The sequence below is a fragment of the Aethalodelphis obliquidens genome, unplaced genomic scaffold (genome assembly GCF_003676395.1).
Source record: "Aethalodelphis obliquidens isolate GAN/ISIS:26980383/991018 unplaced genomic scaffold, ASM367639v1 scaffold72, whole genome shotgun sequence".
In the NCBI taxonomy this organism is placed as follows: Eukaryota; Metazoa; Chordata; class Mammalia; order Artiodactyla; family Delphinidae; genus Aethalodelphis; species Aethalodelphis obliquidens.
Window position 1 is genome coordinate 5768256 of NW_020838016.1, and position 102179 is coordinate 5870434.

At 48.7% G+C, this 102179-nt stretch overlaps 1 protein-coding gene across 3 annotated transcripts; it reads left to right on the forward strand.

Annotated features, from left to right (window-relative positions):
• The first annotated feature begins 24170 nt into the window (after positions 1 to 24170).
• MRAS (muscle RAS oncogene homolog) lies at positions 24171 to 81946 on the forward strand. Of its 3 annotated transcripts, none has more exons than XM_027091567.1 (6): positions 24171 to 24633; positions 49367 to 49577; positions 72323 to 72476; positions 73825 to 73924; positions 78922 to 79001; positions 80705 to 81946. In XM_027091567.1, the coding sequence occupies exons 2-6, from the start codon at positions 49385 to 49387 to the stop codon at positions 80802 to 80804; spliced, it is 627 nt and encodes a 208-aa protein (XP_026947368.1). In that variant the 5' UTR covers positions 24171 to 24633; positions 49367 to 49384; the 3' UTR covers positions 80805 to 81946. The 3 variants fall into 3 exon arrangements, with proteins under 3 accessions (XP_026947368.1, XP_026947366.1, XP_026947367.1); XM_027091565.1 differs by lacking the exon at positions 24171 to 24633 and adding an exon at positions 24913 to 25072; XM_027091566.1 differs by lacking the exon at positions 24171 to 24633 and adding an exon at positions 25080 to 25315.
• Positions 81947 to 102179: the final 20233 nt, after the last annotated feature.

A 102179-nucleotide genomic window follows, 5' to 3' on the forward strand; every position in this document is an offset into this window, starting at 1 on the left:
TAAGAGGGACGAGGAAGCCAGACACGGGTGGCTGTGTTGAGGGAGGGGAGAAACGAAGGAATCCCTGAGACTTTGAAAATGTAGTGGAAAGACTGGGGGTGGCAGTCCTGTGGGTGTGAGAAGGACCACCTTTGAGCCCGGCAGAGAGAAAGCACTGGGTGGAGGCAGGGAGAGAGCATCTGGGGAGGGAGGAGAGTGAACTAGATTCCAGACACATTGCATTTCCAGTACCGACCCGAGAGTCTAGGGCAAATAGCCCCAAAGTCAGCCAGACACCAACAGAGGCCAGAGAGAAGGATCTGGTTCTCCTCAACATCCAGGCGGAGGATAGAGCTTCTTGGAGGCTCCTTTGAGGACAACAGCTTCACAGTTGAGGGATTTGGAGATTTCAATAGACCACAGGAATGAGAGAGAAAGGCATTTGGGCGACTCCAGGAAAAAATCCTTGAAGAATTAGAGGACCCTGTATCCAGGCCCACCAAGGAGAACAGGTTCAAGCCCCAGCAGGAAAAGATTGGGACCTAATTAGCTGCCAATCTCTATGCAGGGTTTGCATTGCTAGGTCAGCCTAGTCATTTGTATCAGCTTCCCATCTCCTCTCGCACTCCCTGGCTCTACGAGGAGTGGTGGTGACAAAGGCACACTTCCCACGGTTGTGGGAGACAGGTGGCTGCGGACGGGAGAGGAAGTTATGAAGAGATTGACTCTGAAAGGCAGGAAGCAGAAAGAGAAGCAAGGAAAGGAATGGCAGAGAAAATGAAAAGCGGGGTGTGTGTGTAAATCTGAATAGACTTTCGCATGTTTGAAGGCAGATGGAAGTGAGCCAGCAGAAGACCAGAGTTCCAAGACGGTGGCTGACCTTGGAAGCAAATCTCTGCTGGTTCTAGAAAGAGGGAGGAGCCTGAGTTCCTGGCGACTGCTTGATGAAGAGGGGCACACGAGCCCCCGCTGCCTTAGGTCCACACAGTTCCCTCGTGTCGTGCTTCGAGCAGGACTCGACAAAGTCCACGCTCAATAGATTAGGGTGCCTGGAACGTGGCACGTCCTCCAAAAATGAGGAGCTGGTGGCTTTCTTACTGTTGTTAAAGAAATAGAAGTCATGGTGGTTTTGCCCTGGAGCCATGTTCCAGTTGCACGCAAGGCACATGGACAACATAGTTAAGACCTGGCACCATCAACAAAGCCTTGTAATCCCTCAAGTAGTAGAGTGTGGCCAGACTCACACCCACATCCTGGATCAATGGAAGCACATTTATTAAGAACCCACTCGGCCCGGGCCTGGACACGTCTGCTTCTGATGGAAATGAAAAAGACAATGGCCCTGTGCTAGAGTCTGGGGGAAGGCATGGAATGCCTGCCTTCACAGGGGCCAGACCAGGTTGGGTGTGTGCTGGGGGTTGAGACAGAGACACCAGGCAGAAGTGACCGCACAGAGGTTCAGGAAAGATTTCATGCAAAGAGGCTGCTTTAGAACTGCCTGGGGATGAGAAAGGTTTCTACAGGTTGTAGAGGGGTCATGATATTTCAGGTAGTAGGAACAACGTGGATACAAGTGAAGAAGTGGGGAAACTTGTGGCATGTTCGGGAAACAGGTTGGAGCCGAGGACAAACCTCAGGGGACAGTGGGTGAAGGGGCTGGAGGGATGGGGGAGGGGGGCTTGAGTGCTGAAGTCATGGGTGCAGGGGCGGCGATGGAGAGAGATGAGAGCAGATACCAGCTGACCGAGCGTATTTATTTATAGAGAGAACTGAGCAGACACAGAAATGGAGCCCAGAGATCTCTAGAGGAAAAGAAGCAGAGATAGGAAGTTGGGGAGCAGCTGTGCTGGGCAGCCTCTAAGATGCCGCCGGTGAGCCTTGCCTCCTGGGATTCAAGCCTTTGTGTAACCCTCTGCCTTTGAGTGCAGGCTCCACCCAGGGCGAACAGAACAGGGCAAAAACAATGGGATGTTACTTTTGAGATTAGGTTACAAAAAGGCTGGGACTTTCGTAACTCTCTCTCGCTCTCTCTTTTCCTCCCTCCCTGAGCCCTGTTTTGGGGGAAGAAAGAAGCTACCATGTTGTAAGTAGCCTTATGGAGAAGTTGACGGCAAGAAACTGATGTCTCTGGTAAACAGCTAGCAAGGACCTAGGTCCTGCCAATGGCCACAGGAATGGGCTTGGAAGTGACCTTCTAAGATCTGCCAAAGCCAAATGACTGACGTTGGAAGTAGATCTGACTCAGTTGAGCCTTGACATTCTCTGTGTGACTCCTTAGCGGCAGTCTTGTGAGAGACTCCAAGTCAAGGCACCCAGCTAAGCAGCCCCTGGATTCTGGATCCACAGAAACCATGGGATAATACATGTTAAGTGTTATAAGGCACTACGTTTGGGGGTAAATTGTTGCTCAGCAATAGATAATTGATACAAGGATGACAGCGACAAGGAGGCCCAGTGACAGTGGCTTTGCTGTTTCCTAATGACTGTGCAGCCCCTGGTTCCACTTGCTTGGGTTGCCTGTCTCTCCTTCCAGCACTTGAGTTCTGAGAGATCCCGTATTCCTTTCAGTACCTTCCCCTTTTGTGCCTCAGGTAATTAGAAGAGGTTTCCGTAGCTTAACACCGAACAAGCCCTGAGCATGGCTAACCATAATCTAAAAGAAGGGAACCCTGCTATCCGGCAGTACTGACTAGTTTCCTGAACTGAACTCACAGATGTTCAAGTCAGATATGTATTTAAACACAAAGAAATTACCTGGTTCTTTATTTATGAAACTCGAGGTTATAGGAAAATGATGCTCTTTGCAGTTTTCTCTTCATGGTTCAATATGTCATTTGGCAATTTTGAAAAGGATGGGTCTAAAAAATTATCTTAAATTACCAGTTAGTCCTTTGGAACTGAGCATTTCCTCCCAAAGTTCCTGGGTACTGATGTTGACCTAGCATCAAAGAGAAACAAACGCTGTATTACTGAGGGTGACGATGGGGAGACAATTTTATGTATTCATTTGCTCCAGGTATCTACCTATTGTTCTCTCTCGCTCTTGTTCTCTCTCTCAATGAAATACTTACAAATACAGCTCAGCTGTCATCTTTCCCCAATCCTCTCTTCTCTTTTCTCTCTCCTCCTGCCTCCACCCCCAAGAATAACCACTATCCTAAGAAAATCTCATTTAAAAATTTTTTTAACTTGTTACTTGTCCAAAAACACTATATAAAATTGTTTCGTGTCCCTAAATATGCATAAATGGTATCATACTGAATATACCTTTTTTCAATTTGTGTTTTTACTCAACATTAATTTTTTTTAATTAATTTATTTTTATTTTTGGCTGCATTGGGTCCTCGCCGCTGCACGCGGGCCCCCTCCAGCCGCGGCGCGTGGGCTTCTCACTGCAGTGGCCTCTCCCGCCGCGGAGCACGGGCTCCAGGCGCGCGGGCCTCAGTAGCCGTGGCTCGCGGGCTCTAGAGCGCAGGCTCAGCAGTTGTGGTACACGGGCACAGCCGCTCCGCGGCACGTGAGATCCCCCCGGGCCAGGGCCCGAACCCGTGTCCCCCGCGTCGGCAGGCAGGTTCCCAACCACTACGCCACCGGGGAAGCCCAACATTAAATTCTGACATTTATCTGTATCTATGTACAGAGAGGTACTCATTTTTTTTTTGTCTTTTTATACATTTTATCGAGCTATAAATTATATATAATAAGATACACAGAACTAAATTGCTACGAATCAATGAGTTTTGACAAATGCACACATCCAGGTAACCACACTCCTATCACAATACAGGACATTCCATCTCCCAGAAAGTTCCCTCCTTTCTCCTCCCGGTCACTCCGCAGTCCTCATCCCAGGGAAACACTCATCTGCTTTCCGTCATAATAAGTTCTTTTTGGGCTTCCCTGGTGGCGCAGTGGTTGAGAGTCCGCCTGCCGATGCAGGAGACACGGGTTCGTGCCCCGGTCCGGGAAGATCCCACATGCCGCGGAGCGGCTGGGCCCGTGAGCCATGGCCGCTGAGCCTGCGCATCCGGAGCCTGTGCTCCGCAGTGGGAGAGGCCACAGCCATGAGAGTCCTGCATACCGCAAAAAGGTCATTTTGCCTATTGTAGAACATCATATAAGTGAAATAGTACAGCATGTCTTATTTTGCACTGGCCTCTTTGGCTCAGCATATTTGGGGGTTCATCTGTGTAGTTGTGTGTCAGTGGTTTGTTCATTTTTATTCCTGAGCATGTTCCATTGTATGACAACATCACAAACTGCTTGATAGAGAGTTTGGGGCTCTTATGAATAAAGACTTAGGAACATTCTTGTTAAATCTTTTTGTGTTCGTGTTCTCAGTTGTCTTTGGTAGGTAAATACCTAGGAATTAAATTGCTGGGACATAGGGTAAGTATATATTCAGTTTAAGAGGAAACTGCCAGTGTTTTTCCTAAAGTGCTTGAACCATTTTAAACTTCTCTCAGCAAAGTATAAGAGCTCTGGCTGCTCCACATTCTCACCAAAATTTGGTGCTGTGAGGCTTTGAAATTTTAGCCACGCTAATGGTGATGTAGTGGTATCTCAGTGTGGCTTTCATTTCTTTTCCCTGATGACTAATGGTATTGAGCACTATTTAATGCACTTATCAGTCATTTGTATATCTTCTGTGAGAAGTGTCCATTGATCTGTCCATTTTCTTAAATTGGATTGTTGACCAATTTAAAGTATATTATTAGATTATATATACTTTTGGTGGGGGACAAGTTCTTGTCAGAAATATGTATTATAAAAAATTTCTCTCCAAGTTTGAGGTTGGCCTATTAATTTCCTTAACAGTTTTTGTTGAGCAGAAGTTTTTAATATTGATGAAATCAAATGGATTAAATTTTAGTTTTATGGTTAAGGCTACTATGTCCTTCTTAGGAAACCTTTCCTCAAAGTCATAAAGATGCTCTCCTATTTTCTTCTGGAAGCTTTACAATTTAGGCTTTCACATTTAAGCCTGTGAGCCATTTGAAATTAATTTTTGTGAGGGAACGATTGGGGTTAATTTTTTTTTCATGTGTAGGTATAGTTGTTTCTGCAAAAGTTGCTGAAAAAAATTTATTTCCCTATTAACTTGCTTTGTTGAAAACCAATTGATTGCATAAGTATGGGTTTATTTTGGACTCTATTCTGTTCTATTGACCTATTTATTCTTATTCCAGTACTATACTATTTTGATTACTGTAGCTTTATGATAAGTCTTGGAATCAGGCCGTGTAAGGCTTCCATATGTGTTTTTCTTTTTCAAGATTGTTTTGGCTATTCTAGCTCCTTTACATTTTCATATACATTTCAGAACCAGCTTGTCAATTTCTGCAATTATTTTAACTGGGATTGCATTGAATCTATGGATCGATTTGGGATAAAACTGAAATCTTAACAAGACTGAATCTTCCAGTACATGAACATAATGTTTCTTGACACTTATTAAATAGTCCTTAATTTTTCACAGCAACGTTTCATAGTTTTTGGTGTGTATGTTTTGCACATCTTTTGTTAAATATATCCCAACATCTACATCCTAAGTAATTAACAGTTGCGTTTATTGCCATTTCTTCACATTTTTCTCTTATCTATCTACAAAGTATTTTGGTTTATATCAGAAATGAGAATCAAAGAAATACATATTATAAATAGTACATTATTAATAGTGTACATTTTTGTATAATGTTTTTATTTGGAAATAATTTCAAACTTACAGAAAATATGCAAGTACAGTGTAAATAATCTTTTCTTGAACTATTTGAAAGTAAATTACTAACCTGATTTCCTGTTATCCCCGAACACATTATTCAACATAACCACAGTACAATCATCAAAGTCAAGAAATAAACACTGATATATTATTACTATCTAATCCCCAGAGCCCATTTAAGTTTTACCAATCATCCCAATAATGTCCCGAATAGCAAAGGATCTAAACAGAATCATGTGCTGGATTTATTTGTCAAGTCTCTTTAGTCTGTCTTAGTCTGTAACAGTTCTTCAGCTGTTCTTTGATTTTCATGACCTTGATACTTGTGAAGACTACAGGAGGGTTATTTTGTAGAATGCCCCTCAGTTTGGGTGTGTTTGGTGTTTCCTCCTGATTAGAAGCAGGCTGTGCATCTTTGGACTGGTTGGAATGGTTGAATTGGTTAGAACTGATTGGATTAGTTGGAACTGATTGGGATTAGTTGACACTAGTTGGATTGGTTGGAATTAGTTGGATTGGTTAGAACTGGTTGGATTAGTTGGAACTGGTTGGATTGGCTGGAATTAGTTGGATTGGTTAGAACTGKTTGGGATTGGTCGGAACTGGTTGGCTTGGTTGGAACTGGTTGGATTGGTTGGAATTAGTTGGATTAGTTGGACCTGGTTGGATCGGTTGGATTGCTTGGAATTAGTTGGATTGGTTGGAACTGGTTGGATTGGTTGGAATTAGTTTGATTAGTTGGAACTGGCTGGATTAGTTGGAATTGGTTGGATTGGAATTGGTTGGATCGGTTGGAACTGGTTGGATCAGTTGGATTGCTTGGAATTAGTTAGATTGGTTGGAACTGGTTGGATTAGTTGGAACTGGTTGGATTGGCTGGAATTAGTTGGATTGGTTAGAGCTGGTTGGGATTGGTCAGAACTGGTTGGATTAGCTGGAACTAGTTGGATTGGTTGGAGTGTCAGAATCAGAAGAATGTTCTCTCATATTATCCTCTCAGGTGACACACACTGTTGATCTGCCTCCATGATGATGTTCACTTTGACCACTTGATTAAGGTGGTCTGTCAGACTTCTGCACTATGAAATTATTCTCTTTCCCTTTGTAATTAATAAGTTTTTGTGGAGAGCTGCTTTGAAAAAATATAAATTAAAAGACCATGACAATTACCGCTCATTGTTAACACAGGTATGCTAAGGTGTTTGTCTCTTTAAAAGGGCTGGAAACATGTAACATCTGCAAATCCTCTATTAAACATCCATCTTTCTAAATAATTCAGGCTTCCATATATTTTTTGTTTCTATGAAAAAAAAGAAAGAAAAAACAGAAAAGTCTTCATGATGCCTTACATGCTGTAAGAGAGTTGGACTGGTGTCATCCTGAGCCCACAACTATAGTCCTGAGGAAAATGATAGAACTCAGGAGTCCTCACCCTCTCTCTCATAACAGTCACTTTCAGAGACTCAGCTGTCAGTCAGTGGCAACTCTCTGTGGTGCACCCCCATCATGGACTGAGCCACACCAGGGCCAGGACTCTCTGGACAGCTGAAGAACCTCACTCCTAGGAGCAGCGCAGGAACAGAGAGGTATGGGAAATACCTGGACCTCGAGAAATCCTACATGAGGTAGAGAATGAATGGCGAATGTGTGGCACCTTTTGGCCACACTGTCTCTTGATATCCTGCAATTCCTGTCTTAGTCACAGAAGGAACCCTAAATAGTCTTACCCAGAGAGAGAACAGGGTTCCTGGGTTGGCAGACCCTAAAGCACTGCTTTCAAGGAGTTGACCTGGTAGACAGGCAACGCTTACACAGATGCCTCAGTGCATAGCCACCCCGACCTCAGCAAATGGGAGCACTTCCTTTGAGGACCGCAGTGAACTCAGAGCTCTGAGGAATACGCGTGGAAAAAGAATTGGTGAAAAATGCTATTACTCTCAAAGGGGATATAAGGTATAGACAAAAGAAAAGACAGTCGTATGGGGCAAAAATCTTAGAGCCACGACAGACAGCATTCAGACCAGCCTGGAAATGTCTAAAGAAGTCTCATCATAACAACTCTGCTGGTTATGCATTATCCGTCCTGTTTACATAAAGAGCATGGAGGCTCAGAGAGGTTGAGGAAATCATTCACAGCAATAAGTGGTAGGACCAGGTGCTTAGAATTGATTTACAGACAGAATACAGACAGAGGAAAAGTTTTATAACTCTAGAATACTAGAATATCAATGCTGGAAGGCCCTTAGGTATAATTCACCCAACATCCTCATTCCACAGGTGAGCAAGCTATAGCCCAGAGAGGTTACGTGATTTATCCAAAGTCCCGGAGCTGGCTAAGAGAAGAGGTAAGAACTACATCAAGTCTTCGACTTCCAGTCTGAAGATCTTCCCTCCTCCCCCACCCCACCCCCTGAACACTATCCTCAGCCTGACATTGCTTTCTCCCTTTTAAAAATCACTAGGCTTTTGGAATTCACATGTAAAGTGCTGGTGCCACAGAGAACAATAAAGGAGAAATCAGATGACTCAAGACCACTGCCGCTCTTCTCTCCAAGAAGTGCCTAGAGCCTGAGCACGTACCCTGATGGACTGAACTGACTATGAGACATTTTAAAGTGTGCTTTCAAAGGTATCCATATTATACATCATCCAGATGATCTTATGATAAAGCCCTCCCTTCCGCTGCCAGGACCCATGCCTGCATCACTTTAGAGTCAACCACCACTTACTGTCCAGGACCAGGGAATAAAAGAGCAGACCCTGGCTTATGGAGTCACTTATCACAGGCACAAATGAAGTAAGGCACTCTATAATGAAAGTGTAGCGCACAAAATATCAAAACATATTTCTTGAATAAGCGAATGATTTTAGAGAGTAGTGGTGTGAGAACTGGGTCTGCAGAGAGGGCATAGTTACAGACACATGGCCAAACTTAAAAGAACCGATACCATATTCTCTCAGCAAGCCACAATTATACTTCAACAAAAAAAGATGTCAACATCGAATTATACTGATTCATATTTTCTTGTTTTTTTTAGTTTTACGTTAATTCATGTTTGAGTGTTATGGTTGCATAAGCACTATAAGCATAAACAGCTTACACCCAAGTTTATGTGTGTTTATATTTAAGTGCACAAAAAATTTGTCATCACTAGAGATCCAAGATAAGGTTTTTTTTTTCCCTTTAAGATGGAAGATACAATATTCAAGTTCGAGAACGCTGTCTGTCACATACTACTGGCAAACAATATCTTTTTTTTTTTTTGCGGTACGCGGGCCTCTCACTGCTGTGGCCTCTCCCGTTGCGAAGCACAGGCTCCGGACGTGCAGGCTCAGCGGCCATGTCTCACGGGCCCAGCCGCTCCGCGGCATGTGGGATCTTCCCGGACCGGGGCACGAACCCGTGTCCCCTGCATTGGCAGGCGGACTCTCAACCACTGCGCCACCAGGGAAGCCCACAATATCGTTTTTATACTCCACTTCCCGCTCCACACCATCCTCCTCGCCCCCCAACCCCAGTCAAGTGCTGGAAGGAAGCTTCTCTTTGAGGCTTACCTGCAGGGGCATTTCCTTCTTGCTCCCCATGGCACTGCAAAGAAGACAGAAGCTCTGTTACTGACAAAACGTTGCGCTGATCAGCAAGCCGAGACCCTCCTTCAGACAAAGCCCCCCCGCCCCTTTAAGTTAGAGTGGCAGCAAATAAACGCAATGATGCAAAATGAACACCCCACGGGAGAAGCAGAGCTTGCGGCCCGCGGGCTCATGGCTCGCCAGAAGATTTTCTGCGGATTTGCGGAGCCCCTTTCCCGCCCCGGAGCTGGCCAAGGGGTACGCGCAGAGGCCAGAGTACGAGCTCCCGGGCCACGCAGCCCGTCAGGTATCCGAGCGCCTGCCGAGGAATTCGGATGGAAAAAGTCTACAGAACCCTGCTATCCCTACTGTTCCAATTTATTCCTGGGAAACTGAGTCACTGCAAACAGATACACCGTCTTCAACCTGCAGCGAGAGTTTCCAACAAAATTTGCTGCGACCCAGCCACGGTCGTCATGGCAACACAGCGCTGGCCTAAGGCGGCCAAGAAATAAACAGGAGTACACATAAGCCACGCCTACTCTGAGCCCAGCGGAAAGGCAGGAGGGTGTCCCGCCCCTTGCTGTCAGAATTGGACTGTAGGAACACTTTCATTGGCTAAAGAGGTTGTCCCTGTCTGGGACATATGAACCCACCAAGCAAAGACCCGGTGCATCCATGTACTGTAGAGTTGCATCCTCGAATCCCTGCATCCCTTCTGTCCCACCAGGACTGGCATGCAGCTTTTCTATTGCTAGTTAATACATGCCGGGCAGGGGTGACTCCAGGGTTTGAGGGTCGGAAGAGGTTCCCTTTAAGACAAAGAATACAAAATTACAAATTCAAAATTAAGTATGAAAGTCAAGTGGAGCAAATAGAAAACAAGTACAAACCTGTTGTAAATGATCTACACCAATTAAAAGACGGAAATTGTCAATGGATAAAACAACAAGGCCCAACTGTATGTTGTCTACAAGAAATCCACTTTAAATATAAAGAGACAGGTTTAAACGTTAAAAAAAAAAAGACACTTAAAAGCAAAGTAAAGGGGTGGAGAAAGCTATGCCATGCTAACACTAATCAAAAGAAAGCTGGAGTAGCTATATTAATTTCAGGCAAAGCAGATTTCAGAGCAAGGAAATGTATCAGGAATACAGAGAGGGCACTACATAATGTTAAAGGGATCAGTTCTCCAGGAAGACATAACAATACTTACTGTGTATGCACCTAACGACAGAGCATCCAAATACGAGGCAAAAACTATCTGAACTGCCAAGAAAATATAGATAAACCCACTATTATAATTGAAGACTTTAACACCACATCTTTAGGAATGAGTAGATCCAGCAGGCAGATAATGAGCAAGGATATAGTTGAACTGAGCAAACATCAGCCAACCTGATCTAATTGACATCTAGACAATACTTCCTCTGAACAGCAGAATACAGATTCTTCTCAAGTTCACGTGGAACATTCACCAAGATAGGCCACATGCCACGTCATAAAAATGCCCTAACAAACTTAAAAGAATAGAAATCATACAGAGTATATCCTCAGACCACAATGGAATTAAACTAGAAGTCAATAATAGCTGGTGAAAGACATCTAAAAGATTTATATAAATGGAGAGATATTCCATGTTTGTGGAGAGGAAGAATCAATATTTTTAGATGTGATCTATAGATTAAACACAGTTTCAGTCAAAATCCCAGCAAGCTATTTTGTAGATAACAACAAACTAATTCTAGATTTTATATGAAAAGATAAGAGACAAAGAATAGTCAACACAACAGTGAAGAATAACAAAGTTGGAGAACTGACACTATTGGACTTCGAGACTTACCATTAAGCTACAATAAGCAAGACAGCATTTTAGTGAAAGAATAGATACATAGATCAATGGAACAGAATAAAAAGTGCAGAAAAAGACCTGTACAAATGTAGTCAACTGATCTTTGACAAAGGGGTAAAGGAAAGTGATTGTAGAAAGAATGGTCTTTTCAAAAAATGGTGCTGGAGTAATTGGACATCCATTTGCAAAAAAAAAATCTGGACATAGACCTTACACTTTTCACAAAAATTGACTCAAAATGGATCATAGACATAAATATAAAATGGAAAACCTTAAAACTTGAGAAGAAAACAAAGGAGAAAATCTAGGTGAACTTGGGTTTGGCAATGACTTTTTAAGATACAACATCAAAAGAATGATCCATGAAAGAAAAAAGTTATAAGTTAGATTTTATTAAAATTAAAAACTTGTGCTCTTCAAAAGACTGTTAAGAGAATGGAAAGACAAGGGAGAAAATATTTGCAAAACACATATCTGATAAGGGACTTGTATCCAAAATATACAAAACTCAACAATACGAAAACAACCCAGGATTCCCTGGTGGTGCAGTGGTTAAGAATCCACCAGACAATGCAGGGGACACAGCTTCGAGCCCTGGTCCGGGAAGATCCCACATGCCACGGAGCAACTAAGCCCCTGTGCCACAACTACTGAAGCCTGCATGCCTAGAGCCTGTGCTCCGCAACAAGATAAGCCACCGCAATGATAAACCCGCGCACGGCAAGGAAGAGTAGCCCCCACTCACCGCAACTAGAGAAAGCCCGCGCCCAGCAACGAAGACCCAACACAGCCAAAAATAAATTAATTAAACAAATAAGTTTATTTTTTAAAAAAGTAAACAACCCAATTTTTAAAATGGGCAAAAGATCTGAACAGATACCTCACCAAAGAAGATATACAGAGGAAAAGTAAACAAATGAAAAATACACTCAACCCCTTTTGTCATTAGGGAATTACAAATTAAAACAATAATGAGAGACTTCTACATACCTATTAGAATGTCTAAAATTTTTAAAAAGAACTATGTTAAATGCTGGTGGAGATACAGAGCAACAGGCACTCTCATTTATTGTTGGTGGGAATGCAAAGTTGTACAGCCACTTTGGAAGACAGTTTAGCAGCTTCTTACAAAGCTAAGCATAGTCTTACCATATGATCTAGCAATTGTGCTCCTATATATTTACCCAACAGACTTGAAAACTTATGTGCACACAAAAACCTGCACATAAATATTTATAGCAGCTTTATTCATAATCACCCCAAATTGGAAGCAACCAAGATGTCCTTCAGTAGGTGAGTGAGTAGTCTGTGTTACATCCATACAATGGTATCTGTAAGACACAGCATTACCGACTGGGTCTACTAAGTGCAAGTGATGTTTTTGGCCACATGGTGGCCAAAATCTTGAATCGTTTGAAATCTCCCTTAGATCTTAGTTAGATCTTAGTTCCCAAAATAAAATTCAAATCAGGTACTAAACTCCTCCTGCCAGCACTCAGAGAGATAAAGACTTTTCATTCACTTTAAAAAGGTTAGATTTCTCATCACGTGGTCTCTGCTATAAAATGCAGTCACAACTTTGCCAGGCTAAAACACAGAAACAAATATGGGGAATAACATGTCTTTACACCCTGACCTTACACTTACTGTCCCGTGTAATTAGTAATAGCAATGCTTTTTACTTTCAAAAGTGTACAGTTTACAGGACTTCCCTGGTGGCACGGTGGTTAAGAATCTGCTTGCCAATGCAGGGGATACGGGTTCGAGTCCTGGTCCGGGAAGATCCCACGTGCCACAGAGCAACTAAGCCCATGTGCCACAACTACCGAGCCTGTGCTCTAGAGCCCGCGAGCCACAACTACTGATCCCGTGTGCCACAACTACTGAAGGCTGTGTGCCTAGAGCCTATGCTCTGCAGTAAGAGAAGACACCGCAGTAAGTCCACACACCGCAACGAAGAGTAACTCCCGCTTGCTGCAGCTAGAGAAAAGCCCACGCACAGCAACGAAGACCCAACACAGCCAAAAATAAAAATTTTTTTTAAAGTGTACAGTTTAAACAGTATGAAACCTCCTCAATTGTCCCCCAAATGGATCAGTCCAACTTTTAACGTCTTGATTTAATGAAATTTCCATGTTACCTATTTTATGACATGGGTCAGTGATTTGATTGCTTTGCCCAGAAGTCAGATACCTTTTTCAAAGACACCCGTTTTAATTAAGCCCATCCTAAGGAAGGTACTTTTTCCATTTGTTTGTTTTGCTTTGTTTACTGCAAAAACTTCCAACTTAAGTGTTACCACTGTGTTTTGGAGTTTGAAAGACTGGAAACAAACAAACAGACAAAAACCCTTCTTTCTCCTGCGAGTTATGTTCATTGCCACAAGGTGGTGGTTTCCTCAAGGGAAACACTTCTGTGATCCAAATTGAACACCAGGAGCATTTTCTCGATTAAAACTCTTCAGAGCCGTGATATGACTGTGTAAAAGAAGAATGAACCTACTCGCTCTAACAGCAAATCACAAACCAGAGCAAATTACTTCCCCAGATAACTTCCAGTCTTCCATGTTAGATAAGAATGTATACATATAATACATCTTTGTCTAGGCTGACAAATATCTCTGCTTCTGGATATTATGTTTTCTTTTTCCATAAGTACCAGCATGTCCCTACTGTAACTTGCTCTGAGGAATGCAGCCAGGAGTCATAGAACTGGGAACTTTCGAGTCTAATAGGCTTGGGTGAGCCCTGGACCTACCACCTACTGCCCGTGTGAGCTTGGGCAAGTTACTTCAACTTCCTCAGCCTCGGTTTCCTCGTCTTTAAAAGGAGGAGTATAATACCTACCATTCAGGGATGTTGTGGAGAGAGATAATGCCTTTCAAAGTTTCTGGACAGTAAAGCCGTTATTGGTATTGTTGTTAAAGTATCATGTTTGGAGTGTAGGATCATTGCTGGGAGGTAGCTTCCCAGTCAAGGATCAAGATGACCGCTCCCTCCCTTGCCTACAGATGGAGCCATTGCATTAGTTTTCCTCAGTCAGGGTGGACACGGTTAGTGTTACTCGGGGGCCTAAGTGGTGAAGTATAAGATGTAGAATCTTCCACACTCTGCCCCTAGCTGCCAGCTTGATGTTACCAGGATGGCTTTAATGACCAGAAATTTTACATTTTTTTTTTTGAAATTTTACATTTTTGATGAGATTTAATTTACTAATTTTTTATTCTATTTATTGTTTTCTTTGTCTGAAGAGATCTTTTCCTAAGGAATCTTTACCTACTCCCATGAAGACATACCCTTTATCCTAAAGTTATAATACTAGAAATTTTTTTTTTTTCTTTCTTTTTTTTTTTTTTTTTTTTTTTTTTTGTGGTTCGCGGGCCCCTCACTGCTGTGGCCTCTCCCATTGCGGAGTACAGGCTCCTGACGCGCAGGCTCAGCGGCCATGGCTCACGGGCCCAGCAGCCCCACGGCATGTGGGATCCCCCCGGACCGGGGCACGAACCAGTGTCCCCTGCATCGGCAGGCGGACTCTCAACCACTGCGCCACCAGGGAAGCCCTAGAAATTATTTTTTAATTATAATAAAAGAAGTTATTTAAAATTCACATTTAGATGATTAAAATTCACACTTGAGATGATCCATCTCAAATTCACTTTTTCATTGAAATTTTTATTGAGATAATTATAGACTCACACAGTTGTAAAAATAACCTTGAGAAAATCTTTGTACACTCTGCCGAGTTTCCCCCAATGGTAACATTTTGTAAAACTATAGTACAATATTGCAACCAGGATATTGACATCAATACAATCCACCCATCTTACTCAGGTTTCCCTAGTTTTATTTGTACTCATTTGTGTGTGTGTGTGTGTGTGTGTGTGTGTGTGTATTAGGTTCTATAAAATGCTGTCATATTTAGGTTCATGTATTCACCACCATAGTCAAGATCCTGAACACAAGGATCCTCTGTGTTGCCCTTTATGGCCACAACCACCTCCCTTCTACATATCTCTCCCCACCAGTCCCTAACTTCTGGCAACCAGTATTATGCCCTCCGTTTCTAAAATTTTGTCATTTAAAAAATATCTAGTATAGCACAGGGAATTCTGCTCAATATTCTGTAATAACGTAAATGGGAAAAGAATTTTAAAAAGAATGGATACATGTATATGTATACCTGAATCACTTTGCTGTACACCTGAAACTAACACAACATTGTTAATCAACTATACCCTAATATAAGATAAAAATTTTTTTAAATGATATCTAAATCATATCACACAGTATGTAGCCTTTGGGGATTGGCTTTTTGTCATTCAGCATAATTCCCTACAGTTGTTGCATGTATCAATATTTTGTCCTTTTTTAATTGCTGCACATCCCACAGTATGGTTGTACCACTGTTTCAGATTAATTTTTCTGGAGGATATGAGATAGAGGTCAAGGTTCTTTTTTTTATTCCATATGGATTTCTGACTGTGCGAGCACCATTTGTTGAAAAACTTTCCTTTACTCCGTTGGATTACTTTGGCACCTTTGTCAAATATCAATTGGTTGTTAAGTGTGAATTTCTTTCAGGACTCTCTAGTCTATTCCACTGATCTATTTGTCTATCCCTATGTCAGGACTCCTCTGACTTGATTATTATAGTTTCATAGTGTTATGGGCTGCATGTTTGTGTCCCCTCGGAATTCATATGTTGAAACCCATTTCCTAATGGGATGGTATTTGAAGGTGAGGCTTTTAGGAGGTAATTAGGTTATGAGGGTGATGCCCTCATGAGTGGGATTAGTGCCCTTATAAGAAGAGGCCAAATCATTAGCTAGCTCTCTTTCTGCCATGTGCCATCCTAAAATTTGTGTGGAATCTAAGGTCTTAATTCTAAATGGCCTCTGAGTTCTCTAAACTTCGCTAATATTTATCTCAAAGATTTGCATGTGTCTTGGAATACTACCATATACATATTTGTTTTAATGTAAAAATAATGTTTTAAAATCCTAACCATCAGAGATCTAAAATTCTTCTGTCTTGTTTGTTGACGGGGTGATGCTATTGGATTTCAGAAAATTGGGCTAAATTGAGATGAGCCAACCTTGCATTTTCAGTTTCAAAATCCAAGCAATTTCCCTTTTTCTGACTTGGTATTATAATATTTCAAATACTAAGACATGAAAACACATGGCTACAAATGATGATCATTTTCCAATAATTTTGCAAGCTGGGGCTGGGCATTATTCAGAAGTGGTGCTGAGGATGCTGGTCCCAGGCTCTGAGCTGCAGAATGATGTTGGGGGCTGGCCACATTTTTAATGTGGCAGAGAATGGCTCTCACTCAAGATCAGCTTCTTATCAGCTGCCAGGAAATGGGTTTTTTCATCAAAGGGTTTTTTTCAATGAAGAAAGATTTCTGACACTTAAAATTTTATTTTCTACCCTGCTGTCAGCAATATAACTATGATGAGCCTGCGTGTAGTTTTCTTTGTGTTTATCCTTTTTGGAATTCATCAAACTCCTTGAATCTATGGATTTATGTCTTTCACCAGTTTTGGAAAATTCTCTGCCATTGTCTCTCTGAATACAGTCATTTCCCACTTTTTGAAAGTTCACTTTATGTCACCTTGCTTTTATAAAAGACCTACATTAGTACATGTTTTCACTAATAGAAAGAAATCCATAGAGGCTTTTCACTTTTAAGGAAAAAGGAAAAAATCAAAAATAACATTCAGCACTTGTTTTGCAGGGAGCTGTTACAGAGGCAGCAAAAGTAGCATTGCCACGCTCCTTCCCAGGAACTACATTCAGTGTCTCAGCATCAAGGCACCATAGCTTTGAATGGTGTCTGTGAGCATGTGTGCCTTATTTCAATTTATTTTGTGCACCTATTAGCACAAAGGTAATTGCTATTTCATTTTATACTATTTCAGCCTATGAAAGTTTTCATAGGAACGTTCTACTTTCAGATAGTGGGGAAAACCTGTATTGCTTCTGTTTCATTTTCTCTCTCTCCTCTCCTTCTGCGAATCGGGTGATATGAATGTTAGACATTTGAATATGTCCCACATATCTTTTTGATACTATTATCTCTTTTTCTCTCCATCTTTTTTCTCCCTCTGTGCTTTAGTTTCAACATGTTCTTTTGACTCATCTTCAAGTTCATTAATTTTGTGCTCAACAGTGTTCAATCTGTTATTAAACTTATCCAATGAGTTCTTGATTTCAGTTATTATACTTTTTAAGTTCTAGAATGTTCACTTTGTTTTTATAGTTTTGGTTTTTTGGTAAATTCCACTTATCTGGTGCCATTTTTCTCCATCTAATCTGTCTACATTTTTCTCCACTTTATTCAACATACTAATCTAAGTGGAGGTATTATGAATTTTTAAAGTACAGTTTACCCTTGAAAGGCACGGGTTTCAATTGCACTGGTCCACTTTTACATGGATTTTTTTCAATAAATATACAGGCAGGTGGCCCTCGGTATCCACGAATTCCACATCCACAGATCCAACCAATTCAACCAACTGCAAATCGCAAACTGAACACATGCTCTGAGGTTGGTTGAATCTGTGGTTGCAGAACCAGCAGATACTGGGGGGCCGACCATGGGGCTTGAGCATCTGTGAATTTTGGTGTCTGCATCGGGTCCTGGAAGCGATCCCCTGTGGGTACCGAGGGATGACTGTGTAATACACATACAGTGAAATGTGTAAAGTGTGCTAATCATTAATGCACAGCTTATTGAACTTTCACATTGGTATATATTCATAAAACCACCACCCACATCAAGATACATAACACTTCTGGCACTTCTGTCCCACCCAAGCTGTTATCTTCCTCTCGCCCAAGAGAAAACCACTATTCTGACATCAATCACCATCAGTTAGTTTTACCTTTTACTGGACTTCATAAATGTCTTTTGCATCTGGCTTCTTTCACTTAATATAGTATCTGTGAGATTCCTTCCTGTTGTTTTTGTATCATTCTTAGTTATTGCAGTGGAGTATTCCATTGTATGAATAAACTACAACTTATTTATTCATCCTCCAGTTAATAAACATTTGGATTGTCTCCTGTTTAGGGGCTAATTTCTCTTAGATATATACCTAGGAGTAGAAACGTTGAGTCCAAAGGTAGCTGTATGTTTAGTTTTAGTAGATTCTGCTAAACAGTTTCTCAAAGCCAGTTGTGCCAGTTATCAATTTATTACCTCTCAGATCCAAATCCATACTTAATGACCTGCCCTGTGCTAATGGAGCTGGGCCCTGCAAACATTTCTCCTTTGCCATCTGGCACAGTGTTAAGGTTTGTCAGTAGGGAGCACTGGCAGTCACTGCAGGAGAAAGAGGACTCTCTTCCTGGTTCTGATGTTCTCACCTGGAAGATTCCTGTAGCATGTGGCAACCAGAAATACAAAGCACATCTCCATGGGCAGCTTCCTCCAAAACCCCAGAGATTGACCTTCCAATGCATCACTCCTGGGGGAAGTTTTCCAGCAATTTCCACGGTGTGGCGCCCTTCCATGGATGGCTTCCCTCAGCACCAAGAGGAATGCTTTCCAATGAATACCATCTGCATAGACCTTCAGCAAACATCTTCATCATCCAGTGGGTCATGGCTACGTAATCTCCAACAAGGTATGGTTCTCAGCCCCCTGGTAGAAGGTGAACATTGGGACTCATACAGACTTGTTCCTTCTTTGGGTGCTCTGTCTCAGCCCAAGAGGCTTCTCCCGACATCTGCTATAACTATCTTCTTTAGAGCTCTCTTTTCTCCTTAGTAGGTAGTCCCTTCTAATACTTAATAATTCTTTATATTAAAATTTCCTGTCCAAAGTACTGTGTAGTTTCTGTATCCTGCATACACCCTGGCTGATGCATGGATATACCATTTTACACCTCCACCAGCAGTGTATGAGAGTTCCAGGTCCTCCACAGTCAAAGTCCTGTCTACTGACTCCAATATCTGAATGATCTGGGTGTCTACAATGTTTTCTCTTCCTTATCAATTATATGTTCATGCCTCTTCACAAGACTAGTTATGTTTTACTATACACACACATGGTAAATAAGAAGTAGAGAGACTCCAGATGATGTCATTTGACCCACGTGTTCCCTCTTTCCTCTGACAAGCAGGTGGGTTGAGGAGTGATCACCTCAATCCATTGAAGGATTGAGCTGGGTTGTGGCTGGGTTTCAGTTTTTACAGGACTCAATGTATCTCCGGTTTATCCCTATTCCTCATGTGTGGATTTTGATTGAGAGCCTTGCAGATCTCTGTCTCCTAAGCCATGGAAGGTTATGGAGAGTCAGCTCTGCCCTTCAGAAGTTCCCAGTCCAGCTCTCTGGCCACTGTCCCCACGGAGCTTCGAAATCTGGCAAATCTCAGGAGGAGGCAGGAGCTGGCCTTGTTTTTGAGGCAGGCTCTTTCTTCTTGGGAAGGCTTTATTTTCTAAGCACTGTGGGACTTTGGAGGATTTCACTCTGCTTTTTAGATGCATTTAGATTCGTTCCAATACCATGTGACCAGTAAAAGCTTTACTGGTTTCTCTTTATTCCATTAGAAGTCTTATTTCTGGACAAAGATTGATCATCAGCCAGTGCCCCGAATTAACAAATGTCCTTGGGGAGAGGAGAGGGAACAGCTGGAGAGCCTCATCTCATTTTGTTGCAATAGGAGAATTGACCAGCCGCAACCTACCACGTCCTACTTAGAAGAGGAAATCTCCTGGGCTTATGAAACTCAGAACTCTTTTCAAACTATTGTCCCTAGCATGTGTTTCAAAATCTTAGAGTAGACTTTTCTTTCTTGACAAATTTCTATCATGTCACTACCCTGAGGCTATAGGTGTCAAAACACGGTTCACGGGCGTCCCTGGTGGCGCAGTCATTGAGAGTCTGCCTGCCAATGCAGAGGACACGGGTTCGAGCCCTTGTCTGGGAGGATCCCACATGCCGCGGAGCAACTGGGCCCTTGAGCCACAATTACTGAGCCTGCGCGTCTGGAGCCTGTGCTCCGCAACAACAGAGGCTGCGATAGTGAGAGGCCCGCGCACCACCATGAAGAGTGGCCCCCACTTGCCACAATTAGAGAAAGCCCTCACACAGAAATGAAGACCCTGCACAGCCATAAATAAATAAATTTAACATGGAAAAACAAACAAACAAAAACCCACGGTTCAGTGTTTTTCAAACTGTAGGTCACAACCCATTAGTGGGGCGTGAAATCAATTTAGTAGGTCTTGCTAGCATTTTCTAATGAAACAGAATAGAATAGAATAGATCAGAGTGCATGGCACATAGTAACAATAAGTATTGTTTCATGAAATTTTTGTTGCACTTGTGTGTGTATGTCCGTGTTCTGGTTTGCAATGTCAACCCTCTTTATTGCTATGGGTTGCAGGCCAAAATGTTTATTTATTTATTTTTAAAAATATTTATTTGGTTGTGCCGCGTCTTAGTTGCGGCAGGTGGCTTCCTTAGTTGTGGCATGCAGGCTCCTTAGTTGCGGCATGCCTGTGGGATCTAGTTCTCTGACCAGAGATCGAACCCAGGCCCCTGCATTGGGAGCATGGAGTCCTATCCACTGTGCCACCAGGGAAGTCCCCCCAAATGTTTAAAAAACGCTGGATTTTAGTTTAAACAGAGGAAGGACGAAGTGGAGAAAAATAAACGATCAGAAACAAATGTTAGTTGAGTATGGACAACTCTGGGGAGAAGTTTGGCCATGAGTGGGAAGTCGATTGATTAAAAGCTGCTCTTCTGGGGGCTTCCCTGGTGGTGCAGTGGTTGAGAGTCCGCCTGCCGATGCAGGGGACGCGGGTTCGTGCCCCGGTCCGGGAAGATCCCACATGCCGCGGAGCGGCTGGGCCTGTGAGCCATGGCCGCTGAGCCTGCGCATCCGGAGCCTGTGCTCCGCAACGGGAGAGGCCACAACAGTGAGAGGCTCGCGTACCGCAAAAAAAAAAAAAAAAAAAGCTGCTCTTCTGGCCCCAGAGAGCAAGAGGGAGCCCATGCAAAGGATGGATCGCAAGCATCAGTAACCTTAAGCATCAGAGAAGAAAATCTTGGGAGGCCTAGCTCCTAGTGGGGCTGGGGCAGCTGTGGCAGGTGCAGAGGGGTAGCAGGGAGAGCTGAAGCTGAGAAACGGCTGAACCTGCGTTGGTAAAGCCCATGACAGCCCTGAGAGAAGACCATGGAGTTCCTGGTGCCAGATCACTGGCCAAAGGTCTTATAGTTGGCACAGAAGGAAGGTCAGCTGAGGGAAAGGACAGGCCTGTGGGTGGGGGGAGGCTCTTCGGCTAACCCATCGTTGGCGCTCCAGGGCCAGCAAAAGATAAATTCCAGCCACAGGCCCGAGGAGACTGGGACTGGAACAAGTGCTAGTGTTTTCTTCACCTTCTCCCTGCTTTCCCAACACCACACACACACACACACACACACACAACTGACCAACCTGCCCGCCGAGGCCACCAGACATAGGGGAGAGAGTGGAGGCTCTGTGTTCAGAAGGCCCTGACTCTCAGTCCACTGGCTGGGTTGGACTGGGCTTGTGGTCTCCTATGTCTAAAGCAGGGCCAGTGAGACCTTCTGCCCGGGTCCTTGGGAGGCGTGCAGACCCATCACCGTGCCCGTGTCTGGCATGCTGTGAGGGTTCCGGAGCCCAGAGCTGCTTGAACCCCCAGGGGCCGCACTCGGGCAGAGTTCTGGAGGAAGGTTGTGCCACTGTGACCTGGCTGGCTCCTGGCCCTGAAGTCCACAGGCCCCCCAGGTTTGCCTACTGAACCCCAAGACACCGGTGTGGGTCTTCTGTGAGGCGTGGCACTCAGCAAGGTTTGGGCAGAGAGGCTGGCACGGGACGCCCTGCAGCGCATCAGGCATGTTTGCTCTTGTCGCTGAGCGGGGAAGTTCTACTCTGGGTCACAGCTCCGATCTTTGTCCTATTCCAGGAACTGTCTCCTGGCCTCGGGTCTGGCCTAGGACCTCAGGGCCTGAAATTTGGCCTGAGCCCTGCCTGGGTTCTTGACCTTCTATCAAGCCCCATGCACACCTGGTCAGCCATGGGGATCTGCTGGAGTTTGGGGAAAGATTTCAGCTCAGTCATACCTCAGCCTATAAGGTTTTCTCCCTCCCTTCACAGCCTAGCTGATTGGTCTTTGCCCATCAAACCCTGGCTCCATCATTACCTCTCACAGAAAACCTGCCCTGGGCACTTGCCCCTCCCCACACTGGGTTACGTGCCCCTCCTCTGGGCTCCCTCTGCGCCGCCTCTTGATTCCACACCACTTACCCCTCCGCTGGTGCTCTGAGTTTGCTTGGAGGTAGGACTGTGCACAGCACCGGCACGTAGTAGGTGCTCTGGCAGCATTTACTGAGTGAATGAACCATCAATCCCAGGCCTCCCTTTTCTGCTCAGTGGCCCTGTTCTCTAAAGCTCCTGTTTGCCAGCAGCTGAGTCCTGCTTTATTTCAGGGCGCAAAGAGCGGAAGTGGCAGCCCAAGTGGGATGAACACCCTGTTGTAAGACCCCAGCCATAATCTGCAGGGTCTAATCTCACCATTAGAGAATCCCAGGTACTTGTGTGTGATTACTAGCTGGTTAAGAACCTGTTTCTAAGGCAAACAGGTTCTTAAAGCTTTGTGTATGAAAGGGGTATAAAGACAAAGCTTTGACTCCTGTGCAGAGACAACCAGGACACACAGACCCCTGCCTGCCTCCCCCAGGGCCTGTGGTAAATGGAAGGGGGAGGAAGATGCAGGTCCCAGGCCAAGACCAGCCGGTCGAGATGAACATCTGTCCCTCAAGGCCCCTCCTCAACCAGTTCTTTTACTCCCTACCAAGATGAGATACTCTTGATGGTACCCAAACCTTCCCCCGAGCCATGGGGACCCGAGGGGTCCACGGGGCCTTCAGAGCAGCAGGTGGGAGTGGCTGCAGAGGGCACAACAGCTCTCACCAAATGGCTGCTTGAATGCCTGGGGTGCCAACTGAAACCACCATGGCATGAATGACTCAGGGTAGCAAAGTTTCCTGAGACCTGGGGTGGTGGGTGAAGCTCTCAAAATGATAAGGGAATGAGTTCCCCAGATGTGTAAAGCTGGTTCCAAGTCATCATCAAGGTCCGTCTACAAAATGAACATCCTCAAAAATGACACTGATAATCTAAACTACAGTGAGATATGCCCCCCCACACACACAATGGCTGTAATCAAATAGAGATGATAGGGCTTCCCTGGTGGCGCAGTGGTTGACAGTCCGCCTGCCGGTGCGGGGGACACGGGTTCCTGCCCCGGTCCGGGAAGATCCCACATGCTGCGGAGCGGCTGGGCCCGTGAGCCATGGCCGCTGAGCCTGCGCATCCGGAACCTGTGCTCCGCAGCGGGAGAGGCCACAACAGTGAGAGGCCCGCGTACCGGAAAAAAAAAAAAAAGAGAGAGAGATGATAACAAGTATTGGTGAGGATGTGGACACATGGAATTCTCATACATTGTTGGTTAGAATATAAAATAGCACAGCTGCTTTGGAAAACAGTTCGGGGGTTCCTCAAAATGTTAAGCATAGCTAGCATATGACCCACAAGTCTACTCCTAGGTATTGATATATACCCAAAAGGAATGAAATGTTCATACAAAGACTTGTACACTAATGTTCATAGCAGCTTTATTCATAATAGCCCAAAAGTACAATCTGTCCATCAGCTGATGAAAGATAAACAAAATGTGGTGTATCCACGCAATGGAATGCTATTCAGTCACGACAAGGAGTTATGTATTTCTACATGCTGCAACGTGGATGAACCTTGAAAACATCCTGCGAAGTGAAGGAAGCTGGGTCACAAAAGACCACATGTATGATTCCACTTTCATGAAATGTCCTGAGTAGGCAAATCCATAGAGACAGAAAGTGGATTAGTGGTTTCCAGGGGCTGGGGAAGGCGCAGGGAATGGGGAGTGACTGCAAATGGGTTCGGCGGTTTTTGTTTGTTTGTTTGAGGGGGGGGGGGGTGTTATGAAAATGATCTGGAATTAGGTAATAGTGGTGGCTGCCACTTTGTGACTATACTAAAAACCACTGAATTGTCCACTTTAAAAGCTGGAATTTTATGGTATGTGAATTACATCTCAATTTTTAAAATAAGGAAAAAATGACGCCGATGGAGAGGAGTTAGAGGAACTGAAACAATGAAATGGATCGCGAGTGTCGCCCGTCCCCGTCCGTCGCCTCCATCTGAACGAACTTTAGGCCCAGGAACCTGGCACCGAGAGGGCCTGGGGGAAGCAACGCTGGGGACTGGATCTAGGAAGAAACACGGCCCGGGATTCGAAGGGAACGCGGTTAAGGTGGCGGGCTGGGATCGCCTAGGTCGGGGGAGGCGTCTGCAGGCTCAGAAGTTGGCCGGGCGGGAGCGGAGATTTAAAGGCTTGAGTGCAGAGGCTCTTAAAGAGGCCCGGGCGAATTCCCATTCGCCGTCCACTTTAAAGCCAGCTCCGCTGCGCAGAGGGTAGGATCTGGGTAAGTGCGCGGGGCCACGGGGGAGGCGGCGGCGGGGTTCCGTGGCCGGGTCCGCTCGCCCTGCCGGGTCCGGGGCGCTCGGCGCGGATGGCCTGAGCATCGGGCCGCGCGTCCTGGGAATCTGGGGCCCACGGGGTGTCAGGGTCGCGGCGCCGGGCCCGGCCCCCACTGCGCCCACGGCGGCGGCGCTCTATTTTTAGCAGCCGCTGTTGCATTATAAGGAATGCGCGGCGCGCCGGGCGACCAGGGCGCGCGCGGGCTGCGCGGTCGCTTTAAGGAGGCGCCGGGGCGGGGACGGGCCAGAGCGGCCGTGAGGCCGCGGGCCGGGAGCCGTCAGTCCGGCTGCCGAGGGGCCCGGCGGGCGCGGCGCTCCCTTCTCGCCGGTGCGGGCATGGAGGAGGCGGCCTGAGGCCGGAGCCGAGCCGGGCTGGAGCGCGCGGTGAGCGGTCGGGGCAGGCTGGGAAGGGAGGGCACCCGGCCGGGCGCTTTGTTCCGGGGGGGAGGTGTGGCCGCCCCGGCCCCGGCCGCGCTCGCCACAGGCGGACTACGCTCAGGGGCTGGCGGAGAGTGGCCTTTTGCCCCCACGGCAGGCTCCAGCGTGACGGTGTGCGATCGAGAATTCGGAGACGATCGAGACCCCAGTGAGAAGGGCCTGCCCACCGCACAGAAAGCCCCTTTCATGGTAACCGCCCTTGGGTTCCTTGTCTGCCCTGGCGAGAACGCGCGGGGAGGTGGGCGGCGGGACTCGGGTGGATGGAGGCGGAGTTGGGGGATCTTTCCCCTTTTAAAATGGCGTTAACGAGGGCAGGGATCGGCCGAGGGAGTTGTCAGATTCATCTGAAAGATGAAAAGCAGGCTGCTTCATAAACCTTTGCTGCGCCGGGGGCCTGGGTCTCTGGTCACAACCAGGGCCCGGCTCATTCATTGACGGGAGCTGCAGGGGCGCCCACCGAATGTAGGGCACAGTGCCAGTTACCGCGCCGCGAGGAAGGTAGGGGTGCAAACTGAGCGACAGCCCAGCGTGGTCGGTACTGGGATGAGGGAAGCACGGGGGCTGTGGGAGCAGACAGCGTGGAAGGGCAGGGAAGGCCTCCTAGGGGAGGGGAGGTGATGCCTGGCGGGAGCGTGGGCACTGGACACCAATTAGACTTTGTGGCTGGAACTGAGGTCTGTGCTGTCCAGGGCCGGAGCCGAGGCTGGAGAGGTGGAGAAGGGCCACTTCATCCCGGCCTTGATCCCCGGAGCTCTGGGATTGCCCCTCCTCCTCCCACCAGCGCCTACTCCGAGCAACCCTCCCTGGGCTTGAATGGTTCTTGCCCCTTAGGACTCACACTCTATCCTGGACCTGACCAGAGAGGGTGACTGACAAGGCTCAAAATTGTGGCCTCAAAAGAGTGACCTCCCCGGCAGCAGGAATGATAAGGAAATCTGACTAAAAGCCCTGAAGCTCCGCTGTAATAACAGCTGCCAGCAGGGCTGACACAGACCAGGCACTTGACGTGGATAAGCTTGCTCATCATTTGACAAGACTCCTGCAGAAGGGCTTTATTATGACCCCCATGTGCAATGGGGAACAGGGGCTAGAAAGAGTACCTTGCGCAAGATCATATCTAGGGTCCATGACGTAGACCCCGCAGCCCCTCAGGCCCCTCTTGTGAGGGTCTGGCTGACCTGGCCTGAAGGCTCCAGGTGCAGCTTGTGTTAGGCTTTGGCTGTATTGCCTTTCACTGGTTGGGTGAAGTGTGGGGTGGCGAGCTGCTGGTATTAATAACTGACACGTGTCAGGGGCTTTGCAGTGAACAAAGCACTTTCACCAAAACAGTTCTTAGACTTTCTCCTACTTTTCTTCCCAGGAAAGAAACTTGAGCTGGCTAACATTTTTGTAAGTCTCCTAATTTCCTGTAAATCGCATGTCCCTGCTGACTGGGGCTGAAAATGTTCCATGAAAACATTCATGGTTTTGACCCCCAGTCTGTTCTCACTCCCAGCCAATTAGCTTTTCTGTCTGTGGTTTAAGGTGTAGTTCGTCCTTTCTCTGCTAGGTCAGGAAGGTTGGAGCTTTAATGCTCTGGGGTTTTCGAGGCGCAGAGTCTGCCAGCCTCTTTGGGGGTGCGGGTGGAGGTTGCGTAAGCCGGGTGCTCTGATAGAAGCTGCCCCCCGCCTCAACATTTCCTTATGGGGGGGCAGTGTGGCCCTCTGCTGAACCCTGGTGGGGCAGTGACAGTCTTCCAGGGCTGCCAGCTCTGTTTGTATTTGCCACTACTTATGTTTTCACCTACCTAAGATATCTTTGTGACAGGTATAACTTTTATTAGCTCTAACCACAGGTATTTCACACTTTCAGTTGATCTGAGCTGCTTATAGAGAGGCAAGTCCATTATCCCTGGGGTTGGTTCCTGAGCTTGAGTGATCACCTGGCACCAGGGAGGACTTCTGGGCTCTGATGGACTGAACTAGCTCCTCGGGTGCCTGGTCCTAACATCAGCCTGATTCACATGGTGACCAGCCTGCTGCATCAAGTGACTTCTTGGGGAAATGTGGCCTCCATTTTATGTTTCACATCTGGTGTCATCATTGTCTACCAATGAAGTCCCCCCCATATGGAGCGTGCCTCCCTGCAAGCGATTGAAAACATACCTGCTCATGAGCTTCACGTAGTTTGCACAAACCATACACATGTGAACGAATTGGGAACACGTTCTTGTGCAAAGCTGGGATGTTCTCAAGGGTCCAAAGAGTGTGCATTGAGTTCCAGAGGCTCTGTACTTACCTGGCCGGGGGCAGGTATCTGGCTGGCTAGGAGGTAAAGTTACCTTTGTCTGGGGATGGGGAAAAGGAAGGAACTGGGTGAGCTCCCTGTGCCCGGGTAATCTGGCAGCTATGCATGGTCTAGAGGCTGAGCGGAGAGGTCGAGCTTTGAGAGGAATTTTGTTGCTGGACTCTGAGGCCTTGCCACCCCTCACCGTCTTGGGTGATGCCACTGGGCCCTGTGGTACCGGATCAGTGCGGGTGCTTTTGGCTGCAAATAACGTAACCCAAGTCATAGTGGATTAAGGAGAGCTTAGATCTCCCAAAGATGTTCTCAGCTTTTGTGAAGTCTCTGGCCACAGGGATGGGATATTAGTGCCACTTCCAGCAAGTTTTTGCACGGGACAGGCAGCCAAGAGGGCTGAGCGTTCAGAGCAATGATTTTTACCTTCTTGGGCCACTGCCTCTTTAACATGCCAGTGAGAAGCCCAAAGAAAATTCCTTGGATGTATGAAGTTGGGCATTCAGTTTGGGAGATGTGTGGATCTCTGAAAATGAGCCCTGGATCCCAGGGTAGATCCCTTGCTTCACTGCTCTTCACTGAGGACCTGCCCTGGGGCTCTGCCCTCCCAGCCAGGCCAGCAGGCTGTCATGGTAGAGCCGGTGTCAAGAGTGGAAGTAGAGCGGGACGGGTGTCAGTTCTCAGCTTGTGGGTAGAAATCCATGCAATCAGCTAGTGGGTCTGTCTTGTGGAACTCTGACTGAGGGGGCAGTGCCGCCACCTCCTGCTTCAGGCAGCAGAGGACGTTGTTGAGGCCGAGGTGACAGCCACACTGCACTCCCTGGTGTCTGCCATGCATCCCTTGGTGCCCATCTCCAGTCTTCTAGGTAGCGTTCCTGCTGCGCATAATGAGGCTGGTCCCGCCTGTTCTGAGATTCCCCCGGCCTTCCACTGAGCTCCACCACTGAGCCAAGGGCCTGTAGCCCATTGGTATGATCCATGGCAGCTTTCTGCAGCCATCCCCCTTGTAGGGGTCATGAAGTAGCAGTGTGTATTTAGCTTTTTAATGTCGCTATCATTGTCCTTTAGTATTTTTAAAATTAATTATATGTATTTATTTTTGGCTGCGTTGGGTCTTCACTGCTGTGCACGGGCTTTCTCTAGTTGTGGCGAGCGGGGGCTACACTTTGTTGCGGTGCGCGGACTTCTCATTCTGGTGGCTTCTCTTGTTGCGGAGCATGGGCTCTAGGCGTGTGGGCTTCAGTACTCGTGGCTCATGGGCTCTAGAGCGCAGGCTCAGTAGTTGTGGCACACGGGCTTAGTTGCTCCGCAGCATGTGGGATCTTCCCGGACCAGGGCTTGAACCCGTGTCCCCTGCATTGGCAGGTGGATTCTTAACCACTGCGCCACCAGGGAAGCCCTCTTTTAGTATCTTTGATAGCTTTACTCGGTGGAACCTGTTGATGGCCGGATGGCCAAATGACAGTGTGGGTCATCATTGGTTGTGAAATGACATTCTGGGTCTCAGAGAGGCATATTTTCACCTACGGAGCCTGGCATCTGGCCACCTAAATGGATAAAACATCGTGATTTGGATCTGGGTTGTGTTGCTAATGAGAGTTTGGACGGTACCAGGAAGGGATTTGGCTGTGCAGTGTGTGGCAGTAGAAGGAGGGAGGGGGTATGGAGAGTTCAGTGCTGTGATTCAGGTCCTCTGCGACCGTTGACAGGGCCTTGGGAGAGTCCTGTGCTGCAGGGGCCCAGGCTTTGTCTGCGACTTCTCTGCCCCGCCCTCAGGGTTGTCATGGGGATTAGATGAAACACACAGATGAGAACATGCTTGGGAGACCAGAAAGGGCCGTAAGAATTAAGAGCATTATCAGTATTCAAGCAGCCTTCAGATAACAGAATCATGGACCCAGAAGGGGCCCCTGGAGAATATTCAGTCTCAATTCAGACCCAGGAGAGCACATTTCTCATAGTGATGAGGGAGATGGTTTCAGGTGGGACACATTTTAATAGTTATATATATATGTATATATACACACACTTCTGTGTACTATAAAAATACAGGTATGACATCAAACCCTTTTTTTTTTTTACTGGCTATTTTACTCAGATTAAGCCTGAGTAAGAATTTTAAGTTAAAAAGTATGGCGATTTTAAGGTAAAGATTAAACCAGTAATAGTTCAGTAGTAGACAGATACAGCCCAAATGGGAAAGTGACCCCTTGAGTAGAGGCTGGGAAACTTTCAACAGGGGGTCCCTCTGGTGCAGCCTGTGAGGGGCGGGTCTTAGCTGGACGCTTTCAGAGGCAGGGTGCTTGACGCCCCTTAAATCAGTTTACCCCATTTGGGGATTCACTTATCCTGGCAGAGTTCTTTTCTTTCTCCCTTTAACCCGTCCTGCTGGATCTGTGCCACGTGAACCTTGACAATCGTGCTTTCCTCCAGCACAAGCAGCCTGTGCTTTCTCCAACTGCTCCTCAGGTGGCATGGCTTAAAGACAGCCTCTCTGGAGGTCTACCCTCTCTCCGCTCCCTCCCTCCCGTCTCTTCCTTCCCTTCCTTCAGTGAAGACTTGTGGGCTGGGCTGGGGTAGATGCTCTGCATTGGCCATCTCTAAGCCTCACAACAGTTTTGCTGTTAGCCTCTTACAGATGTGGAAATGGGGGCTCAGGGTGGTTAAGTAGGCATCCCCACGGCCATGGCCTGAGAGGAGCAGAGCCTGGAAGGAGTCTCACCAAGGTCTCTCTGGTCCTGGAGCACATGCTCCGTCTGTTACTCGGTGCTGCTCCCAGGACTGATGACTTTGGTCATTTGATGACACGCCCCTTCTCTCCTGGTGCTCATGGGACATGGCCCACAGGGTTCTGGCCATATATAATCAGTGCTGCAGTGGAGCGAAGGCCTCGTGAGGAGAGGGGACAGAGCAGTTCATGCACAGCGACGCTGTGAAGCAGCAGAAGCCACGGAGGTGCAGGCGTGGCTGGTTGGCAAGAAAGGTAGAGGGAGCCTAGATGGAAGTGGTTTTCCCCGACTCTCATTAATCTCACTGGCAACCAGGAACCCCTCCATCATTTGTGCACTTGGTATATTTTTTAATTTTCAAAAATATAAAAAGATGAAGGATAATATATAACAAGCACCATGTACCCATTACCCCAAATGAGCAGATGCGACCGTTTTGTCGGCACCTGATCCCTTTGTCAGGGCTTCAGCGCATCCTTGGTCAGGAGGCCTGGCTGGCTGGGCCTGCCCTCAGCCTCCGGCTGGCTTTTAGAGCCTTGCCCCCAAGTTTCCATGTCTTGGCTCTTTCACCTCCACGTCCCCAGCGAGTTCACTGAAAATGCCACCTGGGTCTCCATCAAGGTTGTCGATAGATCCTTTTGCTGCCTGAACTCACCCCGGGGAGGACTGAGTGTGCATCTCGGGATTGAACCTTTTTCAAAAAGTTCCTCTATCCGAGTACATACTTGCCTTGACCACTGCGGCTTCAGGCCAGGCTGTGGAGCATCATTTAGTCAGAGCTGCCCAAAGCGAACTGTAATTTAAATGGTAAATGTATATATTTGGAAAAGAGAGAAGAAAACCCCATGATTTTCTTTTTGTCATTAGATGACACCGATTTGTGAAGCCGCTCATCGTCAACAATCTTGAGCAAAATACATTTCTGGTCTCAAGTGCAGGACTGCTTTATAGGAAGGAAGACCAGAGTGCAATGTAGTACCTTTGTAACCCCTAACATGGCCTTGCCAGCCCTCCCTTTCCTCGGCTCTCACAGAAAGATGGTGTCCCAGGTGTGTGGTCCCAGGTCCTCCCCTCTGCCAAGCTCTCCAGCTGCAGAGGGGGAAGCTCTCCTTGATGACAGGAGACAGGAGAAGGCTTCTCCCCCAACTGTTTGCAGCCTCCTGCTACCCACCCCGCCCCCGCCTGACTCCACTCCCGGGCTGGAGCCTGACGTGGCCCATTTGCAGGTAGCTTGGGCTTGACTTAGGACAGATAGCAAAGCACCACTTCTAAAGCTGCGCAGAAAAGATGAAAAACCTTCTGGAAAAGCCTTGCATACCCAGGCAGATTCCATTTTCAAGGAGTCAAGGAGTTCAAACTGGGGACAGAGGTGTGAACGAGTTTCGTAATAGAACACGGAGATCTGAGGCGGTCCCCGAGTTTTCTTTACTAAGTGGTGAGAATGAGTTGAAATGTTTTCCATTCCCTAGTTGCCGACAAAGGATAACACTGCCTGCGTCCTTTCCCCTGACTCCATGGAGATGCTGCAAAAGCCAGCAAAGGCTGGGACCCCAAAGACCTCAGAAGGGCCTGCTTTGTTGGCGTTTGTCTTGCAGTAGAAGCGGTCAGAGACTGTACCAATGAAGGCAACTAAGCATATTCTAAAGTCAATTCCTATTGGTTTATGCAAAAATACATATACATGTTATGTTGACGGCCTACTTTTTAAAGAAAAGCTTTGGTTTAAAAAGAATCTGCTATACCTACTGTGTGTTAGGCCGTCCCTAGTATCCTAACTACCCAGATTCAAAGTACAAATATTTGTAGGCATGTGGTGCTGTGTGGAGATTGCTGAAGATGCGCTGGAGTTGGGGAGGCCCACTCTCCGCTTAGGGCTATTTTTAGGGGGGTCTGGGGACAGGTTCTTGCCTCCCCAAAGCATATTATATATTCACTTGAAGAGCAAAATTCATTTTAACTCAGTTCCAGTTTTTTTTCTTCTTCTTCTTTTTAGCCTTTAGAACTTTAACACACCTTCTTGAAAATTCCCCCTTTTAGATGACCGCCCAATTCACCCCTTTATATTTTAAATCCACTGGGAATGGAGGTCCCCAGGAAGAGGCGGAGGCAAATGCATCTTTCTTGGCGAGTACCATTCTCTCACAAGGAGGCTCAGCAGCCCAAAAATAGCATCGATCATGGTCTTCTTTCAATGCCTGCTTTATTGTAACTGGAGATGATGGAAAAGGGTGGAGCCACGGTCCCAAATCCTCGGGGGCATATATTAAATACTAACTTGTAGGAGATGTGTCTTCTCGGTGGTCGCCGTATCATTAAAAAACTCAGGTTGAGATTCCCCGGGCGACAGAGTCAAAAAGGCCTACCATTCCCTGTATGCTCCGCACACCCATTCTCTTCCCGGAAAGGAAGTCAGGCCCCGGTGGCCTGCTGGCGCTCCCGGGAGCGAAGGTCAGCTGGCATCAGAGCCTTCCGGGCCACCCCACTCAGTGACCCCCGGCCCTGCCTGCCCGCAGTGGCCCCAGTCCACTTATCTGGGGCTGGGTGGGTGTTTCCTGCATGTTTGAGATTTTAAGCAGGAAATCAAAATAAAGAAACAAAGCCTTTGTTTTACTTCTGGGCTCAAACTGGGGATGGCTGGAGGGATGGAAAAGGGGAGTGGGAGCAGGTCACTTAGCACTTCCACCCAATAACCATTCTAATAAAGCACTCAACAGGGGCTGTTTTCTCCTTAGGGCTGGTGTGTGTGGATAGGAAAGCTGGGTGGAGGCTGGGAGAGCCTCTGTGTGGAAGGAGGAAGGAGAGGGCCCCAAGCAGGGTCTGGCACCACCAGATTGGCAGCCAGAGGGGCCTCGGAACCTCAGCCCTCCCTCCCTTCCTCAGAAGACCCACAGGAGAGTGGGAAGGGGCCCGGGCTGCAGGCCAGAGGGCCCCCCTGCTGAGTCTCTGCCCCCCTACCTGTCCTCTGTGTGACCTTGGGCAAGTCCCCATCTGCCGTGGGCCTCCTTAGCGGTGTCTGTAATAGGGACAGTGCTGCTGTGACACATGTCTCAGGCATCCCCACCTCCCTTTCTCCTCTAGCCCGGTCATGCGGGGCCAGGCCCTCATCCCACATATGTGGAAATGGAGAGGTGCTCGCCCCAATAGATCTTCATTCTTCCCCAAAGAGTTTCTCCCTGTGCAGGTTTTCTGAGTGTATCATTTATTTTTCTTTGAAGATTACGCAGTCATTGATGGAAACTGTCCCCATCTGCAGTGTTTCTGGGGATTGCAGGGTGGGGACCATGCCAGCAGGCCATCTGAGCTCCGGGGTCAGCTGCCACACTTTGCGTGGGTACCATAGGCGTGGCTTCCTCATTCCCTAAGCCCCGCTGAGCCACGGCTATTGTACGTAACAGGCTCTCACCAAGGGCCTCTGAGAAAGGGGGCTGCCCCTAGCTTAGAACGGGGCAGAAGTTAAAACTGAGCGTCAGACACCCTTCCCTTGCCTGCTCACACCCTTGGAGACTTTCTCCCAGGCTCTCTGTCTCCTCAAGCCTAGTTGACTGCCATTTTCCAGGGACCAATTTTTCTGGGCACTTTCCCCCAGAACTTCTGAAAACTCCCAATTTCCATTACTTTTGACTATAGAGGAGTAAAGACATGGAGACAAGGCTGGGAGCCTACCCTTTTACTCCTGAAAAGAGCCAATAAAGAGCTTGTCTGAGCAAGAGGCATGCACCCCAGACCCACACCGTGACCTTCTGCAGGAACCACAGCAGGAGCTGTGGGGTGGTTACTGTCACTGTTCCAAGCCAGGTCAGAGTCTTAAGTCGGGCTTTCCCAATGACCAGAGCAAACTCAAGTGTTAATCTTTTTTCCTTTGTGTTAGGACAGTGTTCAGAGTAGCTGTGAGGATTAGAGCTGATGCAGATCAAGATATTTATTGAGCATCTTCTTGGTGTCAGGCATGCGCTGGGCTCCAGAGATACAGCGGAAAATAAAACGGAGGATGGGCCCTGGCCTCCTGGAGCTGACAGTCTGGTGGGGAAGACACATTACATCATAAACAATTAGGCAACTGAGTGCAGCATGCAAAGTGCTGTCAAGACAGACAGCTGGGTGTCTAGGGAACTAGAGCAGTGACCTCACCTAGTCTGAGGTGCTGGTCAGGGAAGTGTGGCATGTGGTCAGGACATGATAAACAGGCATTCTAATGATCGGCCCTGGCCACAGCACTGGGTCTGATTCCACCTCCAGCTGATTGCTGCTACCCATTCACCAAGGATAGTTTTGCACGGAGAGGTTTATACGTAATTTGTCCGAGGTCACACAGCTAGTAAGTGGCACAACCAGGATTCAAAACTGGGTCCGTTGGATTCATTTCCACGCTCCTGACATCTGCTCTGCCTCCAGCTTTACCCTACTTGGGCTCGTCCCCCGCCCGCCCCCGCCCCCCGCCCGATAGCATGGAGCTCCACAGTTTCTCCTTTCTCTGCACCCCCGAAACAAGCCAGCACGGACTGTGGGTGGTGATCATTCCTCAGATCGTCCCGGAATAGAATGTGCTTCCTTGCTGAACCCTGGGGTGGCCCAGCGGCAGGAGCAGTGATCCTTCATCCCGCTGGGTGGCTGAGGTCTCCCTGTAGAGGAGGCTGCGCTGTGCGCCTCTCGGGCTGAAGGTGGTGATTCAAAAGCAGCCGCTTCCTTCCCCTCCTGCCCCGGTCCTGAGTGCTCTGGGGCAGCCTGGAAAGCAGCCTTATGTGGCCCCAGGAACCCTTCTGTGCAGTTTGGTGGAGGGGATGTTGGAGAGAGTTCCCACAACATACTTATGAGGATGACGATGATGATGACAGTAATAGTAACACTGTCTGTGCCAGGCACTGTTCTAAGCACTTGCGGGTATTGGCTCATTCTGTCCACAGAAAAACGCTGTGAGGTGAGGACGTAGATAACAGATGAGGAAACGGAGGTGCACACCCGGGTTGAGTGATTTGCCTGACGTCACATTCCCAGCAGAGGGGCAAATGCTTTGATTCATGACTTCTTATAAAAGTGCTGTATATAGAAAAAAGAGAGGTGGGCGGCCGGTCCCCTGGCCAATGGCGGCTTCTAGATGTCTCCTGCCCCTTGGGAACGGAGTAGGTCTGCCCACTCTGCCCTTTGCCCCCTCTGCATCCAGGACTCGCTGTCTGGCCTGGCCAGGCTGGGTAGGAGGGCAGGAAAGATGTAGCCACTCTATAGGGTTTGGGGAGAGAGATGTGAATAGTGGCCTCCTCCCCTTCCGGAGTTTGGCAGGGTCCCTGAGAAGACATCCCTCCCCACCTCCAGCCTGGTTCAAGCCTCCACAACAAGGCGGCTGGACCCTCCCACCCTGGTCCTACTTCCCTGGACTTTCCCTTTGCTGAGGAAAACCCCACACCTCCCCGGCCGCTCATTGCGCCTCGTGTTCAGGAAGTTTCCCTTTTGTTTTGCCCCAGCCCTTCTCTCTGCAGTCTGCTTACTCGTTTCAAATGGGGATTGGGTCACCTCTCCTCACCTCAGGGAAGGGCCTAGATCCTGTTTCTTTCTCATTGTGGGTCGAACATAAAATTTTTCACATTTTTCATTTATGATGTTTAACCTTTTGAATACAAACGATGGAAACAAATCAAAGCAGTGGTCATTTTTGAACGTGCCTTTCTGCCCTCTTCCTCCGAGGGCTCTGCCGTGCTCCTGGGGTGGCTGTGTGCTCTCCCCCAGCTAAAGACGGCTAGACCGGAAAGTTTCCAGGCTGAGTAAGCCCTGCAGCTGCTCCGCAGTGTCACTGCCACTTCCTTTAACCTCACACCTCTTTGCGGCCGAAGCTAGGCCAGGCCAAGGCAGTGCCAAGGGTCGTCTGCCTCGGAGTGGCCACACCACTCAATGCTGGCATGCTCGAGGTGGCAGGGTAGCAGCAGGTGCCCTTATGGGCTGCCCGCCCCCCACCCCAGGGAGGTGATTTATTTGGCTTATATAATGTGTAAAACTTTTTAATTGGTAGCCAACATGTAAAAAATCATTTTCACATAAAAATTCAGATTTCTGGCTACCCTTTAAAAATTTTGACTGTCTGGAAGCCCCGTTGCAGATATGCTTCTGTCATGGCGGTCAGGTGGTGGAAGGTACCAGTGGCCTCCTGTTTACCACAGGCCCCACTGCTCCCTATTGCCAGTCCCTGTCCCCTTCTCTCATTTATCGACCTGGCCTCTGCCTACACATGAGTTTGGGGTGTCCATTTGTCTCCTGAGTCCCTCTTTCTGCTATTGTAGGGTGAAGCAGTTGAGGTAGTGGGTCAGGTAGGATGCGGGGGGCTGGAGTTTAACCATTCAGCCCTGGTGAGAAGCATCCATCTCATAGGCAGGGGGTTGCTGACACAAAGGGAGGCCTGCCCCCGGCATCCAGGCCTTCCCTTTGCTGTCTGTCACCACCCCTGCCCTTCTCCTGGGCCGCTTACCTGCTGCGCTGGTGTGAAGCCATAGGTTCCACGAGGCAGCAGCTCTGGGCTGGGGCAGCGCTGAGGGACAGCCTGTGAAGCTGTGCTCCGGTTGCCTCCGCTCGGGAGAAAGACAGTATGAGAACCTCTGCCTTGATGCCATCAGGGAGTTCTGGGGACGGGGTGTGGCATCCCCAGCCCGAAGGCAGGGATGGTCAGGGAGCTGGGCCCTGGGAGCTACAGGGGGCTCGGTGCTTGGGAGTGTGGCTGACAGGGAAGGACCCCCTTACGGTCACCCACTCCTCCTCTGGGCTGGTGCTCACATGGTATCTCCCTTGTGAGGGCCACCACCCCACTTCTCTGTGTGGCTCACAGCACTTCAGCCTACCCGCCACCCAAGCAGAATCCCAGCCAACTCCCAGGGTCACCCCTGCATTTGGGGAATGCAGACGGCAGACGCCGGAAGCGTTTCTGTGCGGAAAGCTATGCCAGGGCTCCAGGGTGACCCCGAGATAAGGAAAATGAAGCCCAGCCTGTAGCCCCCAGCCCCACCCCCGCGGGGAAATGTGACAGTAAAACAACTCCCAGCTCCTAGCTTTGAAGGGAGAAGAGGCAGCGTGGCCATGTGGCTGAGCCGGGAGCTCGTGGTCACTTGCAGGCGGCGATGCGTGGCATGGACAACCATGGAATCTCGGGGACCTCAGGGGCTAAACAGAGCCTTCTCCACGAGGTGGCTGTGATGAATCAGCGGAATAGCGGCTGCAAAGCACTCTGGCTGCCACCTGCCACCTGGCGGCACTTCGTAGACGCAGGCAAGGCGGCTCAGTGGAAGGAGGCCTGGGGAGCAGGAGAGGCCGGGAACGAAGGGGTGGCTTCGGGAGCCTGGGGCGCAGGGCGGCCGTGCCTCCTAGAGGGAGTGTTTTCACAGGCCGGGGAGAGTGAAGAGGCAGTGCGGGCAGACAGCATTCCCTGGCAGACTCCGTGAGGCCCTACGAATTGGGCACCGCCCCTGCCCCCAAGGACGCCGTACTAGGAATCAGTGGGAGAGAGGCTCTGGGCGCCGGGACGTGATGCCGGGCAGCTCAGGGAGGGCCCGTGGGGAGAGCTTCAGGCACCGGGGCAGTTCCCAGGAGGAGCACTGCGCCCGGGCTCAGTTGAGGGGTGGCCGCGCTGGAGTGGCGGGAGGGCGGCGCCAGTGAGGGGGGCCCAGGCAGAGGGCAGAGCCAGCCACGGAGGGAGATGTGCCACGAGGTCTTGGCCTGGGATTTGAGGTAAAGGGATGTTGGAGCTGGCGGGGGAGGCCGAGGAGAGAGGGGCAGGGCGGGCTGGCGGGGGTCCCGTGTGCGGGGTTGAGCCTGAGCAGCCCGGGGTGTGGGGGGCTTGCAGGAGCCCCTCCTCCAGGCATGGGCCGAGGGAGCAGCTGAATCAGGATGCGGAGCTGGCTGCCAGCCTTTGGGGAGTCTGAGAGCCTCACTTTGGGGAGCCCCAGAGTGTCCAGAAGATGACCCTCCGCATTGGGGTGATGGCCAGGGTGACTTTCCTGATGGGCATGCAGATGCCGGCCTGAGGCTGGGAAGCTCCTCCTCAACTGCAGGGGGGACTGCCCGGCCCTAGGGAAATCGGAATGGACCCCAGGACTGAGAAGAAGAATCCAAAGATAAAGCCGCTTCCTCCTCTCTGCCCCTCGAGGAAGCTGCGGGCCGGGCGGCAGCCCTGCCCCTCACCCCTGGACTGAGTGCAGCCCCAGCCTCCCTGTGGTGGTGGGACCCGGGGACACAGGGGGCCGGGCATTGGGGTGCGACCTCAGCCCGTGAGGACGTGGGCCTGTGAGGGCCAAGCGGCCAGGTGGCAGCACCCCCGTGGCCCGGATATGCCAGTGGAGCACGTTGTTCTGAAGGGTCGTGCGGACCCTGAGACACCGAAGCCCCCGTTAACCCCTCAGCCCGGAGACCCCCGCAGACCCACCCAGCCGCCTGGGCTAGCTGGGCGGGGAGTGGGGCAGAATTCTAGTTTTTAGTTGTCGGTCTGGATGCCAAATCCCAGCTTCACCCTTTCCCAAGCCGTGCCCTCGGGCACATGCCTCAGCGCCTCTGACTCTGCTCCCCGCTGGTAAATGGGGAGGCCAAATGCCACCCCACACAGGTCTGCCTTTGGGCCTTTGTGGCCATGCCAGCTCCGCCTGCATGACCTTCCCGCTCCCACCGGCCCTGCAGCCCTTTCCCGTCTGCTTCCCCTCTCCTCTCCTCTGAGCTTCTGGAGCCCTCAGTTTGTCCTGTGCGAGTTATGCAGCGTCCGCTGGGCTTTTCTGGCTGGTGAACTTCACTGCGGTCATCAGAAAGGGCTGTGGGCCTGCTGGACCGTGCGGCCTTCCAGCGAGCCTGCATGGCGCGCCTGTGGGGAGGGGAGGGTCCGGGGGCCTCGGGGTCACGCGGGGCCCCTGTGCTCCCCACCGCCTCGCCCTGCAGCCCCTGCGCTTGTTCCTTCATCATTCTGTGCTGAAGAGCAGCCACTGCATGCCCGGCACTGTGCTTAGTGCTCTGGATACAAAGGCAGACGCCCCCAGACGTCAGGCAGCCAACAGGAGCTCCTCCCCACTTCCCTTCCCCCCGCACCGCACACGTCACACATTCTGCGCTCCAGTCACACGTGTTGCTTGCAGAACTTGGCACCTTCTTGGTTTTCCACACCTCTGTGCTTTACAGCTTTGCAACTTCTGGACCTCACCTGGGATATGCTTGTCCCTATCACTTCCCTTAGCTGATACCTACTTGGCCTTCAAGACCCCATTTTGTCATTGCCTCAACCGGGAAGCTTTCTGCAATGCCCCCAGGCTGAGTGAGATGCCCCCCGCTACCCCTGTGCTCCCACTTAGCCTTGTATACTGTAGTCCTCTGTCTGTCTGCCCCTCCCCCCCCACACCCCATGAGCCCCAAAGCCAGGCGCTGGGGCTCATTCATCTCCGTCTCCCCAGCTCCGAGGACCAGGCACATTGGAGGTGCTCTGGGAGTACTGACTGGACGTGCAAGTCTCCCGGATCTGACCCTCTGTGTGTACTGGGGGAAGGGTGGCCAGCACCGGTGGCCTGTCTACTTTCCTCCTCCTGGATCATTCTCCTCTGGGCTCAGGAAAAATGGGCCCTTTCTCATGTCATGTGTCCTTAACAGGTTTTTCTTTCCAAGGATAAATCCACCAAAACAGGAGGAACCCAGAGAGGGGCTAGGCTTTAGGATGGAGAGCACTTCTGGGTTTAAAGACCAGAGGGAGAAACCGTTTCATGCCGAGTTCCCAGCAATTCGGTATCTGCTGTGCAGTCTATTCAGTGAACAAGCATCTCCTGAATATTTGGGGAAATGTCTTTGAGGAGCTTAAATCTCCTTCATCATTGGGTCAGCAGTATGCGGGGCTTGTCGTCCTACAGCATGGCTGCAGGAGGCTGCCCCCCAAGGCGGAATGGGGGAGCTGAGACCAGCTGGCAGATGGGCGTGAGAGCGCCCCGAGGACGGAGTGGCGAGGGGCTGAGTTCCGTTGAGCTGTCATCTGTGGAACCAGCCAGTTTGCAGGGCATAAGCTCAGGAAAGACTCTGGAGAGGCAGGAGGGCTTCCTGCAGGAGGAGGGATGTGAGATGGACTTCGAAGGATGCTGGTGATGGTAACTCCCTGATGTTTATTGAATGCTCTCTATGGGCCAGACACTGGGCCAAGCAAATAAATGTAGCCTATCATGACCACCACAAGTCAAATGCTGCCACTGTCCCCACTTTTACAGAAGAGAAAACCGAGGGACAGAGTGTAAGTAACTTGCCTAAGGTTGCAGCTGTGCGAGTTCCTAGCTCAGGCTCCTTGGTGAAGGGCTCCAGTTGAGGCGCCAGCCCCCAGCTTGGCGGGGAGCAGCCGGTGTGTAGGAACACAAGGAGACAGGCTGGGGCAGGGACCAGCACAGTGGAGAGGGGCCCGACAGGGGTGCTGAAATAGGAGGTCTCAGAAGCCCCTGGTGTTCCCACGATGCTGGGCAGCTGCCTGATCCCTCAGCTTTCTCCCTGGTCCTCAGGGCAGGAGCACCTGGCGGTACCAGACCTGTGCCCTATTTGGCAGACTTTGTCCCAGTTGGGATGGAGGGCGCGTGTCTGTTCCCAGTGACTAGTATTTACCCTGGGTGCCCCTTGGACCCTGACCTGCTCGGCTGCTTCTCCCACAGGGGCAGCAGTCCGGCCTTGGAGGCCTCCCTGACTCTGACACCACCTCCCTGGCTCACTGCTGACCTCTTCCCAGCACTTCGGATCTGCTGCCTCTGGCCTGGCCCGCGTCTGCACCCACCCACCACTCTGCCCCACGAGAAGTTGCCTAGCCTGGCGCACTGGCCATGGGCTCTGGAGCCACACTGTTGTGGTTTTAGATCCTGGCACTGCTGCTTTCTAGCTGGCTGACCTTAGAAGAGTTACTTGACTTCTTTGTGTCTCAATTTCTTCAATTGTAACACGGGGACAAAGTTATACCTCATAGGGTTGTTACGACAACTAAATGAGTTAATTTGGTAAAATCTTCCAACAGCATCAGACACATCGCCTACGTTAATTAAGTGCTCCTATCATTTTTAACATGATCACCCTTGTAATTATTATAGCAGGTCATTTCTGGGACTCACAGCGCTGGGTTGTAGATGGCTAAGCTCCAGGCTCTGTCAGGAGGTACTCACACACTAGCAAGTAAGACCCTAGTGTTAATAGTTGTGATATAAGGAAGCACGTGGTACTTGGGGTTCATGAGTAAGGTCAAGGGCCTGGCTTACTTCAGGCATTGGCCTTTGTCTGGATCTCAGGACTCCTGTCTGATATTTCTGCCCTGCTGTCAGCAGTCCAGGTGTGATCCTGGCAGAGGAGCTTGGATTTGATGGGGTAGAAAAGCAGGGGCTGATGTATTACCCAGAAGACTTGGGTAACAGAGTTCTCCAGAGGTAGCCAGGCAGGCTCCCCCAGAAGGTCCTGAGCCCCTCCCATGGAACAGGACAGCCAGTAGGTGGGATGTTTTGGAGGGAACCTAAAGAGTAGTGGGTTCGATCTGGGACGGCAAACAAGTTTCCTCTCCGGACCAGTCACCTGGTTGTGGCTGCCAAGGGTGCTGCGTTGAAAAGGGTTGTAAGACTGAGCAGGAAAGAGGACCACGATGGACTGTGGTGCCTGCCATTGGCGCTGGGAAAGCGGGGGAGGCACCCATGCCACATACCATCCAGACCTGCTGATGTTTAAGGTCCTGTACAGCATAAAACAACACACGGTGGGATTGGTGGTTAAATCTTAATAATCAAGTGAGCTGAATGCGCTGGCTTCCCGGAGGGGTTGAGTGATGCAGTGACAGTGCTGGGCTGGGATTAGCAAAGGTGGGAGACAAAGGGCAGAGCAAAGTCTTAGGGAGGGGAGAGTGGAGCCTTAGGGATGCCAAGTGGCCTAGACCCCTGGCGGGGCCGCACGCCACTTTTGCACAGCCTGCAAATCAGCAGCCCTGGGGAAGCTGCCCATTTCTGGGAATTGTGCAGAAGGGAAGGGCAGCTCCTGGAATGCAGAGCCGTTTCCTCCACATGGGTTGGGTCACCCCCCAATGTATCCTCATCCCCCTGCACTGGGCACACCCAGACGTCACAGAGATGAGATTAGCTTCCCAGGGCTGATTCAGCTCAATGTGAATGAAAGTCCATTCACTCTCCCAAGAGCTGCATTAATAATGAACGTGTCCCCCTCTTCCAGCTTTATTTACCAGACAACTTGTAGTTTGACAGATGGGGTTAGGGGAGGTCTTTAAAAGAATTAGTATGGAAATAGAGAAGCAAAAAGCAGTGAAAACTAAACCTTCAATTAAGTTGGTAGCATCTTTGGGAGAGGCTCTGGGATGACCACTGCCACAGCTCCTATAGTCAGAGAAGATGAAGAGTGCCCTATGGGTTACGAGTCAAAAAGACAGTCAAGGAAAAGTCCTGTGATGTTGCAAAACTAATGACCGAAAGAATTCTAGGCAGTGCAGCACGACGGTTCCAAGCCTGACCTTCGGTGTCTGATCCATCCACTGCTGATGCCCACTAAATAGTGGGGGTTGTTACTGCCATGTAGCCTCTCCTGGGCACCTCTTCTTCTGGCTAGGACTATGACATCACTTCGGAAGTGGTGCTTGGGGGATGGGGAGCATGGAGAGGCCAGGAAGCCCTTGAGCCCCTTGACAGTGTCTGCAGCCAAAGCCATTTCTTTTACCATGTGCCCACTTAGAAAAATGGGCAGTGTTCTGGGCTGTTCTTCTGGGAAACAAGCTCTCTAGAAGCCCTAGAAACTGGGAACTTGGGGAGAAGGAGGCAGATTTGGTAAGAGATAATAACCACTGGGCACTGCTGTTTTGGGGGGCTGCTGGGGCCCACTGCTGTCCTAGGATTTATTACTGTGTTGGGTCCTCCAGCAGCCCTATGCGTTCAGGTGCTCTCAGGGCCATGGATGGGGCAAGCAGGGGTCCAGATCACTAGGCTCTACCACATTGCAGGGAGCCCAGGGGCCCAACTGCTTTGCACATCAGTGCAAATATGCCCTCACTGGGGGGCCCTCCAGTTCCCCCCCCCCACTGGGACTGTAATTACACATTCTTGAGGGTCCTGTTCTGTTTTATAGATGGGGAAACTGAGGCTCCCTGAAGTTAAGAAACTCGCTCCACGTCACACAGGGAGTCCGTATCAGAGACACAAGTGGAACTCAAGCTGCCTGGCTGAAGAGTCCAAGGCTATGACTGACGCTCCACCCCAAGCTGCCCCCCTGAGAACAGAGGGGGCTTTGCACAAGGCTTCCCAGGAGGTCTCAGGAACTCCCTCCAAGCACACTTTGAAAATTGCTGGGTGAAAAGGTTATTCTGGGGTCATGGGTCCACCCAGCCCCCACTTCCTAGGGACACGAGCCTACCCCTGTCCGAAGGGAGGGTGTCACGCCCTGCTTATTGGGCCAGTATGGAGTAGTCAGCGAATACACCCTGAGGTTCCCACGTGTTGGGCCCTGCCTGGCCCTGTGAGAGGTCAAGAGAATGAGGAGACGTGGCTGTTGTCCTCTTGGAGCTCCCCAGTTGCTGGGAAGACGAAATCTGCCATTCAGGAAACAACTTCAAACCAAGCAGGCCTGGTGCTAATCGTGGGGAGAGAAAGGGAGCAAAAGACAGCCACCAAAAAAGTTTATTTCTCAGCCGAAAGATGCCTAAAGTTTTCGTATACACGTCATTAAAATCGTCGAGGCAGTGATACTGCCTTTTAGAGAGAAGTTTCCAGTTTGAGCCGGGGTTTGGGTTGCTCGGGCACTGGGAAGGGCTCTGGGAGCGGGGGTTGCCATGGGAACCAGCGCTCGGCGCCTCCTCCGCCCAGGGGCTGCGGTTCCAAAAGTTGGTTTCTGAGTGGAGTGGGCTGTCTGGAACCTCGGAGCCATTTCCCATGGAAACAGTGTTCTAACTGATGGGTGACGTTGCCACACGAACCTATTTAATCTGACTGCAAGGGAGCTGAGGTGGCAGCGGGGCTTCTGATGGGGGCGGGGGAGGAGGCTGGGAACCGCGGAGCCTCAGAGTGGAGGGAGGGAGGGAGACTGTGGGTCCGCCTCTTCTGGGAACAAAGTAAACAGGGCGAGAGAACAAACATTTGAGCACCTTCTTTAAGCTGGGCTCGCCTCATACATTTTAATTTCCCGCTTAGAGCAATCCTGCAAAGGATGATTCTCTAGCCAACTCTATCTTTCAAGTAAAAAAACTGAGGCTGTGAAAGGTTAACTCGCCCAGGGTCGCTCAGCTGGTGGGCAGGAGAGTATCAGGCACGGAAAATTGGTGGCGAGACTTTAAAGGGAGCCCCGGGCCCACCTTATTCCACCCTCCCACCTCGAAGGGGCCATCTATGACCCCCAAATGGTGAAGAACCAACGTTCTAGAATGATCTCCAAGGTGCCGTCTAGTTGAATAGACTGGAGAGGAGAGGGATGTCCTAAATGGAAACAGTTTGCTCCTTAAGCACCGACCAACATTTTATCCTGTGGCGACTTTCGTCACAGCCTCTGGTGACTTTAAAAATTCTTTCTCCACACCACGTGAGATCAGCCGATTTTGTAGGAGTGTGTTGCACGCCCCTTGGCGTTTTGACTGCCCTCCCTGTTTACAAAGACATCATTTTAGTCAGGGATTATTTCGGGGGAGGTTGAAGACTGGAAAAACATGTGCATGAAGAGAAGATCTGCCCGAGAGCCCTTATAGATTGAGGGGTTTTCTGGACTCATGGTCCCGCCTTTGTAAACCTGGGCTCACACTTGCTTCCAGGAAGGGTCTTATCTGTGTGATCCGTCTGACTTGGGAGAAGGAGGGAGACAGTCCCAAGGCCTGGCTGGGAGAGCTGCCCCCGAGCCCTCTGTGTGGGGAGGCCAGTGCTGTGGCTGGTGGGTTGTCTGATGGTTGTTCAGAAAGGCCATTGTTGGGCCCCCAGTTCTTCTAGCTGACGTATGTCCTTGCTGATGTGGTGCTGGGCCTTGGTGATCCAGGGAGGGACGAGTTGCATCCCTGCCCTGTTGTGTACAGTAAGTATAGAAAACTTCAAGTGTGGTGGTGGGCTCTGCACCAGGAACTGTGGGGCACGGGGTCGAAGCGGGTGCCTCCCGAGAGGCGATTCCTCGGCCTGGGCCTGACCTGTGAAGAGGTCTGCGCTCTCCCCAGGGCCCCAGTAGGAGGTGGGGTGGGCAGAGGGCTCCATAGGGCCACAGGGCACACTGGGGAACACAGAGTTGCTTGGGAGAGAGTAGTGTCAGAGGCTGCAACGTGGGTCCCACTGGAGAGGTCAGCGATGGCAGCCAGTGACTGCCTTGAATGTCCAGTGAAGGGGCGAGGACTTGACCCATCAGCCATGGGAAGCACTAAAGGGTTTCTCCCCACGAGGGACCCAGTCCAAGGTTTGTGTTAACCGTGCATTCTAACCCTGTTCCACTGAGTCTGAGGTGGGAGGGAACCCCAGATTGGCCCCCCGTGGTCTCTCAGGGCCCAACTCCTGAGTGCAGGGCACTGTGAAAGGAAATCAGCCCTCATCTGACCATTTCCTGCCAGCTGCCTTGCTTCGCAAGCAGAGGGCGATTTTTTTCAAGTCCCCAGGTGGTTCTGCTGTGGGTGGTCTGAGCACCGCCTCAAAGGTTGGTCCTCTATCATATTTACTAGTGTATTTCTCATCTTGTTTTATCTTGAGAAGAAAATCAAGGGAAACGGTTTTCCTTCCCGATACCTTCCCACCCACTTAGTATTTTTTTATTCACGTTGCTGCCAGCGAGAAGGGAAGGGAGCTTTCATTTTTTATTTATTTTAATTTTTTTTATTGAGGTATAGTTGATTTACAATATTATATTATCTTCATGTGTACAACATAGTGATTCAAATTTTTTATCGATTATACTCCATTTAAAACTATTATAAAATATTGGCTATATTCCCTGTGCTATACATCATATCTTTGGAGCTTATTTATTTATTTTTTACATCTTAATTGGAGTATAATTGCTTTACAATGGTGTGTTAGTTTCCGCTCTATAACAAAGTGAATCAGTTATACATATACATATGTTCCCACATCTCCCTCTTGCGTCTCCCTCCCTCCCACCTATCCATGTGGTCACAAAGCACCGAGCTGATCTCCCTGTGCTGTGCGGCTGCTTCCCACTAGCTATCTATTTTACGTTTGGTAGTGTATATATGTCCATGCCACTCTCTCACTTTGTCACAGCTTACCCTTCCCCCTCCCCGTATCCTCAAGTCCATTCTCTAGTAGGTCTGTGTCTTTATTCCCATCCTACCCCTAGGTTCTTCATGACATTTTTTTTTCTTGATTCCATATATATGTGTTAGCATACGGTATTTGTCTTTCTCTTTCTGACTTCACTTTTTTTTTTTTTTACGGTACGCGGGCCTCTCACTGCTGTGGCCTCTCCCGTTGCGGAGCACAGGCTCCGGACGCGCAGGCTCAGCGGCCATGGCTCACGGGCAGCCGCTCCGCGGCACGTGGGATCTTCCCGGACCGGGGCCCGAACCCGTGTCCCCTGCATCGGCAGGCGGACTCTCAACCACTACGCCACCTGGGAAGCCCGAGCATTTGTATCTTCTTGGAAGGGAGCTTTAAAAACAGCCTCTTTCATAGGCAGACACGTTCACGCTGGCTTAGTGTCACCATCCTCCCCAGGCTAGGACAGCGGTTCATTTTTGTCTCCCTCACCTCCCCTCTGGCCCCTTTGGACCACCAGCTCTGTCACGTGGGAGAGCTCAGTGTGTTGAAGGCTCAGCTTAACCCCACTGTCATCCCCACCTAGGGGGGATGGGGGAACCAGATGCTGGGGCTCAGCTGGCACCTGGTCCTTCTATCCCGCACCAAAGGAGTTATAAATCCCCACTCGAAGGAGAGGGAATCGCACATTTTCAGGTGGCCCGAACATTTTATTTGGTGGAAATATTTTTTTTAACATCTTTATTGGGGTATAATTGCTTTACAATGGTGTGTTAGTTTCTGCTTTATAACAAAGTGAATCAGTTATACGTATACATATGTTCCCATATCTCTTCCCTCTTGCGTCTCCCTCCCTCCCACTCTCCCTATCCCACCCCTCCAGGCGGTCACAAAGCACCGAGCTGATCTCCCTGTGCTATGTGGCTGCTTGGTGGAAATATTTTAATACTGTTCAGCTTTTCTGATACACAAATAGAACACATGCTTGTTGTAGAAAATTGAAAATCTGAGAAAGTGTCCCTAAGTCCCCTGTAGAGACAGCTACGTGCCAATCCTCTCTATGCCTAGAACCACCCTAGACATGTAGATTCATAGATGGTAGCTTCATGGAAGTGTAATCATATGTACTTGCTGTTTTGCAGACTGGCTTTTTTTTTTTCCGTGTATATTATAAACCTTTTCTAGGCTAGGGAATATCGTCCTTCTGAATGGCCGTATAGTATTGCATTGTATGGATAAATTTTTCTTTAACTTGCCCCCCAGTATTTAAGTTATTTCCGTTTTTACCCCTGTTCTTAACATCTTTGTACACTTGTCTGATTACCTCCTTAGACTACATTCTCACATGTGGTATAGCTTTGAGAGAGGATATGTCTGTTTTAAATTTTGATGTATTTATGCAAGTGTATTCTCAGTCCAGTTTGGACAGATTTACATTCTCACCCACAACGTGTGAAAGCGCCTACTTTCCCTGCCACTGCAGGGAAACCCTAAATGTCAACATCAAGCTTCAGTAACTGCAAAAGATTAGGCAACGACTCTCACCTATAGCCCCATGCAAATCAGCGTGGCCACATAACCTACATTTGTGTCTAACGTCCTTTCTGTTGAAATCTAGAACGGAGGACTCTTTTAGAGCTAAGAACAACTGTGAAAACCCAGCCCTTTAATCTATTACGTAAGGAAACTATGGCTCAGTCAGTGGCCTTCCCGAGCAGCAGTGATTGCACACAGGACACACAGTTCGTTGTCCCCTGGCGTGCTGCCTGCCCCCCTACCCTTCTATGAGTCCTGAAGCTACCCAGGAATGGCCCTACCAGAGGTGGTTTGTGCGTTTCCCTAGTTAGCATCTTAGGTCCCTGGCAACACCCTCAAATTGTTCTTTAGGTGACTCTCCTCCCTCATCCCGCACCAGTGTTTAGCCTTCGGTGCTGTCAACCTCCTCCTTCTGGAAACCCTGGGCTTCCATCACCGTGACAGATCCTGGTTTCCCTCCGATTTTTCTGAATGCTCCTTCCATGCTCTCTGCCCGCCTCTCCTGCTTGGTACTTTGTGATGCAGTTTCCAAAGTCACTCTTCACTTCTCTGCCATCACCTCTACACAGCCAGTCCTTATCTGTTCAGGCTCAACTGCTCTTTAGGATCCTGGTCCCATATTTCCAGCCCCTGCCTAGTCAGCTTAGCTCAACGTTTCTCAGCCTTGGCACTGTGGACATTTTAGGGTGGTTCTGGGGGTGTTTTCCTGGGCATTATAGGATCTTTAGCAGCATCCCTGGCCTCTGCTGACTAGACGCTGGTAGCACCCACTTGGTTTTGGCAACCAAAAATATTTCCAGACATTGCAGATATCCCCGGGGGACAAAATTGCCCCTGGTTGAGAACCACTGCCTTAACTGGACTCAACGTCATCAAAATAAAACTTATCCCTGATCCTCCTCTTCTTCCTCCCCAGCTAAAAGAGGGGTTGACCAGATGTCACGAGAGTCTAACACGACTTTCTACATGATAGAGGCCAAGGAGATCAGAGAACAGAGCCAGGATCACAGAATTCTGAGAGTTGGAAGGGGCTCAGAGACGCTGAGCTCAGCTGTGCTAAGCTGTTGTGACTGTCTTTTCCTTTAAGCTCAGACAGCCTCCCATTCTTCTCAGCACCACAGTCCAATGACCAGTTGATGTGAAAGGCGAACCTCCTTGCCCTCCCTGCTCAGACTAACGCCCACGTGTTTAACTGTACAGGACTAGGGCGGAATTTGATGGTGGAAAAACTTCGTTGACATGGCCTTTGGCTGGTTAAAGGCCGTGTGGCATTATATCCCCAAGACCGGGCCTGGCACATAGTTGACATTCAGTAAATGGTCGAATAAATCATTTTAACAGTTATTGTCTCTGGGTGAGGGACCTGGGGTAGCACTTTTCTCTTGCATGTCTTCATTTTCAAAACTTTCTACAACTGGGAGTATTTGTTACTCTGTAAGAAAGGAGGAAGCCCCGTGAATATTTTCCCCTGAGTCAGAGAAGAAGAAGCCCCCTGTCTCATTCCACATATCTTGCCTCCCCAGGTCTGACCTACCAGCAACATGGCGACCAGTGCCGTCCCCAGCGACAACCTCCCTACGTACAAGCTGGTGGTGGTGGGAGACGGGGGTGTGGGCAAGAGCGCCCTCACCATCCAGTTTTTCCAGAAGATCTTTGTGCCTGACTATGACCCCACCATCGAAGACTCCTACCTGAAGCATACAGAGATTGACAACCAGTGGGCCATCTTGGACGGTGAGACGCGATGCAGCCCTGCCTGTGGGTGGGGCGTTACGCGGGGGTCAGGGAAAGTCGATAGGCTTCAGCGGGGCATGCCAGTTTCTTCTGTGTTGCCATTATGGGATGGTTGGTATAAGGCTGTGTATGTTTTCCAGGGTGAATTCTGAACAACTTTGTGGAAACCAAAATGTGTATTCGAGAAAGAGGCAAGGCTAGAATCAAGCCAACTCAGTGATGTCATGTTTATTTCTCTCTCATCAGAAGCTCTGATTAACATTTATAGATGTCTCTAGCTAATTAAAAAGGGGGAAATCAATTTTTTCTCTTAATAAACATAGTTTATTTGAAAACTGTCCCTGGGGTGGGGTGGGGAGTCTTGCATCTGACATTGTGTTTCTAGTTTAGTCTAAGTGGGTCTGGAGTAGCAGTTCTCGAAGTGTGGTAGCCAGACCAGCTGGAGGGGCACCAGCAGGAAACTTAATCAGAAATGAAAACCCGCAAGCCCTACCAGTTCAGAAATTCTGAGGGTGGGGCCCAGCAACCTGTGTTTTAACAAGCCCTTCAGGTGATGAAGTTAGAGAACCACTGTTCTAGATTCTTACTGATTCTTACTTTATACCATCTGAGTCTCGAAACAAAGAGCCATTAATCATAGAATGTCATTCTATGACATTTGAAAACCACGGGGATACAAGTCCTCTCTCAGACATGTGATTTGCAAATGTTTTTTCCTAGTCTTTGGCTTGTTTTTTATTCTCTTAACAGTGTCTTTCAAAGACGAGAGTTTTTAATTTTGATGAAGTTCAGTTTATCAGTTTGTTCTTTGAGGTGACTCTCCACCCCGCTTCGTGTTGTGTCTGAGAAATCTTTGCCTGACCCAAGGTCACAAAGGTTTTCTCCTATGTTTTCTTTTAGAAGTTTAATGGTTTTAGGTTTTATATTTAGGTTTATGATCTATCCTGAATTAATTTTTGTATATGGTATGAGGTATGGGACAAAGTTCATCTTTTTGGTATATGGATATGCAGTTGTCCCAGCACTATTTGTTGAAAAGATTGTCCTTTCCCTACTGAATTGCCTTTTTTGTACCTTTGATGAAAATTGATTGTCCGCATATTCTGTTTGATCTGTTGTCTGTCTTAACACCAATAGCACACTGTCTTGGTACCTGTAGCTTTATAAGAAGTCTTGAGATCAGGTACTCTTAAATCTCCAACTTCCTTCTTTTTCAAAGTTGTTTTGGCTAGCCGAGGTCCTTTGCATTTCCGTATGAATTTTAGAATCAGTTAAATTCTAAGATTCTAGATTTTTTTTTTTTTTTTTTTTTTTCCCGGTATGCGGTCCTTTCACTGTGGTGGCCTCCCCCGTGGTGGAGCACAGGCTCCGGACGCGCAGGCCCAATGGCCATGGCTCACGGGCCCAGCCGCTCCGCGGCACGTGGGATCTTCCCGGACCGGGGCACGAACCCGTGTCCCCTGCATCGGCAGGCGGACTCTCAACCACTGCGCCACCAGGGAAGCCCTAAGATTCTAGATTTTGATTGAGATTGTGTTGATTCATATTCGTATGGATGAATATGAGGAGAATTGACATCCTAACAACGCTGAGCCTTCCAACTCACGAACACAGTATCTCTCTCCATTTATTTAAGTCTTTTTTAATTCGCTTATCAATTGTTTTGTAGTTTTGAGTGCATAGGCCTTTTACATATTTTGTCAGATTTATACTTACCTCTGTATTATAAATGATACTGTTTTTTTAATTTCAGTTTTCAATTGTTTATTGCCAGTATATAGAAATACAATAGAATTTTATATATTGTAACTTGCAGCCTTGCTAATTACGTATTAGTGCTAGTGGCTTTTTTATAGGTTCTATTAGGTTTTCTGCAGAGATGATCATGTCTGTGAGTAAAGATAGTTTTACGTCTTCCTTTCCAATCTGGATGACTTCTGTTTCGTTTTCTTGCCTTATTTCATTGACTTAAAGACATACTTGTCTTGTTCTTGATCTTCAGGAGAAAGCTTTCAGTCTTTCAGCATTAAGTATAATGTTAGCTGTAGGGTTTTTATAGATGCCCTTTATCACGTCAAGGAAGTTGCTTTCTATTCCTAGTTTGCTGAGAGTTTTTTATCAGGAATGAATGTTATGAATGACATTGAATGTTATCAGGAATGTGATATTGTCAAATGCTTTTTCTGTGTCTATTGAGATGATCATATGGGTTTTTCTTTTTTAGTCTTTAATATGGTAAATTACGTTGATTAGTTTTTCTAATGTTAAACCAAGATTGTATTCCTGGGATAAACCCCACTTGGTCATGATATATTATCTTTTTATATATTGTTGGCTTTGATTTGTTAAAAGTTTTTTAGAATTGTTGCATCTATGTTCTTTTTTTTTTAATAAATTTATTTTATTTATTTTATTTTTGGCTGCATTGGGTCCTCGTTGCTGTGCACAGGCTTTCCCTAGTTGTGGCAAGCAGGGGCTACTGTTCGCTGCGGTGCACAGGCCTCTCACTGCGGTGGCCTCTCTTCATCTCGGAGCACAGGCTCCAGGCGTGCAGGCCTCAGCAGTTGTGGCACGTGGGCTCAGTAGCTGCGGCTCACGGGCTCTAGAGCACAGACTCAGCAGTTGTGGCGCACGGGCTTAGCTGCTCTGCGGCATGTGGGATCCTCCTGGACCAGTGCTCAAACCCGTGTCCCCTGCATTGGCAGGCCCACTCCCAACCACTGTACCGCCAGTGAAGCCCCATCTGTGTTCTTGAGAGATGTTGGTCTGTAGTTTTCTTGTAATGTCTGAGTAATTCTGGCTTTATAGAATGACTTGGGAAGTATTCTCTCTTTTTCAATTTTCTGGAAGAATTTCAATGACATTGGTATTACTTCTTCCTTAAATGTTTGGTAGAATTCACCTATGAAGACATCTGGGCTTGGAGTTTTCTTAGTGGGAAGGTTTTTAACTGCAAATTCAATTTCTTTAATAGATATAGGGCTATTCAGGTTATCTATTTCTTCTCCAGTGAGCTTTTGTAGTTTGTGCCTTTCAGAAACTTGATCGTTTCATCAGAGTTATCAAATTTATTGGCATCAAGTTCATAATATTCTCTTATTATCTTTTTATATTCCGTAGGATTTGTAGTGATGTTACATCTCTCATTCTTGATATTGGTAATTTGTGTCTTCTCTTTTTTCCTAATCAGGCTGGCTAGAGATTTGAAAATCAATGCCATTGATTTTCACAAAGAACCAGTAAATTGATTTTTCCCATTTAATTCTATTGATTTCCATTCTTATGTTTAGTGTTTCCTTTTGCCTTCCTACTTTGGATTTAATTTGCTCTAATTTTTCTAACATCTTAAAGTGGAAGCTGATGTCATTGATTTGAACATTTCTTTAATAAGATATTCATTTTGGTGCTATAAATTCCCCCTAACCACTCATTTAGCTGTATCCCACAAATTTTAATATGTTGTGTTTTCATTGCCATTAGGTTAAAAATACTTTCCAAGTTCCCTTTTTATATCTTCTTTGACCCTTAGGTTATTTAGAAGTGTATCATTTAGTTGCAACTATTTAGGAATTTTCCAGAGATCTTTCTGTCATCGATTGCTATTTTAGTTTCATTGTGTCAGAAAACATACAATATATTATTTGAATTCTTTAAAACTTATTGAGGCTTGTTTTATGACTCAGGATATGGTCTATCTTGGCAAATATTCCACGTGCACATGAAAAGAATGTGTATTCCACTCTGTTGGGTGGGGTGTTCTACGAATGTCAACCAGATCAAGCTGGTAGTGTTCTCTAAGTCTTCTGTATCCTTACTGATCTTCTGTCTACTTCTTCTGTCAATTATTGAGAGAGGGGCATTGAATTTCACAGTTTAATTGTGGACTTGCCTATTTTTTTCCTTTTAGTTCGATCAGTTTTTGCCGCATGTATTTTGACACTCTGTTGTTAAGTGCATAAATGTTTAGGCTGGATCATCCTCTTGATGAACTGACCTTTTTATTATTATAAAATGACATTCTTTATCCCTGGGTTTCAACACTGTGGCCTAGAAGCTCTCTCAGGGCAGTAAGCTGGGAAGCTGAACGTTCATAGGTGCCTTTCCCTGTTTTTTGTTTGTTCGTTTTGGCCTTGGCTTGCAGGATCTCAGTTCCCCAGCCAGGGATTGAACCCAGGCCACAGCAGTGAAAGCCCAGAATCCTAGCCACTAGGCACCAGGGAACTCCCATGCCTTCCCCTCTTTTGTATCCCATCTCTCAGGGGTCACCATCCTTTGTTGCCTGATGTCCAGTGTCTTGAAATCCAGTTTCCTATATTTTGTCTGTTTTTTGGTTGTTTAGGTGAGAAGGTAAATCTGACCCCCAGTACTTCATCTTGGCCAGAACCAGAACCAAATCATCACTCTAAAAAAAATAGAACAACTTTGTGTATATACACTTTAAAAGGGCAAATATTATGGTATTTGAATTTGATTTAATTAATTTTAAAAAGCATCCCTTAGGGTTTGTCTGCCGCCCTGGAACCTGGAACCGTTCCACCAGGTGCCAAGCGTATTCTCACGTCAGGGATTTGTGTCTGGTGTTCTCTCTGCCCAGCACGTTCTTCCTGCAGAAAGACAGTCTCCTTCATTTAGCTCTCCGTTCAAGTGTCCCTTTGTCTGAGAGGTCTTCCCTACACTAGTACTCACCCCACCCCTGTCACTTCTGTCCCCTTGCCCAACTGTTTTTCTTTATTCTGCCTTTTACTGTTGAACATATATTTATATGTGTTCAATATATTTTTCTGTTTGTTTGAGTTTTTGTCACTCCCCGCTAAAAAGTAAATTTATGAGAGCAGGGACTTTATTTTATTTACTGCTACATTCTCAACATCTAGAATACTGCTGGGCTCATAGTAGGTCCTCAGTAAATGTCCGTGGAATGAGTGAACGAATGAGTCCTGAGCAATATATGTGCAATCATAGGTTTGATGTGCTAGCTATATTATTTGCCAACTGACATCAAAATAAATATATATAACCATTAAAATTAAAAACATTTATGCACTTTCTAAAATCATCTCATGCATCACCCATTTGAATATATACCACTCTTTGGGATATACTGAGTTAAATAAATGTAAGCAGTTTCTTTACTGCAGGGCTTGAAAGAACCTTCAATATACAAACATACGTTATAAGTATATTGGAAGAATATATTATCCTTAGGGTTTCCCAAAGGACCATTTTTCTGCACATCATTCTGGGCTAGTTCCACAGAAGACATTCTGAAAAGCATTGCATAATGCATATGTAAGAGAGTAACGTCATGCCTGGTTCAATAAATATTATTTCTATCTACTGCCATATTAACTTCTCTAACTTTTTTTTTTAATGATGGAGATTTTTTTTAATGTTTACTTATTTATTTATTTATTTATTATTTATTTGGCTGCACCGGCTCCTTAGCACATGGCTCCTGAGTTGCTGCAGGCGGGCTCCTTAGTTGCGGCGCATGGGCTTCTTAGTTGTGGCATGCAGGCTCCTTAGTTGTAGCATGCGAACTCTTAGTTGTGCCATGCGTGTGGAATCTAGTTCCCTGACCAGGGATTGAACCCAGGCCCCCTGAATTGGGAGCATGGAGCCTTAACCACTGTACCACCAGGCAAGTCCCTCTAACATTTTTTAAAAGTAACTTTGGATATTAGATTACCCAAGGTTGTTTCTAGAAAAAGATTTTTTTTCCCTCAAGGGTGGTTTTAGGAAGATTTGGGGATGACATTTATAGCAGTGGAGGAAGCATGGCCACAGCATTACTTTATAAGTGTGAATTTGCGGAGCTTGTGTTCTGAAGCTCCTGGGCTCCCCTTAGGTGCTACGCCTCTGATCCTGCCCCCAGAATCAGGCCTGATCTAGGGCATTGCCCACCCAGGCCTGCCTCAGGAGTAGGTACTGGATTCCCAGATTAGCACACTTCTGTACTCAATTAGGTCTTGTTTTAAGAAAAGAAAGGCTTAAAGCATTACAGCTAAATACTAATTAGTCTGGCATTTAAAAGGTTGTCCCATATTTGGGGAACTTTAATCAAAGGCTGGTTGTATTAGGCTTGGGTGTAACTCTGACCCCTACTGGGGCTGAACTCTTCTGGGGTTGTTGGCTGCCCTGGGATGGACGGGACTACCCGTGACATCCTTCTTCCCTGGAGCCCACAGCATCCTGGGGGAGGTGCTAAGCCTGGGATGCCTGCCAAGCACTCTGAACTCTGGGGTTTCTCTTCTTCCAAATTCAGAAAGAGAAAAACATGGCAGCGTGATAATGATGATGAACAGGAGGAGACAATAATGATATCTGTTGGGCAGTTACTGTGTGGAAGGCCCGTGCTATGTACTGTTCATCCTTACAAACACTATTGTGGTAGCTACTTTTGTTATCACTATAAAAATAAAGCACGGAGGGAGTCACACAGCCAGCAATGGTTTCAACTTCCCTTTGTCTCCTGTACTCTCCGTCAGTGTGGCTGGGTGGGAAAACCTCTCCCACCTCACACAGTTGGTCCCTGCATCTCTGGGAATGGAGCTGAAATCCCAGGGAGAAGGGGGCGTGGCCTGGACTATCAGGGTCGGCAGACACACACACCTGCCCTTCCAGCTCCTTGCCCAAGGTCTTCAGAGGACCAGGGGCTCCAGTTCTGATCTGAATCTCAGAGCAGAGATGCTCAAACTTGCTCAGGGGGCCTTCTCTGTGGTTTCCATACTGAAGAGTCTCAATCTTCCCACTTACAAACCTATTTCTTGTTGTCTTTCAAGGAGTCTCATTGCCCTGGTGCTCGCAGAATCTAAAAGACAGGAGATGGCCGACCTCAGGGGCCAGCAGCCAGGTTCCCCAGTGTCTGTGGGGCCCCCCAGCATTGGAGCAAGCCTGCTCTGTGTTCTTTCCCACAAGGGTTTGGGACCTTTGTCTCACCTTGCAGTGTTAAGGGCCCAACTCTGGGGGCATCGCCTCCTCATCATCTGGGCCCCACCTCTGCGCTGTGGGGCTGCATCGGCTCCCCATCTCCCTCTTCGGGGGTCTGTGGCTTTGGACCCCATCACCCTGTCTGTCAGCTGTATGACTCCCCGTACCCCAGTTCTCCGGCTTCATGAATCAGGAAGACCCGAGCCTTAGTCAAAGTCCTGGAGGTTTTTTTGTTGTTGTTGTTGTTTTTTGCGGTACGCGGGCCTCTCACTGTTGGGGCCTCTCCCGTTGCGGAGCACAGGCTCCGGACGCACAGGCTCAGCGGCCATGGCTCACGGGCCCAGCCGCTCCGCGGCATGTGGGATCCTCCCGGACCGGGGCCCGAACCCGCGTCCCCTGCATCGGCAGGCGGACTCTCAACCACTGCACCACCAGGGAGGCCCAGAGTCCTGGAGTTTTGTGTTTGTTTTTGTTTTTTTTGTGGTAAAATATACGTAATGTAAAACTGACCATCTTAAGCATGTTTAAGTGGACAGTTCTGTGGCATTCAGTACATTCATATTGTTCTGCAACCATCACCCCCATCCATCTTCAGAACATTTGCATTTCCTCCAGCTGAAACCCTGTACCTGCCAAACAAGAGCTCCCATTTCCCCATCAGCCCCAGCCCCCGGCAACCCCCATTCTACTTTCTGTCTCTATGGTTTTGACTACTCTAGGGACCCCGTACGGGTGGAATCATACAATATCCGACTGTGACTGTCTTATTTCACTTACCACATGGTTCACCCATGTTATAACATGTGCCAGAATTCCCTTCCTTTTTAAGACTGAATAATATTCCACTTTATGCATCTACCACATTTTGTTGAGCCTCTCATCCGGCAATGGACATTTGCGTTTTGGCCATCGTGAACAAAGCCGCTGTGCACGTGGGCGTACAGATATCTGCTCCAGTCCCTGCTCTCACTTCTTTTGTCTTGGAGTGCTTGCCTGCCTGTTCTTCCAGTCTGTTTGGAGCTGGAAGGCTCCTGAGCGCTGTGGTATCAGCCCCCTTTACTTTACACCTGAGGAAACTGCAGTGCAGATGGAGAAGTGACTGCCGGGCTCAGACCTCTCTAGAGGCAGAGCCAGGCCTAGGGCCTCCTCACTCTGCCAAGTACGTCCCATCCTGTCAGCCTGCCTCCCACTCTGACCCAAGCCTCAGTCCTGCAGGGTAGGATGTTGACCAAATCTTCTGCCCACTTAACAATTTGGGCCTTCCCACCCACATGGCTGCCAGCCCCGCCCTCTGCCCAGCCAGCCTCTGGAAGCTGGCATCTTTCTTCCATCGACAGAGGACAGTGGCCTTGCGGACACCCCTTCCCACCTAGGGGCTCTTGGGCCCCGCTCTGCAGCCACTCTGTCCCCGGCAAGGGCTCAGTCTCTGCAAAGAGTGAAAACCCTGGCTCCCCTCCTGCACCCTCAGAAGCTGGGACGTTTCCACCCTGGCTTCTGCCCAAACCGCAGACACAAGTGCTGTTGTCTTCACGGAGGGGCCTGGACCTGGCTTTTCCCCGAACACTTGAATCCACATTCTTTCTGGGGAGGTGGGGGGAGGAGGACGTGGGTAGGGCAGCAAGAGGACAGGAACACTTACTGAGAGTTTTTTCTGAGCTGGGGGCTTTGCATGGTGGCCTCTATGCTCAGCAGCCCTTAGGCCAACTTCAGAGTAGACCCCTCCTTGTGGCCCCCACTAAGAGGGGGGTATGGGCAGAGCTGGCCGTCCTTCCACCCGTCCTCCCACCCATCTTCCCCTTTCCCTGCCCACAGTGATGTGGGAGGGATTTCCCTCTTTCTTTTCCTTTCTGAGGGAGCATGGCCGCTGGCCTGAGATTATGCAACTCAGCCCCGCAGGCCTCTCTGCCCGACCCTTCATCTCACCTCCATCAGCCATCACTGCTTGAATGCTTCCAGTGACACAGAGCTCACTGATCTCCAAGGTGCCTGGGGCGGTGCTTGCTGGTAGAAAGCCCTTCCTGACCCTGAAGCCTGGTCGCTGTCGCTCCTTCCGCCCTCAGCAGTGTTAGCAGCTACTGCTGGACAGCTGCGGGAGCAGAAGGTCTGCGTTCCCAGGGGGAGGGCTCTTGGGGACACAGGGTAGCAGCGGTGGCAGCAATTTTCCGATGGTACCGAAGTATTTTACCATTTCACCCACTGGTGCAGTAGCACTGGTGTGTACTGGCCGAAGAGCAGCTGTGCTCACCTGTAAAGTGAAGACACTAATCTCAATTTAGCAGGATTGCTACAAGGATGAAATAAAGCAATCCCCGTGAAGCACTCAGCACAGGGTCCGGCCAGTACGCAGCAGTACTACTGTACCAGTGGGTAAAATGGTGAAATACTTTGGTACCATCGTAAAATTGCTGCCAGCGCTGCCACCCTGTGTCCCCAAGAGCCCTCCCGCTGGGAACCCAGACCTCCTGCTTCCGCACCTGTCCAGCAGCCCTGACTGGTAGGTCAGGGCCCTGCAGGGGAAGGAACTAAAACTCAGAGAGGTGAAATAACAAGTCCAAGGTCACACAGCTACTTAGCACCCTATTCCCTCTGACCCTGAAGCCAAGGATATCTTGCTCTATGCTCATCTTAGCCCCACTAGCCAGCCTGGGAGCTGAGGGACCGGCCATCAGCCAGTGACCTAGAGTCAGTTCGGCAGGGCTGAGTGGTGAAGGTCTGAGTGCAGCGTGCACCCCTCCCCCTTCAGAGTCACAGCACAGCCTGGGGGTCATTCCAAGCTTGTCAGCACCCCAAACCCCAGGTTTTCCTCTTACTCACCTTGCTGACAATCAGGTCCTAGACTCCTGCAGTTAATTTCGGGTTTTGCCCTGATTTCAGAACTTCAAGTTGATCCCTGTTAGAAGTCACGTGACCGGTCTGCGCTAAGCGCACCAGCCCGGTCAGCAGATTTGAGATCTCACCTGTCTGCCCTTGTGTTGGGTGATGCTGCCAGCTCCAGGCCAGCGGCGCAGCCGCTGTCAGCCTGTTGTCACCAGGCCCCAGGTCCGAGTGACTGGGGGCTCCTCTTTCCCTTGGGCACAGACAGCCTCTGGGCCAAGACCACCTGCCCTCATCGGTGGGGTCTGTGCCCAAATGGGAGAGAGCCTCATAGCTGTTGACTCCCTAACTATCCCTTAGGGAGTTTGGGATTGACGTGTACACGCTGCTATATTTAAAATGGATAACCAACAAGGACCTACGGTATAGCACAGGGAACTCTGCTCAGTATCATGTAACAACCTAAAGGGGAAAAGAATTTGGAAAAGAAGAGATACATGTGTATGTATAACTGAATCACTTTGCTGGACACCTGAAACGAACACAACAGTGTTAATCAACTATACTCCGATATAAAATAAAAAGTTAAAAAAAAAAAAGAAACATCACAGATTGTAAGCTCCTTCAGGAGAGAGACTTTGCCCACCATTGTATCTCTGGTGCCAGCAGCGTCTATTGGGTGCTTAGTTATTGTTTGTTGAGTGACGGAGGGAACGCAGCACCTTGTGAAGCTCAGCACGTAGAAAGCCTCGGTAATGCTTTTGTTGCTAGGGCTGTTCTAATATGATTTATATTCAGAGAGTGGCTTGGTGCTTTCAAGAATAGGTCCTATCACGTGTGCAGATGAGGGGTCACTGACCCATCTGCCTGCATCTGGGGAGGTCCAGAGTGAGGCTTGATCCCCTGACGTGGAGCTTCCACCTCTCCCCTCCAGTGTTGTGTGGATCGGTCCCCGAGACTTATGTATGTGGGACTGTTCACTAGTTCATTCTAGAAATACTTCTGGGTACCTGTTGCTGTCTTTGGGGCGCTTTGCGTGCAGCAGTTGGCAAAGCCAGGGCCCTGCTCTCATGAAGCTTCTGGTAGAATGGGGGAGACAGGGCATAAACAAATATGTACTGTGTCAGGTGGTGATGAATGCTGTGAAGGAGAATGAGGCAAGGTAGAAGGGAATAGACAGTGAGGACGGGGTTGCTATCTTATCTGTGCCCATTAGGGAAGGCCTTCCCGATGAGGTGGTGTTGGAACAGAGACCTGAAGGGAAAAGCTGTGCCTGTACCTGGGGGGAGAGAATCTTGGACAGAGGATCAGGTGCAAAGGTCCTGAGGCAGGGATGTGTTTGGGGAATAGCTAGGAGGCTAGAGTGCAGAGGAAGTGAGAGAGAAGCTAATAGGAGACATCAGGGAGATAGCTAGGGAGCAGTGATCTTCTAGGGCCTTGTAGGGAAATAAGCCACTGGAGGGTTTTGAGCAGAGGACGGGCATGGTCTGACTGATGTTTCAAAGGCTCACTCTGGCCGTGGTGTGGACGATAGACCAGAGAGGAGCCAGGGCAGAACTAGGGAGACCAGTTAAGAGGCTCCTAATGGTAGACTAGGGCATCGATAAAGGAGGTGGTGAGAAGGAGAGTCTGGATGTATTTTAAGGAGGAAGTAACAGAATTTGTCGATGGAGTATGTGGGATGGGGTAGGAGTATGGAGGGAAGAGCCTTTGACCTGGACAACGGGTAGAATAGAGTTACGTTTATCAAGATTAGGAAGACTGATAAATCAACTATACTTGAATGAAATAAATTTTTTAAAATATTTTTAAATAAATTTTTAAAAAAAGGTTAGAAAGACTGGTAAAAGCAAGTTTGAGGGAAAAATTAAGAGTCTAATTCTGGATGTGTGAAATCTGAGATGCCTTTCACACATACAAATAAAAGTCAAACCAGCACCTGGGGTCTGAGTCTGGAGTAAGGGGAGGTGTGCAGGCTGGAGATGGAAACTTGGGAGTTGCCACATGAAGCCATGAGACAGGAGACCTCTGAGAAAGTGAACGTGTTTAGAGACGGGGTCCCGGGATTGAGCGCAGCGACCCACTGATGCTCAGAGAGTGATTAGGGTCAGAGAAGAAGCAAGATAGAGTGACATACCAAGGCCAAGTGCAGAAGGCTCTTCAAAAAGGAGGGAACCATCAAGTGCATCAGATGCTGGTGAGTGATCCAGTGGGATGAGGACCACGAAGTGTCCACTGGATTTAATGACACGGAGGTCATGGTGACTTGACAAGCTCAGCTTTGTTAGAGTGGCCTGATAACAGTGGGTTCAAGAGAGTGGAGAGGGGGAGGGAGGGAGACGCAAGAGGGAGAGATATGGGAACATATGTATATGTATAGGTGATTCACTTTGTTATAAAGCAGAAACTAACACACCATTGTAAAGCAATTATACTCCAATAAAGATGTAAAAAAAAAAGAGAGAGAGTGGAGGAGAGGAAGGGCAGGCAGTAAAAACAGATCAGTCAAGGAGTGTGGCTGTAAAGAGGACGAGAGAAATGCACAGTAGCTGGAAGGTGTGAGGTCAAGGGGAGGGGTTTTTTATTTTTAATTTTTTCTTCTTTATCTTTGTTCATTTCTTTTAAGGTGAAAGAAATTATACCATGTTTACACACTGATGGAAATGAACCGATAGGGAAACGGATGATGCAGGAGGGGGAGGAGACAAAATAGTAGCAATGTGCTTCCATGGACGACAGGGGACAGGATCCAGTGGGCAGCTGGAGGGATGATGGTCTTGGACAGGAGTAGGCCGGGGCGTCCACCGCAGAGAGGGGAAGGCGGAGCACGCATTTCAGAGAAGGGAGGTGGGTTTTTTCCCTCAAAATTTAGATATAATTCACATGTAAAATCCCCCCCTTTTAAAGTGTACAGTTCAGCGGCTGATAGTATATACACAAAGGTGTGCAATCACAAACTGCTGACAGATGTCACAGATCAGCGAGCCCTGGGATCACCATTGTCTCATCCTCGACATTTTCGTCACCCTCCAGGAAACTCACACCCATTATCCGTCCTTCCCCCCACCTTCCCCTCCCCCCAGTCCCCAAGCCACTCATCTCCTTTCTGTCTTTATGGATTTTCCTATCCTGGACATTTCACATATGTGGAATCATATAACATGTGACCTTTGTGTCTGGTTTCTGTCCCCTAGCACAGTGCTTTCAAGGTTCATCCATGTTGTAGCATGTCTCAGGATTTCATTCCTTTTTACGTGTGAATAATATTCTAGTACAGTTGATCCTCGAACAACGTGGTGGTTAGGGGTGTCGACCTCCCTCGCAGTTGAAAATCTGCTTATAAGTTTTGACTTCCCCCAAACTTAACTACTAATAGCCTGCTACTGATCAAAGCCTTTACCAAAAACATAAACTGTCGATTAGCGTGTATTTTATACGTTACATATATTATATACTGTATTTTCACAATAAAGTAAGCTAAAGAAAATGTTACTAAGCAAATCATAAGGAAGAGAAAATACATTTACAGTACTGTATTTATCAATACCATAAGTTTATGTCATCTGTTTATATCTGTCTGTCAGTACCTACATCACTTTTGTCTTATAGGATACAAAGCACTGTAGATATTATATGTGTTACTAACACTAAACATCAAAAATGAAAGGATACTATGAAAAAGAAGTTCATATTTATACACAGGTATAATGATTCATGCATTGATAACAAAGAAGCAGTGACATGAGCACTTTATGGTAGCCTAGTGTAACCGATACAGCTGTTTCCCAGTAGCCTAGCTTGAACACTAATGAATGAATCGTTAAAAAGTTTTTACAGCATACAGTATTACAGTCATATTCATAATACAGTACTGGAAACACTGTTACTTTTTTTTAGAAACCACTTACTCGTGATGATAGACTCATTTGCAGTTTCTCTAATTACAAGCTGAGGAGGGGAAGAGACATACTCTGCAGTTATGTAATTCTTTGAAAGCAAAGTTAGAAAACAATAAGAAAACTAACAGATTAGTAATTTTAAATATCACTCACCTTATGCCTAATGTAAGGATAGGCCATCCACTTCAATACAAGTCTTGCACACGATGTTCTACACATATATTTTTGTATATTTATTGAAAAGAATCCCCGTATAAATGGTATAAATAGACCTGCTCAGTTCAAACCCATGCTGTTCAAGGGTCAGCTGTATATGGAGGGACGACATTTCGTTTATCCATTCATCAGTTGATGGACACTTGGGTTGTTTCCGCTTTGGGTCTATGATGAATAATGCTGCTGTGGGCATTGGTGTGCAAGTTTTTGTGCAGACATGTGTTTTCAGTTCTCTTGGGTACACCCCTGGGAGCGGAATTGCTGGGTCCTGTGGTAACTCTGATTAACACTTTGAGGAACTGCCAAACTGTTTTCTAAAGTGGCTGCATCATTTTACTTTCCTCACCTGCAGTGTATGAGGCTTCTGCTGTCTCCAAGGCGGGTTGGTTTGGACACTTGTGGAGTTCAGCTCCTGATAATCTGTTTCTGATCCTCAGCTGGGGGTGGAGGCTTGAGGAGAGAGGAAGCAGTGGGAAATGGTGGCCTGGGAATGGAGGGACTGGATGGGGATGTGTTTAGATTTACTGGGTGTTCTAAGGGTGCCCTGCGAGCTGCTCTAAGGGAACCAGGCCAGCTCAGCCAAGCTCTCTCCTCCTGGCTCCACGTGGCTGCCCAGGGGCAGATGTGGAGTAGGTGAACGGTTTGGGGTGACCAGGTGGGGGTGGGGGGAGGAGGCATAGCCTCCAGGACTTTGTCTTCCATCCCTACAAACCTCAGGTGTTCCGTCCTCACCCCTCCTTTTAGGCCTGCCCCTCTTCACAGACCTTGGGGACACTGCTGCCAGCTCCTCACTCAGGGACTGGCAGAGCCAGGCCGGGACCCAGGCCCCCACCTGTCTCTGGGATGCTCCTGGGTCCCTGGTTACACAGGTGAGCCCCGCTGCTGCTCTTTCCCCTCTTTCTTCTGTTCCCTCCCTGAGAGCGACATGGAGGTGGGGTGCGGGGAGGTCCAGGCTCCTCTAAGAATCCCACAAAGCCATGGAGCCCCTCCCTGAAAGGGTGTGCACCCACACATGCAATGTGCCCACCAAGTCCATGAATCTGTGGGCCTCATGGAAACGTCTCCCAAGACCTCCCCCACTTTACCCCACTCCTGCAGCTGCAGCGGTATGGTCATGAGAACAAGTGTCCCCTGGGGCCGGTGGCCAGCACTTTTCCCCTGGGGTCAGCTAGTCAAGGTTGGGGCCACTGCCAGAGGAAATCTTCCCCCCATCGCCAGGGAGCCAGCTGGCGCCTGCCACGGGATTTTAGCTCCCTCCCCTTAGAGCGGCCTGGCTCCCACACTGGGCCAGCACTTTGGAGAAGGAGAAAGCGGCCCTTTTTCTGGGAACAGTGCCTGGTCGATGCATCCAGCCCTCTGCCCGGCACCCGGCCTACCCCATACACACCCTCTCCCAGAAAGGGGAGGCTTCATCACTATTGACCCTCAACTAGGTGGCATTTCTTAATGGGAGTCTTTTCTTAGGAAGAGCACAGGCTTCGCTGCCTGACTGCCCTGTAAAATGGGCACATCCCTCCTGCCTTGCAGTGGGCCCGTGCATGAGAGGGGTATAGAAAACACCACGCACGGTCCTTGGAGGCATATTATCTCCAGAAATTGTCATCTGTGTTGCTTCATATTCCAGAACCCTTACTTCACCCTGAAGGGTGAGTTATAGGACTTCAGAAGTCTGTTTTTAGTGGTTTCCCTTACAGCTGGCGTGAGCTGCTTGAACACAATAACTGCATTTCCTGTAGCGTGCGTGCGATTTGTCCAGTCATTCTGTAAATATTTTTTGAGCCCTTCATTGGGTGCTGAAGCTTTTGGGGGACCCAGGGAAATGAAAGCCAGACTCCCACGCTCTGGGGCTCCACCACCAGGTGGGGAGCTGAGCCCGGCCTAGAGGCACAGTCTGGGAGGAACCAGAGCCACACACACCAGCAAGGGTTCAAACACGGAGGTTGGAGGTCAGAGGCCGGCGGGGCCCTCAGGAGAGGAGGAGGGCTGTAGCCCTTCTGGAGGGCAGCTGGGGGGAGCCCCGAGAGGGCATTCTGGTTGGAGTCATGGCTGGGCAGAGGCCTGGAGTCGAGACACAGCCCGGCCACATCCACACCCTCTGGTTGAAGCAAACAGCCTGGATGAGCTGAGGCAGCTGGGCCTTGGGGAGTTAGAGCACCCTCCTCCCCAGCATGTGGCCTTAAGCAGATCCCTTTAACTCCCTGGGCCTCAGTTTTCTCATCTGTGCAAGGGGGACAGTAATACCTTCTTTCCAGGGCCATGAAAAGGACTGCAAGGACGTGTGTGTGTAAAGCCCCAGCGCGGCGCTTGCCGCCAGTCGGAACAGTGAGTGGGATTGCGCTTAGCCAAAGAGCTTGGACTGTACCCTGAGCTGTGGGCCAGTGTCAGAGCCACCAGACCCCTGGCCAGGGTCTGCCTCCCTCTGGGAGCCCTGGAGGAGGAGGAGGAGGAGGAAGGAGAGGGAGAGACCTAGGGAGGGGGATGGGGGGAGGGTTCAGCAGGGACCCAAGCAGGTGCTGCCTCCATGCTGGCTGCCCGCCTGCCTGGGGCCCCATCCCCGCCAGCATGTGGGCTCGGCTTCTGAATCCACCAGATCCAAGAACGGCTCCAGGGTTTCCACTTAAATCCTCCTCAGCAGCACTGCAGGGCCCGTCCACCCCCGGGTGGGAAGACTGGGGCAGGGCGGATGGAGATGCACAGCACTGGCCCCCTCTGTCTCTCTCCTCCCTCTTTCTCCAGTCTGGCTGCCTCTGTCTGTCTCTGTCTGTCTGCCCGTCTGTCTCGCTCACACATGCACACATTGGCAGAACACCTCTCACAGTGACTAATGCTTCCTGTCTCACGAGTCCTCCTACCTTCATGACATCAGGCATGGGGGATGCAGGCAGAATCATGATTTTTTTTTAAAGCATAGCTGCCCGTTTTCTGCAGCCTCCCCAGAAGTCTTGGAGGCAGAGCTGCTGACCAGGGGCCTGTGACCAGGCTTCTGCAGGATATGTGGAGGGGAGGGGTGGGCAAGGGGTAGACCGCAAACCAGACAAGGCCCAGCTCGGCCCCCACTCCTCCCTGGTTGAACCTGCCTTCCTGGGGCCCAAGGTTTGGGATTTCCAAGGCGCCCTCAACTCTGCTCTCCCCCCTTGGCCCCCATTCCCTGTGTTCCATGTCCTCAGGGTGCCCCTGTTCATTCTTTCCCCTCCCCCTGAAGCGCACTGCCTTTGCTTACACCCTGGTAGCCTCTGCTCGGGGTCCTCCTCCACCTCTTCACAAGCACCCTCCTTCAGCCCCCTCCCTCTTTGGATGCCAAACTCTCTCTCCCCTGACTACATCTCTTTCCTTTCTGGACCTTCAATAGCTCCCCAGTGCCCCCCAAGTTCTAACATTTTAGTTTAGGATCCAAGGTCCCAGCCTCTGATCTCCCTGTCTCCTCTTTCTCTTTCTCCCTCCTCTTCCCAACACAGACCTTTTCCCCCAGCACACCAGCCTCCTCACTGCTCTCTCCTTTCCAGCCCCCGGGCCCTTGCCCATGCTGTTCCTCTGCCTACGAGGCCCTTCCCCAGGCTCTGTCTTTTTTTGTGTGTGTGTGTGGTACGCGGGCCTCTCACTGTTGTGGCCTCTCCCGTTGTGGAGCACAGGCTCCGGACGCACAGGCTCAGCGGCCATGGCTCACGGGCCTAGCCACTCCACGGCATGTGGGATCTTCCTGGACCGGGTCACGAACCCGTGTCCCCTGCATCGGCAGGCGGACTCTCAACCACTGCGCCACCAGGGAAGCCCGATAGTTCCTTTTATACTCATGTTTCTGTTCATTTCTGATGACCCATATGACTTATGCTTTCTGGAATTTGTTGAAATTTTTATTTATGGCCTAATATATGGCCAATTTTTATGACAATTTCACGTGTGTTTGAAAATACTTATTTATGGTTTTGAATGTAAAGTTCAGTCTCTCAGATTACATTTGTGAATTGTATTATTTAACGATAAATCATTATTTTGGGAGCCACTTGTTCTATCTCTAAGGGAGGACTGTTCAATTCTCCCACAATGATTGTGGGATTTGTCATTTCCTACTGTTTTAAAAAATTAGTTTTTTATACATATATATATATATTTTAGGCAACATTCTTATATGCTTATGACTCATGACTTTGGCATTTCTTGATGCTGTACTTTTTCCTATTATAAATACCCTGGTTTGTTCTGTTTAATTCCTTAGCCTTGAATTCTGTTTTGTGGATGCATGTGGCTAGCATATCCTTTTTTATCTTTTCATTTTTCACTCTTTCTGTGTCATTTTGTTTTAGACATATCTTTTATAGTAGCAGACAAGTGGATTTTGTACTGAGTATCTGCTTTTAATGGGTGAATTTAACCCATTTGCATTTACTGTCATTCATCATAGGTTTATTTCTGCCATCTTATTTCATGTCTACTTTTTTTTTTTTTTTTTTTCGGTACGCAGGCCCCTCACTGCTGTGGCCTCTCCCATTGCGGAGCACAGGCTCCGGATGCGCAGGCTCAGCAGCCATGGGTCACAGGCCCAGCCGCTCTGCGGCATGTGGGATCTTCCCGGACCGGGGCACGAACACGTGTCCCCCGCATCAGCAGGCAGACTCTCAACCACTGCGCTACCAGGGAAGCCCTCATGTCTACTTTTTAAACTTTCTTATTTTTGTATAGTTTCATTGGATTGGTCCCGTTTACTTAGTCCTGTTTTTCTTTCCTCTAATGATTAGGAAGGTTTGAGTTTTATTTCAGGTGGTTATTCTATATACATATGTGTGTATATATACTTATGTTTTTCTATCAACATCTGGATGTGATCAATATCTTTAAACTCTTCCCAGATAAGGCAAGCACTTCAGTAATGACTTACTTTTTCCCAGCCCATACCCTCACATATAGATCAGCATAGATTTTAGTTCTAAATTGCCATTCATTTTCTCCAAGTTGTGTTATATTTATTTAAATTTAACTCTTAGGTTTTGCTGTTTCCTTTGCATACCATTGATACCATTGTTTATAATACCACTCGTCTTTCTTTCGTGGATCTGTTTTTCACTTTTCTGGTGTATATCCTCCAAGAATTCTCTTAGAAACTGTGGGTAATGTAATTTCTAAGGCCATCAATGTCTGAAATGACTTTTTCTCCGTTCTAGAGGGTCCATTTTGATTTTCAACCCCCTGTTGAATCGTTTTTTTTTAAGTTCTGAATGATCAGATTTTTAAATATCTTAGACCTCTAGTTTTTGTTTTGGATAATATACACCCTCAAAATCTATGAGCATATTAGCTACAATATTACCTGAATGTCTTTTGCTATTCAGTTCAGGCCTCCCCATCCCCACTTCAGCCAAATCCATGCCATTTTCATCTGTTTTCTTCATTGCATTTCTGAGTGGGGTTTACTTAGGACCAAAGGCTCCACTCCCTCTGGGTGAAGGTGCAGTCTTCGTTCCCCACCCCCTCCCTAGGAAATTGGGGAAACTGCCTCAGTCACCCCACTGGTCCTCAGCTGTAGATCTTATTTGATATCCAGACCAAAGAATTCTAGGATATCAGAACTCAATCCTGAAGACCCAGGAGCCCTGCCCCGCCTTTCGTCCATGAGGAGACCGAGGCTCTGGTGCGTGGGGCACAGCCTGGGTCCACGTGTCCGCCGAGCCTTGCCCCTCGGCCATGCTGAGTGACTCAGGAGGGTGTGCAGGGGCAACAGGCTGTGGGGACGAGGTCACTTTCTCAGGCACGGGCTCAAGATGTCTCCTGAGGAGACGTGGCTTCCTGGGGGTCCTGGATAGCCCGTCCTGTGGCTTTCCTTGCCATCCATACACATGTAGATGGGTATATCCTACATCTGTATCTCTTGCCCTTCTTCTCAGTTTCTGACTGAAGTCTGCAAATGCCTATTTGAAATCCACGTAGGAGTCTGAGAGGTTCTGAAGTGTGTGTCAAAAACTCAGCCCTGGGCTTCCCTGGTGGCGCAGTGGTTGAGAGTCCGCCTGCCGATGCAGGAGACACGGGTTCGTGCCCCGGTCCGGGAAGATCCCACATGCCGCGGAGCAGCTGGGCCCGTGAGCCATGGCCGCTGAGCCTGCGCGTCCGGAGCCTGTGCTCCGCAACGGGAGACGCCACAACAGTGAGAGGCCCGTGTATCTCAAAAAAAAAAAAAAAAAAAACAACTCAGCCCTCCCAACCCTTTTTTCACCGTCTTCCCCACCTCGGGATATGACACCACCATTCATTTGGCCCAGGCCCCAGACAGCCACTGTCATCAACACTCTTCTCTCCCACTCCCACGTCTGCATATTTCCACCCAGAACGCCCCGCTCCTGTTGGCTCTGTCTTAGAAAGTGGCCTAAACCTGGTCACTTCTCACAGCGTCCACCCCATCCCACCGTTGGTCCAGCCCTCCATCCTGTCCTGCTGGTTATGGCATAACCTCCTACCTAGGGCCGCTGCTTCTACTCTTGGTCTGGGTTTTCCCAACAGCCAGGATAAACTTTTCAAATGTCCTATAGATCATTTCGCTTGTTGGCCCAGTCTCTGCAGTGGCCCGTTTCTTGCTTAGAATGAAGTCAGCCTTACCCCGGTGCAGCAGCCCACCACCCCCCCATCACCTGCCCCCACCTCCTATCCTCCACTCACCAGTCCCTCCGCTTTCCCAGGCCAGCGGGCCAGCCCTTGCACACCTCCACGCACTGTGTTCCCTCTGCCGGGAATGCTCTTGCCCTCGGCCACGTGGCTCCCCCTCCCCCATCATTTAGTCACTGTTCAAAAGCTTCTCCTAGAGACGCCATCCTTCCCTATCCAAAACGACACCAACTTCTTCCAGTTTCCTTGAACTGGTGCCATTGTTCTTCATAGTATGTGCTCATCTTTACTAGACACAATATTATCCATTCATTTATCTGCCTTCCTATCAGAGTATATGTAAGTCCTATGGGAGCAAGGATTTTGCCCCATTCCCCCTGTATCCATAGTGCCTAGAACACTGCCTGACACACAGTAGGCTCTCAAATATTTCCTGAATGAATGAATGGATGCATGAAACCAAATAGACTTCACATTCATTTATTCATTCAACTACTATTTGAGTACTGTTTGTGCCAGGCTCTGAGTAGATGAGTGACACACAAACCAGGTCCCTGCCTCTGGGAACTAACAGTCCAGCTGGGGGCCTTTTCATGGGCAGTGAGAACAGCGTCATGAAGGGTCTGTATGGGGGTGGTGAGAGTCATGGGGGCTCAGGAGCAGAATTCTGTGAGTCAGAGCCTGCTCACCAAGCTAGGGGAGCAGAGAGGAGGGGTGGCTGGGGGATGGAGTCCCAGGCCCGGAGGTGGGAGAGGACACAGGCTCACAGCAGACGCTCCTATAGGGCTTCTTTGTGCCGGCACTGCTCCGAGGGCCTGAGTGCATTCACTCAAAACAGCCCCGACAAGCCCCATTTTAGGAAGAGGAGGCACAGAGAAGTGAACTTGCCCAGGGTCACACTCTAGGGATATGAGGAGCCAGACTCAGCCCAGAACCCAGCTTCGAAATCGGTAACTAGCCGCTCCGCTGCGCGCAGGAGAGGGGAAGTGAGTCTGGGGCAGGGGCTTGCAGGCCGCTGAGGGGTTCAGATTTCACAATGCCCACAGGGCTGGAGCCGGCCAGGCTTGCAGGTCTAAAGGGAGACACCCCCGCCCCCTACGCCGCTGAGGCTGTGACCTCTCTCTGAAACAGTCAGGGAGAGCATTTTATCTCTGGAGAATAGCGGTGCGGGTAGTGGAAGAGATGGATGGGTTGGGGGGAAGAGCCTTTGTGGAGAGGTTCCCCCCGCAGCCTCCGTCTCCCCAGCTGCCTCAGCTCCCACATCCCACCACCCTGTACCAGCCGCATGCTAGGTGGCGAGGTCCCCGGCTCTCAGGGGGCTGCTTCTTCTCCTCGCCCTGCCTGGTGTCTGTCCGCACAGGGACTGAGGACCCTTCCTGACCCGGGGATGGCCTCTTGGGGCTTCCCTCAGGCTTGTCCCAGGGCTCTCCTCCACAGGAGCTGCAAGGTAGAGGCATTGTGTCCATTTTTTTTTTTTAGTTTATTTATTTTTATGTTTGGCTGCGTTGGGTCTTCGTTGCTGCGCGTGGGCTTTCTCTAGGTGCGGCGAGCAGGGGCTACTCTTGGTTGTGGTGCACGGTCTTCTCATTACGGTGGCTTCTCTTGTTGCGGAGCATGGGCTCTAGAGCGCAGGCTCAGTAATTGTGGCTCACGGGCTCTAGAGCACAGGCTCAGTAGTTGTGGCACATGGGCTCAGTAGTTATGTCTTGCAGGCTCTAGAGCACAGGCTCAGTAGTTGTGGCTCGCGGGCTCTAGAGTACAGGCTCAGTAGTTGTGGCGCACGGGCTTAGTTGCTCCGCGGCATGTGGGATCTTCCCGGACCAGGGCTCGAACCCGTGTCCCCTGCACGGGCAGGAGGATTCTTAACCACTGCGCCACCAGGGAAACACCATTGTGTCCATTTTACAAAGGGGAAAATGGAGGCTCAGAGAGTCAGGTGACTTTCCCAAGAATCAGCTTGTAAGGCCTGCAGCAGGGCTCCAAGCCTAGGTCTGGGGACTCCAGAGGGGTTTTGCGGCAGAGTCGATCACTGGCTTTATGAGGCTTTTCTGTAGGCAGAGAATTAAGGCCCAGGGAGCGCCGTGGGCTGGAGTCAGTGGGTCCACAAGTGAGTCAGTTAGAGCCGCACACTGAGGTGTCTGAGGCCCGGCTGGACCCTTACCAAGCACAGCCTGGAACCTCTTGGGGGGAGCTCGATGGAGCTACCCCAGGGGCCGCAGCAGCAGCCTCAGGGTCCACAGGCCCCAGGGGCTCCAGGGTGGGTGGTGACAGCCCCTGAGCGGCCTCATCCCACCCCAGTTCTGGACACAGCCGGACAGGAGGAGTTCAGCGCTATGCGGGAGCAGTACATGCGCACGGGGGACGGCTTCCTCATCGTCTTCTCGGTCACGGACAAGGCCAGCTTCGAGCACGTGGACCGCTTCCACCAGCTCATCCTGCGCGTCAAGGACAGGTGAGGGCGGCCAGGCTGGGACCTCCCCATGCCTGGCTCAGGGTGGGCTCTGTCTGTCTGTCTGTCTTTCTCAGATCTTCAGGTGAAAGCTGAGGTTCGAGGGGCAGAGCTGAATTCAGACCTTTCCACACAGCCAGAGGAGTCTACACGCAGCCAAGGCCTCGAGGCGCCCGCCCCGCCCCCCATCTCTCCTAAACTGTCCGATGAGTCAAGGAATCATAAATAACATCTGTTTTTCAGCTCCAATGTAACCAAATTTTATTACAGTCAAAGAAAAAGTGAATTTTCTCTCCGGCGTACATCGTAACTGGTTACATCACATTTGACTGTGAGATTTCTAAGCCCCTATTAAAGGCTCATGTTTTCCTTAGCATAATATGGCGTAGCTGAATAATTTGGAGTCTGTTTTAAGCCCAACTGGTCTCTTCAGTTAATTGGCTCTTGAAGAGGCAATGTAAAAGTAAAAGGACAGACTAACAGGAAAACAGCAAGCTTTGAGCAAGTCTCGAAAATTCAAACTTTTCGGAAATTTCAAAATTCGAAAAATCCAGTTAACACTTATCTCAAAGGCAAAGTGTTAATAACTTTTCAAGGTAAAGGGATATACACTTACACACACATACACACATATACACATAGAGCTCCAAGAGACAAATGTGGGTTAAGCCCCTGACTAGGAATCTCTAAAGAGAAAACATACATGACACAGATACGGGAAAATATTCAACCTTCTTGCTAATCAAAGAAGTTCAAGGAAGAAGGATAAAGTACCATTTTTCACCCATCAAATTATAATTTCTTTATGAAAATACTCAACGCTGACAAAGACTGGCATTTCATTCACGTTGGGTCAGCAGTTTGGCCCCATGTGTCCACGGGAATCTTTAAGGCAGACGTGCCTCTTGATCCCCGCCTTCCACTCTTGGAAGGAGCCATCCTGACTTTGCGGCTGTCATTTATTGAGTGGCAGCTGTGTGCCAGCCCCTGGCCCTGGTGCTCTTCACAAGTCACTGCCGATGGCCACAGCATGATGGCCTGCACGGGTGGTGTGTCAGGGTGACTGGGAGATGAGAGGAAGCAGGTCTGGGAACCTGGCCACTGGCCCAGTCAGTGCAGAGCCAGGGGATTCCCAGGAGGGCCTGCACTCACCTTGCAACAGGCCTGAGGCTCCAAACCAAGGCAGCCAGCAGCCCCCGGGTCCCTCTTCCATTCCAGGAGATGTGGAGGGAAAGACTCTGAAGTTAACCCAGCCCCATAGGGAGGTGCTGTGTGCTGTGTCAGGTCTGAGGCGTGGGTGCCCCGCCTTCACCAAGGGAAGCTCACAAGCTGCTGTTCCTTTTTTTCCCAGGGAGTCATTCCCGATGATCCTCGTGGCCAACAAGGTCGATTTGATGCATTTGAGGAAAATCACGAGGGAGCAAGGAAAAGAAATGGCCACCAAACACAATGTAGGTGGTGTGCGCGCCCGTGTGTGCACGTGTGGGTGTGTGTGCGTGCGTGTGTGTGTGTGCCCGTGTGTGTGTGTGCGCACACCCACGCGTGTGCACGTGTGTGTGCGCGCGTGTGGGTGTGCGCGTGCACGCGTGTGGGTGTGTGTGTGCGCGTGTGTGGGTGTGTGGGTGTCGGGGTGAGGGCTCAGGGGATGTCAGTGCCCCCTCACTCCTGCAGTCCTAGTCTATTGGAATGAAACACAGGCCTCCTAGGTAGTGGGCTAGGTCCACATAGAGGCACATGTGATGTGGGATATTTTGTGAAACAAGACAACAGGCCAGAGAGAAAGCACCTTGGCAGTCACTAGAGGCCCTGCTGTCGAGAGCAGGTACCTTCACCTCCTGGCCCCGACGCAGCAGGCTCCTCGCTGGGCTGTGCAGAGGCTTGGCTGCGTCCCTGTCTCTGAGCCAGTGCCTGACTATGTTCAGAATCGTCAGGTCAGCCGCCTTCACTGAGCCCTGCTCTGTGCCAGGCATTGTGCTGGGGGAGCATCTACTCCCCGCAACCACACATTGAGGCAGGCACCACTGTCTCCATCAAGTGATCAAACCGAGGCTTGCCCAGGCCACACCGTGCATGTCAGCAGACACCTTTGGGTTGCTTTTTTTTTCAGTTCACTGTGATGCCCCTTTGCCCACTGGATGGTGGGGTCACTGGGCTTCTTCCCACCCCTCCCCCCGCATTAGCACAGCCATGCCCCAGCCTCAATGGTCAGTTATGTAGAAGTTCACTCAGCCTCCTGGAAAGTCTGCAGGGTTGCCCCTTCCCTCTGCCCGGTGGGCCCAGCTCCGTAAGTAGAGGGAGGGGCCCACTGCGAGTTCATTTTGCTTGTCTCTGCCTTCTGTGTTTATTCACGTATTCATTCAACAGTCCTAGGCCCTGGCAAACAAAACTCCTTGCCTCAGGGTGCTTGCTTCTAGAGACGGCAGCAAATTAGAGTGTGTCCGAAGGTGACATGTGCTCTGGGGGAAAGTAAATCAGGGAAGGGGTTAGGGAACGTGGAGTGGGGGGCTGTTTTTACACATAGGTGGTCAGGGAAAGCCTTACTGGAAAGGTGCATATCAGTGAGGACTGACAGGAGGTGAGGGAGTGAGTCCTCTGGATATCTGGGGAAAGCATGTTCCAGCAGAGGAATAATCAGTGCAAAGGCCCTGAGGTGGGAGTTTGAGGAAGAGCAAGGAGGTGAAAGGAGGCCGGAGCGGCCAGAGCAGGAGTAGGAGGGGTGAGTAGCAGGAAGTGAGGTCAGAGCCGGGGGGTTAAGGCCTTATGGGCTTTTGCTTAGAGTGGAGGGGAAACCACTGGAGGGTTTTTGCTTTTTTTTTAAAGAAGATGTTGGGGGTAGGAGTTTATTAATTTATTTATTAATTTTTGCTGTGTTGGGCCTTCGCTTCTGTGCGAGGGCTTTCTCTAGTTGTGGCAAGCGGGGGCCACTCTTCATCGCGGTGCGTGGGCCTCTCACTATCGCGGCCTCTCTTGTTGCGGAGAACAGGCTCCAGACGCACAGGCTCAGTAGTTGTGGCTCATGGGCCCAGTTGCTCCGCGGCATGTGGGATCCTCCCAGACCAGGGCTCGAACCCGTGTCCCCTGCATTAGCAGGCAGATTCTCAACCACTGCGCCACCAGGGAAGCCCCACTGGAGGGTTTTGAGTGAGGAGTGACATGGCCCAACTCATGACTGAACAACTTCCCTCTGGCGCCCGTGTGGAGAAAGGTCTTTGGGGGCTGCACCGTAAGCCGGGTACCGGCTGACGTGCACCCGTGTGGTGCCCGTGGAGGTGGCAAGGAGCGGGTGGATTCTGGTGTCTTTCTGAAAGCCGACAGGATTTGTCCACAGACCGGATGTGGGGTGACAGAGAAAGGATTTGAGGAGGATGCCAAGGTTTGGGGCACGAAGAACTTTCAGAAGACTGGAGTTCCACTAGCCGGGCAGGGCAACTAGAGCACCGAGGACGTGGGGAACACCAGGAGCTTTGTTTTAGGTGCTTAGTTTGAGGAGCTGAGGGGATAGTCAAGTGGAGGTGTCCAGACCGCTGTCAGATACACCATCTGGAGGTAAATATTGGAAATCAGCAGCATGTGGGTAGAATCTAAAGCCATGAAACCAGAGTAAATCTTCAAAGTTCTCATCACAAGAAAAAACAGTTCTGTAACTATATATGATGGATGTAACTAGACTCATTGTGGTGATCATTTTGCAACATAGACAAATATCGAATCATTACGTTGTACACCTGAAATTAGCGTTATTTCAGTTCTACCTCAATTTTGTGTGTGTATATAATTATGTATTTATGTATACACACACATAGAGATAGAGATATATACACACAAAAAGAAAAAAGCCATGAAGCCCAGGGGAATGGGTGTCGTTAGGGCAGCGGTCCCAGCCTTGAGGCTGGGGACACTTCGGTGCTGTGGGTATGGGGAAATGAGAGGAAGCAGCAAAAGGGACAGAGTGGTCAGTGATGTGTGAGGACCAGAGTGGGGCCTTGGGAGCCAAGGAAAGGAAATGCCTCGAGGAGGAGGAAGTCATCAACCAAGACAGGTGTGCTCAGAAGTCTCCAGGTGAGCACCTGGAACTAACCTCTGGGTTTAGCATTAGACGCAGGCCTCAGACAGTAGCGTGCCCGTGCCCTCCACCGGCCAACCTCCTGCACAGAGAGAGGCCAGGAGCCATTGCATCCCACAGCCTCGGGCTCCGCACGGTGAGCTCATGCTAAGAGCCTTCACAGACCCCTGGGTGCGTGCGTGGCTGGCTGGGGACGGGGGAGGGGCGCTGCACAGGGGTAGCAGCAGCCCCATTCTGCAGGTAAAAGGGAATGAGACACAGGGGGCTGAGGGAATTCTGGGGGCGTCACGGCTGGCGAGGAGTACCCACCCATCCCCACTAGAACCCAGGTCTCCGGTCTCTCAGCTGACCTTGCTCCTACAGCGAATGCTGCTGCCTCATTGATCATTCGACCAAATGACCCTGTGAGCTACTGTCCTGATTTTAGAGCTCATAAGGCAAGTTCTTCTTTAGCTGACCGAGGCAGGTCGCCCCCATCCAATGCAGGAAGGTGGCATTTCCTGGCCCTTCGGTGGAGTCACATAGTACTACCACTTATTGCAGGGTTTCCCTTAGTTTAAGTCTTGTTACTACGACACCCTAGAATTCTAAGAACCCAGATAATGCACATCAGTGTTTCTTCAGAAGCAGGATCCCTAGAAAGAAAGCGGAGGCGTCTGGGGACCTGGGCGTACTACAGCGCTGTGCCTGTGAGCAGGCAGCGGAGGTCCGAGGCCCCAGGAGCCTGGGACTTACGAGCCTCCGGGGAGGTCCCAGCCCCAGCTGCCCTCCCGCTTCCCCGCTGGGTGAGTGCGCACAGGGAAGAACGCTGTCCTGCCCTCACGAGCTTGCACAGGACTCTGGCTCCCAAGAGCTATTGGGGCACCTGCCATGCCTAGAAGAGGCTCCGCAGCAGACCTCAGCACCTCTACCTGTCCGTGCCAGGCCGTGTGGGAAGTGCAGTGTGCACTTGGTCCAGATCTTGATTCTCTGCTGGCCACCGTGTGGCCTTGGGCAAGTACATCACCACTCTGAGCTCAGTCTCCCCAGCTGTGAAACGGAGATAACCGCTTACCTCAGAGGGTTAACGAGAGGATTAGTGAGGTCAGGGACGTTGAGACCTGGGAGGCCAAACAGCCCACGGTCACCTCAGCGAGCAGCCTACAGTCCAACAGCCTACAGTGGAAGGCAGTTTCCTCTCGGGGTTATCAGAGGCTCAAATATTTGTCAAATGAAAATTCCCAAGGTCTGAGCCATGTCCTTTGTACTTTGCCCTTTTTGTCTGGGTCGGCTAGAGCAAGCCCCTGCTTGAAGCCACAGCAGTGGGTGAACATCTGATCTCCCGCGATGAGGGGAAGATACTTTATGATGTGTTCTGGGCAATCAGTTACGACATGCTCCTCTAAGATAACGACTTACCCTGTTACCCTGGACCCCCATGCATTTAAAGTGTTGATTGTTTTTATTTTCTTCGCTGTGCTTTTCCTTTTCAAGTGTGTTATAATGAAATGCCTTAATTTTGTAATCAGGAGAAGGTTGCGAAAAATACCAAAGTTCTTCAGTCTAATCATGATTGGCTCACCTGCATCTCATCTAGGGGGCCTGTGCGTGTTTTCCGGAGTCCACACGCTCGCCTCTTGTTGGGGGAGTGGGCATGAGCCTCCTGACTTTGTGGGGTCCCTGTTAAAGGAGAAGACCATGTCCTGACCTCATGGAGCCTTTGTTTTCCTCCCTGTGCCAGTCCGAGGCTTGGGGTAGACATGGCCCTATAGGGTCCCCTCAGCCACATCTCGCAGTTACTGCTGCCTTCCAGCCGGGTAACGATCCTCAGCCTTCAACATGCAGACATAAGCCTTCTGCAAACATGGCTGAGCTCCGGGCTCATAGATGCAGACCAAGCAAGAGCTGGGCCAGGCAGACGGTTGAGGTCGGGGTGGGGTGCATAGACCACCGGGGTCGCCAGGGTGCAGAGTCCTGCCCAGGGCCAGCCTCGCCTCAGCCTTTCCCACCGGCGTCCCCTCTGGAGGACCTGAGAAGAGGGGCAGAATCCTCTAAGGTAGAGAAATAGACCTCAGAGAGAAAACTGAATAGAATCAGAACATACATCAGTTTGATAAATGAAACAGTCTTTATAGTCTTCAAGTGTCTAAAAAGATCATTTTTATCCTGTTGTTAGGGGGCTCTTAAATATCTCTGTGACCAGAGAACACGAGAGAATCAGAAAAGCTGTCAGTAAAACTTTCTGACTTTATAGAGTGAGAACCCACTGAGGGCTTGAGGTTGTAGGAGCTGGGGTTCCACAGGGGCTTCGCAGGGTTCCTTGGGGCCTCTGAGAATTTGCCTTTTTAGGGAACAGGACTTTGTAACGCTGTTGCAGGAACTCCGTAACGCTGCTTTGCCTTCCAGATTCCGTACATAGAAACCAGTGCCAAGGACCCACCTCTCAACGTCGACAGAGCCTTCCATGACCTGGTTAGAGTAATTAGGTGAGTGAGGCTCGCCTGCCTGGAAGCAGGGCCTCTGTGGCCAGACGGACACCGGGAAGGCTGGAGGAGCGTGGTGCCGTGTCTGAGGCCCAGGCTGGGCAGTTCTGGGCCTGGTTTGGGATTTCTTTTTTTTTTTAATTTAATTTATTTATTAATTTTTTGGCTGCATTGGGTCTTAGTTGCGGCACGCAGGATCTCTGTTGCAGCATGCGGGCTCTTCATTGCAGTGCATGGGCTTCTCTTTAGTTGTGGCACCCAGGCTCCAGAGCACATGGGCTCAGCAGTTGCGGCACGTGGGCCTAGTTGCCCCGCGGCATGTGGGATCTTAGTTACCCGACCAGGGATCGAACCTGCGTCCCCTGCATTGGAAGGCGGATTCTTAACCACTGGACTGCCGGGGAAGTCCCTAGTTTTGGATTTCTTACACTTCTGTCCATCTCTGTCCTTCCCACCTACCTTTGCTCTCCCCGACTCCCTATGGGTGAAACCACAAGCTAAACAAAGTGCTTTCCTGCGCGAGGTGCCTCCCTGGCCTCCCCTCCATCCTGCAGCTCAGGCTCCCCGAGGGCAGCGCCTCCATCCTGCCCCCCCTGTTCTCCCAACACCAAAGCTGCCAACACGGTAAAAAGTAGGCCATTCTCCTCTTCCCTGATGTCAGAGCACCCCTTGACGTTTCACCTGAACAACCAGCATTCTGATCCCCAGGCTGCAATCACAGAGACTTTGTACATGTGTCTCCTTTCCAGCCCCTACCCACTGTCAGTCTCCAGGGAGTGTCAGAAATCCCAGGCTGTAGTCTCTTGTGGATTCCTTTGCATAGTCAGGTCCAAACCTTAATCATCTCATGCCTAGACGACGGAGACAGTGTCCTGGCTGGTCTCACTGTCCCCCCACCTTTGCTGTTGCCAAAATCTTCAACGTACAGAGCGGCCTAACCAGTGGTTCTCAGACAGCATGCGTTTGGTGTGTTGTCGTATGCCGACCCGTAGGGCTGTTGCTTAGTCATGGAATCGCCGTGCACTTCCCAACCTGCCGCCTCTCAGGCCCCCAGTGCGTGCACACACTCACACCCATACACACACGCCCGACAACCCCCTTTTCTCATCATTCCCCAGCGTGGACTGTGGTTTGCAGCCTTCACCTTATGCTTTAGCTGGCAGGCCTGCACTCGGGAAGCGATTTTCTCATGGGCCTTTGCCTGGAGTTAGGAGATGCTACCACACCAGGAGGGGGTGATGTCTTGGTTATGGACCTCGAGTTCCAAGGGCAGGTTTTAGATGTAGGAAAAATGAACAGGAAACACGTAAAAAGCTTTTGTGCTCAGTAGACCTGTCATTTTATTTAAAATATGAAACACAGACATAGAAGCCAACCTTGTATAACATATAACATAGCTTGTGATTGAAATAAACATAGCCACAGCATGGTATCAGGAAGTCTCAGCAGTAGCATGACAGGTTTTGCTCTGCCCTCTCTCCCTTCCCACTTCCTCGCCTTAGAGACACCGTCCAGGACAGGCTCTCTTCCTCCAGCATCCAGGACAGAGGCCGCTTCTCCCCCTTCCCCTCCCCCTCCCCCAGCCCCCTCCCCCTCCAGAGCCAGAACTGGCCTCCCAGCCACAGACCCAGAGGCAAGGGAGGAGAAGGCAGGGAGAAGCAAAGCCCTTTCTAACGTTGTTATTCTGCCCTTCCTTGTCTCAAAAGGCAACAGATTCCGGAAAAAAGCCAGAAGAAGAAGAAGAAAACCAAATGGCGGGGAGACCGGGCCACTGGCACCCACAAACTGCAGTGCGTGATTTTGTGATGGCCCGAGGCCCTGGGCACAGTGACCGGGAACTGGCCAGCCCTTGGGACCCCTCCACTGCCTAACCGCACTGAAGACCATTCTAACCATGACCCTTGGCCCAAGGACTTGACACAGGAAGGGAGAGAGGGAGGGTGGGCAGGGAGGAGATAGAGTCTGGCTTTGCTGGAAGGGCACGGGCTGCCCTGTGTCTCAGCAGCAGCGAAGAGGCAACAGTGAACAAAGCAGCATCCAAGTCCCTGTGTTGATGCAACCCGGTCCCTCCCCGCTCCTGGTGGCTGTGTTGTTTCTTTGAACTACATAGTGTGGGTGTGATGTGGAAGTGTTTCTCCACGTACAAAAACAAGCCATGATCACGCTTCCCCCACCCCAACCCCGGTCCACAGTGTCTGAGCTTGGGTGTCTTTTGTAGATTTTTAAATTATTTTAGGGATTATTATTTTATTAAAGGGGTTTGTGCCCACTGCCTGGTGAAGTTTCAAGTCTTCAGCAGACCTCGTCTATAACATGTCTGGAATATGGTTGTTTTTTAACTGAAATTTCCCAGCCGTGCCAAAACTCAACTCAACGTGAAACAGAGTGACCGAGAGACCAGAAGTTCACGGGGACCGTGGCCGGAGGCCTCGGGAGGAACAGACCCTACTCATGGCCTCCTGTAAACTGGAGAGAAGAGAGATGTGTGTACCCAGAAGGTTTTACTGTGGTTGAGGATGCAGATAGTAGGGAACAAAATTTTGTTTTGCTGAGGGGAGAGACGGGCACGTCAGTTTTAAAAGGGCTTCTCATTACCCTGGAAATATATAAATTTTAAGTAAGTTTATTGGAGTCGCAAAAGTGTTCGTGTATTTTTCAGGTGGTGTGGGTTAAGTTTTGTGTTCTTTGCAGCCATGGGAGAGGGCTTTCTCCCATCACCTGTGCTGTCTGGTGCCTCTGATACAAACACACTGAACAGGCGTGTACGGTCTCTGCGTCGAAGTCAGCTAACATGGACACCATCTGGAAAACTCTGGTTCGTGCTAAATCTTAACCAAAAATGATCCAGTACTGTTCTTACTGAAACAGCACCAAGACCTGAAGCCATTTTCCCTTTGAGTCAACTGACTCACTTCTTAAGCCCAGTCAATGAGCAAAACCCCTTGAAACATTTGCAAACTTAGTATTACAGGTTGCCTTTCCGGCAGGAACTTTTATTAACCTCTTGGATCTTAACTATGCTATATAAGTGGAGGAGAAAGTAAGGTTGGGGTGCCGACATGGCTCCCATATACCTGTTTCTACAAGGGGCCAGCCCCCTAGCTTCCTGACCACACCCACCTGCCTCTCAGGTGCTGCTGGTGTGAGCCAGACTGGGGCGGGATGGATGGACCGCGCACCCTCGAGAGAGAGTCAAAAGATGAGGTGGCCAGCTAGTGACCTTAGTTTCCATCTGTTACAAATCAGGCCACCAAGCAAACTAGAATATCCCTAGTGAGTGGCCTGGTCACCATTTGGAGAGAGAAACCCGGGTAAAGTGAGCACTCAGCCGGACATCGAGACCCCTGGATTCTTCCCTAGTTTTGAAAATGCGCTGAGTTCCTAACTCAGCAAGAGCACCAGCAACGTGGTGGAAGGGGAGCGCAGCCAAAGAATGATTCTGATGCCGGAAAAAACAGTTGGGACTTCTGTTTGTTGGAAAATCAAACTTCTTTGTCTAAATGGCCCTTTTTTTCTGACCCTAAAAGGAAGGATAACAAAGAATATTCCAGATCAGGCACTTCAGGGCTTCCCAAGATCCTGTAATGTTAATGGGCCTTCTAAACACTAACAGGACAAGGCTCTTTCCAACCAATACGCTCCTCTGAGCCACACCCTAGCAGCCCAGGTACAGTTGGGTGGCAGCTGCAAACTGGAGATGAGGAAGAGGCAAGACAGCGGGAAGAAGGAAGGATGGAGGTGCAGTGATGGAGCGAGTTGGAAGAGCAGGACAGGAAGCCCGGCTCACGGGGCAGCGTCCGCTTCAGAAAGGTCCCGGGCACGGACCACCACCAGCACCCCGGCCCACTGTGGAGCCTGCAGCTCCCTGACGGCACCGGATGGGGGAGTCTTGTTGGAAACAGATCAGTTGACTGAGAACGAAGCCCTTAGCTGTGAATGTAACCAGACGAAGAGATTCCAGCTGCTTCTAGGCCCTCCGCCCAACAGGGCAGCACATCTGCCCCACCCCCGGCCCCATCTTCCATCTCTCCTGCACTCAACCCACAGTGCCGGAGGGAGAAACTGGGTGAGGGATGGCCTCCTGCAGCCTCCCTGTTGAGCTAATGGTCGGCCTTTGTCTCCCGTGACCTCATTTTCCCCATAGGTGAGATGGGTAAATAACACTTTTAAAAGGCGGTTCTTTGCGTTTTAGAGAACTGTGGACACTCGTGGCAGTGGGGGCTTCTGCACAGGCCTGAGTGGAGCATACCCAAGGGCATCCCCGGTACACGGTCACCTGGCGGGGTCAGTCTGGAAAACCAGTTGGCCATGCTACTTCATGACTGTGGAGCCCAATGGGACTTGTGTCTTTGGTGGCATTCTGGTGTTCCCACTGGTTTTCCATCTGAATTAGTGCTCCCTTCATGCCCGCTGGAGTACACCCTTCCTGAAATCCTCTCACCCCATGCCTTTGCCACTGTGTGCTCTCAGATTTCCTTCTAACATTCTTCTGCCCCTCCCCCACTTAGAGGGCTCTTTTCTCCCCAGCAAGTAATGCTAGCCATCCTCTCCACCCCCAGCCTGGGGCGATGGCCACTGACTTTCCCTCACAGGGGACACTTGGATGGCTTCTGTTAGGACTTTGCCCCCCATCTTCTTGTGGAGAATGCCTGTCAGCCTGGTGCGGCCTGCCTCGTGTCCCTAGGAAGAGTGACCCACTAACACGTGGCAGCTCTAACCCAAAGGCCCCTCGGACGTGTTACAGAAAATCCGGAGCCAGAGACAGTTTCCCTCCATTCGCAGCCCATTGGATTAGAAAGTCCATGTCGGGTTTACTTAAAATGAAAGATACTTGAATTACTGAGCGCCCGTGAGCGCCCAGCTTCTGTTACACAGTGTTAGCCATTGTCTACACAGGTGGCCATTGTCGTGAAATGAGAGTGATGCCTGAAGATCTCAATGATGCTTGAGCCTTTTATGTAACTTTTATTAAGTCTTTGTGTATCCCAACTCATTAATAAAGAAAAGAAGAGGAACACTTCTCTGTCTGATTTCCCCTTACTCAAATATTCCTGACGTTTTGCTGAGAACATTAAACGTTGTCAGCGTCTGACCCAGAACACTGCCCTCTTGCGGAGAAGACAGCTGGTGACTCTGAGGGTTGTCCCCGTCCTGCCGGTCTCCCGATGTCCAGCAGCCCTGGATATGGGCTCTGCCTCTGACTTTTATGTGCCTTTGAGCGAGTTACCTGCTTTACTCTTCAGCTGCCCCGCCTGTGAATGGGACAATGGTGTGCGCTTCCTAGGCAGACGAGGGCTAAAGCTAAGTGTGGGCGTTCGTGGTGCAGATCCCAGAAATGATGCTCTTTGTAAAGGACACCGATTGGATTGTCTGATGTTGCTTTTCATGAAAGCTGCCCCCTGCCCCCATCTGCAAGATCACAGTCTTTCATATAATGTGATTACATTTCTCTTTTGATTGAAACTGATGGGTAGTTGGCCAAGCTGAGCCTCTTTGGGTCTTTTTCCCAGGGAATAAAGGGCCAAAGCCCTCTCTTGGTACTTCTTTGGGTGATGACAGCTGAAGCGTGTAAACTTGGAGGCTAGGGGTGCTTCTCACACCCTCCACGCTGGGGGCAGAGGAGGCCGGACTGCAGACTAGAGCAGGAAGGGGTGGTGTGGCTGCCCGCCCATTCATCCCTCCCATGCAGACTTCCTGGGCACCACCACGTGCCAGGCATTGGGCTGGGTGCTGGGTGGTGGTGAGCAGAGCAAAGAGTCTTCTGATAGATCTCCTTTAGTCCTGTCTCCTTTAGTCCCGTCCTGACCTACTCAATCAAAACCTGCATTTTAACAAGATGCCCAGGTAATTCACATGTGCAGTAAAATCTGGGTATCACTGCCCTACGACATCAACCCCAGCATTGGAATGAAATCTAGCCTGGACCTGAGGCAGGAGGTGGATGGGCCCCAGGCTGAGCCGCTGGAGTTGGTCCCCTGTGGACAGACACTCCACGATGAAGACAATAGCAGGAGGGAAGAGGAGCTGAGCTCCGCCCAGATAAGAGACAAAGAGACCACCTGTCCCTCATTCTGAGGCCAAGGAGAACTTCCTGACTACACATGCGCAGAAAGGCTCCTCGGGGACCAAAAGGGGAGGGGCATCATCCCGTAGTAGGTGATGTCAACCTACCCATAGGCCTCTTCACTAGAATCCATCTTGGCTAAGAGATGTGCACGCACACTGGGGAGGACGCTGAGTTACACCAGATATACCAGATACGGACTCAGAGCCAGGCAAAGCAAGATGATTGGCCAGAGGAAACCCGGAAGAAATGCCCCATACAAATGATTCAAACTACCACGAGGGCACGACTCTCCCTCTGAGCCCACCCATGTGAGTCTATTCACACGTACTCTTTTTTTTTTTTTTTTTTTTTGCGGTACGCGGGCCTCTCACTGTTGTGGCCTTTCCCGTTGCGGAGCACAGGCTTCGGACGCGCAGGCTCAGCAGCCACGGTTCACGGGCCCAGCCGCTCCGCGGCATATGGGATCTTCCCGGACCGGGTCACGAACCCATGACCCCTGCATCGGCAGGCGGACTCTCAACCACTGCGCCACCAGGGAAGCTCCTCACACGTACTCTTTTTACTCCTAATGAACACTTCATTTGTTTCACTACTTTCCATCTCTTTGTGGAAATTCATTTCTGGCTCTGGTGGTCTAGTGGCTAGGATTCAGCGCTCTCACTGCTGCTACTTGACTTGAATCTCTGGCCAGGGAACTGAAATCCCGCTTCAAGCCGCTGCAGGCCGAGGCCGCCCGAGATCAGACTCACTGTGCCTCAAGACCCAGTTCAACCACGTTCACCCAGGGGCAGCCTCATCTGCTTTCAGCTCAGCAATTAGAGTTTACTCCTCTGCCTGGAACAGCCGCAAGGTTCTGCCTGGCCAGGCAGCGAACTCAGAAGTATCCCCACAGCCAGCAAGTGGTTTCCTTAATTAAGGGAAGTGTTTACACAAAGGCAAATTGGATCCCAGTTTGCTTCTCAAACTCTCTAGCATTTTTCCGAAAATGTGGACAACCACATTCAATGCACAGAGCTCCGAATCCGAGCTGAGAACACATAAAGGCTCTGTGTTCCTGGAGCTCTCTCTAAAGGTGGGTGTTCTGTGCCAGCTAGGGATACTCTCATCCCCCAAGACTTTCACTTTGCGGAGCTCCACCACCGTGCCAAATAGCGCACTATCATGCTAATGTGAAAATTTAAACCTAAGAAAAGAAAACTGAGTTCCTACCAGCCAAGAACTGATGGATGCTTTCAGTAGAACTTACATCCTGGCGATGATGAGGGAAACCAAACTCTGACTCAAACCAGCTTCCTACTCAGTCACGGGCCCCGCACCTGGGGTGATAAAATAATAGGGCAGGTGGTTCTCAAAGTTGGGTCCCCAGACCGGCAGCTTCAGCATCACCTGGGAACTTGTTATAAATGCAGATGATCCGGGCCCATCTCAGACCTGCTGAGTCAGAAATTCTGAAGTGAGGCTCAGCCCTGTGCGCTTTAACAAGCTCACCCGTGATTCTGGTGCTCCCTAAAGTTTGAGAACCACTGAATTAATACCTGTAGGTAAACATGAAAATTCCTACCACGTGGAGGTAAATGGCAGCTTGTTTTCTTCTTGTCTGCAAGACAGCAGCCGGCTCTCTGGGCAAAGTTGCCCAGATCCTTCCCCTCTCCTTCCTGTGTCTGATTAACAAGAGTCCCTTAAGGTCTGGAGCCCAGGGACACGAGTACATAGGTTATTAACCTTGGCTCCGTGAGGTGACAGGTGGGGTAGCTGACCCCCTCTCGACCCCTCCTCAAAATCATATGCAAAATTGTATGTACACATGCATTCTTCTGGGAAGACAATCGTTTTTATCAGATTCCCACCATACCACCGTGTTACCCAGTGAGAAAATGAACCAGCCCCTTGAACCTCTTTTTCTGTCTGCGGGCCCTTCTGGTAGTTTCAAGGCCACTGAGAGTGGGGAGAGGAAATGAAATGAGCAAAGGTCCATCTTCTAAGCAGCTCTGACAGCATCCTTCACACGTCCCTGCATTGCTCCCACAACATCCTGAGGGAGGGGGTGGCCTCAGCCCTTCTCCCCGTCCCCCACATGACTCAGTGTGTGACCCACACATGATTCTCCCACCTCTTCCCACCGGGGTTACCACCACCTGCCGCTCAGGCCCCAGCACCCTGGGCCAGAATTGGCAAAGGCGAGAGGAAATTCAGGATGCAGTGTTGGCCTGGGAGCGCTTAGCCGGCCACCCCAGGCGGGAGTGGGGGCTGGGAGCCAGCTGCAGAGGAGGGATGTGAGGCGTGTAGCGAAGGCACTTGGTGTCCGATGCCATCATCTCAAATTTGTAACCAGTGGTTTGCAAAGGGCCGTGTATCAGTGTTAGCATCACATCGGGAGTTTTGGAAGGAATCTCGCTGCCCAGGCCACACCCCCAGAGGATCTGGTGCCATTGGCTTGGGTCAGAGCTCCCCAGGGGATTCGGCTGTATGGCCAGGGCTGAGGCAACCAGCTGGGTTACACTGTATGATGGTCCCTTGAATCCTACGGCTTCTCAGTGAAAACTGGTTAATAAAAGAAACAACTGCGTGGAGAGCCCAGCCCTTTGTAAATGAACACTTGACTACGAGCCTCTGGGAGCCTGGCCTAACTTTTTGACTGGTCCGGTCCAATCTCCAATGACGTGTATGTCCCCAGGTCCAGGGGAGGGCCTGGGGCTACAATGTTAATGCTGAATGTTTATTAAATGGATTAATAGTTATGACAGATATCAGCAGGTATCCATGTCTTCAAACCTACGTCAGATAGGTTCCTACTTCCCTCCTTCGCCCCCAGTCCCCAGCCTATGGCAGCCCCAGGGCAGCTGCAGACTCAGTTCCTGCGGGTCAGTGTCCCACGGAGGCTTCTGCCTCTGACTCCGTCCCACAGACTCTCCACTCTGAAGTTCAGCCTCTGCCTCAGTTTCCACAAGGGAAGCCCACTCTCAGTAGGCCTTCAACCCATACCTCGCCAGACCCCCTCCCACCCACGCTTCCCCCGGCAGCGGCCTCCCCGGTCAGCTGAACACCACCCCTCAGGTTATCTCCCCCTTCGCCTGGCTTGCTTTCTTTCGTCACCATCCCATAACCCCTTCCTAGGGTACAATGTGGTTCCAACTGGGGGACCAAGGTTCCCGTTTGCCTGTGACAGAGGAGTTTCCTGGGATGTGAGACTGGCAGTACTAAACCCAGGACAGACCAGGGCAAACTGCGACAGTTTGTTCCCCCTATTAGTAAGAATGAAAATTTTCACCTTGTTCTATAACAGCAATACTAATAATTATCAATTAGGTGGCCGTTCTCAAACGTTAGCATCCATCAGTCACCTGGGAGGCTGGGTAAGACACAGGATTTTCTGATTCAGCAGGTCTGGGATAGGGCCCGAGCATTTGAGCTTCTCCCAAGTCCCCGGGAAGTGATGCTGAGAACCCTGAATCAGCTAATCCATATTCCTTGGTCTGCACAGGTACTTAGACCTCACATGCTAGTTACCAGCGAACATTTCGTGGAGCTTACGGTAAGCCAAGCGCTGAGTTACTTGTGCATATTATCTCACCCCGTGAGGTCGGTGGTAGGGCACTTATTCACAGAAAGGGAAACCGAGGTCCAGGGACAGCCAGGGCTGACAGGGCCTGGCCTTGCACGCAAATCTGTCTGGCTCCCAAGACTGTGCTCCGTCTACAACCACCCCGGCCTCGCTGAGGCTGAGCGGGTCCCACCAGCCGCCCCACCCTTTTTAAATTTTAACCTGTTTGAGGCAAATCTTTCACTGCATCTCCCACATCCCCGCCTTCTTCCAAGTGAGCTGAAGGCAGATCAGCTTCCCCCGAGTGACTCAGCAGAGGCATTTTGAACCTAGAGCACTGTCATTTTCCAGAGCTTCTGCAGTGGGCCTCCTCCCAGGGGCACCGCCTAGCCCATCTGCTGCCTTTTTCCAGCCTAGTTTTTCTGAGCAAGGCCAGCCAGCCAGCCAGCCCTTAGCAGAGTGGGTGAAACCCCAGCGGCCTCAAGGTGTAGTCTGGGACCTCTGGCCTCCAGCCCGTGGGAGCAGCCTGCAGCCAGGGGCCCCCTGGGACCCCTCCTCAGCCCTACTTGAAGGCAGCCTGGAGGAGCCCTTGATGCAGGGCACCAGAACAACTCCTCCCCCACAAGCCCCCCAACAGTTCAGACTTTTGTTCCTTCTCTGCGGTTGGCATCATTGGTGCACAGAGCTGCGTGAGGTGGTGCCCAGAGCACGGCTGCCCAGGTCTAGCCCGGCTGTGCCACAGGCCGGTGACCTGAGCCAGGTGCCTGACCGCTCTATGCCTCGAGTTCCTCACTTGTCAAATTTTTAGGTTTGAATTAGATATATACACTTTTCAGAAGAATGGCTGGCACGTAGAATCTCTTATTTAAATGTTAGCCAAGATCCCAGAATCAAATCAGTAAATGCCTTTGGAGTGCCTACTAGTAACTACAGCCACCATTTATCGACCACCTAGCAGTCATTGTGCTTTGCCTGGGTCACCTCACTTAAGACTCGGAGGGGCTGGGTGACAGCCCCAGGAAGTGAGGTTCTAGAATCCACGCCAACCTGTCCCATGGGGCCCCACTGCCTCACTCGTGGGGCAGGTCCAGGGCTGGGAATCAGCCATCCTCCCTTGGAGGGCCAGCCTAGAAGGCTCTGTCCTACACCCCCATCCTCTGGCCTCAGCTCCTGCCCTCCCACCTCTCCCCAGTCTGCCTCCCTCCCCCGCCCCGAAGCTCTTCACCACCTGAAGGGCAGCTTCCAGACTCCAATCACTGCCTGTTATCTTCTCCTCTCCTGGTCCAGGGCTACTCTGAGTTCTGCTCTTACCCAGCTCCCCTTGTCAAGCAAAACATAGTCTACCTTCATGGGAAGCAATTTGGCATCCAGCATCAAGAGGTTTAAAACACCCTACCCTAAAAATTCCACTCCTGGAATCCTTTCCTAAAGAAATCGTCAAAGTTGCGATGAATGATGAACAAAGATGATCTTTGCATTCATACGACAAAAAAATTGCAAATGATCTAAGTGAACAATAATTGGGAATGATTAAATAAATAATGCTATACCCACATAATGGAGTATTACCCAGCTATTAAAGAGAAAATGTGTGAACCAGCATAAGAAATGTACATTTCCTTTATTTTCACCATCCCTGGATGTTATCATCTTTTTTGAAATCTTTGCTTAATGGAAACGTGAAGAAAATGGTATCCGGTCTCTCTTTTATTTTCATTTGACCACCAGTAAGACTGGACGTTTTAAAGCTTGTCATGTTTTATTCCTTATAAATTGCCTATTTATGCCATGTCTTCGATTTTCTATTGGAAATTTCATTTTTCTTATTTATGAGTTTTTATATATCATTGACCACTTCTATGTCATATTTATTGCAGAAATTTTCCTAGCATCTAATTAATCTTTTAATCTTATTTATGATTTGTTTTTACACTGTAGATATTTTTAATTTTAAATGTTTAAAACTATCATTTTCTCCTTCATGGTTTTTTGCCTTTGGTGTGAGACTCACAGGGTCCTTTCTCATCCAAATATTATTTTCTTCTAATACCTTTATATTTACACCTTTTTTCCAGATGACTTCCTGTCCATTAAATAATAAAATGGAATCACCCGTACCTCATACCATTGTAGTGAAGATCAAATGAGCGAATTCAGGCAAAGCTCTCGAATCGATAACGGGCACATAGTAGGTGCTCTGTCATCGTTAGCTATCATTAACTTAAACCTTACTTCATTGGGAATGTATTCTGGGGTTACATGTAAAATAGGTTTCAGCTTTGTGTTAAACCAGTTGTCCCAACAAAAAGCCTGTGTCTGAAAGGTAATCTTTTTGTTGACCCCAGAGTTCCAGAGGGAATTTCCTTTGCAGGGCAGTGAGCTGGGAGGGCGTGAGGCTGCCCCGAAGCTCCCTGTGCCCGCTCTCACTCAGGACTTGCCCCCGTGCTAAGTTCAAGACCTCTGCCACAACAGGTTTCCTGAGGATAGGGGACAGAGCCAAGACATGCTCAGCCTGACTGCCATCACCTTTCCCAGCCCAGCTTCAGGGCCTCCTAGCCTCAGTCGTTCCACAAACCCTCCCTTCACTAGGGCCTCCGGGACCAAGGAGATCCATGTTTTCTCTGACCACACCCCTCCTACAGCCCATTCAGTCGGCTGGGCCAAGGTCACCAGTGGCCCCCAACCTAGACAGAAAGTCTGGGCAGGAGCCAGGGGAAGGACAGGCCCTTTGTCCTGCACTGGGTGGCAGTGAGGGGGTGAGGGATGCTCTACCCCCGGGCGAGGGAGGGGGTGTCACCCGGCCAGGCTCTCCGGCCACTGCTGGTTCCTGGGTCCAATAAGGGCCAGATTTCCTCTGTCTGAAGCTGACACAGGGTTAATCCCTCTCCCTTGTCATTCACCTCTGCAAGGAAGTTCTTCAGAAATGACACACATGTTCGCTGGGGCGCAGGGGAGAGGTGGGGTAGCTATAAGTAGCATCAAAGTTTGGGGAAGGAGATGGGATTTATTGACAGAGATGCCACTTTCTGTCAGGCAAAGAGCTGAAAGGCCACTTGTTGAAGGCTTGCTCTGTGCCGGGCGGGGCCGGGGCTACCCGGTGTGAGGCACCACTGCCATGGCATTTGTGTGAATGGTACCCCCGGGCCGCACAGAGCTGAGCGCTTTCACCACACCACGCCTCACTGCATCCCCGGGAGGAGGACACGAAACTCCCCTCTGGAGAGGAACCTGAGCTTCAGCGATGTTAAACCACTCCCTCCAGTTCTCACAGGCCTGAGTGGCAAAGCCAGGACCTCAAGTGTGTCCTCCATGTGAACTCCCAACTGGGATCAGAGGACGCTGCCTCACCAACGACGTGGCCTCGGCAAGTTATGCCAGCTCTCTGGGACCGGGTTCCGTCATCTGAAAAACAGGCTCATATGAGTGTTTACCTCTATTGTCGTGAGGATTAAATGAGTCAGTGCATTCTAAGAGCTTAGAATGCTGTGTCTGGCCTATACAGAGAATGTTCTCGATACTTCCTAGCTGCTGTTCTTGGCGTTACCAGCATTGTTTTCGTAGTAGTAGCAGCACTGCTACTACGTGGGTATGTGCTGTCCGCATTTGAGGTTCCCCTGGCCTGCTCCGAGAACGCCAGGGAAGCCGGGCCAGTGTCCCTCTTGTCCACCAGGTGGTACCATCGCAGAGAGGATGGGTCTCTTTCCAGCCTCACGGGGTTTGTACGGGAAGGCCGCCGGCTCAGCTCCCCGTAGGAGTCCTAGGATATCAAAAGTCAGACCCCTCTACGGCCTGCCCCAGCTCTCACTCTGCCCTCTGGGACTTCCTGCTCTCTAGAAGGCCTGCTTGGATACAGCTTCGCGTACACCCTGGGGACCCCGGGTCTGGCGTGTAGCAAGTGAACACACAGGTCTAGGCTGGAGGACCCTCTTAGGAACTGTTAGATGAACCTCTCTGGGTCTAAACACCCACCACCTTGGGAGACCCCAAGTCCCTGGCCTCTGGCCTGTTCACTCTGCAGCCAGCGCTTACCAAAACGTTGTGTGGGGGGCGGGGGGCGGGGGGGGGGGGGCTCTCCCCCGGCCCAGGCGGGAGCTTATTAACAAGGCAGATTCCAAAGCCCCACTTGGGCCAGTGGCTCTCAACAACTACACATCACCTGGGAACTTGTAAGAAATGCAAATTCTCCCCGCTCCAGACCCACTGAATCAGAGACTCTGGGGTGGGGTCAGCAACCCGTGGTTATCAGGCCCTCCAGGTGATTCTGCTGCATTGGGCAATTTGAGACACGCTGGCCGGCATTCTCCCCTCTTCTACCGCAGCAGGAATCCCTCTCTCTAGAGCTCCGGTGGGTCTATGTTAGGATTGCCAAGGGGCTGAAGTGTTTTGTCAGTGGTGTGGTTAGCGGTTTGTGCGGTGTGCCACCTGACAGGGTTGTGATAGGTACTTTCCTGTACGATGGTGCTCAAAGCTATCGTGGTTTTCGTTTTTAATCTTGATGAAAATGTGTAATGTTTTCATGACAGTTGCTTAGCAAATAGAACCTGACTTGAGACAGCCGACTTCACAGATTATCAGATTTCATGATCTCTCTTGTTCCTAGCAACTACACTACTTTTCTGCTCTGAGGCAACGGGAGGTTGCACTGAGACGTTGACAGAGCCAAGGGGGAAGAGATGCTGGCCCTTCTCTTACCCGTCCCCTCCCCCCATGATGTTATGAGAGCCCCGACCCTCGGCAAGTGCCAGGTCTGGGAACGGAACAATGTGGTACCCGGAGGAACGGGTCTGTACCTCTCATTCCCCCATTCTTTAGGAAGCTCACAAACTCAAATAGACAAACTTTTCGCAGAAAGTGTGAACAGTTCATTCCTTTCCCTCTTGGTCACCTCTAAGAGAGGAATTTCACAGAACTCAGCATTGCCGTCCAAATCCCCCACGTGTATGGTGAGAGAGAAGAGAGAGACTTATTTCCTGTGAAAATGGTCCTGGTGGCATCATGTAAACAAGGCTCTCTTACTGATGCTGGAAGGCAACGGAAAATAAAGTTTTTTAAATTTTAATTACAAACAAATGTGTTTGTTTCTCAGAAACGCTCAACCCAGTTCTCATGATTCTATAAATAGAAGAGTAGTGGGTTGAATAGTGGCCCAAAAAAAATATGCCCAAGTCTTAAACCCCAGTACCCGTGAATGTGACTTTATGTGAAATTAGGGTCTTTGCAGATGTAATTAAGTGAAAGCTATAGTGATGAGATTATCCTGGGTTTAGGGTGACCCCTAAATTCAATATCTGGTGTCCTCATAAGGAAAAGCAGACAAGATCAGAGACACACAGGGGAGGCCATGTTAAGACGAAGGCAGAGATTGGAGGGAAGCAGCTACAAGCCTAGGAATGCCGTGGGTTTCTGAGAGCCTCCAGAAGCTAGGAGAAGGCATGGAACAGACTCTCCCTCAGAGCCTCCAGAGGAAGCAATCCCGTCAACACCTTAATTTCAGACTTCTGGCCTCCAGAACTAGGAGAGAATGAATTTCTGTTGTTTTAAGCCACCCCGTTTGTGGTAATTTGTTAGCGCAGCCCTAGGAAACGAACACAAGAACATTATGTGCTACTTTATGGCAATAAATGTGGAAGCCTACAAAGAAAAGGAATGATTTTCTAACAGAGTATATTGCCAGATGTGACCCAGAGAGAGGAAGAAAATGTGAAGAAAAGAGTAACAACAGAAAAACTTGGAAACATTGTTAAAGATTTATCACTTTTTAAAAGGCACCATGGGACTTCCCTGGCGGTCCAGTGGTTAACACGCCACACTTCCATTGCACGGGGCGGGGGTTCGATCCCTGGTCGGGGAACTAAGATCACGTATGCCTCATGGCACGGCCAAAAAAAACAAAAAACAAAAAACCCTGGCACCTGGGACGTCCCTGGTGGCACAGTGGTTAAGAATCCGCCTGCTAATGCAGGGGACATGGGTTCGAGCCCTGGTCCGGGAAGATCCCACATGCCGCGGAGCAACTAAGCCCGTGTGCCACAACTACTGAGCCTGCGCTCTAGAGCCCACGAGTCACAACTACTGAGCCCGTGCGCCACAACTACTGAAGCCTGCGTGCCTAGAGCCTGTGCTCCGCAACAAGAGAAGCCACCGTGATGAGAAGCCCACGCATCACAAAGAAGAGTACCCACTGCTCACCTCAACTAAAGAAAGCCTGCGTGCAGCAACGAAGACCCAATGCAGCCAAATATTAAAAAAATAATTAATTAAAAAAAAAACGGCACCATGCCAAGACTGTTTTACACCTAAGTTTACTTAACCAAAAGGAACAATTTCCTTGTTACTCAAACTGTGCAAAACTATACGGAAAAGCCCCTGAGTAATTTCATAAAGCTAGAAATACCTTCGTGTCCAAGTCTGGTAAAGCACGTAGAAAACAATAAATGAGAAATTTCGTGTATGAAGTAAGGACAGACGTTAAAGTATACTAATAAATCAGGCCATGTATGAAAAGCACACTGTGCCGTGATCAGGAGGATTTAGTCCAGTGTGCGGGGCTGTAAAGGCAGCGCTTCCTGATGTCTGAGTTTTGGCAGAACCTGGCAGGCCAACAGCAAGAGCAGAGCTGGCAAGCACCTCCCTTTCTTGAGGGAGTCACCTGACCTCTGCCAGCCCATGAGAACGTCCATGAGGTTAACTGAGGGGCTGAGGAGGAGGCGGAGTGAGGGAGTATTCGGAAAGCAAGTGTTGCCAATGAGCGTACCCTCCCTCACCCTGGCCTTCCACCTCAAGTCAAAGGATGGGCTCCTGAAACCTGAGGGACACAGGACCCAATAAAGACTCAAGGTCAGAGACTGGCTGGGGCTGCCCTTGTCTGATAGCAGATTATGGGTGAGGACTGTCTTAAGAAAGACGAATGGATAAAGATGATGTGGCACATATATACAATGGAATATTACTCAGCCGTAAAAAGGAACAAAATTGGGTCATTTGTAGAGACGTGGGTGGATCTAGAGACTGTCGTACAGAGTGAAGTAAGTCAGAAAGAGAAAAACAAATATCGTATATTAATGCATATATGTGGAATCTAGAAAAATGGTACAGGTGAACCAGTTTGCAGGGCAGAAATAGACACACAGATGTCGAGAACAAACGTATGGACACCAAGGGGGGAAAGCATGGGGGTGGGTGAGTGGGATGAATTGGGAGATTGGGATTGACATATATACACCAATATGTATAAAATGGATAACAAATAAGAGCCTGCTGTATAAAAAAATAAATAAAATAAAATTCAAAAACAAAAAAGAAACGCAAAAAAAAAAAGGCCTGTACTTCAGACCTTCAGGCCTTCAGCAGTGGCATGTGCATATTTCCTGTGGGCCAGAGGTGGACCCTAGGGAAAGAGTGGGACTTAGTAGAGATTCCCCACACTGGGCAAAAGGACAGCCAGGGGACTGAGGGAAGAGGTTGACACTATCAACTCAAAGACGCATCGCCTGGATCAAAGTCTCCACAGGAAAGAGCCTCAGCGTTGGGGAAGCAAAGCCCTCCTCAGTAACTGCAAGAGCAGCACACCCCAAGGGCACCAACACCAGGTGACAAAGTACCAAACTAGTAGGACCTTCTCACTCCTCAACTCTGCTTTATCCCAGAGGGCCCCTGTGATTGTTAACTCTACATGTCAGTTTGAATGGACCATGGGGTACCCAGATATTTGGTTCAACATGATTCTGGGTGTGTACGTGAGCATGTTTGTGGATGAGATCAGCACTTGGGTCGGTGTACTGAGTAAAGAGGATGGTCCTCCCCAGTGTGGCTGGGCATCAGCCGATCCACTGAGGACCTGAATAGAAAAAGGTAGAAGAAGGGAGAATTCACTCTCTCTGCCTGATTGCTGAACTGAGATAATGTCTTCTCCTGGCCTCAGATTAGGAATTACACCATCGGTTCCCCTGCTTCTCAGGTCTTTGGACCCAGACTGAGTCATGCCACCCTCTTTCCTGGGTTTCCAGCTTACAGACCCAGATGCGGGGACTTCTCAGCTTCCAGAATCATGTGAGCCAATTCCTTATAAAAATTTATTTCGATATAGATGTAGATATCCTATTGGTTCTGTTTCTCTGAAGAACCCGGAGCAATACAGCTCCCAAAACAGCACTTAGGAAAGAGGTGAAACCCCTGTCCCCATCTCAGATTTCCCAGTCAGAGGCAGAGCTAAAGGAGAGGAGAACTTTAAATTAGATAAAAGGTTGGAGTTTTAAATATTGGATTGAATAGGGCTTTTTTATTACTAAAATGAAAGTGTTCTTAGACGGAAAATAATTAGAAAAGCTGAAAGCTGTCCAAGATTTCATCCAGAGCAAGGAGGAGCACACCCAGCGAGTGGGCTTGAAGGATGGTAGAAAAGGTTTGATTTCTGCTTGTACCTTACTAAGTAGACATTTATACGATAAGCTGGTTCCACACTGCAAGTGTGGCTCAGTAAGAGGATAATTTAAAAATCATGTGGTCATATCTGTAGATGTCAGGAAGACATTTGATAAAATTCAGTGCACTTTCCCAACAGAAAGCACTGGATAAATTAGGAATAGAAAGAAACCACCTAAAATTTTAAAAACTGTGTACTGAAAACCAAACACCAGTATCTATTTTTATTTTAAAAATTCAGAAAAGTACAAAGAAAATCACAAATCATTCATATTCCCATAAACTGAACTAATAATAGAACATTTTAAAAAGAATAATTTTTAAAAAGAATAATTATTTCACTGCATAATCATGTTTGTTAAAACAAATTCAAACAATGCAGAAAAGCACAACCAGACAATTTTTCTTTAACCACCAACCAGAAACAATCATCATTAATATTAGGTAAACATCATCCCAAGTATCTTTCAATACATATTTACAGTTAGAAGGTTAGAGATACACACATACATACATGAGTATTAAATTTAATTTTACTTAAATTTGCATCTATATTCATGAGGAATATTGGCCTTCTTTTTATAATATCTTCATCTGGTTTTGGAATTAAGGTAATACTGGCTTTGTAAAATGAATTGGGAAGTATTCCATACTTCCCTATTTTTTTTTTTTTCTTTTGTGGTACACGGGCCTCTCACTGTTGTGGCCTCTCCCATTGCAGAGCACAGGCTCCGGACGCGCAGGCTCAGCGGCCATGGCTCACGGGCCCAGCCGCTCTGCGGCATGTGGGATCCTCCCAGACCGGGGCACGAACCCGTGTCCCCTGCATTGGCAGGTGGACTCTCAACCACTTGCACCACCAGGGAAGCCCCATACTTCCCTATTTTTTTAAAGGAGTTTGTATAGGATTGGTTTTTATTTGTAAAATGTTTCATAGAATCCATAAGTGAAGCCTTCTAGGCCTGGAGTTTCCTTTGTGGCAACTTTTAAATTACAAATTCAATTTTTGAAATCAATATGGGGCTATCCAAACTTCCTGTTTATTTTTGTACCCGTTTAGGTAGTTTTTGTCTTTGAGAGAACTGGTCCATTTCATCTAGATTGTCCAATTTTTTGGCATAAGGTTGTTCATAATATTCTATTCCCTTACTGTTCTTTTAATTTCTGTACAGACTATTGTGATGTCCCCTTTTTCATTCCTAATATTAATATTTTATGTCTTCTTTCTTTTTTTTACCTTTGTCAGTTTAGCTAAAAGCTTATCAATTTTACTGACATTTTAAAAGAACCAGTTTTGGGTTTCACTGATTTTTCACTATTGTTGGTCTATGTTCTATTTCATTAATTACTACACTTGTCTTTATGATTTCCTTCCTTCTACTTACTTTATGTTCCACTTTGTACTTCACTATACAATTTCTTGAGGTAGGGACACAGATCATTGGCTTTAGATTTTTCTTCTTTCTAATATAAGCATTTAAAGCTATGAATTTTTCTCTTATTTAGCTGCACCTCACAAAATTTTATGTGTTTTATTTTCTTTATCATTAGATTACAATATTTTCCAATTTCCTTTGTGATTTTTTTTCTTTGACTCATGGATTATATAGAAGTGTTTTTGAATTTCCAAATATTACAGGTTTTTCTAGTTATTGTTATTTAGCTCTGATTTAATTCCACTGTGGCCAGAGAATATACTCTGTATAATTTCAATCCTTTTAATTTTATTGCTTAGCATCTGGTGTACCACATACACTTGAAAGTAGTCAGCTATTTTGTGGTGCAGCGTCTTGCAAATATCAGTTAAGTCAAAGTGTAATAGTGTTGTTCAGATTTTCTATATCTTTGTTGATTTTATGTCTAGTTCTATCAATTGGTGAGGGAGGAATGTTAAAACCTCCAATTATGATTGAAGCATTGTCAGTTCTCCCTTTGCTTAATTTTTTTAATGGTGGAAAAGGAGGAAAAGGGAATAAACACCAGATGGAAAATATTGAAAGCAAAAGGCAATTCAACAGACTTAAACCCGAACTTGTCAGTTATCACCTAAATACAAAAGGACCGAACACTACAGTAAAAACAGAGATTTCTGATTAGTTTGTTTAAATGACCTAACTTTATGTATATAAGAGACACACTTTATTTATTTATTTATCTATCTATCTACTTATTGGCTGCGTTGGGTCTTCGTTGCTGCATGCGGGCTTTCTCTAGTTGCGGCGATCGGGGGCTACTCCGTTGCGGTGCACGGGCTTCTCATTGCGGTGGCTTCTCTTGTTGCGGAGCACAGGCTCTAGGCATGTGGGCTTCAGTAGTTGTGGCACGTGGGCTCAGTACTTGTGGTTTGCAGGCTCTAGAGCACAGGCTCAGTAGTTGTGGCGCACGGGCTTAGTTGCTCCGTGGCATGTGGGCTCTTCCCGGACCAGGACTCGAACCCGTGTCCCCTGCATTGGCAGGCAGATTCTTAAACATGGCACCACGAGGGAAGCCCAAGAGACACACTTTAAATATAAGAGCACAGATAAGTTGAAAGTAAAAGGATGAAAAGAGATATATCACACAAACAGTAAGAAACAGTAAGGACAGAAAGCTGGACAGGTTATATTCATATTCAAGACAAGGAGAACTATCAGAGATAAACAGTGACATTTTATTATAATGGTGAATTCATTAAGAGACAATTATAAATGTGTATGTACCTAATATCAGAGCTTTAAAATCCATGAAACAATATTTGACAGAACTAAAAGAAGAAAGAGACACACCAACAACCACAGTTGGAGATTTTAACACTCCTCTCAATAACTTAAGAATAGAAAAACAGAAAGTCAGTAAGGATACAGAAGTTCTGAACTATACTATTAATCCTTTTGATCTAAATGCCATATACAGAATATGATACTTAACAACTGCAGAATACAACTTCCTTGAAAGCACACATGGAACTAAGATAGAGCATATGCTGGACCATAAAACGAAACAGCATATTTCTGAGGATTGAAATCATACAAAAGATGTTCTGCAACCACAATGGAATTGAATTAAAAAATCAACAATGAAAAAAGTAAAAATTCCCAACTATCTAAAAATTAAATAGGAACTTCTAAATAATCAATGGATCAAAGAGGAAATTACAGTGGAAAATAGAATAGTTTTTAACTGAACAAATAAAATACTACATCATATTGAACCTAAACCTGACATAAGAGTAAATAAAATACCTGAATAGTCATAGGTGTTAGTGAAATTAAATTAATAATTAAGAACCTTCCCACAAAGAAAATTCTAGACCCAGATGATTTCATTGGTAAACTCTACCAAACATCAAAGGAAGATATAATATAAACCACATACAAACTCTTTCAAAAATAAAGGAAAAAGAAAACTTCTCACCTCATTGAAGAGGCCAGCATAATCCTGATATCAATAACTGACAAGGAAAGAAAATTACAAGAATGGAACATTTCAGACCTATATCTTTCATGAATACAGATGCCAACATTCTATTAGCAAAATATTTGCAAAGCAAATACACTAATAAATTAAAAGGATAATACCTTTTATGGGTTTTTTTCTAGGCATGCAGGGTCAAATGTATACAACCATTTAATTTAATACCCATAAATCAATCACCATAATTTGCTGTGTTAACAGAATAAGGGGGGAAAACTGTATGATCATCTCCACGATTCAGAAGAAGCATTTAATCAAATTCAACATCAAATTCAGCAAACTAATATAAAAGGGGAAGTTTCTTAATCTGATGAAGGCCATCCTTAAAGAATTACAGTTGAATCATGCATAACGATAAAATATTGAATGCTTTCCCTCTAACAACAGGAACAAAACAAGGATTTTTCTCTCATTCTATTCAGCATTGTACTGGACGTCCTAGCTGTTCCAAAAAGGCAATGGAAAGAAATTAAAGATATAAAGATTGAAAAGGAAGAAGTAAAAATGTGCTAATTGGCAGATAACATGATTGTATTTTTAGAATATCTAAAAGAATCTACAAGCAAACTAGTAGGTTAAGTTAGTGAACACAGAGTCAATATACAAAAATCAACTGTATTTCTATATGCTAGCCACTAGAACAAGAAAATAAAATTTAAAAATCAACACCACTTACCATAGCATCAAAAATGTTTAAAACCTAGGAGTAACTCTTACAGAAATTGTGCAAGTCTTCTATTCTGAAAGCTACAAACATTGTCCTAAACGAATGAACAAATAAAACCAAGCCTCAAACTACAGAAGTCCTTACTAAATGAATGTATATAATATGTTCATATGTTCACGGTTGAAAAACTCAATATTGTTAAGATGTTATAGGCAAGATTCTAAAATGGGCCCATGATCGCTGTCCTCTGGTATTAAGTCTTGTATAATCTGATCTGTCCCCCTTGAGTGAGAGCAAGACCAGTGGCTTGCTTCTAGCCAACAGAACATGGCAAAGGTAACAGGCTATCACTCTTGTGATTATGTTATGATAAATACAGGCAGTCTTCACTTTGCACCGTAGTGTAGGACAAGCTGAAACCGTTCAAAGTGAGCTTAATAATCTGATTAGTTTAAGAGAAAACTTAATGGGAAAAATTCTGATTAGTTCCTGACCTTTAAAAATGCTTGACAAAACATTAAAATCTCCCATACTGTTAATTATAAATATGTTGGGAAATGAGAAAAATAGTAAAGCTAATATTTATTTAGGACACTGTAATTTAAAATATTGGAAACATTGGCAGTAACTATTAAGACTAAAAATTCACATATCCTATTACCAAGCAATTCTACACAAGCCCAAGAGAGTATATGTCCACCTAAAAATATGTGCAAGAATTTTCATAGCAGTTTTATTTATTATAGCCAATAACTTTTTTAGAACCCGCTAAATTTCTGTCTTCGGGAAAATGAATCAATAAATTGGAGTATATCCATACAATGGAATATTACACGGCATTTTCCAGAAAAATCATACATACAACAACACAGATTAATGTCTAAAACATTGAGTTGAGCAAAAAAGCCAGACACAAAGGTATACATACTCTTGGGCTACTGTTGGATTTGATTTATATTAAGGTCAAGAACAGGCACATCTAATCAATGGTAATAGAAATCAAAAGAGTGTTTACCTTTGGACATGGGTAAT

Bases quoted from the DNA above. Each gene is read 5' to 3' on its own strand.
- MRAS (XM_027091567.1), top strand. From the start codon at position 49,385: ATGGCGACCAGTGCCGTCCCCAGCGACAACCTCCCTACGTACAAGCTG. The intron at 49,578-72,322 runs GTGAGACGCGAT...ATCCCACCCCAG, and splicing joins CCAGTGGGCCATCTTGGACG to TTCTGGACACAGCCGGACAG. The intron at 73,925-78,921 runs GTAGGTGGTGTG...TTTGCCTTCCAG, and splicing joins AAATGGCCACCAAACACAAT to ATTCCGTACATAGAAACCAG.